A 144,179-nucleotide genomic window follows, 5' to 3' on the forward strand; every position below is an offset into this window, starting at 1 on the left:
AACGTGCTTGTACCTGAGAATTTTACCAACTACTTGGAGTCATCGTATATCGATGACTCCAAGTAGTTGGAGATATGCCCAAGCGAACAAAATTTTTCACGGTTTTGGAACCAAATAAATCAGCGCCACCTCTTAGATACTAATGAACGACCCGTTTGAAATCCGCATAGGAACATTTCCGCATAGGAATCGAACTCTTCTTGATATAACATGTAGAGCAACAGTGTAATTCTAGAAAATGTCTCAATATCTAAAACTCAACGAAATCCAAAATGCACGTGAGCCAAACTTGTTTTTAAAGTTGGGAAAAGTTGAAGCGCCTTAGTGCTTAGTAGCTAGGTATTTCCTTTGCAACGAATACTACTTTCTCAAATCAAAGTATTTGAACTTAGACTTACCTAGCGTATTTCTCTTGATCAACCCATCGTCGGCTCACTACAGAGCACGGGTCTCCCCTCAGAGTCAGAAGGGGGTACAAACTTTACTTTTTTTTAAATAATATCTAGATTTTTTAAAAAGAATATTAGCCAATGATGACTAATATTCCCCTTTCCCCTCCAACTAAGCGTCAAGCGTGTGCTAGGAGCAGGTACGACAATAGTGCAACGGGTGGGGTTTGAACTGGCAACCCTTCGAATTTCAGTCCGCTCCTCTAACCGTTGAGCTATTGAGGCTAAAATAATTATTAGATTAAAGATTTATAATATTAGTATCTAGGAAGATAGATCTAGTTTAGAAATTTTTGTTTTTTTTAATAGATATAGCGAGCAAACGAGCAGGCGGGTCACCTGATGTTAAGTGATTACCGCCGCCTATGAACATTTGCAGCACCAGAGGAGCCGCCGATGCGTTTTAAAAAAGCTATTAACATAATTGATGCCGTGTACAATCATCATCATGATCAACCCATCGCCAGCTTACTACAGAGCACGGGTCTCCTCTCAGAGTGAGAAGGGTTTTGGCCATAGTCTACCACGCTGGCCATGTGCGGATTGGTAGACTTCACACACCATGAGAACATTATGGGGAACTCTCAGGCATGCAGGTTTCCTCACGATGTTTTCCTTCACCGTCAAAGCAAGTGATATATTTAATTAATTAAAACGCACATAACTTCGAAAAGTTAGAGGTGCGTGCCCGGGATCGAACCTCCGACCTCCGATTAGAAGGCGGGCGTCCTAACCACTAGGCTATCACAGCCGTGTACAATAGTAAAGCTTTAAATAACCCTGGATTCAAATAAAACACCACAAGAGCTTAAGGACAAAACTCTCCCCTTTTATGCACACTCGTAAAACAGTACACGTCCTAATGTTTCAGCATCTTATTTTGACCTAAATAACGGAGAAACGGAACGTAGATACACGTGTACACTGTAAGCTTAGTACGAGATTTTATGTCTCACTAACGTTGATAGTATTCGAGTGTCGAAAACCTACCGCATTATAGTAAACTTTTTTTTTTAAAGAATATTAGCCATGTTAAATGGCAAATATTCCCCTTTCCTCTCCAACTAAGCGTAAAGCTTGTGCTAGGAGTAGGTACGACAATAGTGCAACGGGCGGGGTTTGAACCGTCGACCTTTCGGTTTTCAGTCCACTCCTTTACCCGTTGAGCTATTGATACTCTAAAGTAAAAATCTAAAGTAAAATTATAGAAACTGGATCTTAAGGGCCTTGTTTTAAAGCTCAAGTTTGTCTGCACATATACAGCCAGCGCTCCAAGCGGAAACGTGCGATATTAAAATCAGTGGCATTGAATTTTTGACTACAATTCAAGACCCTTTAGGTCCATTTTACTTTGACGGTATTGTGTTTCGACTCTCGAATTCTAGCAACGTTTGGTGAGACGTAAAAGCTTATACTAAGCGTACTGTATAGGGGGACCGCCCCCTGGGTACAGATGCTGTTAGGTTAGCCGCGCATTAGACAGTTTGGCTGCGCAGCTCAATATGTATACCTTTTACACAGAGTACCTACAAATAAACTTCAAACTTTGAATACTAATAATCCGATTTAACCACAGAATTCATATAAGACATAGAAGTGGTAAACGAGCTTCGCAGAATAAGTATAGAAGTGTTAAAGAGGCATGAGATTGTCACCGCGCGCACCAATAGAAAGTAGTGACGTATCTTTGTGCCTTATAAAAGCAAACCAGGATATTATAATCACATAAGTATATACATTTATTGCAACACCTTACCCTGGAACGATCTTTTACATTTACAATACTATTTGAGAATATATCCTGAATATAACCTTAAAATACACGTTAAGTCCCACGAACCAAACTGTGACGGTCCCTTGACAGTTGACAGCTCGCAGGGAGGGAACGAAGTGTAGAACTCTCGAATGTCATTCCTTTGCCGAGATGTCACTTCTGTGGCGTTCGTAAAACTTTTCCGATAGTTGTCACGTAGCTTCCGCTTTAAAAAAGCGGCAAGCACAAGTGCGACAACATCCGGCCGTCCTGGTGACGCGTTCGCCCTCGGACAGCGTACTGGTCTAATGAAGAGCTGAAAACATTAACACGAATCAGATTCAAGGAATCAAGTGACACAACATGACGTTGATACACGAGTTCTAGATGATGTTCATACAGGATCATCTACCCGTGGATCAGCACTCACTACAACAGAATTCATAGCATGGATACCTGTTGCAGTTTGCGTAACCAATTCTCATACTACGACAGCATTCACAATGAATGCCTGCGGCAGTTTGCAGAATCAATCCCAACACTACAACAGCGTTCACTTACAGCATGGATGCCTGTTACAGTTTTACTTCTTCATTGGATTGCAAAGGAGGGGTTGGCTTGTATCACCTGTGGTTTGAGCTAGATGATGTTCAGGATCATCCTAGCCGTGTATCACCACCCACTACAAACAGCGTTCACTAACAGCATGGATACCTGTTGCAGTTTGCATAACCAATTCTCACACTACGACAGCATTCACAATGAATGCCTGCGGCAGTCTGCAGAATCGATCCCAACACTACAACAGCGTTCACTAACAGCATGGATACCTGTTGCAATTTGGTCATCGGTAACCAACTCCTCTAATGCTATCCGCCATGTTGAAGCGATTACATTAGACCAAGAAAAAAAAAACTAACAAGAGATATACTCATTCATTTCAGACATTAAACTTTAAACTTTTGCAAATTAAAACTTTATTTTAATGTAAATAGTAAATACTCTTATAGTTACCGAAATATTTTGTTTAAAAATGACTTTTATGCTTGACAACATCCGGGTTTAAATCAGCCACGTGGACCCACGGTTTCATATTTTCTACACATGCAGTACCATCGTAATGCTTTGATGATCTTTCAGCTCCCCTCATATCCGCTACTTGGTATCTGTCGTTACCTAGAACCTTCACCACTTGAAATGGGCCTTTATAGAGAGGTAGCAGTTTGCGGCTTTGACCGTCACTGGAGTGACTAGGAATTTTCAGCACCACCAAATCTCCAACAGAATAGTTAGGTGCGTCTTTTCTTTTGGCGTCAAAAAAAGCTTTTTGTTTTTCAGCCTCTCTCCTAATGTTAGCATCGACCGTATTTCTCAGAGCAGTGACGTCAACAGAATGTTCCACGTTATTATCATCAGTGATCATATCATTATTCATCCGAATTCTATACCCAAAAAATACTTCACTCGGTACAGCAGATGTGGTTTTATTAATTGTACTATTTATGCCTTGCTGTATGTTAGTTATATGTTGATCCCATTTATTATTCTCAGTATCAGCACCCATACTACGTAATGCTTCTAAAATGGTCTGATTATACCGTTCTACCTGACCATTCGAGCGCGGTACAGCTGTAGCGATAATATGAGCCCTAATGTTTCGCTCTTTGCAATATTTATTAAATAATCTTGATGTGAATGCCGTACCGGCGTCACATACCAACCGCTTTGGATTACCAAATACTTTAAATATCTTATTTAACTCATTAACAACAGCCTTACTTTTGGTGGTTTTGACGGCGGAGATAAAAACAAATTTGGTGAATGAATCGACCAGTACCAGTAGATAACAGTTACCCTGTGTGGTTTTGACAAATGGACCAAGGTGATCAATGTGAAGCGTGTGGAAGGGCCTAGCGTGTTTCGGAATTGGATATAATTTACCTGGTTTTTTTCCATGAATATTTTTGTAATATATGCAGTTTAAACAGTTTTTAATATATTTTGTAACAGTTTTCTTCAAGCGCGGAAACCAATATTTTGATTTAATTCTTTCTACAGTTTTGTCTACCGCAAAGTGTCCCACATCATCGTGATTAGCTCGAATGACATACCATACACATGACTTTGGTACTAACCAACGTCGCCCAAATTCTGTTTTACGATAAACTTTGTTACCTAATACTTCATATTGATTAAATATTTGTTTATTTGATTCGGCCTCACCTGACAATATAATGTCACGAATGCTACAGATACTGGGGTCCTGTAATTGAACTGACAACAACCAGTCACCTTCGGTTATAGTGTTCACGTTTTCAACTACTGCCGACACGTTATCGACGTCGCTAACAGGGTTTCTGCTTAGCGCGTCCACGTGCTGCATTTGCGACCCGGCTCTATGAACAATTTCGAACGTAAATTCTTGAGTATACAATACCCACCTACTTATTCGCGGTATTATTTCTTTTTTACTTAACGCGTGGCGCACAGCGTTGCAATCGGTGGTAATTTTGAAATTAGTTCCTAACAGGTAGTGGCGAAATTTTTGTAACCCTGCTACAATAGCTAAAAGCTCTAGTTCAAACGAATGAAATTTCTTTTCGTCATTAGTAGTTTGCCGGCTATAAAAATACACTGGTTTTTCTCCATTTTCAGTAGACTGCATTAGTATACATCCTATTCCATCACGACTAGCATCAGTATACAGTGTAATGGGTAAGTTTGGATCGAATACATTTAACACTGCATTATTAATTAATGAGTCTTTTATGTTTTTTAAAGCCTGATCTTGGTAAGGGCCCCATTGCCAGACAGCCTCTTTCTTTAGCAAATTAGTTAAGGGATTGCAGAGAAGCGCACAGTTTCGAATAAATTTTCGAAAATAATTTATCAGTCCTAAAAACTGTCTTAGTTGATGGATGTTCTTTGGAGTGGGGTACCTTTCAATAGCATCGAGTTTATGAGCAGTTGGACGAATACCTTTTTCTGAAATATCATAACCTAAAAAGGTCACTTGCTCTTTGAAAAATGAACATTTATCTAAATTAATTGTCAGTCCGTTCTTAATGAGTAATTTTAGGACCATTTCTAAACAAACTACATTTTCTTCGAAACTGTTAGTGGCGATTAGTAAATCATCCATGTAGCATATCACTCTCCCAAAACGTAGGTTACCTAAAACGGTATTCATAAGCCTTTGAAAAACCGCTGGCCCGTTGCAAACGCCAAAAGGCATTCGCAAATACTCATAATGCCCATCGTTTGTAATGAACGCAGTTTTGTGCACATCCTCATCTTTTATACAAATTTGGTGGTACCCACTTTTCAAGTCTAAAGAAGTATAAAATTTACATCCCTGCAGTCTGTCAATGAGGTCTTCTATTCGGGGCATAGGGTATTTTTCTTTGACGGTTATTTTATTCAGTTGTCTATAGTCGACACATAACCTTTTAGCTCCAGACGCTTTGTTCACTAAGAGGCCTGGACTTGCATACGCTGAGTTACTGTTACGAATGATTCCGTTTTTCAAGAGATCGTCAGTTATTTCTCGCGTAATTGCTCTTTCTGATTCTGACATTCTATACGGTCGTTGACAAATGGGTTTATTCGTAGTCAACTGTATTTCTAATTCGACACAGGAAGTTTTACCCAGGCATGAGAGATCTTCCGAAAAAGATTGGGTGTACTTCGATAAAATATTGCTTAAAATCGTTTCGTGTTCACTGGGTACATTACTAGTGGTGTTAACCCTACAAATGTTTAAAGCTTGCACTGATTGAAAGGTTAATGTATCTCCCACACGCACATACATTAAACTTCTATCTTCAGTAAAGTTTCTTCCGATTAGAATGTCACAACCAGAAAGCGCGTTAATTACATAAAGTGTAATGATTAACTCTACGGAATCTACATGAAGTGTAGCAGCTACAGCCTCTGTCACTTGAACCGATGAATCATTCGTAAACCCTACCAAATTTATTGGACTACTCAAGGGAAAAGGTTGTAAGTTTAGTTGAATCGCTAAGGCAGTTGTAATTAAAGAACAATCGCTGCCCATATCAAAGAAGGCTTCACTATCGACATCATTTACCAACACTTTCTTGAAAAATTTTTCTTTTGTTTTTATATTAGAAATCATTTTCACCTCAACGTCCTTTTCAGCCTTCCGTTTTAGTGTCGATTTGCAGGCTACCTCTAAATGTCCTATTCTGTTACATAAGACACACCTAGCATTGTCCTTAACTGGACAGGTAATCTTCTTGTGCCCAGTTACCCCGCAACAGTAACAAATTAGACCCATATTTGGAGTATTAAGGGCATTGCTAGTACTTGCAAAAGTTTCAGATTTAATCGGGCCCCCTGGTTGAAGAAGTCGAAAAGGAAGCCTATGTGTTACTAAATTCCTTTGAGGGGCTTCTTTTCCACTAGGAGTGTGGGTTTTGCCGTGTAAAAAGGATGCTAGGTCATCACAGAATCGGAAATTGCCTGCTTCGGCTGCTACACTAATATTTACATCGCCAATAGATCCTACAATTATTGAAATAATATCACGCTCATGGAACCCTAATTGTAACCGATCTATTTTCGCTTTTTGTTCAAAATAGAATTCATATAATGACTGATTTGGTGAAGGCTTTGTATCTATCAATTCTTTAAGGGAGCTAAACATATTCCTTCTAACTTGAAACGTGTCAGACAGTGTATCACGCCATTGCCTCCACTTCCACTTGGTCCACCTGGTTTCATTTTTTTGCAACGAATCTAGCCACATTTTGGCGGTATTACGCAATTTCTGGAGGGCCTGATACTTTATCATATTATCAGACCAGCCAAACGAGTTGGCGTTGGACTCAACAACGTTAATCCACATATCTATACTATCTACGAGTGGGTCAAATTCGGGAATCACTGATGACAACACAACACTCTGACTCACGGTTTGCGATCCTTTACGCCTTCGCTTGTTTTTGCGTCGTTTCCGCTCACTTTCACTGCTACTAGAGCTGGAATCCGATGAACTCGAGCTCGTGGGAGACTTTCTCGATCTTCGTTTGCGTTCCCGTGGCATTTCGTAGGCGTAGTTCGAACACTTCTGATAAAAGCAAACCAGGATATTATAATCACATAAGTATATACATTTATTGCAACACCTTACCCTGGAACGATCTTTTACATTTACAATACTATTTGAGAATATATCCTGAATATAACCTTAAAATACACGTTAAGTCCCACGAACCAAACTGTGACGGTCCCTTGACAGTTGACAGCTCGCAGGGAGGGAACGAAGTGTAGAACTCTCGAATGTCATTCCTTTGCCGAGATGTCACTTCTGTGGCGTTCGTAAAACTTTTCCGATAGTTGTCACGTAGCTTCCGCTTTAAAAAAGCGGCAAGCACAAGTGCGACAACACTTACTTATTTGTACATATCAGTTAATACTGTTAAGATTTCTGCGGCGTGAGCTGGTTACCGCGCAGAAGTTTAGTCAAACATAAATGTACGCGTTTTTTTTGTAAAAACGGACGTAACTAAACTAATAACTTTGCACAGCGTAACATTTTAATTTACTTTGCTTTGGATTCTAGTGTCGAGTGTGCGGCTAGATTTAAACTCGCCACGGGTCAAGTTAGGTAACTAGATATAACTTCGGCACCGTAAAGTGTGCAATGGCTAAATAATAGCGTTTCAAGCGTATATTAAACGAACATACTGACATTCGTTAAATGCTGCAGACCAACCCGACTATCGAGTCCAACTTGTGTGTGTGTGTATTTGCTGAAAAAACGTTCCGACATACAAACAATTGAGATACTTGTTATAGTTAGCTTATAAGACAATAAATGATTATAAGGAGCACTAAATGTTTCTGATGCCTGGTGGTTTCTGGTGGTGGTGGAGCGATGAGCGATACTGGTGATAGATTTGGAAGATGGGCACTGGAAGTCTCATGCGATATGGCAGGATAGTTGTGTTTGGACATAAGTAACTAAGTATAAGTGTGACTAACTTCGTTTTCATGAGGTTTCAAATATTTTTAGTAGATTGAATAGAGCTTTCACATAAGTTTTTTTAACTTAAGTATTTAAAGATCCCGCTGGACTGTCTTAAGATCTTTTCTTAAGCCAACTTTTCATCTACGCTACGTTATAGAGAGAATTTATAGCTACATGATAACAAGGTTCTAAGAGTCTACGTAAGATTATTGTGGCACACTAGTTTGGAACGTAAGTTGGAGTCAGAAGTTGGTTCCGTCTGTATCTCATTTTAGTAATAGGTGACGACAACACGCAATGGAAGCGAATTAAAAAGGTATTAGCTTTTTATTATGATAGATGCACGGGTGGTGGATATTGCAAATGGTCGTCGTATACCCACCATCGCGAACGAGATATACTCGGGACCTTTCACTTTCTCGCAGAAATATGCAACGCGCGTGTTTTGCCATAATGCAGCTGAGTCGACCTACCTATTTACTACGTAAATCTCATTTTGGGGTTTTTTTAAATAGATATAGCGAGCAAACGAGCAGGCTGGTCACCAGATGTTAAGTGATTACCGCCGCCTATGAACATTTGCAGCACCAGAGGAACTGCCGATGCGTTGCCGGCCTTTTAGAAATTCGTTGGTCCGCCCCTTGAATAACCCTATGTTGTAATCTAGTGGGAACACCGCCGATGGGAGTTTGTTCCACAGTTTTCATGTGCGTGGAAAGAAGGATCTGGCACAACAGTGGAAGTGCACCAGACACTTTTAGGGTTCCATACCCGAAACGTGCCAACGGGACCCTATTACTAAAACTCCGCCGTCCGTCGATCTGTCTGTCTGCCTGTCTGTCAGCGGGCTGTGTCTGGTGAACCGTAATAGGTAGATAGTTGAAATTTTACAGATTGCTCTCAAGTAGACTCAGAGAATTAGCTTCGCTCGGTCAACTACCTTTATACTCAGGTAGGTTAGCAGTTAAGAGCGTTTATTCTTTGTACAACTGAGCAACTTTAGGCATTTACCCGAGGTTCTTTGTTTGTCTACGTGAACAGAACGTACAGAGTGCAGTGTGGTTTAACAAAACCGTTTTGATCGTAATCGATAAGAAACAAACTATCTGTAAATTGCAAAATATTGTCATCCAATTCCATCCAACATCCAAGAAAAGAGATTGCCCATTTTCTTAGGAGCTTTGGGCCCCCCCTAATATAATTGTTGTGTCACCATGGTTTTAATTTTATTTTGTAGACAAATAATTAACTCTTTATATTCTGCAAACGATTTCTATTTATTCACCCTGGTTATAAATAAATCTTATTTTTTATATTGCTGATATTGAGGTTATATTTAATTAATACTTCTTCAAAATAAATGCATGTTTACTATTCTAACTGTAATTGTGGATATTTTCAATAATAGAGTGATAAAAAGTCGTTATAAAACATAATCGTAAAAAAATAACACATTTAAAAAAAAAAAATAAGTTTTGACACGACGCCACAAAAGAGGGCCCGTTCACGGGCGATCTCCTTTCTACAATGTAGTATAAATAAGTTTTTAATTATATGCAGGGATTAACAAAATTTCTCGATAATGAGCTAAAATTGCCTAACGGTTATGTACGCTCTTAAATTACTATCGACTTAAAAATTCCCAGCAGCTCTCCAGATAACCCTATTAGACAAAAGAGATAAAACATCTATTTCGAGCGTGGTTTTCATCGAAAGCGGTGACAAAACGCATCGCGGCCTCACAACTCAGTATTCACGACATCCTGAAACGATTTATTTTCGACCCGGGGCAATAAATCAATGGCCACAATGAAAATAATTTATTTTCAACACACGAAAGATTTATGGGGATTCTACAAAACTAACGCTCATGGCACATTGCGGCAGATTCGAAGGAAATTGAAAAGTCCTTTCTTCAATTTTGCAAAGTACCTACCTAAACCGATTTACTTATATTATGTAGTTTTTAGGGTTCACTTTGTTGTCTGTCAGTCTGGCGTGTCTGTCTGTCTGGCGTATCTTTCAAGAAACCTATAGGGTACTTACCGTTTACCTATAGTTTCATGAAATTAGGCATCAGCTAGTAGTAAAATAATTTTTAGGAGAGTAAATTTGGAACTAAGCAAGGTTTTCAAACAATAGTTAATTTAAAGTTTACACTGCAAGTTAAGCCTTTAAAACTGTCATTACTAATTTACACTTTTCAGACTAGAGTTTCATTTCAGACCATCAGGTGAAGTAATAGCTAAGCGTAAACTCGTCTTCGATTGAAATAAAATCGTTGATCACGATCGACCCCAACGTTATAGGCCATCGGATTCGTTCAGTGAGACAAATCCACTTTCTCCGCATCGCCGGCCGAAGTAGAAAACATAACGTTACGAGCGGCTAATAAGAATAAGGTCCACAAGTGCGACTTTTTCGTCCCAGGATCAGGATTCAGGCGGCGCAAGACTGACGTGTGTAAGTCCGTACAAGAGACCTATGTTCAACAGTGAGTATCTATCGGTTGATGATGATGATGACGATCATCAATCTTTTGCCGCAAGCAACATTTTGTCGCGCGACTGTCGCTGGTGTGACCTAGGCTAAAGTGCGGCAAGTAAGGCTAAATGAAAACATCTCTTGTAACGTCTGACACCTCGGTGTGAACCAGTTTTGCCCTGCCTGCGACACGACACCGTTTCTATTACGCGAATCTAATGCTAATGGGATGCGAACTCACTTTTTAGCGTTAAATTAGGTGGCCAACACGAGCAACATTTTGTCGAGCGACTGTCGCTGGTGTGACGTAAACTAAGGCAAGGCAAGTAAGGCGAACAGAAAACATCTCTTATAACGTCTCAGACCTCGGAGTGACCCAGTTTGGCCCTGCCTGCGACACGACACCGTTTCCATTACGCGAATCTAATGCTAATGGGATGCGAACTCGCTTTTTAGCAATACATTAATTAAATTTATTGAGTAATAATTTTAGGATCTTCACTCTATCCGCTTCGCATTTTAAAGAGAGAAATATGCCTATTGTAATAATCTAAATCGATACAATAATGTAAATGCGAAAATGTGTTTACCTATCTGCTAGGTTTCCACAAGTACAGTAATAGCTTGCTTACCGGGGAAGGACATATGCTACTCTTTCTCACCGAAACTTACACGGACAAGTCGTGGGCATCATCTAGCAATTATTAAATACTAGCTTATGCTCGCGATTTCATGCGCGTGGACTACACAAATTTCAAACCCCTATCTATTTTACGTCCTTAGAGGTTGAATTTTCAAAAATCCTTTCTTAGCGGATGTCTACATCATAATAGCTATCTGCATGCCAAATTTCAGCCTGATCCGTCCAGTAGTTTGAGTTATGCGTTGATAGATCAGTCAGTCAGTCAGTTCGTCCGTCTGTCACCTGTTCCTTTTATATAATATTATCTAGAGAAGCCAACTGTAGTTCCAGCTGTAGTTAATTTTGGATTATTTTTGAGATTTGTGTGCACAGTGCAACATAATGGGCAATTTTTACCGATGTGAGACGTTTAAAAGGAAACAGTTAACTAATCTTTGGCTGAATGGTTTAAATGAACCTTTAACGAGGAAAATGTTTGTAATATTTTAGTCGACTCACTCAACAGTTGGGTGATACGTATACCGGCACAGATGTTCACCGCTATCTACACCGCACTTGTCAAAACAAATTAAATATAGACTGCAACGTGGACACGTTAACGAAGAGTATGACTACAAAACAAAAGTAAACATTATTCCTCAAAAAGCATCAATAGTTGAGCTATTGAGGTTAAAGGAATGGACTGAAACCGAAAGTTCGGCGGTTCAAATCCCTCCCGTTGCACTATTGTCGTATCTAGCACAAACATGACGCTTAGTTGGAGGGGAAGGGGAATATAAGTCATTTAACATGGCTATTTTTAGGGTTCCGTACCTCAAAAGGAAAAACGGAACCCTTATAGGATCACTTTGTTGTCTGTCTGTCTGTCTCTCAAGAAACCTACAGGGTACTTCCCGTTGACCTAGAATCATGAAATTTGGCAGGTAGGTAGATCTTATAGCTGACATTTGGGGAAAAATCTGAAAACCGTGAATTTAGGGTTAGATCACACAAAAAAATTAAATTGTGGTCATGAACTAATAATTAGTATTTTCAACTTTCGAACTGAGTGACTATATCAAGTGGGGTATCATATGAAAGGTCTTTACCTGTATTCTAAAACAGATTTTTCTTTTTTTTATCCATCAGTTTTTGAATTATCGTGCAAAATGTCGAAAAAATACGACTGTAGTACGGAACCGGTACGGCGGGTTTTTTTTTAAATAACAAAAAAACAACAACACTTAGGTGATAAAGTTAAAGTATTGTTTCCTTTACAATAATGTACTTAATGTTATATACTCGTTCTAAACTAGCTAGCTTCCAATTTATACTGCATCATCACTTACCTGATGAGTGTGGGGTGAGGCTAACAACTTGTATTTTAATAAAAAAAACTATATTAAACTAGTTAGGTTATTGTAATAAACCTTTTCATTATCTCTGCAAATGACTTAACCCTAATTAATGAAGTAAATTATTTCAAAAAAAGTTTAATTTTAACCATGCTGTTCTAAATGTGTTCTAATTTAAACGAAGCTTTATACCTTATTATTAAGTATAAATGAGGCTTATTCTAACCTTTTAGTATAATAATAAAGCAGTTATTCTAACATTTTTTATATCGAAATCAACAATTCAGAACGGCCAGTACGCGTTCAAGTGAATCAATTTAATGTGTGAATTTCCTTGTCTCAAATGATTCGCATTGACGAGTTTAATATCTACACAGCAAATAAAATAAATTAAGCCAGTGTTATCGACCTAATAGTAACATAACATAGCTAGGCAAAAACTTACCTACAATAGGTACGCGGCCGAAAGTAATGTACGTCGACCTTTAGAAAGGAGATAGCAGATTTGTGGAGCGTCAAACATCATAAAGGTATGAGTGACAGAGACAACGCTCTACAAAGCCGAAATGTCATTCTAAAGGCCGATGTACATTACTTTCGGCCGCGTACTGTACATGTATTGTAATGGACCTATTATAGAATGGACCCTAACTACTTAGGAATTACTATTAAAATAGGCATCTAGCTAGGTACGGCACGCGGGACAACTCTATTGCATCAACTATAGTCCGCGACATGGCAAGAGGTGGACATGGCAATCGGGGTATGAGGCGGGGGGACGCCCCGCACACCCGCACGTCACCTGCGCTCGCCCGCACCAGGTTAGCGCGGGGGCTTTGCGAGTGTGCGGGGTTTGCCCTCCCCGATTGTCATTTCGACTTGTCGCGTACTATACTCATCAGACGCATCGACCAGACGTGATAATTTTGTTACTTGGCAGTCAATAGTTAAGTGTCTTAAAAATAACGATAAATATTTAGATCAAAGGGATGTCACCTATTCGATCGAAGATGTATGGTAGATGGTAGAGTCGGTCACCCGGCAGTTCGAGCTACTGAAGTTCTCAAGGTTTATTGTGGCCAAAACACTTTTGAAATATCGGACAGGTGAAAATGAATATTATTAGTTGACTACCCCGAACCTATATAAAGACTGACTAGGGTGATTGCTAACCAACTAACCGTTTTACGAATTTTACGACATTTGATGAATAGACTCTAAAATGAGAAGAAAATGATATATATAGAACTGCTTGCGTGAACTTTACTCGATATTATCCTCTTTACTCAGATGTCTTACGTATTTCATTTTCCCTAACTATGTATAAAAACATTTTGCATTAACTATGAAATTTTAAGTATGGCGTTTCCAAACATTTTGACGTTTTGGATTTTAGCGCTATGCTTGTTTGGTATTTTACGTAAGTAAAATCTTTCCCTAGCGGAATCCCCACAATTTTATTTTGGAATTTGGCGTTTTTTGCATTGTGCGTCGTTGTCTACAGACGTTCTAAACGTCCAGGACAAGTCCACATACCATAGAACACATGGTCGTACTAGTCCATATCCCGACAGTCATAAATACCCCAACAATGAATCAAACGTTCGAAAATAGATTATAATCACGGTTTGAACGTATAAATAGGCACGATGAGTTCGGTGGACGGAAATAGGTCGCCTGTAGGGAGACCCGCTGACATTTACTTTTCAAATGTTTGTAAGAAGTTTCCTTGGTTTAGCCACTTCGATATGTCTAACTGTTCCGAACAATCGTAGAATATTCTTAGTCTATGACGTAATGGCATCGTCAACACAAAATATTTTTAGCTGTGTTGCATCATTGGTAACATGTTGCTACTGCTAGCAATTAAGGCATTGTTTAATGATTTCCGTTTTCTATAAATTAAGTGATTTAAGTAAGTAAATATTATTATATTTCACGTTACCTACGCAGTGCGCTCGTTCCCATCAAACAATCCGGCAATCTGTTATCAAAAATGCGCTGGCGATGGGATGATGATGATACATAATAGTAATGATGATTTCAACGGTTAGCACCTATTGGATTTCTGCGCTTGTACGTTGCTTGTACGCACTGCGTTCATACGCACCAAGAAACCTCTACCTTTAACGCTGAAACTAAACATGTGTTGCGCTAACATGTAAGCTTTTCTAGAGGCTCCACGGAGTAATATGTAGTATGGCAGAACAATAGGCGTATGGCTCTCGGCATTTTTGCGTTATCCACACAAACAACGAGAGCTCGGAAAACCAACGTTTACAAACGCGAAGCATCCTCCACATTCCACGTTTTGCTCAGTGCACTTCACAATACAACTGGTGGTTCAAATGACAAAGTAATTTCAGAATAGTGCTCAAATATAAATTAATTAGCCACAAGCTAGATTTTTATAACTACGCTCACCTAAAGTACAAGCTCTCAACTGAGACACGGAAAGTAAGAATTTCAAATTAAAACAAAAAAATGCGAACGGTCGACCTTAATTAGTAAAGGGCCACATAAAAAATGTTTTGACTATAGTTTTATATTTTTAAAACACATGAAAATAAGTAAGTACTGTATATAAATCACAATCTAGTCCAAAGCAAAATTAGTAAAATTAAATTAAGTTTCGACTTAGGACTAGAATTGACTAAGCGTTCTCGAAATTCCTGAGGATTCGTCCCCCGCCTCATTGCCATCTCAACCTGTCGCGGACTATACAAGTTTATATAATGTTCTTTAGTTTAATGTACTAACATAGATTTTAAGTAAATATTGAAGTTATTTACTTCTTTTATATTATGGATCAAGGTCTAAAATAAAAATATTTCATTTTACTTATTAATATATTTATTTATTATGTTGGTTCTCTCTATTATGTACCCCTTCCTCGTTAAGAAGGGACTTGAAGGAATCTTTGAAAATCTAAATCCACGTGGACGAAGCCACGGGCATCAGCTAGTACTTCAATAAGTATTAGGTGTGGTATTAGGTATGGTGGTAGGTAAAACACTGAAATCGCTTGAAACTCGTTTGGCGGCGCGTGGCACTCGAGCCAGCTTAATTGCTCGTTCTCTCCTACTATTATTAGTTTCCATCAATCGCCTGTCCGACTCCAGGGCTCGCAGTGCCGGACATTAATTCCGTATTTTCTTACCGATCCGATTTCACCGATCGATCGCGTAAATACATATTACCTACTAGGTATCTCTAAATTACTTTTTAACTTAAAAACGTAGGAAAAAGTGTGTTCTTAGTTCTAATGTACCTAATACTAACAAAAAATATAAGCTGTGTTAGCCTAGTGGCTAGGACGTCCGCGTTCTAATCAGAGGTCGGGGGTTCGATCCCGGGCACGTACGCACCTCTAACTTTTCGGAGTTATGTGTGATTTAAGTAATTAAATATCACTTGCTTTAACTGTGAAGGAAAACATCGTGAGGAAACCTGCATGCCTGAGAGTTCTCCATAATGCTCTCAAAGGTGTGTGAAGTCTACCAATCCGCACATGGCCAGCGTGGCAGACTATGGCCAAACCCCTTCTCACTCTGAGGGGAGACCGGTGCTCTGTAGTGAGCCGGCGATGATGACTAACAAAAAATAGTTTCATATTTCCGGTAGTTACATGTAAGCAATTAAATATCACTTTCTTTAACGGTGAAGGAAAACATCGTGAGGAAACTGAGATACAATGTCAATTTGAAAATTACACTCAGGGCTGTGTTTTGAGCAGGGAGACATTGAGAAAAATATACCTATGGCACTACTAGGTGGACCTAGAGCCTGGACCAAACGCTCATCATCATCATCAACCGATAGACGTCCACTCCTGGACATAGGTCTCTTGTAGGGAGGTCTTGCGCCTCCTGAATCCAGCGGCTCCCTGTGAATCGTCTGATGTCGTCCGTCCACCTAGTGGGGGGTCTTCCAACACTGCGCCTTCCGGAGCGAAGTCGCCATTCCAGCGCCTTGGGACCCCAACGTCTATCGGTTTTGGTTTTCCGAACTATATACCTATTGCGACTTCAGCTTCGTAACCCGTTGCGCAATGTCGGTTAAGTTCTTCTACGGATCTGCTAATTTCTGATTTGTTTAAATAAAAAATATTTAATTTAAACAAATCAGAAATTAAATTAGATAAGATCAGAATAATTAAATTAATTCGTTCGAGCTTGACACGATAATCGTTCAACGTTCGAATTGCAATCAAATAGTAGGACAATAGTGCCTAATAGTAGAGTAGGATTCCAAACCGGCAGCCCATTGGCATGCCGCCACGATACGCTCGCCGCGACGTCTGATCGCTATAAGCTATGTCTCCGCCCAGCCGGACAATCCCTGTCATCTTGGTGCCTTGCAGTGGTTTACATTGTTGATAAAATTCATTGACCGGATGACCGAACGCAAATGCAATGGTGCAATGACAATTATTTTTAGGAAATAATGGTGAAGTTGCCAAATTGTCAAAGCAGCAAATATTTTGCAAACATCAACACGCGCGTTTTGTATGGGAGGCTGTATGAAAATGTGAAATGTGACGTCTTAAACATTTGACATGGTGTATGTGACGTCTTCAACATTTGACATGGTGTAGGGTACACCTGGCCTGATGTTTTTTTAGCATTTTTAGCCGTAAATTACGTACTTATTGGGAAGTCAATAAATTGGCAATTTCAATGACGTTACCACAAATATAGGAAGGATATCTACTATACTCGAATAAACAACGTTTAGAATAAAGGTTCTTACAGCACCTACATCGAATAAATATGTCATGGTTACAGATAATATATGACTCGCCTTAGAGCATACTCCATAAACATAGCTATATACCACTGTAAGGCACTTGGATGGATTCCATTCGGATGAATCAATATGAGCCCATGGGCCGAGTGTAGCTGCGACAAATAAAAAATGACCCATATGGATAGACGGTTAATAGATTCTGATTACGAGTAGGTACTTTAAATTCCTAATTTGTCTTGTAACTGTTGAAAAATACTGTTAAACAGTTAACCAAGCAGTCATTCAGAGATTTAGTACTGCTTAGATAAAGGGAATCCAGATTATTTTATTTTTAAGTCGGGGTAGGCCAACCTTTACCGTCAATTTTTTTTGAAAGAAATGTACTTACTGTCCCCTTCTATACTATACTATTCTATACTTACTTAATGTAGATTTTTTGGAAAAGAAAAAGTAAGCATTCCATTCTGATGAGCACATCGCCCGCTCGTGTATAGTGTAGCTACGACAAATAAAAAAAAAATGACCCAAATGGATAGACGGTTAATAAATCGTTTCTGATTACGACTGCTTTAAATTCCTAATTTGTCTTGTAACGGTTGAAAAATACTGTTAAATAGTTAACTAAACAGTCACACAATACATAGACGTCATTGGTCACACATTCCGAGAATTTACGAATAGTGTCCACAGAACAGGGTATCAACTCATTTTAAGTAAGGGAAGGCGAACCTTTTTTGTAAATTTTTTGTTATTCAAATGTACTTAAGTACTGTTAGTATTTATTTAAGTACTTACTTAATTTAGAAAAAAAAACCAAGTAAATTAAGCACCTAAGTACTTAAGAGCATAAGTTCGTAGTTACCTGCTACGGTGTAGTAGGTAGGTACCTATAATATTGCAAAAGCTATGCAAAGCCCACACCGCGAGGGCAATATTGACTGACTTTGCAGTTTGATTCTTACTGATTTGTCTGTACAGAAAAACCAGGTAGAAAACTTAACTACGCACCTGTAATAAACTACAAAGATATTTCTACATAATAGCTTGAGTTTAAACAACGAACAAAAGGCATCCAATGTCTACCGTAATATATATAGTTGCCAAACGCCTTGTTTTCTCAGGACGGGTCCTGCTCTTGAATAGAATAATTGATTAGAACTGTTTTAGATCTACTTACTTATACCTACTTCTTCCATACTATCCATACTTCCATACTAATATTATAAATGCGAAAGTGTGTCTGTCTGTCTGTCTGCTAACTTTTCACCGCCCATCCATTCAACCGATTTTGAAGAAATTTGGTACAGAGATAGCTTGCATCCAGGGTAAGAACATAGGTTACTTTTATTTTCAGAAAATCAAAGAGTTCCCACGGGATTTAAAAAACCTAAATCCACGCGGACGAAGTCGCGGGAAGTTCGCAAAGTATTGGTGCTCTACTGACCTATGGCAGAGTGAATTAGTGAGGGAGCTTGAGGCTTGATCTTGAATCGACGATATAATATGTCAAATATTATAGGATATGGTGACATAAAATAAAAAAAATAGGGCTACCATAAGGTTACGTGCGTCAAATGTACTAACATTAATCGAAACCTGCCAGTGACGTCGAAGCCTCGACGTTTTGTTAGAAGTTCCATAATTATCATGAACTGTGCCTATGGTTAATACGATTTTTCACCATTTTCGTTGAAAATACCTCATAACTTAGAATCACCCTAAATCATTTAAGTAAAGTCGCATCTCTTACTAAAGAACCCTCCTCACTCACCCTCTCACACATCTCAACTCTCTCTCTATAATTGCTTAAAACGCACATAACTTCGTTAGATGTGTGTGCCTGGGATCGAACTCTGAACACGCCACTGACAAAGTAAAAAATTAAAACACGAAAAAGTCGAACAAATACGATAAAAGCGCCACCTTTTTTATCGTATTTGAACAAAATACTTACAGTACGCGGCCGAAAGTAATGTACATCGCCTTTAGAAAGAGATAGCCGATTTGTAGAGCGTTGTCCCTGTCGTCGAGACCGACAAAACGTCGTATGAGTGACAGATACAACGCTCTACAAAGCCGAAATGTCATTCTTACTAAGTGATAGAGCCAGTTGCTGGAATGGTCCCATATTTTAGTATGCAAACATGGCAACCCCACAGCAACAAGAGGCTTACGTAACGTCCTATTTTCCTTTGTCCATAAACTGACAGTTTAGTACGCACTTAAGTAATTGGAATGTGATCAAGTTTGGCCCTTACACTTTTAATAAACTAAACGAAAAGTAACTAAGTCTAGTGTCTTAAATACCACTCCATCCCCGGCTGTCCCGGGTTGTGGGCGAGAATTAATGGCTTCTTCAATACTGAAATTAGATACTGCTTCAGTCAAACGCTTCATTGTTTTCGTTAAGTTAGTGAAAATCTCTTTTTGCGCGTCGAGCGATTTATGGATAAATAGAAACTTCAAGATCGCGTAACCGACCTGCCCCCCGATTGTGTAAGAAAAACGTATTTATCGGTATCGTAATCGTCAACGAATTCTGCCCTTTGATTGGCTGTGAAAAAATGAAACAGCGAATCAACCAATCAAAGGGCAGAATTTTTTGACGATTACGATAACGATGAATACGTTTTTCTTACACAATCGGGGGGCTGATAATAGTGCTCGTAGTGCCGATAGACGAAAAAAATTATGAAATTTTAATTTTTGATGCTAAGTAACTTGATAGTAAGAGCTTACTTATTAGCGTTCCGGTACGACCTTGTATAGAAACCATAAGGGGTATGAGTTTAAATTTATTCATTCATTTTATTCAAGATAGTTCGCTTCCATCTTAAACTGCATCATCACTTCCCACCAGGCGAGATCGCAGTCAAGGGCTAACTTGTATTGAAATTCAAAAAAAGCTGTTGTAGAGAAGCTTGAACTTCTTTAGAACCTTAAATTATTACTGGTGGCAAACTGGCAATTAGCTCGATGCTAGCAAAAATCAAAAAGTTGGTACTATGACCTAGTTATGATATGAAGCCTAGCATGGGACTGCTTTCATACAATTTTGACAGTTCTCCTTTATTAATAAACTAGCTTATGCTCGCGACTTCGTCGGCGTGGAAACCCCCTTGGAGGTTGAATTTTCAAAAATCCTTTCTTAGCGGATGCCTAAGTCATAATAGCTATCTGCAATCTGCATGCCAAATTTCAGCCTGATCCGTCCAGTAGCTAGAGCTGTGCGTTCATAGATCAGTCAGTCACCTTTTCCTTCTATATATATTTAGATTTAGATACGAAGATCTCTACCAGTTTATGAGTTAGTTAACATTAGCTAAAACTTCATTAACCAGTGTATTTTAAAGATTTATCAAAAAAACGGGTTGCCAATGGCGAAACGTCGATAACACTGAAGAGATTAGAGGCGCGTGCGCAACAAACGATTAATTGCGCCCATTATCGACATAAAGCTATAGGGTTATATATGTATTTTATTTGTTCGAATGGCACGTAATTGAACGATAAACCGGAAATCTGTTTGATTTCGTTGAAAATCATTTTTAGGGTTCCGTACCTCAAAAGGAAAAACGGAACCCTTATAGGATCACTTTGTTGTCTGTCGGTCTGTCAAGAAACCTACAGGGTACTTCCAGTTGACTTAGAATCATGAAATTTGGCAGGTAGGTAGGTCTTATAGCAGACATTAGGGGAAAAATCTGGTAACCGTGAATTTGTGGTTAGATCACACCAAAAAAATTTGTGGTCATGAACTAAAAATTAATATTTTCAATTTTCGAAGTAAGATAACTATATTAAGTGGGGTATCATATGAAAGGGCTTCATCTGTGCATTCTATTTTTTTTGTATGCATCATAGTTTTTGAATTATCGTGCAAAATGTCGAAAAAATACGACTGTAGTACGGAACCCTCGTTGCGCGAGCATGACTCGCACTTGGCCGGTATTTCATACCTACTTAATTATCTCAGCGTCTCCTTTATCGTAACATGTCTGATGTCACCATCATTAAACCAAGGTCTGCTTATTATTCGAAACCCATATCGATAGGCCAAAAGTTAGAGTATAAAAAGATTAAGTAAGTAGTTAGTTAAAACAGAGATCTGAATAAACAAACATAATGTATATTAGATTCTGGTATGAGTGGACAGATTGGATACATAGGACTTATTACTACTAGGAAGTTGGCATTACATTTACTTATTTATCTATACTAATAAATAAAATTGTAAATTGGTGTCTGTCTGTAATTTCGAAATAACTTCCTCATATAATCTGTGTACAAAACTTAGCTCATATGGTATTTTGAACTGTACCATAACTAAATCACACGTTTTTAAAATGTTTGTCTGTCTGTTTGAACGGGCTAAACGGGGCAACGGTCTGGCAAGCACTGGCTCTCTCTCTATAAGTAAAATTAAGTACTTATTAAGTACTAATTAAGTAATATGTCCTTCTTACTCGGAGAGGAGACCCGAGACGATCATGATGATGATGAAGTAATATGTATTGGGAAAAATGACAGTATAATATACAGCATTTATTTAACTACTTTAATGAATGTAAAATGGTAGTTTTGTGGTCGAAATATAAATTATTATTCATAGTTATGAGTGTTTGACCTCACATTGTTATCAGTAAAGAAAATGGGTTAATTTCAATACTTAGCGGCACCAACAATAGCAATTCTAATCAGCTACACAAAGCGTGAATTTTATTTTTGTTTTAGTGTTATAGTTAGCTAACTAAATACTTTTAACATCCATATGGTAGGTATAGGTACTTACTTAATACATATATACAGAATGCATTATAAATTACTAGCTGATGCCCGCGACTTCGTTCGCGTGGAATTAGGTTTTTTAAAAAACCTGTTCGAACTCTTTGATTTTCCGGGATAAAAAGTAGCCTATGTCACTCTACAGGTCTTTATCTATATCGATGCAAAAAATCACGTCAATCCGTTGCACCGTTGCGTTGTGATTGAAGGACAAACCAACAAACAAACACACTTTCGCATTTATAATAAGGGTACTGCTTACAATGTATGTGAGTAGGTAACACTTTACACATTACAGTCAAACCTCTAACTATATCACTCTCCAGGTCTTTAACTAGACGAAAGAAGGGCAGTCAGGGAAAGGACTCTGCATAGATGGCAATAAGAATGGGATCACTCCACAAATGGGCGATGAACGAGCTGGGTATCCAGGAAACATGGAATACTGACTTTCTGGATGACAGTGTTTCACAGGATGTGGGTTGTTTATGCAGTACACAGAAAATAATAAAAAAGGGACAGCAGTAAATGTATGTACTGCATAGAACCAATAGATGATGCGGAACATACATTGTTCTGTTGTCCTTGGTTTGACGAAGAAGGAAGGAATGTTGAGGACGAGCTGGGAGGCGAGTTAAGAGTGGAGAGCCTCGTAAATACAATGCTGGAAGAGAAATAGAAGTGGGTGATAATCCAGAAATATATGGAAGCCATAATAAAAAGCTGTGATAGCCGTTAGGTTAGGACGTCCGCCTTCTAGTCGGAGGTCAGGGGTTCGATTTCGGGCACACACCTCTAACTTTTAGGAGTTATGTGCATTTTAAGAAATTAAATATCACTCGCTTTAACGGTGAAGGAAAACATCGTGAGGAAACCTGCATGCCTGGGAGTTCTCCATAATGTTCTTAAAAGTATGTGAAGTCAACCAATCCGCACATGGCCAGCATAGTAGACTATGGCCAAAACCCTTCTCACTCTGAGAGGAGACCCGTGCTCTGTAGTGAGCCGGCGATGGGTTGATCATGATGATGATGATGATAATTGAAAGAAAGGAGAAAGATGATAAGGATGTGGTTATGTCAAGTTGTGTTAACCAATAATAATAATGATAATAATGAAAGAGTAGGAAGATGAGTCAGACAGCAGCCAACAAGGGGAGAACAATATTTCTTCAAGAAAGGAGGGGTTTTAGTAAGGAATCTTATATTGTAAATGTGAAGGTACTACGAGTGTACATCTGTTACTTCTTCACGGCTCAACCTCAACAGAACTAATGTTGATGTCAAACTCACTGAGATAGCTACATTGTGAAGATGGATTTTTAAGATGCTTTTAATCCCAGGAAAACAAAGGGTTCGCCGGCAGAAGACGTTGTAGACAAAAGCTAGTTTTGAGTATTTAGAGCGCCTAACATAAGATGCTGTGGATAGCCTAGTGGTCAAAGCTGTGATAGCCTATTGGCCAGGACGTCCGCTTTCTAATCGGAGGCTGGGGTTCAATCCCGGGCACACACCTCTAACTTTTCGGAATTATGTGCATTTTAATTATTTAAATGTCACTTGCTTTAATGGTGAAGGAAAACATCGTGAGGAAACCTGCATGCCGGAGAGTTCTCCATAATATCCACAAAGGTGTGTGAAGTGTAACAATCCGCACATGGCCAGCGTGGTAGACTATGGCCAAAAAGCCACTCTGAGAGGAGACCTGTGCTCTGTAGTGAGCCAGCGATGGGTTGATCATGATGATGATGAACATAAGAATATGAATCAAAAACTAATCTATAACGTTTCAAAGTATCACACCATTGGAATAGATTATTTTGTTGCAAAAAAGACACTATCCATGCAAATGTTATAAATGTGAAAGTGTGTCTATCTGTTATCTTTTCATGGCCCATCTGTTTAACTGATTTTGTCAAAACTCCGTACCGACAGCTTGGATCCTGAGAACAGGAAAAGGCTACAATTGTGTTTCCTCTCCTATATGCATATTTTTGTTGCAAGTTATGTTTTTTTTACATTTTTAAGTAAATAATTTGATTGGATTTTGGTTTTCCTCAATCATGTGTCATAAACAAATTATGAGACTAGCTGATGTTAGTACATTTACATATATTTAACAGTGGTCTCTAGTAAGTATATAGTATAGTAAAAGTAAGCTTTAAAACTTTGACTAAGTTTTAAAGTAACTTTTAAACTATGTTGGCTATAGTAAATGTTCAGATTAGTTTTTAATATAGAGTCAATCATATTTTAATGCTTAAATAAACTAAGTTAATGCAATTTAATGTTTAAAATAATTAGCATACATAACTTTGATAATATTATGTAGTTTTATAGGTAACATAGTTGTAATCTCGTATTGTAGAGCGCCGTCTCACTTGCGACCACGACGGACGGCATCAAGCTATCACTGTCACTCCCTTCACTCCATGGATAAGAGAAAGTAACAAAAGAGACTGAATTCATCCCAACCTCAATCTAAAACTATCGCATCCGTGTTTATATCCAATACCCATCAGTGATATAAGTAATTACTTATAATATATGAACAAGTGATACCAATAAACAACTCTATCAACCAATCATAACCTATAATTCACGAATCGCTCGAGCGTTAATTAATTTTCTTAAGACCTTATAATTGTTTTTAATTGGATATCACTTTGGATATGTTTAGGACTTACAGACGATCACTAGTAGTATACCAAAAGTAAACAAAAAACAGGTAAACTAACCCTTTCTTCATGAGCCAGTTCTGAAGGCCCCAGACGATTTAGGAATGTTCCGATGTAGAAGACACTCATCCATTTTACAAACACGCATCGGTTATTACAATTTAATTTACTTATGTTTGCACTACTTGTCACAATCAAAATATAATTCCACTTTTCGTTGCGCTAAGCGCAGACGTCATTCACAAACAACCAAAGTGACGAGCTATTGCACAGAACAAAACACTGTGTATTTTCAGGGCCATAGCGTTGATATATCACAAATCTTATCACTTTACGTTATTACATTACTAATCACTTTGTCTAAATCGGTTATTTATAAAAATAAAAACGTATAAAGCGAAAATTATTTAGTAGACAGCACTCGCGACGTTGCACACATGCAAAACGTGCGATTTCGTTTTACACCATTACACACACTCACACATATAAACGATTTGACATTGACAAACTGTGTAACAGATAACAATAGCCGTTAAAACTTTATTTTATACGTGGCAACATTGGTGCGAAATCGTTACAAAAAGAGGAACATTTTGAAAAAGCAGGAAAAATTTAAAATTATATTAACTAACTGCTATACCATACTAATTTTAAATTAAACTGTCTGTTTAGGAATTTTATAAATCTTAATAATAGTTAGGTACCATTTCCAAAGCCATCCATATCTAAACCATAGATCTATACTCTATACTCTATACTAATTAATTAATTTATTTTAATAAATTAAAATTGAAGTGTCGGTCTGTAATTTCAAATAACTACATCATATTAAGCTCATAGTCATATGGTTATTTGAACTGTACCCATAACTGAATCAAACGTTTTTAAAATATTTGTCTGTCTGCCTGTTTGAACGAGCTAATCTTCGGAACGACTTAACTGATGAGATGCCGCTTGCTTCCAAATACTGCTAACATTCTTATTTACATTGGGCTTTGAAATCGGTATGTAACTTGCCAGCGCGACAGAAGTGGAGAAGGCGGGTAGAGAGCCGCTAGCGGTGCAACGGATCGACTTGATTTTTGTATGGATATGGGATGATCCCAGCCCTCAACTCGGGGGACCCCGGTTGAGGGCTGGGTGCCTGGCTGGTTGGTTGGCTTGCTGGTTAGCTGGCTGGCTGGCTGGCCCGCACCCAGAGATGAGTGCACTTGAGATTTAATTCCCTGCCAAAATAAATTCTGTTGAATTAGCATAAAGTCCGATTTCCAATACAAATATGCTAAGCGGAAAAGCGGAAATGCGTCACTTTCTAATGAATTACAAGCGTAAAAAATAGTTTATATAGGTTATAGAGTTCTAGAACCGTTCTATAACGTCGGCAATCACAGCCAGAGGCGGCTTAACCTATGGGGCAGGGTGTGCGCCGCTCGAGACTCGTTCAAAGAACACGTCACTTGTGGCGCACCGGCGGCGGCGGCGCCGGTGCGCCACAAGTGCAAGTGCGCCACAAGCGCACGTGACGTGGTCGGCGACCGACATCTGACATCTGACATCTGCCGCTGACGCCACTTTATTCAATACATTTCGTTCTAGATTCCGCATACTTTCAGTCACGTCAGAATTCTCACAGTATGCACTAGATTCTAGAGTCGTTACGTCAGTGGGGTGGCAATCCTTGCAAAATGCTACGGGCCCACGGACCAAAGGGCCCCACGGCCCTCGAAGGCCGGGGGCCGAAAGAAAATTCGTGATCGTTTTATCAAATTGTGAATACTTACTTAGATTTGGTTTCGGGAGGTGCCGAAAAGAAAAAACATGCGCCTCCCATAGGCTATATAATATTGACAGAGCTATATCTTTCACATAAATCTGTCTCGTTTTAACTCAATCATGAGTCTGAGCAAAGTCAAAGTGCGCTCTATACTATAGATCTCAGCCTTAGTTTTAATCATTCGTCTAGATATGGATTTTGGGTTTTAGGTATCAATAAGTAAAGAAAAACAAAACCATTTTTGTAAATACACAATTTTATTAGAAAATGAAAACAAAATTCTTACACTACCTACATAAGGCACGATGTGTCAAAACAAACCGTACACGGCGGAATAATTCAGAAAGCGACGCAACGGATGGACCGACAGGCTAATAAATACATATAAAAGGGTGCAAACACACTGCCGTGTCGTGTCGCAACACACGGGCGTGCAGATCGACTAATCGGGCGCACTTCAACTGTCACTGCGCGAGATGGAATCACAACAAACCAGGAGCTCGATTGCGGTAGAAACTAGAAACACAGCTACAATGTCACGATCGCAATCACCGATTGGTTGACACTCGCTCACTATTGGCTACAATGCATTGTTGCAAAAAGAATATCACAAATTCAGCCAATCGCAGCAATTGCGATTGTAATAATGAGTGATGCAGTTTTTCCGAAAATGACCTGCAGTGTGCATAATGTACATGTCCATTACGACACCGATCGTCTTCTGTCGCATCACGATTCACGACACGCTGCGCCAGCTCAATGTGTTTGCACCGTAACACGACGTGAACTTAGATCCCATCACCTGTGCACTCTGAGATTTTACACAATTTTATGAACCAAACACCTTGTAACACGACGCCACCCGTGTTTAGTCAAGTAGTATATAACCGTTTTGTGCCACTGAGGTTGTATAAGGCGTGCTTTGGCTTTTCTCAGACTTAAGATAGAGTTTGACAGATTTATAATTTATATCTCTACATGAATCTGTCTTATTTTAACTCTATCTTGAGTCTAAGCAAAGTCAAAATTAGCTCTACTGATCTCAACCACCAATCGCATCTCAGATTTGACTACTTAGCCAATGAGATACTACAAAAAAATCGGTCATCCGTGAGAATATCTTGGACGCATGACGTAGATATGTCAAAGATGTCCACTAAATAGCATAGAGGATCATCAGAATATCAAGTCAGTTTGTCAGTCAGTGTCACAACAATGTCAGTTTCAGAGTTCAGTCCAAGTTTTTTATCCGTATTTTCACGGACTCGGATCGGATGAGTGCGTAACCGCTCTAACACGCATCATTACGTCGGTCTTCGCAATGGCTATTATATTTTGATTTAACACGTTTGGCGTAGAATCGTGTGTTTTCAAAGTGTGGTTGCATCACTACACAGACATAAAGACTGACACACATTAAAGGTGCAAACGAACTGTCGTGTTTCGCTGTTCCCAACGCATACCGACTTGACGATCGAATAACAGGTATTTTTTATTATCTTATTTTTGATAAGACTTTTGTCCGTCACTGACCCGTACACGTGAAAATTATGTTTCGTATGTCAAAAACTTTTTGTTGTAATTATTAAATAGAGCGTCTTCGAAAATACGTAAAATTCCAATCTCTATTCGTAAATTTGATTACCATTTTAAATTATCGATTAAAGAAAAAAATCACGGCAAATGTTTATGACGTTACGGCACCCCTATTTCATACAAGCTCCCAAACTAATCGCGCGTTTTGATTGACAAAGAGTTGCTGATTTAATTAGTTGGCAACATCTCTAGTGGTGCACATGACATAACTTGACTCTGACAGGCATCTATTGCATCACGGCTCGTCACGATACGGCAGTTTGTTTGCACCTTCATTCCAATAGTTTATGGGAATGGACAGTCTCTCTAGCCTTAACTCCGTGCAATGTTAATTTATTTAATAAATCATTAAAAAAAATTAAAAGACATGTATTTTAGCGCTCCAGGCGTATAGAGTAATGGTGCTAATTCCGTTATATAAAGCCCTAAATTCATCTTCAAGGATTACTTTCATTATCCATAACAAAAATTGTGGAAAGGACAGTAATACATTTAGTAAGAAAAATATGGCTGATTCTATTGTCTAGACCAGCGGTTCCCAAAAGGTGTTCCGCGGAACCCTGAGGTTCCGTGAAAGACCCTCAGGGGTTCCGCGAAAATTCAAGATTTCCATATTGTAAATCGTTTCACTTGTGATAATATTAAATTGACGTAATTTATTATTCATTTTCAATCAACTTGTTTTAAAATATTGCATTCCAAAATTCCATTTAGGCGCCATGTAGGTAGGTAGGTACGCTGTGCGTGTCACGTGTCGCGTCGCCCGGTCGCGCCGCTCGTCGTCCTCCCACCGCCCGCGCCGCTCGTCGTCCTCCCACCGCCCGCGCCGTTCGTCGCTCTCCCGCCGCCCGCGGCATACCGCGGCAGCTTGCGACCATTCAGTTGAGTCAATACTACTACAATACTACTACAATATTACTAGGACTGCACGTGATCAAGTTTTTGATACCAAATTTTAAAACTCGAAAATAAGCTAAGAATAAATTTTTTATTATTTTTACGTATTATAATGATAAATCAAATGCTACTTATAATAGTTCCACAAAAACAGGTCGTTTTTGCCTAAAATATTGCTGTGTTTTACTTACAGTTCACGATGGATAAATGGCTAAAACCTGGGATTGCTAAGGGGAAACGTGGTGCTAGCTTTGTGGACAGTAATGTTAATACTTATCAATCTAATCAAGCTTTTGACCAAGTCTCATCTTCACCAGAAGGAGAGACAATTGAAAAAAAAACGGAAATTACCAGTGGTGCTAGTTGTTCAGTAAGAACTTAATTCTATTTTTTATAATTTATTTCAATTTGTTAAAGTTACACGTATGTGTCCGCGCTTATACGAACTGTTTTTTATTGCATTTTTTTTTCAGGGTATTGGTACGGAAGACACTTTTGTTGAACAAAATCAGCAAAACACAGTGATACCATCTACTACCGACCATACTGAACGTCAAGCGGGAATATCTTCAAAAAAGAGAAAATATGATGAGTCCTATCTGTCCTATGGATTTATACCGATAGGGAATGCTGAAAATCCTGATGGAAAATGTGTTGTTTGCAGCAAGATTTTGTTGAATAGCTCCCTGGCACCTGCAAAGCTTAAGCGTCACCTTGATACTAATCATCCTCACCTCAAAAATAAAAACATTAGTTTTTTTGAAAGACAAAGAGATGTACATCAAGCAGGTGTGACCGCTTTACAAAAATATGCAAAAACTGATAATGAAAACGCCACGAAAGCCTCATTCATGCTAAGTTATAAGATTGCACGAGCTGGAAAACCTCACACAATAGCCGAGGATTTTTTGAAACCATGCATGACTGAAGTTGTTGCCTGCTTGCTTGGAGAGGATTCAGCTAAGAAAGTGGCAACGGTACAGTGTTCGAACAACATCGTATCTGACCGTATTCATAAGATTTCAGACCACATTGAAGATGAATTGATTGATAGATTGAAAGAGAGCAATGCATTTGCAATGCAACTGGACGAAAGTACGGATGTTGCCGGACTAGCAATACTGCTAGTTTTTGTCAGATATCCATACAGAGAATCTATCGAAGAAGATTTGTTTCTCTGTGCTCCTTTGGAGGCCAATACAACTGGAGAAGAAATTTTTAAAGTTATTGATGAATACATGAAAAAAAACAAAATTGATTGGAATAAATGTATTGATGTATGCAGCGATGGAGCTGCAGCCATGATTGGTAAAGTAAAAGGAACAGTGTCAAGAATTAAAACTGTTGCGCAAAATTGTACTAGCAGTCATTGTATTTTACATCGTCATGCTCTTGCCGTGAAAAGAGTGCCATCTGATTTAAAACAAGTCCTTGATCAAGCCGTACAAATCGTCAATTTTGTGAAAACACGTCCACTGCAGTCAAGGCTATTCAAAAAAACGTGTGAAGACATGAAAAGTCAGCATCAATCACTCCTTCTACACACGGAAGTGAGGTGGCTTTCCAGAGGAAGGGTTTTAAACAGATTATATGAATTGCGCGATGAACTGAAAGTTTTCTTACAGACCCTTCCTTCGCCTGCAAGTGCTAGCTATCTTGAACTGTTACGAGACGAGCGATGGTTGATGAGATTGGCTTATTTGGCTGACATATTTGATAAACTGAACACAGTGAGCAGCTCTTTGCAGGGAAGAATGATAACCATATTTACAGTGAGTGACAAAGTATCTTCATTGAAAGAGAAAATCGCCTTGTGGATTGAATGTCTTGGACAAAAAAGGTATGAGTGTTTTCCACTACTTGAGCAATTTCTCAAAAAATATAATCATCTTCAAATCGCTACAGACGTAGAGATAAGTATACGTGAACATTTGACAAACCTAAAAACATCTTTGGAGGAATATTTTCCAGAAGAAAAGCTTCGGTTACGGGAAATCGAATGGGTCCGAAATCCATTTAGGATTAGTACCAAACCTTTAACACTGACTGTATTGGAATATGAAAATTTAATTGATATTAAAAATTCATCCACACTCCAACAACTTTTCGAATCTGAAGCTATCATGAACCCGAGTCAATTTTGGATTGGCCTGAAAAACGAATACCCGGGCATTGCTGAAAAAGCTATCATAGCATTACTCCCATTTGTGACAACTTACAGATGCGAGGCTGGGTTTTCAGCGTACGCCTACACGAAAAATAAGTTTAGGAGTAGGTTGAATGCTGCACCAGACCTCCGCATCCAATTGTCGGACATAAAACCTGACTTCGATGTAATTTTAAGGAAAACTATGAAGAGATTTCATTCATCACATTAAAATTTTTGTAATTACCTTTTCTTCTAACTAAGTAAATATTTTTATCTTAAAAAGTCTTTCTCTTAACATCAAACATTGCGGACACCAATCCAAAAAGCCTCAGATGGTGTGATTTCACGAAAAAAAATGTTGCTGTTAAGGCGGAAATATACTTACGTGGCGTGGCATGTCGTGGCGCGCCAGGATCATACGTTTTCATACATTTGACAGGACGTGACACGACAAGGCATTCAAGTATGTCTTTAACCATATTAAATGTATGAAACCGATATGCTTCTGGCGCGCTACCACACGCCACGAGATGTAAGTGTATTTCCGTCTTTAGTTTACTTCTTACTAAAAGCTAGGGTTCCGCCGAAAAATGGTGAAACAAAAAGGGTTCCGAAGCCAAAAGAATTCGGGAACCGCTGGTCTAGACAATCGTTTTTAAATTTATAGATTTGCAGCGCTTGGCTGCAAATCTGGTGGCAAGTGATGATGCAGCTTAAGATGGAGTGCGCTTGCCTAGAAGATGCCTATTCACTCTTGACTTGGAGGTACCCATATTATAATTGGAGGGGAAAACTGATGTCGAAACGGCGTTCCAAATTAGAAATGAGGAGGCAAATCGCTTTGTAAGTATCCATGGAATTTCGACTCCTTGGCGATGCCTTGCGGTACGATATTAGATAGGTGAAGGAGGAAACAGGTCGAAAAGTTCTCTAAACCAAATTGACAGTTCTAAATCTAATGCTTTGCTTTTCTGCAAGGTACATTGTGAAAGGGATAGTCATATATTTAGACATGTAATTTTAGTTTCATTTAGAGATTAGAGGTGTATAATAGAATTAGTAACAGTTAAACTATTTATGTATAACAAAATTAACACCATTTTACAATTTTATTGCATCATAACTCAAGTAAGACAAGTTATAAATAAAATAAAATAAAATTTAAAAGATGCATAAGCTTTTGTAGTATGTGCATCTACAAAGTGCGTAACAAGTGATTTTGTGCAATATATTAATATGTATAGTATTGTATTAAGTTTGATTGTGTAATATTTTGATATAACTTTTGCGTAGTAATTATTTTTTTAAGCTGAATGATATTGATCTGTTTTAAGTGAGTTTTAACTATATGTATATTAAGTATATTATATTTTATTTGTAATAGGAAAAGCGGTAGGCGACACTTATTAAGATTTTAAATTAGATTAATAACGAACTTTACATAATTTACATGAATAATATTATATTAGTAGGTATATTGTATACATACATAAACAGCGTTTAACCAGCTAAACACTTTAATTTTGCTTTTTTTTTTTTAAATATTTCGTTGAAAATCGTGTACTATTTGTGCGTGTAAATAGTTTGAAATAGCGATACAATTTTTTCCCTATTTTGTTATGAATAAATGGAAAATCGAAACTACAGTCAGATAAGTGGACAGTGAAGGCTTTTGACAGTGTCAAAGACAGCGAATCAATTAGAACTTAGGTTTCCAAAGATATATTTTGTATAGTGTAGTAAATTTTACATCTAAAGCAATCATACATTTACACGTCCCTATATGAATACAATCTCTAAACAAAATGCAAAAATTGTCTTATTCTGAAAAATAAATAACTAATTCTGAATCGTGGTCGATACACGATACTAATTAATAAAATTACTACGCACTAAACTTGTAAATATAACATAGAAATAATATCTTAGTTTGTATGTCTTTGTACCAAAATCGTGAATTTTAGGTGGAAAATTTGGAATTTTGAGCTAAATATTTAACGTTAGAAGGAGAGCATTATAAAAATTTCGGAGGATGAAATTGGAGACCTTTCACTATCTGAAAAGCGAATTTCCTACCCTCAAGTGCAAGACAATAACAAAATTTTTAGATAAAAAAATTTTGAATGTCGAAATATATATTTATTAATTCGTGCATATAAAATATATCAAAAGAATGTCAGTAAAAAGTCATGATAAAATGTGTGTGCATTCATTTCGAAATTTAAGGTGGTAACATACCTATAACATGCGAGTGATGTGACTCATGACAAATCAACAATATAGGCTTCACGATAGACTAACTCATGTTTTCATAATGACTCCAATAACCTTCTGTCGCATTACGACACATGACACAGTAATGTTTGTGCACCTTATGTTTGCGTGTTATAAGTATGTTTCCGTCTTAAAAAGTATTTAATGTCAGGAACTACAATTTTTTTTATTGCTTTGAAGCCAAATCACAATTTTGTCTTCCAAATACCACAACTAATATAATTCATACTTAATGAAATGTTAAAAAGGTATTTTTAGAAGTTATGGTAAAAACGTTGACACTAGTCAGTTTAAAAAATTTCGTACAAAAATTATGCTAAAGTTAGGGAGTAAATTATATAAAAAAACTTATATTATGTAATCGATTGTTTTCTTAGACTTTTGAAATTATATTATACAATAGCGAACAACGCACACTTGCGATTTTCGTGTCACATCTTATATGTCACGTGAAATCTTATACACAAAAGCGCGACATTTGGAGAACTCTTTTTAACTTTGACGAAAGTTGCAAGTATGTCCGCGCCTTAATATGAACTTTTCTGATAAAATTATATGCGTATATTACTGAAAAATCGGTTATTTTGTTCAAAACCTCAGATTTAAAAATGTTTTTAATCAAATAATATACGCATAAACCCCTTAAAATTAGCATTAACAACAATCGATTGGTGACTATCAAATAAAAAATATCATCAATATTGTTACTACAGATTAATTAGTAATATTTTAATCTTAATCTCAAACGGTAGAATCTATGAGCAACAATACTGGGAATATTTATTTTTAAATTATATTATTTATTAACAATTTACATAAAAAAGTTTTATACGAAAGCGGTTGGAAGTTCGACAATAGACATCGAATTTCGTTAATCAGTCGTATTTATTTCGTATTATTCCAGGAGATAGTGGGAAAATTGAAAAAGGTGCTTGATAATAGCTGAAAGTCTGAACAGTTGGCAGGTGTAGTTTGATATACTTTTCAGACTATAGAGACACTTCATACAGTCGGTCGATGGAGATATCTAGACAGAGCAATTCTGCGGGAGACAGGGGGGGGGGACTAAACCAACCGGCAGAAGATCTATCTGGCTGCATCATCACTTGCCAGCAGGTCTGATTGCAGCCAAGTGCTAGTATATAAATTTAAAAAAAAAGCAGACATTCACTATCTTGTGTAGTAGTCGTTAGCAGATCAGTTGTTCGGGTATGTTAGTACCTACTACAACCGTAAAGCCAGCCTAGTACTTAAACATCAAAGGCTCGTCTCACTCTATGTATTTACTCTGTGCTACAACTGTAACTGTTCCTTTGCTCATTGTTTGAAACTATTATTGAAAGGCTTTAAGTATTCACGTCAGCAACTTTCATCTGATCTTCGCAACAGGATAAACAAGAAGTCAGGTAAAAAAAAATTATGTATAGTTTTCATCAGACGTCAGCATAATAACCGGAACCGACAGATAAGCATATCTCTACAGGGCCCAAGAAGAAAAGTCTTTACCTACCTTTTGGCCTTTGCCAAAGACCCACACCAAAGTAGCAGCTGTGCTTGTGCTGTGCTGTGTTTTATCAAGCACTATACTCAAATTCCCACGGGCTCTCGGAGTATATTAGTTTAGCTAAGATCACACTTTTTGTTTTGATATCATCTTCCTTCAAGCCTAATATAACCACTTCAAGAAAACTGTCACAAAACATGTCACATATGAGTATCAAAATGATTTTGTCACAGATTTTATCTATAGTCCGCGACAGGTCGAGATGGCAATCAGGGCGGAGGAACGCCCCGCACTTCAGCACGTCACCCGCGCTCACCCGCACCGGATCAGCACGGGGGCTGTACGGGGCGTTCCCTTCACGATTGCTATCTCGACCGTCGGGTACTATAGTTTATATCGAGAAAACAATGGCAATAAGTGTGATCTTACAGTGTAAACGCTTGTGCACTGATTCGAATCGAATCAGATCAAAAATCTGATCAAGAAAATCTAAACTGATTCCGGATGACAGTAACTCATTAGGGACTTCATCTTATATTTACTCCATAACAAAGTTGTCTAGTATTTCGGAGTAATTTTTTCTCGGATTCAGATCGAACCAGTGCAAAAGCAGTCTTACACTCAGGTTTCCTAGGATAACGGTGCCATCATATAGGAGTCCATTAAACGATAGATCAATCATGATTGATGATCATGTGTAACTAATGATTGATGGAGCAGAAAATTATCCAGACATTCGTCATGCGAACATCAGTCACCGCATTAGACGGTAGGTTTTCGTCACGTCTATGTTTTTGTCAGTCACAGCAAAGACAATGGCAAAACCAGGGCGTAACTGACAAAAAAACCTATCGTGTAATCAGTGGATTGTAATTTAGATCTCAAAAACCGCTCTATGTGACGACACAGTTATCCTAGCAAACTGAACTGAAGTGTTTTTAACGCTAGATTTAGTTTATTTATTAGTTTAATACATAAATAATGCAAGGGCTAGAGGCCCAGGAGTTTGGCACAACAAATCGTATGTCAGTATTGGTCCGTGTCGCCCGTCGGGGCAACTGAGTATACTGATGGGGGTCTGAAACAAAATTAATAATTTAATCACTACCCCTACTATAAATGTGAAAGTGTTCGTTTGTTGGTTTGTCCTTCAATCACGTCGCAACGGAGCAACGGATCGACGTGACGTTTTGCATGGGTATAGTTTAAGACGTAGAGAGTGACAGAGGGTACTTTTTATCCCGAAAAATCAAAGAGTTCCCACGCGATTTTTGACACCTAAATCCACGCGTACGAAGTCGCGGGCATCAGCTAGTTTGCAAAATTTTATGCCAGAAGTAGAGAATTACTTCCCGACCCGTAACCGACACAGCTCAACGGGTTGCGAAACTAAAGTGGCAATGGGCAGGGCACATAGTTCGAGAAACCGATAGACATTGGGGTCCCAAGGTGCTAGAATGGCGACCTCGCACCGGAAAGCGCCTTTGGAAGACTCCCTACTAGGTGGACAGACGACATCAGACGAGTCGCTGGGAGTCACTGGATCCAGGCAGTGCAAGACCGTGGCGTGTGGAAGTCCCTACAAGAGACCTACATCTCCAACAGTGGACGACTATCGGTTAACAATGATGATGATCTGCTTGAAGTGTCAAACCTTAGAGCCTCAATAGCTCAACCGGTAAAGGAGTGGACTGAAAACCGAAAGGTCGACGGTTCAAACCTCACCTGTTGCACTATTGTCGTACCTACTCCTAGCACAAGCCTGACGCTTAGTTGGAGGAAAGGGGAATATTAGTCATTTAACATGGCTAATATTCTTTTATAAGAAAAAGAAAAATTGTATCAGTGTCCATATCATCTTTACTATCATCGCTATCACCAAGATAATGGATGTACACAGCGTAATGGATTGCCACAGGGTAGCGTCCTGGCGCCAAGCCTGTTCAATATCTACACAAACGACCAGCCTAGGGCACAGGACACTAAAAGCTTCATTTACGCAGACGACCTAGCACTAGCAGCTCAAGCGGACAGCTTCACGAGCGCAGAGGAAGCACTAACCAAATCCCTGAACCAGCTCGGTGACTACTATGCGGCAAATGGATTGAAACCAAACCCAAATAAAACCGAAGTCTGCGTATACCACCTTCGTAATAAAGACGCAAACAGAGAACTTAACATCACATGGCAAAACACAAAATTGTCGCATAATAGATTACCCAAATACCTGGGCGTAACCCTCGACCGAAGCCTGACAATGAAACAGCACTGCATGAACACCCAGCAAAAGGTCTGCACACGCAACAACTTACTGAGAAAGCTGACTGCGACTTCCTGGGGAGCTAAACCAACCGTCTTGCGCACTACAGCCCTTGCGCTCTGCTATTCCGCTGCCGAATATGCCTCCCCTGCATGGGAACGATCGGCACACGCAAAGCTGATCGACGTAGCTCTGAATGAGTCCTGCCGTCTAATAACAGGTTGTCTGAAACCAACACCTACCGACAAACTGCACCAGCTGGCAGGAATAGCCCCCCCTGAGGTGCGTCGAGCGGTCTCTAGCTCGGTAGAAAGAACAAAGCAGACACAGGATAGACGTCACCCACTATTCAGTCATAAACCGGCCCGTCCTAGGTTGCGCTCAAGGAATAGCTTCTTACACTCAGTGCAGCCTCTCAAGCAGTCCGCTGAAACTACACGTCTTGCTATGTGGAGGTCACGGCTAGGTACCCCGAATCCGAACACCAGCATGAGGGAGAGACTAGCCGAAGGATACAATCTCAGCTGGCCTGTCTGGAGGTCGCTCAACCGCCTCAGAGCGGGGGTGGGGAGGTCTAGGGTGGATTTGGCGAGGTGGGGCTTTATCTCGGTACATGATACACAGTGCATCTGCGGTCATCCGAAACAGACCATTGCGCACATGACTGGGTGCCCTGCGTGCCCGACAGCCTGCACGAACGAGGAGCTGTACAACGCTGCCGACCGAGCAATCGCGGTTGCGGCTTTTTGGGCTGCCCGTGTTTGAGGTGACCGTCGACTCGAAAAGAAGAAGAAGATCACCAAGATCATCATCATCATCAACCCATCTCCAACTTTACTGAGGAAGACATCGTGAGTAAACCTGCATGCCTGAGAGTTGTCTATAATGTTCTCAAAGGTGTGTGAAGCCGTCCAATCCGCATTTGGCCAGAGCGAGGTGGACTATGGTTTATCCCTTTTCATTCTGAGAGTACACCCGTGCTCAGTAGTGAGCCGAGTTGATGATGAAGTAGGTTTAATATAAGTAAGTACCTTAGAGCTCTCCTCGGCGCAGGCAATCGGGAAGGCCGGGGCAGCGCAGACATGCGATCGACGCCCGTCGACGGTCGCGGCTGTTCTACTTGTGGCATCGGCACTGAGAAAAATATAGTTTCATTAGTAGATGATTGCTGCGACTCTATACGCCTGGCTTTAGGTTTCCCGTGAGGATTTTTTGATTAACTTATGTTAATTAGATGCAGAAAAGTGTACATTTCATTAATCTGACAATTTGAGTGTGACGTCAGGAAATGGGAGAATCACAAAGTTTCAAAAATCAGCCATGACTGGTTGGGTCCAAATTGTCAGTTTTTTGAATAGGAGCTACTTGAGGATTCACTTAACACCCATTCTCAATATCTGACGCGCTCGATAAATATTTTTGGGTCTATTTTCCTTTTTAGATCCATCGTTAGATGCACTTGACGATTCAAAAGTACTTGTAAAAATTTGATTTTGATTTCCAGCAAAGGGCATATTATATTGGTTAACGATGACGATCCAACCGAATAAGCACCTACATTGCTGCGCTATAAAGTTGAACAAGATCGACAATAAGGTGCATACATCTAACATTTTACAGGAAAAGCCGAATAAAAAATGCTATCATACCTGTTGCAGCCTTCTGCAGAGGGACCGAAGTGGGCCGGGACACGCGCAGCTGTGACGTGCCCGCTATCGAGTACGGCCGAGTTGTAGGAGGCTGCAATATTGCAAAACAAGTTTTATTTGTCATTTTTTAATTCACCACCACCATCCAGTGGCGTGCAGGTCATAGAGGCATTAATGCACTGCTTACCCCAGTTGTAATAGCTCAATGCATATTTTTCATTATGACCTACCAGTAAACAGGTTTTTACCTAACTAATGCCTACCCTGGCTTCAAACCCTATGCACGCCACTGCCACCATCTGTATTTTTTTATTTTATTTCGACTTAATGAAAAGTGAACATTTTACACCACACTTTTAGACCAATGCACTAGATAAAAACCGGCCAAGTGCGAGTCAGGCTCGCGCAATGAGGGTTCCGTACTACAGTCGTATTTTTTCGACATTTTGCACGATAATTCAAAAACTATGATGCATAAAAATAACTAAAAATCTGTTTTAGAATATACAGGTGAAGACCTGTCATATGATACCCCACTTGATATAGTTCTCTTACTTCGAAATGGAATATACTAATTTTTAGTTCAAGACCACAATTTAATTTTTTTTGTGTGATGTAACCACAAATTCACGGTTTTCAGATTTTTCCCCAAATGTCAGCTATAAGATCTACCTAGACAGACAGACAAACAGACAGACAGACAGACAGACAGACAACAAAGTGATCCTATAAGGGTTCCGTTTTTCCTTTTGAGGTACGGAACCCTAAAAACTGAGACAGGTGTTTGCAATTTGCAACCCAAATAGACCGTAGCTAGGCCGGGCTAGGGCTGACAAAGATCATTGACCTGTATATATAAAACTAGTTCATCCCCGCGACTTCATACGCGTGGACCAAACAAATTTCAAACCCCCTGTTTTACGCCTGTAGGGATTGAATTTTCAAAAATCCTCTCTTAGCGGATGCCTAAGTCATAATAGCTATCTGCATGCAAAATTTCAGCCCAATCCGTCCAGTAGTTTGAGCTGTGCGTTGATAGACCAGTCAGACAGTCAGTCAGTAAGTTAGCTTTTCCTTTTATATATACATATAAATTCAAAGTCCTGACTTATATATCACAGCACAGCACAGCCTAAACCACTAGTCCTAGAGACATGAACTTTGGAGGGTGTGTCCATTGTAAAGTGTCCAATCCACTAAAAAGGATTTTTCAAAATTCAACCCCTAAATGGGTTATATGTGGGTTTGAAATTTATGTAGTCCACGCAGACTACATAAATTTCAAACGAAAGAAGTTTTACATAGCGAACATCCCTATTCATGTGAGGACAAAGACATCCAGAATTGCTAAAACCTAGAGAACAAAAGATTATCTCGTTTCACAGTCGATAAAATAGTATCATATACCTTTGGATATTTATCATGCATTTTATTATATTTTTTTAATTGAAAATGGGGCCGATTCTCTTGAACACAATCTCTAAACTAAACTAAATTAACAGGTCTAAATCTAATGTCATCCTTTTCCGCGAGCAGCATTATGAAAGGGATAGCAATAGATTTAGTCGTGTCATTTTAGTTTAGGTAAGAGATTGGAATTAGCCACACTGACGTATTATTATCCTATACAGTATGCAATATATAATGCGTACATTTTGATATCTCACTCGACATTTTAGCTCTGTGTCAACTGTCATGTCAAAAGTACGATTTTATTCGTTAATTAAAGGTAAACATGACAGTCGACACATAAAGCTAAAATGGCGAGTGTGATCTACAGTAGCCGGCAAGAAATATTGTACATCGACCTTCAGAATGAGATTTCGGCTTTGTAGAGCGTTGTCTCTGTCACTCATACCTATGTGACGTTTTGTCGGTCTCAATGACAGAGACAACGCTCTACGAACCCGCTATCTCTTTCTAAGGATCGATGCACAATATTGTCTGCGGCGTACTGTATGTTGTTTTAATGATAGTAATGGTATGGAGATAACTTACAGGTGCGTAGTGGTTCCGCAGCGACACTGGCACGCCACTCGGCCCCACTGCGCTCAGCCGAAGCTTCACAAAATTGAACCGTATCACCAGGCCATACGGCATACGGCCCATAGCATAATAATACCAACAACTACATTGAAGGTTATCGTGGTAGGTCGGATATATAAAATTAACAAGCTCAGGGCCTGTTTCACAACCACCAGATAAACTTTATCTAACGGATAGTCATTTTGACAGATTCCCAATACTAAAACTGTCGTAACGTCAAATTTACTGATAATCCCGTCAATTTAATTAAGAGATTGTGAACCAATGGCCACTATTACGACTTTATCTAAAGAAGAAGAAGTAAAACTTCTTTAGGCATAGAAAAAAAATAGGTGAATCAAAGTGGCCTGGAAGTGGCATCAAGAATAATTGTGTGTGCTTTTTACCTGGGCACCGACCAATCATGCTATAGTAGGTAACAGTGGCGAAATGTCCATATAACACGATTCCCATCGGCTTCCCTTTCAGAATTGGCATATAGCGTAAGTACTTAGGTACTACTAGTACTTAGTGACATAAATGTAGGCCAAAGCCCAAATGCATGCAACGTACTGTGTACGAAATTTATTTGCCTAAAAATTTATAATAACATCAAATAAAATCTATGCTATGCATCAAGTCATAGTTATAAACAAGCTAATATAATAGTATAGTAAACTCGCAAACAACCCGGTAAACATCGGGTTATGCCTTAGCGCTTTCTTAGCATTCCATCTCTTTCATTTCCCTAGGAAGCGAACAACGTCTGTCTTGCTTTACGGACGAGAACCACCAATTTAATTTTGCCCGGTAGCAAATACGAATTTGTAGCTCTGACAGGTCAGACAAATTAGACATGAATAAGCCGCTGCATGCCGGGTTACTGTATTACACCTCCAAATTAAAAATTGTATTCACAGTACTGTTTCAACAGGTACATACTACTATTTTGTATTTTGTAGGGCGCTTTGATACATATTTTGTTTACGTGAAGGTGAAGCATCATGCGCGCTTGATTTTAAAGTTTGTGATTATGTTATTTTGATATACTTAAGTATAATAAATTGGGGTTAGTGACTAATAATTCTAATAAGTGTAAGTTAATATTGATTTAGTTTCAGTTTGGTAATTCAACATAAGAAATGGCATTAAATTCACATAATTAAGTAGATGTTTAGATTTTAGCTCATTTCGTAAAAAAGAACAGGCATATTCCTTTCGAATACAAATGACTGTTCTGGCCTTGTTTTCTATTTGTTTGTACATTTGTTTTTGTGTGTTAGCGATTGTGTTGGAATCTCTTTGATTATTATCTTTTAATTTAAAGACTAAAATGGTTAGGTATACTTAGTTTTTGATTTGGTTTGGGTTAAGTGTGTATTTAATAAAGCAAGCAAGCACAGATGTGTCTCACAGCAACATAAAAAGGCTTTTTTCAAAGTCACAAAGATTTTGAAAATACCAGTGCTTTTACAAAATAAATGGTGAATCGGTGACGGTGGTGTGGAGCTGATATTTTTTTAGGTAAGAACATTTTGTTTTGTTGCTCCGGCTTCCCTTTTTTAGATTTTCACCCCTCGCCACTGGTAGGTAATCATATTTTTCTGTTGGATTATGCTATGAGCCATAATGTTGGACATACACAAACATGTAGGATTAATAACACAAAATATTACAACAATGGCAATGAAGGGTTAGTCACAAAATATTATATTACTTTAACATATCATTAGTGTGACCAATCAACATTGAGCTATGCTGCTCTGTGCTGTGCTCAGCTAAGCTAACTTTCTGGTGCTGGTTTTTTTACAAACAACATTGAGGTGCGTGGTGTGCTGTGCGACTGCGATAGCGCGACATGCATGCGTACAAGTGCAAGCGAGATAGACGGAAGACTGAGCGAGATGGCCAATGCGTTACGAGCGAGCCAGCACGTATCGCGTGATCCTAGCTATGTTTTAAACATAGTACAGCCGTACAAAGCGCAGCTAAGGAAAGTTTGTATCTTCGTTAAATTCTAACAGGAGTGATAGAGCATAGCACAGCGCAGCATAACTCAGTGTTGATTGGTCATCCTTAGGGTCCAGTTGCCACTTGCCACCACCAAAACGTAAATAAGTTGCCCAAGTCAGTACCCATGCCTCCATGATTAAGGTTAAAGGTTTTTGGTCAAAAGTTAACGAACCCTGATTTGTGCAACCCATTTTGATTTTACTGCCGGTCAAATCTTAACGGTAATCATAACTTAAATTAAGTATCTGTCGTGCTAACGCAACTGGACCTTATTTTAGTAAACCACCACCTATGATTGTTCTATAATTTTACACCAAACGAAACTCAATTTAAAAAAAAACAATATTTTAACTATTCTAAATAATATCTGTCCCGGCTTTACTCACGTGTGTAGTCGACGTTAGCCCGACTAGTTTCGAACCCATACGGGGTCCTTTTTCAAGGGAGTCCGTTCGCGCACGCGCCGCGGTTTTAGAATGGAAATCACTCACGGTAGTTTAAATGCTAAAATATTTTAACTAGCTTATGCTCGCGATTTCGTCCGCGTGGACTACACAAATTTCCAAACCCTATTTTACGCTCTTAGGGGTTGAATTTTCAAAAATTCTTTCTCAGCGGATGCCTACGTCATACTAGCTATCTGCATGCCTCAGCCCGATCCGTCCAGTAGTTTGAGCTGTGCGTTCATAGATCAGTCAGTCAGTCCTTTTCCTTTTACAACTGTTGAGCTATTGAGGCTCAAAAGTATTGTTATGATCACTAGTATGATCATTTATTTTGATGCTACGAGATTATATAACTATCATGATAATAAGCTAAGGGTAAAATTGCTTACATCTTTCGGCGCTACAAGCTGACTTTGAGGTCGTTCACGACGCAAGGTCTCCGTTCCTTGTCGGACGAGTGGTGGGGGGTTCATTAATGTTGGCCTGTCTTGTCTTTCTGGTTCCGTTTCTCTCTGTAAAGATAAAGCTTTTATTGTAAAACTAGACGCTTTTATAGTAAAACTAGCTTATCCTACTAAGTACCGACAACATTAATTCACTGTGAACACTTCCTGAATCTTGATAACTTAGGCGGGCAGTAACCCTTCAGCATCAGGATTGAGGAGTTGGATTCAGAAATTAAAATGGAAACCTTAACAACCTCTATTGGTTAAAAAAATATATTTGCAAATCGGTCCAGAAACCTGGAAAAAATCGATGTACATATATAAAAAAACCGGCCAAGTGCGAGTCAGGCTCGCACACTGAGGGTTCCGTACGACAGTCGTATTTTTTCGACATTTTGCACGATAATTCAAAAACTATGATGCATAAAAATAAATAAAAATCTGTTTTTTGAATGCACAGGTGAAGCCCTTTCATATGATACCCCACTTGATATAGTTATCTTACTTTGAATATTGAAAATACTAATTATTAGTTCATGACCACAATTTAATTTTTTTTGTGTGATCTAACCCTAAATTCACGGTTTTCAGATTTTTCCCATAAATCCAGCTATAAGACCCACCTACCTGCCAAATTTCATGATTCTAGGTCAACGGGAAGTAACCTGTAGGTTTCTTGACAGACAGACAGACAACAAAGTGATCCTATAAGGATTCCGTTTTTCCTTTTGAGGTACGGAACCCTAAAAAAGTCGAAAAAAAACAGGCCAAATTGAGAACCACCTCCTTTTTGGAAGTCGGTTAATTAGTAACACAGAGAGCTATATAGCGTACTTTGACTTTGCTCAGTCCACCCCGACCGTCGTCCGACCGACGGGTGGAGGCACGCACCTGATGTGTCGCGATAGTGTAGGACTCCCGTCGTTGTGGCATGGAGAGCGCCGAGTGTGTGGGCGCTACGGGCGCGGTGGGGCTGAGGGCGGGGTTGGACGCGTACACCCCTCGCCGTACCATCGTCCGTCCCGCTAACACTCGCGCCGCACTTGAAGGCGGGTTACCTGCGAAATTGCATTGTCTTATTGATCTTCAAAAAATAATAGCTTACAACACTCTTTGTCGTCGATCTAGCAAAGGTGAAATTGCTCAATTTACGGCTCTGGCATAACCAATTTTATTTTTATTTTTAAGAATATTAGCCATGTTAAATGACTAATATTCCCCTTTCCTCTCCAATTAAGCGTCAGGCTTGTGCTAGGAGTAGGTACGACAATAGTGCAACGGGCGGGGTTTGAACCGTCGACCTTTCGGTTTTCAGTCCACTCCTATACCGGTTGAGCTATTGAGGCTGTTAAAGGCTTGAGGCTATTTATCGGTCTACTACGCGAAATTCTCAGGAACTTCACAAACCTATTCCTCCTTCACCATTCGAAGAGAGAACAGTGATATGGCTCTTTGAAAACGATGGCATCTTTGCGTAGTTGATATCTGTCTTCAAACCAAGATTGAATAGGCATCTTCAATAAGAAAGTGAGCCTGTACATAATGTATTGGGAAGAAGTGTGTGTGTCATCATCATCATCATGATCATGATCAACCCATCGCCGGCTCACTACAGAGTACGGGTCTCCTCTCGGAGTGAGAAGGGTTTTGGTCATAGTCTACCATGCTGGCCATGTGCGGATTGGTAGACTTAACACACCTTTGAGAACATTATGGAGAATGAGAGTTCTCCATAATGTTCTCAAAGGGCATGCAGGTTTCCTCACGATGCTTTCCTTCACCGTTAAAGCAAGTGATATTTAATTAATTAAAACACACATAACTCCGAAAAGTTAGAGGTGCTTGCCCGGGATCGAACCCCCGACCTCCGAATAGAAGGCGGACGTCCTAACCACTTGGCTATCACACAGAATTGTGTGTACTGACCAGGTATTCTATTAAGTTCCTTGTGAGAACTATACTGTCGGAGTTTTGAAGTCGGCAAACCGGTTTTCCTTGGTACTGTTGAAGGCGGTGGCATAGCACTGTATAACCCTGGAATTACATTCATTCATTAAATTATCTTCGATTCTAACTTATTATACTAATCCATATCCATACTTAATATTATAAATGCGAAAGTGTGTCTGTCTGTCTGCTAGCTTTTCATGGACCAAAACCGATTTAATGAAATTTGGTAGAGTTAGTTTACATCCCGGGGAAGGACATAGGCTACATTTCATTCCGGAAAATCAAAGAATTCCCACGGGATTCCTAAAGGCCCATCCGTTTAACGGATTTATATAAAATTTGGCACAGAGCTAGCTTACATCCCGGAAATTGACATAAGCTACTTTTTATGCCCTAAAATCAAAGAGTTCCCACGAGATTTTTTATCATCATCATCATCTATTTTTATATATGCGAAAGTATATCTGCCTGTCTGCAAGCTTTTCATGGCCCATCTGTTAAACTGATTTTGAGGGGTACAGGGATAGTAGGCAAGCGCGCTCCATTTTAGGCCGCATCAGCACTTGCCAGTAGGTCTACTACCAGCCAAGCACTAGTCTATAATTTAAAAAAAAAAAAATTCTTACCATTATCCGTAGACGAAACTCTAGGCACGGCCGCTGGCCTTTGCATTTGTGAGGGAGCAGCTATTTTCTTCTCTGGATAATTCTTTGCAGCCATTATATCCCTTTTAGCAGACGTTTTTTTGACGATAGTGGCACTGTTAATGACTGCCTTGTTCAAGTATGGCTTCCCCATATTATCGTTGGAGTTTGGAACTTTAGTGACGGTATAGGATTTGTCGTCAACCATATTATTATCGTAAATTGGGGATATAGTGCTATTGAGGTCTAAGAATTCTTGCTTTACGCCGCTTCTGAGGGCCATTAGTGGTGTTGATGCTACTTGAGTGCCTGTTGAATAATTTAAAAAATAAAATAAAAATAGCGATCAAACGAGCAGGTGGGTCACCTGATGTTAAGTGATTACCGCCGCCCAAAAACATTTGCAGCACCAGAGGAACCGCCAATGCATGCCATGCCAGGCCTTTCAGGAATTTGTTGCTCCTCCCCTTGAATAACCCTATGTTACAATCTAGTAGAAACACCGCCGAAGGGAGAATTCCACAGTTTGCATGTGGAAAAAATGATCTGGCACAACAGGCTGTCAAAGTGCACCAGGCACACAGCGCCTTCTGAGATCAGTTTTGCCTGTGAATCCCCATTGGTTAATAGGTTATTATTGGTTAGGTTAATAGGTTTAGCTCATGCCCGCGACTTAGTCCGCGTGGATTTAGGTTTTTGAACCTCCCGTGGAAACATTGATTTTCCAGGATAAAAAGTAGCCTGTATCACTCTCCAGGTCTAACTATACCCATGCAAAAAATCACGTCAATCCGTTGCGACGTGATTGAAGGACAAACCAACAAACCAACAAACACACTTTCACATTTATAATATGGGTTGTGTGAAGACGGAAACGTTTAAGTGCGGAAACCAGCCCAGAGTGAAGAAGAAGAAGATTGGCTGTGATGTCATTGACTTACGTGGATCGGCAGTATCAGGCACACTCTCGGGCGGACTGCTGGAGCTGAAGGTGCCAGTATCAGTGCCTGTGCTCTCGCTGGAGCCCACCATTGCCCGCTCTTGCATACCCCAATCCTGGCATTACAAATAAAAAGTTATTTAGAAAAAATTAAACCGACTTTGTAAGGATAACACATATTTTGGAGTGACAAGCGCGGAGTATGCCTAAGCCTTAATACTGTAGATTGGGAACACTATTGGGATGAACTAAAAATGTTTTGTGGTAGTGTCTCACACTTATTATTGGCATGTGTTCGCAATCACAATTTGAGCGAAACACTAATGTGTGAACTAAATTTAAATTTTATGAGTATTGTTATTTTAAACAAACCATTGAGTATTTCGGCAATGAAAGTGTATGAATTCACTAGTGATTCTCTAAATTTGTCATAGGATTAGGTTTCACTATGTAAAAGCCCCTTACAAAATATATCAGATTTAAAAAAAAAACTTAAAATGACAGCTCCTTTAATACAAAAGCTGTATTTCAACATCATGCAAGTTACGCAAATTACAATAAGAGATAAGGACAAAAGTCGACAAGAAATAGCTCGCACAGTAGTCTAAAAAAAGACGAGGAAAGACTTATAGATCTTCGATTCCACCACCTCAACCCGTTTGCTTCTAAAGCCTAACAAAACCACGACCACTCTGCCAAGAGTGCTACGACGAAGAAGAAGAAGAACGAAGGGGTATGAGGCGGTGGGGCGCCCCGTACACCCGCACGTCACTCGCGCTGTCCCGCATCGGTTTAGCGCGGCAGCTATAGTTTTTAAGGTTAAACAACTTACCTCTTGATTCAACTCCCTATCACCGGAATCGATAAGGCTCATCGTTGCAGAATTTATATCGATTATGTTATTATCATCCGCTTTCACGAACACAACTGTCGCGTCCATTGCATTAGTTACAATGGGTTTCGGACAGGTTGGAGATGATTTTTTGAAGGTTGCATTCCTCTTCGGCGTTTCCCTCATATGTTCTTCTGGTCTGTCGTAATTATTCATCGCTCTCCGTCTCGATAGTAATTCTGAGGCGTTTTCCATACTCTGTTTTGGCACTGTTATAACAGTCTGGTTTGGAAGTTGGATAGTTTTTACTGGGGATGTATCTACTTGGTTCACTGGATTGGAAGGTTTGTCCGGTTCGCTCGGTAATGCTTTCCTTGCTAGAGACAGCTTTTGTCTCGCCTGTATAATCTCATTCAGTTCCTGTTTATCGAATGTGACATTCATACTGTTTTTGCCTTGATCAACTGCTTGGGTTTTAGGGATGCCCATATCTTTAAAGAAAGCATCATCGCATTGAAAAGTTCTGTTTACATTTTCTTTCTCTGCATCGTTGTCTCGCCTGAATTTATTGTTAGAGTAATGCAGAGTTATAGTCTCACTCATTTCGCCGTTGGGTTTGCTTTGGGTTTTTGGCGAGTTCTTGGGTTGGGGAACACCTAAATTGATATCACAGTTTTCATTGAGAACTTTGGCTGTATCGATCTGACACGCCTCTTCCTTCGCCTTGGTGTAACTTTCAGAGTTTTTGATCGAGTCTCGCTTGGTGAAACTGTTGTATAGGTGACATCTCGGTCTTGCAGAGAGCAGTTTTTCGGATTGGTCCAAATGAGTGAATGTTGCAGAACTGAATATATTTGTGTCGTTTGTTTCAGTTTTCGCTTTGGATGTGTTTGGGACTATGTAAGAGGAGTTGACCGAGTTGACTAAACTGGGTGGTAGAGAGTCCATGAAGCTGTCATTGTCAGGATAAGTGGTTTGGGAGAGGAAGCTGGTGCTCATATCCTTTTCGTCTAAGATGCTGAGTGTCATACTTGTCATCATAGGATCTATGCTGTCCCGCCCGGATATCGGCAGCCCTGAAAATGTTTTATATTTGACTAGCGACCCTATTATATAAGTAGCTTATTACAATTTTCGTAGAGATCTCTAATTTTTTTTAATATAATGTAGCCTACTAGATGATGACCGCAACTTCGTCCGTCGATTTAGGCTTTAAAAATCCCATAGGGAGCCTTTGATTTTCCAAGATAAAAGTAGCCTATGTCCTTCCCCGGGATGTAAGCTAACTTTATACCGAATTTCATCAAAATCGGTTAAACTGTTGGGCCTTGAAAAGCTAGCAGACAAACAGACAGACAGACACACTTTTACATTTATAATATTAGTATGGATAAAGAATATATTATTTTGGAATTGAACTATTTTAGTAGTATCTATTCTATATATATGATAAAACTAACTTATGCCCCCGATTTCATCTGTATGGAATACACAAATTTGAAACACCTATTTTACCCCCTTAGGGGTTGAATTTTCAAAGATCCTTTCTTAGCGGATGTCTCTGTTATAATAGCTATCTATCTGCATGCCAAATTTCAGCCCGATACGTCCAGTACTTTGAGCTGTGCGTTGATAGATCAGTCAGTCACCTTTTCCTTATCTACACTAATATTATAAAGAGGAAAACTTTGTTTGTTTGTTTGTTTGTTTGTTTGTTTGTTTGTTTGTTTGTTTGTTTGTACTGAATAGGCTCAAAAACTACTGGACCGATTTTAAAAATTCTTTCACCATTCGAAAGCTACATTATCCACGAGTAACATAGGCTATATTTTATTTTGGAAAAAAAATAGGGTTCCGTAAGATATTTGGGTTTTTCGGACACAAGGTGTAAAAAATCAACCAGAAAAGTTACTTATTTTGCGTACGCTGCCTAAACTATAAAAGATAGAACCATAAAATGTTCTAATTAATTGTAGATCTTATAAATATCTACAAAAAAGTCCGCGACACACTATACCCATCTATGTCGAGTGAGGCACAGCAACCATTTTTTTATTTAAAAATCTTGAATTTTTTTTGGACTACATTTAAACGCGTTTATTTTACTCATGCTATTAATCCTTATCAAAATAAATGATTTCATCACTAAGAACAGTTTATGGAGATAATATTTGGTCTTTGAATGATTAAAATTGGACGTTTGGTTTTGAAGTTATGGCGAAATTAAAATATTACGATTTCTGCTGCACGGCCCGATGTCGTTAAGTTTGTTTGTAGGGGGTAATCTTTAGAACTACTGAACCGATTTTAAAAATTCTTTCACCAGTAGAAAGCTACATTATTCCTGAGTGACATAGGCTATACGGGATCTTTAAAAACCTAAATCTACGCGGGCGAAGCCGCGGGGATCAGCTAGTATTATATATTTAGAGATATCATTTTGGTTCCTAGAGAAGTTTTACCTGAGTCTCTCTGCGATTTCCTGCTATCCATAGACTCGGCGTTGAAGTTCCCAGAGTTTTCCAGCATCGAGGAGACGAGACTTGGCGGAGACATGCGCATGAGCGATTCACCACTCCGGTACATGTTCATGCTACTGCTTTCCTGCATTATATGCATTACGCCTCTGGAAAGGGCAGAGAAAAATTAAAATCATAGCAAACAAGAGTTTTTAAAGTAAATTTACCTAACAGACTAATAGTAATGTAAACAAAAAAACCAGTCGACTGCGAATCGAACTCGCGCACGAAGGGTCCCGTACCATCGTACAGGAAATAACACTTCTTAATTATTTTTTAGGGTTCCGTACCTCAAAAGGAAAAACGGAACCCTTATAGGATCACTTTGTTGTCTGTCTGTCTGTCAAGAAACCTACAGGGTACAACCCGTTGGCCTAGAATCATTTGGCAGGTAGGTGGGTCTTATAGCTGGCTTTATGGGTAAAATCTGAAAACCGTGAATTTAGGGTTAGATCACACAAAAAAAATTAAATTGTGGTCATGAACTAATAATTAGTATTTTCAATATTCAAAGTAAGACAACTATATCAAGTGGGGTATCATATGAAAGGGCTTCACCTGTGCATTCTAAAACAGATTTTTATTTATTTTTATGCATCATAGTTTTTGAATTATCGTGCAAAATGTCGAAAAAATACAACTGTAGTACGTAACCCTCAATGCGCGAGCCTGACTCGCACTTGGCCGGTTTTTTTTTTGTAAGGTAACCACAAAATTCACGGTATTCCGATATTTTGCTTTATATGTGCTAACTTTCATGATTCTAGGTCAACAGGAAGTACCCTATAGGTTTTGATTCCCTTGACGGGTCTTGACAAACAGACAGACAACTAAGTGATCCTGTATTATACCTTAAATATTAAAATATAAACGCAAACTTCATCATTTATAAAATTAAATTTTTACTTACAACTATAAAATAAATCATTTCTATTCTTGCCAATAGTAAATGTAAAATCTATGTATTTAATTAAAAGTCGATACAAAAAAATTATTTATGATATATTTCCGACCAATTATTTGAAATGACTCGGCGAACAAATAAAAAGCCGTGAAAGCGTTCAACACAAAGGAACGAACGACAATCGTTAGCATAAGACTTTGACTTTCAATATTGTCGAATGCTGCCAATTCGCACTTGGCCAGCGTGACAGACTATGGACTAAACCATTCTCATTCTGAGAGGAGACCCGTGCTCTGTAGTGAACCGATCATGGGTTGATCATGATGATGATGATGGTTGATAGATCAGTCAGTCAGTCATCTTTTCCTTTTATATTATTTAAACTACTACTAATACAGTTCTAAAAATAATTAATAATAAAAAGCTGTGATAGCCTAGTGGTTAGGACGTTTACCTTCTAATCGGAGGTCGGGGGTTCGATCCGGGCACGCACCTCTAACTTTTCGGAGTTATGTGCGTTTTAACTGATTAAATATCACTTGCTTTAATGGTGAAGGAAAACATCGTGAGGAAACCTGCATGCCTGAGAGTTCTTCATGTTCTCAAAGGTGTGTGAAGTCTACCAATCTGCATATGGCTAGACTATTGCCAAAACCCTTCTCTCTGAGAGGAGACCCGTGCTCTGTAGTGAGCCGGAGATGGGTTGATCATGATGATGAACACAGTTTAACTCACTTGTTGAAAGTGTTGTGAATGTTGTGCGCCGGCTGCGAGAGGTCAATGTTGATCGCTTTGAACGGCACATGTTCGGGCGTCGAGTTTTCTCCTTCGGTGTCTTCCAGCTGTAAAATGGACAAACAAGCATTAATCGGGTATTATGGATTGAACAGACACACGTACAACCTCAGGGTCCAAGATACGGATAAGTGTAGGCTCAGTTAAGAGGACGCGGAAACGCCCCTACACATTATCTGTCAATGTCCAGCGCTAATGCATAAACGTAGTCTACACCCAGGGAATCACATACTGCACCCGGAGGAGGCAAAAATCATCTCGTCCAAGATATCTACGCCTGCCCTACATAAAATGCTTAAAAACTGTATAGTTTCTTATGGCAGACGTCGGTCAATACATATTCAACCAAAAAATCTTCATCTCACGTAACTATTAGACTTGCTCTGAAATCGAAAGTGATCTGCAGTCACGGCATCGATTTCATAACAGTCGCAATTGAAATAACGATGTGACTTACGCACAACAGACGGAAACGTTTAAGTGCGGGAACCAGCCCAGAGCGAAGAAGAAGAAGAAGAACCATGTAACTTTGCCAAAAAAGCATACCGCACCCCTAGATCAAAACTGGTATAAGTCCCGAAAATTGATAATGCGCGTGGCCGCCTTTTAGTGACGTCAGCACTAGACTGAAGTTTCGAGCTGATGGTATGACCCTTGGCAGTGCGAGAGGTTATAGAGGGAGTAGAACAGGTACAAAAAGCATATAGAAAGTTATTCATGAAAATAACATAATAGTTTTTTAGTTTTTTAATAAAATATTATACAATACTTTTATCCTCCTCGTCCCCTTAAGTTTCTTTAAAATCAACATACACTAAAGAAACTCTATATAGACAGACTTTAAAGCGGCCAACAGTTTTTTTACAGAACGAATCGATTGTCCAAGTTTACAAAGAAAGTTTTCCGACTCATATCGTGTAGGTGTACCGGATTTTCCATTCTGCCAAGAGCATTATAGGTCTCTATGTCTGCCAATGAATCGCAGTCTATCCAGCGTCTATGTGATATCTTACGATAATAATATCTTGTTAGTAAGCAAACAGCGTAGGTCATGAAATGTTTACTCTTGGCAATGACAGTCGAAGACGTCACATATCTACTCGACAGACCAAACTATGACGTAATTCTCAGATATCGCAAAAATAGAAAAGCAATGTTTAGGTCTAAGATGGAACGCGTAATAAATTAAATTATCTTTTACTTTTTAGTGTTTGTAGTTATTGAAGTCGTTTTTTATTTCACAAGTTTTAGTGTCCCCATTGTACTAAGATATGATACGCTTGGTTAAAAACCTGTTTACTGATCGCGAGCAATTTAAAGTATGACCTACCAAACAAAAAAAGAATCATCAAAATCGGTTCATATTTGGCGGAGAAATCATGTAACAAACATAAAAAAAACATACAGTCAAATTGAGAACCTCCTCATTTTCTTAAGTCGGTTAAAAATATGCTATGCTTGGTTAAAAAGCTACTGTTTACAAAGTTATTGAGCAATTTACTCTAATCCATTGAGGAGTTCCGTTCTGCATCTCCGAAGATATTCATCAGATCTTTACCAAATTGAAATGGGACCACCTCTGAAGTATGTCTTACAAAACAAAAAACAGCATAGTACAGTCGAATTGAGAACCTCCTCCGTTTTTTGAACTCTGTTAAAAAAGTTAGCACAAACCTGATATAAAAACAAAAAAGTTCCTTATCGTGAAAGTGTCAACCTGACTGTATTTCGTACTCGTATAGATGTATTTTTTCTTAATAGTTGGCCAAGACAAGCTTATCACTTGTATTAGAAATACGTTTCTTAAAAACGCAACCATTAACGGACCGCTAAAATGACGCATATGGTTGTGTCAATTATTGTGGTTGTATAAAACCTGTTTCTTCTAGATATAGGAATAGCCACTGTTAACTAAATGCCAAAAAGCTTTGAAAAATGGGGGGCTAGCCGCTAGCATGAAAGTTTTGGACACTTCTCGTGGAAATAAATTATCTTAAAATCGAATCAAATGATATTATTTCAAATGGCGGGATACCAGGAATTCAAGTTTCTACAGAGGTTTCGATTAAAATCGTCATCCTCAGGACATTCACTACACACAAACTTGTTTGGTTAAGTTGTGTGACATCATCTCGGATGATTTCCTGCATTGATTTTACATATTTGCAAGTAAATACTAAGCATAATATAAAGAAGGTCGTCATGTTTCCATTGACACATGAAACAGTGTCTCTCACAGGCAGCTTTAATATCAATTTACAAGAATCTTAATTAATCTCAAATTTAAAAAACCTATGACTGTAGCAAGCCATGGTATATAAATTGGTGGTTAATACTGAAACCGCATCTAAGGACCTGTATTATTAAGGAAAATCCTTACACTAGGCTTAAGTTAATTGAAAAACTAAATTGAAATAATTTAATAGATTTGAGGAGTAAGTAATCTAATAAATCTATACTAATATTATAAAGAGGTGTTAAGGCCCGGGCCTAGGGCGGCCAAATATTAGCGGCGGCCAATCATGACAAAAATTACTGATGTTGTGATAAAAGATGGCAATAAAGTAAATTCACTATGTAGTCTATAAAATAGGCTAGTTGACACTTTTTTTAAGTAGGTCTTAAATGGTTAATATTTGTCCTGTTTGTTTGTAGGGAGTAATCTTTGGAACTACTGAACCGATTTTGAAAATTCTTTCACCAATCGAAAGCTACATTATTCCTGAGTGACATAGGCTAAATTATATACACGCGAGCGAAGCCGCGGGGATCAGTGACTGATCTATTAACGCACAGTTTAAACTACTGGACGGATCGGACTTAAATTTGGCTTGCAGATTGCAATTATGACGTAGGCATTCGCTAAGAAAGGATTTTTGAAAATTCAACCCTTAGGGGTTGAAATAGGGGTAAATTGAAATTTTTGTAGTCCACACAGACGAAGTCGCAGGGATAAGCTACTTGGATAGAAAACTGCAATTTCAAAAAGAACTAGGTGTAATATTATTATAATGCAAAATGCAGAAATGATACTGAGAATATGAGTAGGTTTATGAAAATGCAACACTAGAAGCAAGTATCGTATATCACTTTACGCAATGCTACACTGAGAATAATATTTCACGTAGGAATTCATGTCTGTCCCTTTGCGGTGAGCTGTTTGTGTGAGTTACGTAGGCATACTAGTCTTATAATAATTCTGCTATATTTGAAACCAATACAGTGAATTTAGCTTATCATTGCTCCATGCGTTCCTAAGAAAAAGAATCTTGACAAACAGATAGTCAGACCGACAAGGCAATGGTCTTACAAGGGTTATTTTTCCTTCTGAGTTACGAAATACTAACCCTAAACACCTAGGCATAGAAGAAACAAATGTTAGTCACCTTAAAATAGGTCGACAGTAAACAGTTGATACTAACTGGTAGTTAACTAAGAGACAGTTATCTCGAACTAAAAATATAAGCTATAAAAAGATTAGCGTTACCAAATCGTCTGTAACGGTATCGATAGACGCAATAAACTGCGCGTGACCGACAGATCCAAGTTGCTTTCAATTAAATTCGATACCAAGATTTAACCAATAAATCTCCGCTGAGAAATTCGCAATGTTTGACTTTGCTTCTTATATTACGGACACATTATACTGTTGGTGTCAGCTGTGACCTTGAAACTGCTCAGTGCGTGATTTATCGATCTAAATTTTCGATCGATGTCTTTATCGCCTTACAAATGATTCGTCAGTCAACCTTTCGTTTCTTGGGATAGAACAGCACGTCAATGGTTCATCAACCATATTGTATTTAGACTGGTGGCAAGCAAGATCATCGTCGCGATCCCCCTTCGAAATAAAGTTTAGTGGTCATACTAAAAGCTTCTTTTAACTTTGGGTAACTAAGCTCTTGTCCACGCGTCCACGTGGGCGTTCCCCAGCTAGGTGGACGGACTTAATCCGCTCTGCAACAAACACGCCTGTCTCCGTGTGTGCACATAATGCCACAACAGATGTCGCTGGAGGGAGATCGCACGAGCAGCAATGAATAATTCATAGCCACGACCACTCTGTCAAGAGTGAACGATTGAGAAGAAAACTAAGCTCTGTCTACCCCCTTATATCGTCCAACCATTTGCGAGTTTGGCAACCTGGAGCCCTTTTGCCTTCAATTCTTTCTTTTAACACTAATCTTGGAATGAGAATTGGGATTCTTTCTGTAAATGTCCAAAGAAAGCGCATGAGGGTGGACATAAGTTCTGTCTCTTCAGAAAACCTTAGTTGTGGCTAAATCTTTATCTAGGACTTCTTATAATAAAACTGTAACTGGACAATTTCTGTACATTAAATATATTTTGAAAATTTTAATCGGCGGAATTTATTTTTTGGTAAATTTAGGTAATAGTAAAAAAATTTAGGAAAGGTAATATCGATATAGACCCCAAACAATTTTTTTTTGGAATTTTTGTCGGTCTCTGTGCCCGCATCACGCGAAAACTACTGAACGGATTTTGATGAATATGGTAGAGCGGTAGCTGGTAGTCCGGATACACATATAGGGCAGTTTTTATCCCGAAAAAAATTAGGGATTCTTCAGGATACGGGATCAAATTTTTTATCGATTTTACTCCATAACTGTCAAATATGAACCGATTTTTACAAATTGTTTTTACAAAGGTTATTAAAGGTATTCAACCTTTATGCAATACATTAAGGTTGTGTATGACACATGTCGTCTGAATCGTCCTCTAAAGAAGCCCCTGTCTTGACTATGAATGTAAATGTTCGGTGTAATTCTCCTCGAGCCGCGACGGATGTCTGGCTACTCTACTTTACTAAAAGTTCAAGATCGATTAAATAAATTTCCCATAAAACTGTTTAATGATTGTTTTTATGCACTACTAAACAGCAAACGCAGACTATTTACACAAAATCAGTTGTGATGTCATTCCGAACAATCAGATTCACATTGACGAGTTCAACTGCCTTAAATTAAAACAAAATTACCGGTTTTTTGGTTGGTAACGGCAACTACACATGTGCCGATATTTCCGATTACGGTTTTGATTGGATTGGTTGACTAAGCTCGGACCAATGTCAGTCAAATACTAATGTCAAAAGAGTAACACGAGTACCCTCTTTTCAATGTTAAAATGCGAATTACGTCTTCAACACGCGTTGATCGCATCAGGCACCGAAGAATTGTGAATGACGTCAAGCATGCCCCACAAGTACAACAGTTCAGCTTGTGAAGGAATACCTACTGTCAGTCCCTCCGTCTCTTTATTGTGAATTCTTTAACCAAATAGCTGGCTATTCTCAGTGTAAGTATCAACGTTGGACCTTTTTATAGTCGACGCATTTTAAACTGAGTCGTCGAGTTATCTGTCTGTTTCGCTCGCACTTACCTACGGCCTGTAAGTGCGATCGAAACAGACAGATAACTCGACGACTGTTTAAAATGCGTTGACTATAGTTGATTTAGAGATTGTTGTATTTGTTGTACATTAGATACCTACTTGTTTGGGGAGTGTTAAGTCATGGATGTGGAGATGTTGACGCCGCCCGGGTTGGATATATCATGCAACCACAACAATGTTTTAAGCATGTCCTGGTCCGTCCAGAACGTGCGGTCAGCCGACAAGTTGGCATGTCTAAAGATGCTATAAATAAAATAATACCTGTGGGTCATCGTCTTGAATCACGCCCCGCCTCTTCATCGCGAAATCCTTAACCACATGGCTATTCTCTGTATTGGTATCAACGTTGAATGTCTTCAGTCTTAACATGGGGCTGATTGGACCCAAGGGATTGGTGTATTTGTTGTACGTGAGATACTTGTTTGGCGAGGTATTGAGAGATGGATGTGGGGACATAGACGGCGGGTTGGACGAAACTTCGACGATGCTATGGATGCTTGGTCTTTGCATGCGCTTCTTTGGTTTGACGTATGTGCGCGAGTCGAATTTGTGCCTATCGGGCAATGCCACTTCATCTGGAACAAACATTATCATTAGAGCTTATGTGGTTTTTTTGCTACTCTTACTACCGCGTAGAGGTAAGGATCGTGTGAAAATGTAGAGGATTTTTTTTGTTATATTGTGATATATATAAATATAGCGAGCGCGAACAGCTAGCAGACGGTAATGTTAAGTGATTACCGCCGCCCATGAACATTTGCAGTACCAGAAGATTGCCGGCTTTTCGGGAATTTGTTGATACGCCCTTTGAATAACCCCGTATTGAAATCCAGTGGGAATTCGCACCGCTCGCGCCGAAGGGAGTTGTTTCCACAATAATTTGCATATGCGTGGAAGATCTGGCCCAACGTATGGTCGAAGTAGGTACCAGGCACCTAGGCTTCTTCTATAGAATATTATGTTCTAGGGCATATTTTTCCTGTCAGCCTCTACAGTCTACACCATTCAAATAACATTGGTACTATCTAACATTTCTATCTTCAGCTCTATGTTATTTGTTAGGCAGTACCTAACACAAGTTTTTCTATTAAAGGTTACTTATAATATCTAGACTCATCATCATCATCATCATCATCATGATCAACCCATCGCCGGCTGACTACAGAGCACGAGTCCCATCTCAGAATGTGAAGGGGTTTGGCCATAGTCTACCAAGATGGACAAGTGCGAATTGGCAGACTTCACAATCCTTTGAACTTTCACATTATGAAGAACTCTCAAGTGTGCAGGTTTCCTCACGATGTTTTCCTTCACCGTAAAAGCAAGTGATATTTAATTTGTTAAAACGCACATAACTCTGAAAAGCGAACCCCCGACCTGTCGCATAGGAGGCGGACATCATAACCACTAGGCTATCACGACTTATATAGACTAATTAGTTATCACTACGTCATGTACGGAAATAATTTCAGTTACCGTTAGTACATAACGTATTCACTGTCATTATTTAATACCGTTATGTAAACTGGACTGCAAATGACATCCGGACAAAAACGAAGCAGAGATTGCATACAACAGATTCGCCAGGCAATCTGCCAGTCGAAAATGGTGTTGATGGGCCGGACACACTTATAAAACGCTACGCGACCAGCTGCGATGCGACGCCACGGGCGGTTCGTGTTGTCTGTTCAGAAAAGAGGCTTTTCGTAAATTTTAGGCTACAGCGCTGTGCGAGCTGAATTACACTTTATTGCGTCGTAACAAGAGTCGCTATTTATTTAAACGTCTTTGCAAAATGAGCCAGTGAGTACAGAGATGGTACTATTAAGGCTCTAAAGCGAAAATGAAAAAGGTAGATAGGAAAATTGTTTACAAATCACTCAACTCTTTTGAATTAAAATTAACTGAGTGCAAATTGATGTGATAGCCATGGACATAGACTTCCGCCTCCTATTCGGGAGGTCGGGGGTTCGATCCCGGGCACGCACCTCTAACTTTTCGGAATTATGTGCATTTTAAGCAATTAAATTTTATTTGCTTTAACGCTGAAGAAAAACATCGTGAGGAAACCTGCTCACCGTCTGCCAATCCGCAGTTGGTCAGCGTGGCAGACTATGGCCAAACCCCTTCTCATTCTGAGAGGAGACCCGTGCTCTGTAGTGAGCCGGCGATGGCTTGATTCTGATTTTGATGTGCGTATATTTGTTATTTGTGACAGACGGCGGCGGGAAGTGGCTGGATGAATGCCGAATGACATAGCATGATGGCGCTCATTGGGAAAGTCCAGCACTGGACTTTCCCAATGGACAGATGGACAGAGTTCGCGTGATATCACGTCGGGTTGCGTGGTGCAGGTATGCTTCCGGCATGTCAGTTCAGACTGTGTCCATTTGTCTGACATATCTAGGGCAAGTGACTACGTGAGCAATTAGTGAAAATCAAAATGAAAATGGCGTCCGGAAGCTTTCCGTTGGGTTGCTTAATTAACAGGAAACGTTCTTCGTGTATTACGATTGACAGTAAAAAGAGTGAACGTTGTATAATCAATCAGTACTCTTGTTAAAAATGCAAAACTGTGTTTGTGGGTTGGTTTGTCCTTCAATCACGTCGCAACGGTGCAACGGATTGACGTGATTTTTTGCATGGGTAGATAAAGATCTGGAGAGTGACATAGGCTACTTTTTATCCCGGAAAATCAAAGAGTTCCCACGGGATTTTTAAAAAACCTAATTCCACGCTAACGAAGTCGCGGGCATCAGCTAGTTAAGTTATACCAGAAAGCAAACAGCAGGAGTAGATGTATATGGATTTTCTCATATAGTGATGATACAGTCTAAGATGGAAGCATGTTAACTTGAAAGGGGTACTTATGGCAGTTTTATTAAACCCATATCCCTTATCGATTTCTCCGCGGTATCGTACCGGAACGCTAAAGCGTTTGGCGGCACGGCTTTGCCGGTAGGGTGGTAACTATAGCCACGGCTAAAGTTACCAGCACACGGGCAGAGACAATTTAAAGACTACTAGCTGATGCCTGCGACTTTGTACGCGTGGATTTAAGTTTTAAAAATCCCGTGGGAACTCTTTGATTTTCCGGGATAAAAAGTAGCCTATGGAGTACGTCACTCTCCAGGTCTTAAACTATATCCATGCAAAAATCGCGTCGATACGTTTTGCTCCATTGCGACGTGATTGAACGACAAACCAACAAACAAACATACTTTCGCATTTATAATATGGGTAGTGATAAGTTCCCAATTTTCCCCTGGACCCCCAATAAGAAAGGATTCCAGGAGTTCCACCCGAGGGAAACCGGGACCAATTAGCTAGTTTTTGTATGACAGCTCGCATCTCTCGGACGAATTGCTTTTTTGAGGCCTTCGGTTAGTGCATTTAAAGCGTTTCGTTTCAGCTATGTTGAGTCTGTCGTATCGTAAGTCGTAACCAAATGAAATAAAAATGCAAATCCTAGAGTTATTTTACCTACTGGTTTACAACCGACCTTATCGGGTAGGAATTTGCAAAATGTAGACTAATCTGTGTCCAATTATAGCAAGTAACTAGTAAAGCCTGTGCTCCTATTACAAAGTCAGGTTTGGTATGAAAGTGAAAGCATAAAGAGACCACATTTGAATGCTACCCATGCGTAGGTGTCATCGTAAAGTGCCTATGTACGTGGTGACATCATTATAATAATTGTAATTAGTTGAGGGCATATAAGGATTTGCTTATCAAACCGAGGCTAAATAGGACAAGCGTGATTGACTTGTATTAGGTACATATTCAAGGTACTTGAGTTTGTACGAATAAAAATAGTTTTGCTTGCAAATATCTGTACAGTATGCGGCACAAAATAATCCACATCGGCCTTTAGAAACTTTTAAAGTTAACGTTAGCTGAGTGTAAATTTGGGTCTATCAACGATAGTTCTGTCCATCCAGCGTAGGCAACCTCCCGCACTAGGTGGGCCGATAATATCAATCGAGTCGCAGGGCACAGCTGGATAAAGGCAGCGCAAGACTGTGGCGTGTGGAAGTCCCTATAGGAGACCTATGTCTCCTATGTCCTGTATGTGTATAATTATTAAAAGTTTAGAAAAGGAATTTAACAACGTGTATAACATCTTTGTACTTATAAAAGACTTGACAACATTTTAACAAACATCTATATACATACTTATAAAAGAGATAACAACATTTCTTAAACCAAAAAAATAAATAAGAGAATTTACCTTTTAATTTAATCATGATTAATATTTTCTTTCTTCTTTTAAGCTTGTGATTTTAGAAACGAAATTAAAATCCTTGTAAAGTGTAAGAATGGACACGACACTAGCGTAACGAATAAGTTTCGTACCTACTACCGTGTATCCTGTGTTACTACTATTCGAATTGTAATAAGTCCATATACCTACCCCTTCATATACCTATTCAGGTTTATGATTGGATGATCAACTTTTGTAGATCTCACAGGTGGATAACAATTCAAGCTGCAGAATTATAAAGCTAAACGCACATCTATTACCACTAAATATATAGTTGCACGTAAGCACGGTTGCCGCACATCAAGAATTTATTAGTGTTAAATCCTTTGCAACCTCACACACCTAACCAAAATCAAACAATGTCGAGCGACCATTTTTGCACCGGTCGCTTCTTAAGTCTTTTAGTAGACATAACATTTGGTATTTGGAGTTTGTGAGTCTTCATTTATCTATGGACTAGCTTATGCTCGTGACTTCGTCCACGTGGACTACACAAATTTCAAACCCCTATTTCACCCCCTTAGGGGTTGAATTTTCAAAAATCATTTCTTAGCGGATGCCCGCGAATTGGATAGATTAAAATTTCTGTAACTCTGATTCTGTCAAGTGGATACACACCACGAAATTAAAAAGAACATTTCCGCGCCGCGGCTGTCAAACTACAGACTTAATAATCAATTAAACGAAGAAAGATCAGTAGTTTGGGATATATTCCCAGACAAGTCCATCTCCTGCAGACCATTATGATGGGATAGAATATTAAAAAATCTTTGAGAAAGCAAACTAGAGTACGGTGCTCGGGGGTAATGTGCGAGCATCATCTTTAGTATTGTATAGGTACTGCAGTCTGTAGAACAGAAACATGAAACAAGTATCGGCGCCCAACTGGTTTCGCAGCTGACGACATCACTAGACCGGTAAGGTGACAATTTATCTGTCTAGCACAGTCATATGCAGTTATGCACTATGCACTTTTGGATTTCTAGTTACGACTAATAAATTGGGCAACTGGCCCTTTTGGAAAGTTATTAACTGTATCTATCTAGTATCTCCACAGCTCAACCAACTGTGTCTAGAAAGTTGAGCCATGTAGCTTTTCTATAACGTACTAACGTACTGTGTTTAAAATAGGATTTTGAGAAATTACCTACAAGATAATTTTTAGGTATAAAACTTGAATTTACGTCTTAAGTACAAGTTTCAGGTAAAAGCTAGTATTGAATATTGAGGGTAGGTATGTGAACTACTGGTAGTCCAGCACTGTTGCAAAGCAAAACTATGTTAAGACTAGCTGACGCCCGCGACTATATCCGCGTGGATTAGGTTTTCGAATACCCGTAGGAACTTTGATTTTCCAGAATAAAAAGTAACCTATGTGTTAATCCAAGGTATAATCTACTAATTCGGACTTTCAGCCAAATCCGTTTAGGAGTTTTTGCGTGAAATAGTAACAAACATCCACACATCCACATACATACACACAAACTTTCGCCTTCATAATATTAGAGTGACGTAAGGAATGATAATTAAAAAGTCCATAGCCAAAAGTAAAATTATTAATTTTCATTGGATTTCTGGAAATGTCGATAAATTAATTACCTTAATGCGCTAAAAATCGGAAATTGCGGTAAATCGACCCTGAAAACTTGCACAGTCCTTGTTTGGAAAACATTTTCTAGATAACAAACATCGCGGAAAATAAACGGTCAAGGCAACCGCGACAATAAAAATGTCGAACATAATGTATACGTATTGTATGTTTCCAATTACTGTGTATGGGTACGGAATACGGTAAAAGGGTACCAGAAGCTAGCTCACCTAGTCTACGGAGCTCGCAGGTACGAGTACTTTGTATTAAGGTCTATACAGCTTCAAGTAGGAAGTTTCTAATATGGGAAAATTGTTGTTTAGCCGGCCCGTTTCCTCGTTCACTTCCTACGTGGAATCTGTTCGATTCTTCCACAACGGCAGTAAAAAGTTGCGCTAAGTACTATAGTATATACTAATAGCTTCGTGTTGTAATAATGCTATCGTGTATCTATCAAACCGTAATGATAATACTTAGTGTAAGGGCGGTAACGCACTTATCCGATCCGAGTCCCTGAAAACACGTTCCCAAGTAGTCCATAGAACTATGTATTTGTACGGTAGCTTACGCACTACATCCGACTACCGTCATCCGATATCTCTTCGTCATCCGTGAGAATATCTCGGATGTGCCTCGGATTCAAAACGGACATATTATATGACGTATAGTACCTACGCGACAGAATCAGGAAGAGAACGCCCCGCACGCCCGCACAGCCCCTGCGCTAACCCGGTGCGGGCGAGCGCAGATGTCGTGCGGGTGTGTAGGGCGTCCCCCCGGCTCATACCCCGATTGCCATCTCAATATGTCTCCGGACTATAGATATGTCAAAGGTGTTCACTTAATATGTATTTACTCGTAGATCAGAGATGGGATTAGTGCGTAAGCAATTTCTGAATTCGGTCCGAGTTTTTTACATCCGTATTTTTACGGATTCGGATCGAATGAGTGCGTGATCGCTCTAAGGGCGTGTTTTCACTGACCTACTTCGGAAACCTATCAAACTCAGCAAATAAAACTTTTGGCACATTTTGTTTTTTTTGAAAGAAAAATATTTTTAAGTAGGTAATTACTTAGTATTTAAAGCATGCAGAAATAAAGAAAGTAATTTCGAACACAGTTTTGATGTGTACATTAATAATTTAATTAAAAACAAAGAAATTAATTAAAGGTCCGAGAGTTCATGTTTCCGCTCCGAGATTAGTCATAATACGGAAGCTTCATCCAATATGACACATTGTTGTTCGGAGATCAATATAGACAATTCAATTGTTCTTAATGAACAAAAGACAATGATCATCCGGATAGGATTATTTTCAGGCCGCTGAATAACATTTGACATGGTTCATAGGTTACTTATGAAGATTCTGTTATAATTGTGCATCATTTATTATAATAAACTAGATGATGCCCGCGATTTAGGTTTTTGAAAGTCCCGTGGGAACTCTTTGATTTTCCGGAATAAAAAGTAGCTGATGTCCTTCCCCGGGATGCAAGCTATCGCTGTACCAAATTTCGTCAAAATCGGTTGAGCGGATGGGCTGTGAAAGGCACTGTGAAAGGTGTGAACGGCTGAACCTATTTTGAGGAGACTTTCACAGACAAGGAGAGGATTAGCCAAGGACTAACATAGGCTACTTTTTAACTGACTTTCAAAAAAGCAGGAGTTGTGTTTTTCTACCTATACAACACCGATATCTCCGAGATTCTGAACCAATTTGCGTAATTTTTGAATCGATAAAGAAACTTTGCGACATTGTGGCTAATTCCATTGTACACAATCTCTAAACTAAACTAAAATGTCAGGCCTAAATCTATTGCTATCCCTTACGTAATGTTGCTTGCGGAAAAGGATGGCACTAGATTTAGGCCTGTTAATTTAGTTTAGTTTAGAGATTGTGTACAAGAGAATCGGCCCCAATGTCCCATAAAAAACTTGGATTCCAACTCTTCAATCCTGATGCTGTACGGGACTTGACAACCATAACTGATGGGATTTTTAAAGTCGATTATAAATTGATATTGGAGGTTCTTAGCAAACAGAGACTTTTTGAACTCAAGGACCCAACTCCTCAGCCCTGATGCTGTAAGGAATAGCTTCACTAAATTGTGGTAATCCCACAGGATTTTTAAAGAATCATGCATTTAAATGTTTTTATGGGTGGGTACTGAGTTGCCTTGCATCCTGGGGACGGCTACTACAGACAGGCTACTTTTTGTCTAGGAAAATCAAAAGTTCCCACGGGATTTTCAAAATGCGGGCGAAGCCGCGGGTATTAGCTAGTTTATAATAAGAGTAGGTATTCTATCTATACACCAAATCTTCTTGGAGGATCTGTAAATATCTATGGGTGAAAATCAGATTATGATTTTTGTTCTTCTCTGAACTATTGATCATCCCTCTTTAATATAAAAAAGTTACTCACTTTTAAGCAGGTTATCCAATATATCATTCAATTCCTTTTCGAGTTTAAGATATTCTTCATCTTCAACAATTGGCCAGTCGCAAGACAAATTGAACTCTACCAAGTCCACCTTCTCTCCTGAGCCTCCTGGTATTGTGTATAACCTGAATAAACAAAATTATTAAATACTAGCTGATGCCCGCGACTTCGTCCGCGTGGAATTAGGTTTTTAAAAATCCAGAGGGAACTCTTTGATTTTCTGGGATAAAAAGTAGCCTATGTCACTCTCCAGGTCTTTATCTATACCTTTTGTGTGGTTGTGTTTTTTCACAATAATAACTTAAGTACTTAAGTTTATGATAACAAAACAATTTATTGACTTTAATTTTTTTCCTACCGATATTTAGGGCAGACCTATCTTATCTGAAAATGATAAAAAAGTTATTTAGTTTATCATTATATTTTTGTCACCATTTGCACTTTTAAGTTATGGAGAAGGCAGATAAAAGCAGACAGGTAACTAAGGCAAAAAGGTCCAGGCAAAGAAAAATTTATTAGCACGTTTTGGACTCTAAAAGTACATGTCTTTGCAGGTTACTATTATTTTGTAATAGTATACTTATGTACTTAATTGTAAATAAACAGAAAATTGTTCAGTGCAAAATTGCATTGCAAACTGTGTTAAGACAGCATTATAATAAATCAATCCTATTAATATTGCAATAAAAACTTTTTTATTGAATACACAAAGAATATTTTATTGCTTATAAATAAAAAGCTAATAATTTACTCTATTTTGAACTTGATTATGAACAGGTGTGAAGTTGTTAATTCCTTAGGGCTGGTGGGGTTTTTAATGAAGAAAGTTTGGTGCACCAATACAGATTATTGTGAACGTAATGCTTTCTATGAATTTTATAGACACTTACCATGTCTGATCATCAGAAAAATCCATCGATTCCACGTCAATCAGATCAGAATCAATCATATCTTTGTTTATATTTTGATCACACTGATTCATAATACCGATTAAAACAAAACATCAATTTGGCACTTTTCACAAGTCACACACACAATTTTTGTCCAATAACTACATTTAATACAGTAAAAATAGTAAATATTATAAAGAAAAGATTTATTAAAGAACCTTACACGAAATAGTCCAATTATTTAGTTTAGAATTTGACCACATTTGACAATTGACATGGACATCTGCCAAAAACTCAAATCGAAACAACCCAATCAACGGTAGATCCATAGACTATATAAAATCTGGCAACTAAATAGACTCCTATTCATGTTACTTTTTAGCGTGTAAAGAGATCATTGTATAGTTGACCCTCAGACTAAGAATCAAGGAGACTTGGCATCAAAATAATAATATATAATAATAGAGCAAGCTAGGTGTATAGAAAACAAGTTTTTGTCTTTGTCAAAGTTTAGCTTTTTTTTTTGGGCACAGATGACAACTGTGCCCAATAAACCTCTGTGATAGTAAATTTATTGCGAATATTACGAGTTTTTATTTAGTTTTCTCGAAAAAAATTCTCAAACTTTGCCTGGAAACCTCCTCATAACTATTGCACTGGTAAGCGTGTAAATGAAAATAACTGTAATCTATGAATATTTAAAATATGGCAGCACCTCGTTTCAAATGTCTAGCTGACATTGACTATAATCTATTTGTTTATGGTTCTTTCTTTTGTCTACGGACACGTTGTAAGCACGTTGTTTCGTAAATTTATTGTACAAATCATTAAAAATGTCGGCTCATCTCAATTGGATGATTATCAGGAACAATAACGCCTTCCTCGTAAAGAAACGTAATATCAAGAAGCCGTTCAGCAAGGAGCCCAACAATGTGACTAACCTCAACGCGTTCAGATACAATGGTCTCATCCACAAGAAAGCTGTTGGAGTTGTGGAGAATCCCAACAGAAAAGGCTTTACTGTGGTGTACAAGAAGGCTAAAGCTACAAACAAGCCGGCAAAGAACCTAATTCGCCGCCCTTTCAAAGCTGGTGCGCGTAGATCACTTCACAAGGTAAAGAGGTTGCTCAGAGCTAATAACTACCGCACAGACTTAGCCAAAGCCACCCTTCGTCGTGCCTCAGCCATCCTCCGATCCCAGAGGCCTATCAAAGCAAAGAAACCCAAGGCGGCGGCAGCCAAAACAGAATAACTTTGTATGTAAGCTTCTAATAAAAATGTAAAAATTCAATTCTCTTTTTTATTAAATCCTAACATATTGTCTTTTTAAATTGTAAGTATAGTTAATTTTGTGGCTATAGTCTGATTGTCAATAGTTAGCAATTTATGCAAATTTATATGAACTTTGTGGACTGGTCTAAAAGTGGCATGGGCTATTTTTAAAGTGAAATTCTATCTAATGTTAATGTAAGTATATCACTTAACTCTATCATCATCATCAAATAGACGTCCGCTGCTGGACATAGGTCTCTTGTAGGAATTTTCATACCCCACCTAAATCCAGCGGCTCCCTATGACTTCGACGCTGTCTGTCCATCTGGTGGGGGTCTTCCAACACTGCATCTTCTGGTGAGAGGTCGCCATTCCAGCACCTTGGGACCCCAACATCTATTTGTTTTCTGAACTATGTGCCCTGCCCATTGCCACTTCAGCTTCGCAACCCGTTGAGGTATGTTGGTTACTCTAGTTCTTTGGATCTCATTTCTGATTTGATCACATAGAGAAACACTGAGCATAGCTCTCTCCATTGCCTGCTGACTGACCCTGAGCTTTCTTATGAGACCCATAGTTAGCAATCATGTCTCGGATCCATATGTCATCACTGGCAACACATACTCTTTGAAGACTTTGGTCTTCAAGCACTTTACTGTATACTTGAAGGAAATTTTAGATATGCCAGGTAAGTATATAAAAACAGGACAGGATTTGAACCTGCATATTCTCTAGCAATCACAGTCCAAGTGTCTAGCTACTATAAATTAGTAGAGCACTACAGTTCAGTCAGTCTGGTGCAGGTGGTTTCACAATTTTGCTGTTTTAAACTATTGGTGAGACAAATGAAGAAACTTGTTTGAATAATAATAATTTTATTGTTAAAAACAAACTATTGTAAGATAAATGTTATATTGAAGACAAAAGTGAATTAAATGCAACAAATACAATAGAGCCTCAGACATGATTTTCATGAAATTCAATATTAATATAAAATATTCATTGTCGGGAAATAAAAATATTTATTAATAAATACATTTTTAATTATATGAACATTGTATACAAGATGTGTATAATGTAAAATAAGAATTATTTATTTTACATAGACAGCAAGACATACTACAGATAATTTTAAACATACATAATCCCTTATTTATAAGTAAGATATTTTTTAACCACTTATAATAATAAAAATGTGTTTGCCTTTTCTTAAGTATTCTGTTGTGTCATATCCAAAAAGCTGATAACGACAAAAATAGTTTTTGAGTTATCTCCAAAAGAACTTGGGAGTTTTCAAAAACCATACTGTTTCTACGTCTAAGTCTACGAATCCGCACATGGTCAGTGTGGTAGACTATGGCCACAACCCTTCTCACTCTGAAAGGAGACCCGTGCTCTGTAGTGAGCGGGCGATGGGTTGATCATGATGATGACGATAATGTTTGTAAATAATAATGAGTAGGACCAAAGGTTGTATATTTTTGGTACTATGTAGCAACCTTTTTTAGAAACAATATTATTTTCTGAATTCACAATTTTTTTTGATAACTCTTAAAATATTTTTTTGCAATTAACTGCTTTTTAGATATAATATGTAGGATGGCAGTATTGATATTGTGACTTGATATTTATTATAAAAAATACAGAAAATAATACATTTGGGACCAGCCAAACCATGCCAAATATTACTAAGAAATCCTTGCATATCCATAAAAACTCACTTCCTTTAAAAATGTTACAAGACAAGATATATTAAAACTAGTACCAGAGGTTCAATACAATATTATTAATTTTTATAAAAATTACTTTATTATTATAAATAGGTACTTTGAGTTTCATAAATGGTAAAATAATTAGTACAAGAGTACTTGTCAATTCTTTCACTTATAGCAGTTAATTTTTCTCAGATTCATTGCATGATTGTAAAGTGTAAAGAACGGGCAAAAGTGCAAAAAAATCTTGTAGAATTATTTTTGCCTTTAAGTTTATACCTACATGTTTTTTTACTGATTAATTAGTTATTATTTATTAATACACAAGACTACCTACTTCTAAACATGCACTCTACCTAGGGGCTGAGTAGAAAAATATAACTACATATTATTATTATTAGGTAGATTAAGTACCTACCTATGTAATCTTTAAAGTTTATTAGGTACAGTAGCTGGCAGGAAATATTGTACATCGACCTTTAGAAACAGGTTTCGGTTTCGTAGAGCGTTGTCTCTGTCACTCATACATATGTGACGTTTTGTCGATGTCTCATATCATGTCTCGTGTGTCTCACAGAGACAACGCTCTGCGAAACCTAAAGACCTCTTTCTAAAGGTTGATGTACAATATTTTCTGACGGGTACTGTATTTTACTGAAGTTTATAGATAAAATTATAACAAAGATATTATTTAATGCCCAGCCCCCAAAATATTGGTTCAAACAGTTTGTCTACCATTTAAATTACTAAGTACCAATTAGGTGGTGTAAAGCATTAAACTATACTATGATAGTCAAGCACATACAAAAGCCTCAGGTACAAAATACATAGTAGACATGGAAATAAAAGGCACAACATTTAACCTAGTTCTCAAAGGCACAATACACCAAAATTGATATTTTTGGCTCAGGGCATTTGACGCAGAGTTTGAGCGAAGCGAGCAACGCTTCTTTTCTAAAAAGTTCCAAAGTACAATTATAGACTAGCTGATGCCCGCGACTTCATTCGCGTGGATTTGGGTTTTTTGAAATCCCCGTGGGAACTTTTTGGTTTTTCGGGATAAAAAGTAGCCTATGTCACTCTCAGGTCTTAATCTATACGGTATACCCATGCAAAAAATCAGGTCGATCCATTGCTCCGTTGCAACGTGATTGAAGGACAAACCAACAAACACACTTTCGCATTTATAATATGGATAGTGATAAAGACGCTTCGCTTCGACTCTGACAATGTGCCTGGAGCCTTTGTCTCAAGTGTGACTTTTTTGGCGAACAAGTGTCACTAAAGTTTATGTCCTTGTTACTGACTGTATTTAAATTTTTAATGCAAGTGTGTCTGTTAACATTTTTGTCGATAAACTACTGAATGAGTACCTATAATATTTGAACGGCAAAAGTAAGATTCAATGTAGACTAACAGGCAGAAAGTTATACAGTAAGCAACAGAAAGTAATGTACATCGGCCTTTAGAATGACATTTCGGCTTTGTAGTGCGTTGTCTCTGTCACTCAGACCTAAGTATATGACGTTTTGTCGGTCTCAACGACAGTGACAAATCTTCTATCTCCTTCTAAAGGTCTAAATTACTTTATGCATGTAAGATAACAGCGTCCCAAGCGGACTATTTAAAAAACTTTACGTTGTCCAAAACAAAACTCAAACTCTAGCGATCCAGTTTTGCTCACCAATAAAGTTACATTACATATTTAACGTTTAAATGTACATAGAATTACATATAATAATATTAGTCGGTGATTTTCATGAAAATTATGACACAACACAAATCATCATACTAAAATAAATCAATATAACCAATTACAGGCCCATAATGTAAATTGACATGATTTGAAAATATGAGATCGCACTATGCCTAGATATAAAATAAGACCTTTATTTTTTCATACTAGTAAAGAGATGTGTACAGAGAGAATAATTTAAATGTATTGTGATGCCATTGTAGATACTGAAGGTGCAGACAAACTGTTGTGTTGGAATGTGTTGTGATTGTGGCACACACTTGCGTGTCGATTGATCAATCGGAGCCAGCGCCACCGCGCCACGACTAACGGCGGTTACGCACTTATCCGACCCGAGTCCGAGAAAATAAGTTCCTTTTTGTTTTGTATGGTAGCTTATGACATATGTCGTAGATAATCGCTGGTAATCTCACGGATGACGGATAGAACTCGGATGACGGAAGTGCAGTGCGTTAAGTTTTTATAATGTGCTAGCTAATGCCTGCGACTTTGTCCGCGTGGATTACACAAATTTCAAACTCCTATTTTACCCTCTTAAAGGAGTTGACTTTCCAAAAATCCTTTCTCAGCGGATGCCTACGTCATATTAGCTATCTGCATGCCAAATTTTAGCCAGATCCGTTCAGACACTCGATACAAGCGAACTGACTTAAATTACCTATTACTACTAACGGGACACCGGTCTGTCCGCACACGATTTGTGCGTGTAGATAACGGTCTGAGATCTGAGCGTAGCGAGCGTATACGTAAGCAACACAGTGCTTCTCGCTTGCGTGAGAACCGAGTGACGGCATTGCCAGTAGCCCGTAGCCGTGCCATTACGTTGCGGGCGATGATGAATTGGCGGCTGGGACGTTGCTTCTTTACGTAGTAATAGTTAGTATTCTGTGGTATGACTCGCATCACGACACTACACCAACGCAGTAGTTTGTCTGCACCTTTAGTTATCTTGCTTGCATAGACTTCTTAAATATTTAGACAGGGACAGGAATATTATTTATTCATTGACTTATTTTTTTTATTATTTCTTAAAAGACAACTACTGACATTAATAATACTCTATTTTATAAAAAGTAAATATGTATATAAATAATGTAGTAATAATAATATAGATACTTACTAGTAAATATTATGTAAAAAAAATCACTACATAATTCGATATTGTGAAAAACTTTGTGCTCATAATAAGAAAAATATCCTCAGTTTATACGATATTATAGAAGCTCGTAACTATAACGCTTTTATTATATCCTTATTATTTATTTTACAAAATTTCATTTACGATTTCTTTTTAGGCTATCTATACACATATCCTACATATAGGCACACATTTAATTTCTCTACTCTTACCTATATCATTATGTTATGCCCGCTTACACTTACGCTGTGAATGTCCGCGAAAGTTGTGAAACATTACTCTTTTTCTTTTTGTCCTTCATCCCACGCTATATGGGGCCGGCACATGTCTTGTTCTTGCACTCACTTCTGTCATACGTCAACGCATTATCCAACCCTTTTACACACATATCCTCTTTCACACAATCCATCCACCTTTTCTTTAGTCTTGGTCTCCTCTTTTTCCTTACATAAGTCGGACGGGGAACATCACGAAACGCGAAACCATCCAAACTATTATTTCGCAACGTTCGCGGGTTTACGCAGCATGAGTGAAGGGCAAGTTTAGGCCTGAATTAGTCCTACGCTATACCCTTAGTACAAGTTTGCACATTTCGACAACGTTAAAAGATTTTGAGATATTTATGTCGATCGCGCGTAGCTACTATTCGTACTGCGACGCTGTTAGAGTCAGCGTAGGCTGAGATCTGTAGAGCATACTTTGGATTTGTTCAGATTTAAAACGACTCACAGTTCTATCTATATTCTTTACATAAATCTATCCCATTTTAACTCTTAGTATAGTAAATCCATGGTCTTAAGCCTGAGCAAAGTCAAAATGCGCTCTATAGATCTCAGCCTTGGTGTGGAGTTTAATACGTACGCGCAACTGACGACAGCGTAGCAAGAATTTAGGCCTTAGCAGACGACAGACAAGGTGGCTTACCGAATCTCTAAACTAAACCAAAATGTCAGGTATATTGCTATCCTTTTCATAATGCTCCCTGGAAAAAGATAGCATTTGATTTAGTCTCTTCAATTTAGCTTAGTTTAGAGATTGTGTACCACAGACCACATTTATCTCTTAATATATTACAAACAAACTTGTAATATATCAAAGAAATTGTAATATTCTATAAGATATATAAAAAGCTCCGCCGCCTGCGTTTTACTTTAGACAAATATTATATAATTTAGAATGCGGTTCACAATTTATTTATTTGAGCTGATGAAAATATGGATAAAAAGATTGTTCTATAATTATTATAACACAAAATTTCTTAAAAACGTTTTTGCACACTAGTGTAGATATAAACATTGAGATAATTATAAAGTTAGATTATTAAAGCCTTGGTCAGTCACAATGGCATGGAAGCAAGTAGACAGGGTGTCAACGACTCTTTAAAATGTGAACATTAACGACAGCTAGGGTTAGTGTCTAGTGACGGACTGCAAAATTGCAGATGGGTTCTATTGCAGTTGAACACAACTGCATTGCAACTGCCGACCCACTACAGTTCACACTGAATGGCCGTACCAGAACTGCACGCTGACTGCATGCAGTCCATCTGAATAGACCCTAAGGGCGTGTGTGCACTCATCCGTATTCGGTTCGTATTCGTGATTCTTCGAAGTGGTCGACATACAAATACGTACCATTAGATTCGTATTTTTCAGACGGATCCGTGAAAACACGGATGAGTGCACAAACTCCCTAACACGCGCTTCCTCACGCGTCATTTAAACTCTATGGGACAACTGTCATGTCAAAAGTACGTACTTTTGACATGAAATTTAACACAAAAATTTAAAATGGCGCGTGAGGAATGAAATTTTACGCGTTATAATAAAGTTTTTTGCATTAAAACTATAGAAGTCGCTGCGTTAGCGTTGTGTGACCAGGGCTTAAGTTTTGCGATAAGGCAGTGAAAGTGAGTGGAATGCAATATAGTATTATTGTCAGAGCTAAATAAATTCTAACCACAGTAATACTGAACTGGTCTACTAAGTACTCAGGAATATGCTTCTATCGAGAGATTAGAATTTAGATTGTTGATGCTAATTCGGTTGTATACGATTTATTAACTAAATTGTCAAGTCGTGCTATTTATTCCTTTCACAATGTTCTCTGCGGAAAAGAATAGCTTTACGTTTAGACTTGTCAATTTATTCATATAAAGCATGTTGAGTTAGCCTGTAAGTGAGGATACATTGATAGTCCTAAGTTTATATAAGTCGTCATAATTAGTTTTCTTTGTATACCGTTGGCTTCCTATTCAATAAAATAAAATAAAATATATTAATAATTTAAAAGTAAAGTTGCATTGCTGCAGCAAGACTACCAAAAATTCAGCCAATCACAACAATGGAGACTAATGTGATAACCACAGCTTTCGCAATCGACTTGTGCTTGATTTTGGCTTGAAGTATAGCTAGATGGGCCGTCCATACGATGCTTAAGAATACATATTTATAACTATTTGCGAAAAAAGAATGATTATTATATAAATGCACTGAAAACAGTATTGTGATTTGTGACGTAGTAAAAGATAAAACATTAAATACATTGAAAACTGGTAAAAAATCACTTACTGATCTAATTTATTTTTATTAACTAAAACAAATACGTAATAGTGACTAGTACAAATGAAAATATTATTAATTTTAATATTATTACGAATGACACATAATTTGTACATAAAATAAAGGCAAGTTTATTCATTTGGGACACATTATTGATATAACTATATTCTACTCGTATGTGATCAAATCCGTTTCGATTTTATTAATAGTGGAAACATGCTTTTAACTCGTAACGCGACAAATTAAACTACTAAAGTCAGTGCGACTTTGGAGTTGTTATAATATGATTTAGTTGTTGATATAATATACTGATAGAGATGATTTGTGGCCACCTTAACGAGTTAATTTTGAGATATGGAACAGACCAGAAAGTCCAAGAAAATAACTTTGATTTAAATTGTATTTTTTAATAGGGTCGCGTCGCATGTTAAAAGTGTGTTTCTTTCCTTAATAACCTGCAGAAATTAATTTGAGATTCACATGTCATATGTCACAATTCTTTGTCGCTGCGACGCTGTCGTCCACCGCGTATGAATTCCTACGTGTCGCGTACCACAAGCATAGGTCTAGTTCATTGCGTACATCTATCAAATCAAATCAAATTTATTTTTCCAAAATTGTAGGTAAATAACAGATAGTACTACAACAATTAGACAGTGTGCAAAAATATAATGCAACATCCATATCGAATGACGCGCTATATCACACAGGCCTAAATTCTGCCTACGATAATGTCTGTTACGTACATCTGTTAAAAATGAACCAGCACAACAGACAGCCAGACATCTGTCACCAGTAGGTACCTACTGACGGGTTGCACAACGGTATTTGCTGAAGATCGGTAGGTGCTAGTGAAAGTTTACTTGAATAAAAAATATTTATTACTAGACTAGCGAACTTCGTCCGCGTGGATTTACGTTTTTGAAAATCACGTGGGAACTCTTTGCTTTTCCGGGATAAAAAGTAGCCTATGTCCTTCCCCGGGATGCAAGCTATCGCTGTACCAAATTTTGTCAAAATCTGTTGAACGGATGGGCCGTGAAAGGCTAGCAGACAGACAGACACACTTTCGCATTTATAATATTAGTATGGATTACGGTTTGCATTCAAGCCTAATACAAAAATGCCTAGAGACGGTTATTGTTCATTTTCTGTGACGTGATGTTATCATAATCAAATTAATTTCTGCTGGTTATTTTAATACCTATTGCCTAAATATAATACTTTCTCTACGATTGGCTCCGCGGTGCATAATTTTACACGCAAGCTTGTGACGTTTCGTTTCATTAATTATATCTAATTTATCCATATAAAATAGATTTGGGAATGTTCTCTCAGGTGTCTTAATACTAACTACACACAACATATAACTACCACTGACTTACGTTTAAAATTAATTTTCAAATTGGATTTGCCATACTACACTAAGTATATAACTCTCATTGTGAGATCTATAGAGCTCACTTTTACTTTGCTCAGACTCAAGTCTAAGTTAAAACAAGACAGATTTATCTAGAGATATAAATATGTCTCGTTTTTGCTGTCTTTTCTCTGAGCAAAGGCACAGTGCGTTCTATAGATCTCACACCAAGGGTAATGTACATTTACCGTCAATCAATGGCAAGGATTTGATTTGATTTCATTGGCATATGAATAAAATTTTACTCAATATTCAAATTCAAAATTGTATGAGAATTCTGAATAATTCGGATTACAAGTGGCAAATCCAAATCAATCCATATCCTTAGTTCTATACAGCGAATTGTGTCTTAAGTCTGAGTAAAGTCAAAGTACGCTCTATAGATCTTAGCCTAAGTCCACTTCAGGACTATTTGGTCTTATGTATTCGTCTTTTTTTAGTATCCAGTACTTGAAAAACAAACCCTCGAGCGATTGGTCTGAGTTTGTGCAAATCTTAAACCGGTCAGGCGAATTAATATTATGTACATACTTTTAATAGTTACCAAACAGTCCGAAAGCTACCTGAAATCCCACTAGGACTAACATCTTGGACCATATTAAATAGATGTTAAATTATTTCTACTACTATTAATTGTTACATATTAATCTAATACTTCAAAAAACAGCTAATAATTCGATCACTGGTTTGTCGATGGCAGATAAAAACAAAACACAACCTAGATAAGTCGTCACAAGCACCGAAAAACTAAATTATGTGCGCTTAGTTTCAGAAAGTTTTCGTACCACTACAATGGGGTCGTACCCGAAACTCAACCGGTCTATTTTATAATGGTTGAGTTAAAGGTTTAACCAATCGAAAACCTTTGCAATGCTATCAAACCGTAAGTTCTTTGTGGTTTCATTTTTTTTTCAAAGGTTCTCTTAAGGTATACTAAATGCTGCATCAAATACAGCTTCTTCTGGTTAAAGGCGTAAAACGGAACGCACTTTATAGTGCTAGTGTACCCTATGTAGTGGGCGAAAACTTTATTAACTTTTTCTATTCTACATAATGTAGTAAATGCCGATAATATGTGAATTTGTTAACGATCACGTGTTTAAGAGTTTTTATATTTCGCGATAATTTATGTCGACATAGCAATCAGGGTGGGGACGCCCCGCACACCCGGAAAACCCCCGCGCGTTATAGCATAGGTGACGTGCGGGTGTGCGTGGCGTCTCCCTGCCTCAGACCCCGATTGCCACGTAGTCATGTCGCGAACTATAGTTTCGCTGCAATTTGGCTACGTAAATTGTAGATATGAATGTACATTAATAAACTCCGTACGTCAATTTGCGTACGGTACGTACTTTGTAATCAACTCTAACCTCGAGAACAACGTGACCATTCTAACGTGACTTTTTGTCAAAAACTTGATAAAACAACTATATACTAAAAGTTCGGGTGTGTAAGAAAACATGATTGTATAAACTATCTATATTATATTAAAAACGACATAAAAACTATGAGGTTCACATGTTTGAAAAACACATTAAGACATAACGCGTAAAATTTAACTCCTCACGCGCCATTTTAACTTTTTGTGTCAAATTTCATGTCAAAAGTACAATTTTACTCCTTATTTTACAGGTAGGGTCCACAAACGCATCAAACACGACCGCAGACATTCAAATACTTTGTCAAACACGTAATATTTGACAAACATGTTTGACCGTTTACGGGGCACTTTAGAACAAATACCTGGGTGAACTGTACTTTTGATATGACAGTTGACCCATAGCGTTAAAATGGCGCGTGAAGAGTCATTTTTTTACGGACTATAGTCAGAGTAACGTCCAAAGGTTTTTCTTTCACAGGTTTTATTAATTGATTGATTTGAAAACACCAGAAAAATTGTTTCAAAACATGTGGACCACAGATAAAAAAAACTATTCACAAGCCAATTTGCTATCAAATGAACTGAGTGCTATACCGAACGCTTGCAAAGCGCACAACGGATACCTGAAATCCATAGTGAAGACATCCTCGGAAATCCTCCCAAATTGCATCACCACATAATCTGGCTCTGAATCGTGAACGATCTGAAAGTTCTTTACACTTGCCTGTGTCACTCTTCCGTGAAAGTTGAGGACGTAGGACTGAGTCTCATCATTCCACACTGGGGTTTTGTTATGCAAAACAACTATGTCGTCGAAGTTTTGGCTTTTCCAACGTTCTAGCAGCGATTCGCTGTCGTCTTGAGGCGCTATTGTCACTCTTTGACGGTCCGGGGTCATCCCAGGGAGGATGACCGTCATTTTGCGGGGACCTTTGAAACCGAGGACGTTCGTGTCCTGGAACAACGTTTAAAGAAACATTAGTTGACTTCTAAAATAAATCGATAAAGGTGCATCGTTTAGTACAAAAATCTGTAAACTAAGGGATGAATTATACCAACACGTGGCGAGCACGAGCCGTGCCACGTACGAGGCGCGGACGAGGACGGATGCTTCAAAGTGCCGTGTCCGTACTGTGAAGCATGAACTGCTTTGCTGCTGCTGGCTTAGCGCAGCATCTTTTACTCATATCTATGCGACGTTTTGTCAGTCTCAACGACAGAGACAACGCTCTACGAAACCGCTATCTATTTCTAAAGGTTGATGTAGAATATTTCCTGCCAGGTACAGTATGTCATCTAGTAGTGTATAGTAGAATTCTGGAAATTTGAAAAACAAAATTGCAACTTACATAGACAACAGCTGCAAGCTCATGCCTAGGTGGGTCTCTATGGGTCTTCCTCCACGCTTTGCCATTGTCATACACAGTGAACGCAGTACCGAGCAGATTAGATCGTAGTTTGCCTGCAAAGCTGTCTGCTTGGCGAAGCAATTCCGTTGGATCTGTTGATATTAGGTAGTTTGAAGTCGCGGATTTCTTGCGTTTGCGGCCTGAAACAAAAAAAAAATTATTAGCTAGTTGACCCACACAGGCTTTGCTTGTTGGAATCCTCATAAAGAGAACCTATGTCATAAAAAACCTAATCGTTTTAGCTATATTATGTTACTACTTACTACTACTAATTTCGTTCACAACACCCAACCTTGCATGGATTATATGGTTTATATGGTTAATTTGGTCTATCCAGGCACAATCATCTAAATAGACAAACGGTAAAAAAACCGGTCAAGTGTAAGTCAGAATCCGCACCGCACCGCACACAGGCACCGAGGGTTCTCCTCCCTCTCGGGTATTTTTTTCGACATTTTGTACGATAAATCAAAAACTATTATGCATAACAATAAACAAAAATCTTTTTTATAATATACAGATAAAGCCTTTTCCTATGATACCCCACTTGGTATAGTTATCTTACTTGGAAAATTTATAATACTAATCATTTGTTCATTATCACATTTTAGTTTTTGTAGCCACAAATTCGCGGTTTTCGGATTTAATCTTTTACTTGCGCTGTAAGACATACATGCCAAATTTCATGAATCTAGGGAAGGGAGGGAATCAACGGGAAGTATACTTAAGCAATTCTTGAAAGACAGACATACTGACAATAAACTACAAAGTGATTTTTGAGGTACGGAACCCTAAAAACGCAAAATCTAATTACTTACCAGCCAACAAAAACACTTTCTTTCCGTAATCTTTCTCGAGATGCAGGAAGTAAGTGGGATACAGGCCTCTGTCCATGCCCTTCCTGTCGCGGGCTATCCTGCACTTGTACAGCGTGCCGTGCTTGGCTGGCGTTATCACGAACGTCTCTACCGACCCTTCCACTGACCCTTCGATTTCTGCTGTCTGGAAAAGTATAATATCATCCTTTTAATAAGTTCAGGGACATGGTCGCTAACTATGGGCCTCATAAGAAAGCTCAGAGTCACTCAGCGAGCGATGGAGAGAGCTATGCTTGGAGTTTCTCTATGTGATCAAATCAGGAATGAAGAACGTAGGAGAACTAGAGTAACCGACATAGCTCAACGGTTTGCGAAGCTGAAGTGGAAATGAGTAGGGCACATAGTTCGTACAACCGATAGTTGACCGACGTTGGGGTCCCAAGGTGCTGGAATAGCGACCTCGCACCGGAAGACGCAGCGTTGGAAGACCCCCCACTAGGTGGACGGACGACATCAGACAAGTCGCAGGGAGCCGCTGGATCCAGGCGGCGCAAGACCGTGGCGTGTGGAAGTCCCTACAAGAGACCTATGTCCAGCAGTGGACGTCTATTGGTTGATGATGATGATGATGATGAATAAGTACAGTAAGGGCGTTTGTAGAATCATTCGTATTAGGTTTGTTTTCGTGAAAATATCGTGCGAAGTCATACAAAACTTACGTGCGCACTCATTCGATTCGTATTTTGACGGATCCGTCAAATCATGAATCGAATGAGTCACAAACGCCTTAAAAGTGGACTTTACGCGGTGATTATATCCTAACCAGCTGATACCCGTAACTTCGTCCCCGTGAAATTAGATTTTTAAAAATCCCGTGGGAACTCTTTGATTTTTCGGGATAAAAAGTAGCCTATGTCACTCTCCAGGTGTTTATCTATATCTATGCAAAAAATCGCGTCAATCCGTTGCACCGTTGCGACATGATTGAAGGACAAACCAACAAACAAACACACTTTCGCATTTATAATAAGGGTACTGAATACTGATGGACTTCAGCTTCAACTTTAGCCTCTGCATAATTTTGATTCTCGAGAAGAAATCTGTATCAATCTTCGTTGTCGAAGCACTGATTCTTCAAGAAGAACTGGCACAGCTTTTATTTTAACAACGAATTTTACATAATATAATAGACTATGATATATTCTGATAAATAGTAGGAAAGGCATTCCAAACCCTAGTGCAGCGGTAAGAGCATACTTGTATAAGTTCGTTTGAGTAAAAAATATTTCTGTTGAATTCTATAATCCTATTCTATGAACAATCATAGATATAGGCTTTTCGAATGCAAAAAAATCTCATAATAAAACTACCTATAAAATTTTCCAATGCTTACCAAATACAAGCGTATCATAATAAATATTTAATTAATAATTATATTATGATATTCCAATTACACTAACATTCAAATTCCAGTAACTATACATCTGGTTCCAGTAATTTACTATGACCTACTATTCAAGTTCTTCACTATTGTAAAGAACAAACACTATACCTGTTCGACTGTTAATGAAAACTCATTTATGAGTAATTGAGTAAACTAAGAGTGGGTCCACACTTGATATTTTCGCTGATCACAACTACGTCCTGACTTCGAGTAAAGTGCGCGCAAAATAAGTAGATATAGTACGCAACAAGTCGAGATCGCTATCGGGGTGGGGATGCCCCGCACATCCGCACAGCCTCCGCGCTAACCTGGTGCAGAATAGAGCGAGTGTGCGGGGCGTCTCCCCGCCTCAAAGCCCCACCTGTCGCGTACTATAGCTAATCCAATCTGAAGTTGAATGACGATTTGCGCAGGTCATAAGCTAAGGAATGAACCCGGCTGACATCTGTTTTTGTACAATGCGCAGTCATACGCCTCGTGTTCAAATTGGGCTACTTATTATACGCAACTTTTCTACGCAAATGGGCTAGTAGTAGGGCCGTAGTTTGGACTCGGTGATACGTCAATCTGATACAGCCCAAATAGCATCGAAAATCTGTTGAGTTCATACTTAGATCACTGCAACGATTACTGACATGGACAGATCATTGGGCCAATCAATCAATCATTTATTTGCTGTAAATGCAAAGCAAGACAACAAGGACATTACAATTCATTAATAAAAAAGTATCAGCGCCATGCAATGGCGTGCCAAAAATATGATGAGGTTAAAATGAGTGTCTTAATTTAAGATACACGTAACATGAGGATACGTGATCATGATCGGTGAAAATACCGGGTGTGGATTCACCTTTAAATATTAAGTCATGACGTCATGAGTCACCTACGTTTCAAGTAAAAGGAAATATTATTATTATTAATGTGGTGTATCTGTAACCACAATCCTTATTCCTTCCAGGAAAAATACGTTTTGAAGATATATGAACTACTGTACAGTATTTAGCTGTAATATAACTTACCTACACGTATATTTACATTCGCATGTCGGACATAATATGGTCATACATTACATAATTATTAAAAAGCATAATCAAGAATAAATAAAAACAAGTACGTCAAGTGATTTAGTGTTCTGGTACAATTTCCGATGTTTTTGAATTTCATTGGGGTTTTGTTTAATATTTCCTGGGAAGTTTACATAACCCTCTGTTGATTCTTATACATAACTAGCTTATGCTCGCGACTTCGTCTGCGTGGACTACATAAATTTCAAACCCCTATTTCACCCCCTTAGAGATTGAATTTTCAAAAATTCTTTCTTAGCGGATGCGTACGTCCTAATAGCTATCTGCATGCAAAATTTCAGCCCGATCCGTCCAGTAGTTTGAGCTGTACGTTGATAGATCAGTCAGTCGGTCAGTCAGTCAGTCAGTCACCTTTTCCTTTTATATATTTAGATTCATCTTACTTCTCACTATGAATACTTCTAGAAAGTTCTAGTACATTTAAACGTCGCCAGAACTAAGGTCTCATCCCATACTGCACACTGACACACTTTTCTCCCCCTTTTCACTACAAATGCTTCTAGGAGGCTTAAGAACATTTATCTGGCCAGGTGTGACATCCCTCTGTGTCCTATTCTGCGAAGGAGTGACCGCTGCGTCCACACAAACATAGTCAGTACTAGCGTCTCGTCCCATACTGCGCACTGGCACACTTTCCCCCTACTCTTCACTACCAATGCTTCTAGGAGGTTCTAGAATATTTACCTGGCTGGGTGAGACGTACCTCTGTGCCCTATTCTGCAAAGGAGCAACTGCTGCGTCCGCACAGACGTCGTCAGTACTGGCATCTCGTCCCATACGGCTCACTGGCACACTTTCCCCCTACTCTTCACTACCAATGCTTCTAGGAGGTTCTAGAATATTTACCTGGCTGGGTGAGACGTCCCTCTGTGCCCTATTCTGCAAAGGAGCAACTGCTGCGTCCGCACAGACGTCGTCAGTACTGGCATCTCGTCCCATACTGCACACTGGTACACTTTCCCCTTCTTCCTCACCACTACCTTCACCAACATCATCGCCTACTGTTAATACTTCTATTTGGTTCCCAAGTTCTGGAATAAGTACAATAGAAATTACTTTTTTAAACTATTGATACACATGAATTAATTATAGTCTAAAAAAGATCGCTGAGCCACAGTGGAGATGTGCTGGCTGCTGCTAATAGCTAATGGATACCCTAATAATATTATAAAGGCAAAAGTGTGTATTTCTTATAGGTATGTCTTTCAATCATTCCGCAATAGAGCAATGGACTGACGCGATTTCATTTTTTGCATATACAGTTAAGGCCTAGAGAGTGACATAGGCTTATTTTTATCATGGAAAATCAAAATTCCCATGGGATTTTTAAACCTAGATCCACGCAGACGAAGTAGCGGGCATTATTAGTTGTACAATGTAAATGCAGAATATTCCTTTTACCATCATCAGATTTTTCAACTAAGCGTGAAATTCGTGCTAGATTATAGTGGTTGCGACAATTATTCGTGCTACCGACAGGTGCAGTTTTAACTTACGATACGATTATATCAGATACGAGATTAAAGACGATTTGAGACTACGCACTCAACTACTGTTGAGGTATATGTATATAATATACTAACTATATACAGTACGCGGCAAAAAGTACAGATAGCAGATTTGTAGAGCGTTGTCTCTGTCGTTGAGACCGACAAAACGTCATATAGGTATGAATGACAGAGACAACGCTCTACAAAGGCGAAATGTCATCCTAAAGGCCGATGTACATTACTTTCTGCGCGCGCTACTGTTACAACCACACTTTTGTTTTGATATTTTGTACAGCTAAACTTTCAAGAACAAAAGAACTTTTTATAATGTATAATTTTACTTTTTATTATTGTTGAATGGTTTACTAAAGATTTTAACATAAAACAAAATAACTATAATAAATACGTAGATTTGTCTATATGTTAAACCATTTCAAAGTAAACACTGCATTATAAATTCATTCACAGTTGAAAGTTTATGTTTCTAAGATTAAACGGTTGGCAAATCTGATTTACTTTGGTCTGTAAATTGTAATAGGTACAATATATATTATCATACCTATAGGTACAATGAACGCAATTATGAGTCACACATTTCAAGGAACAATTACTCATCTAAGTGTGGTTAAAGTGTAACAATCAATTCTATCAACCTACTTAATTTGTAATGAAAAAGTGTGTCAGCATATCCATATTATCCATTATTATCCATATTATTATATAAATCCATATTACATACTAATCTAAATATATAGAACGAAAAGGCGACTGACTGACTGATCTATCAACGCACAGCTCAAACTACTGGACGGATTGGGCTGAAATTTGGCATGCCGATAGCTATTATGACGTAGACATCCGCTAAGAAAGGATTTTTGAAAATACGACCTCTAAGGGGTTGATAAGCTAATCTTAGGCGAGAATAAGCTAGTTAATTTGATAAATACGAAATAACATCTGCCTGTCAAATCATTTAATACAAGCAAAGCTCTTAAGTAGGGATTACCATTATCAGATAAAATTGTAATGAAATTATGAGCAAGTAGAAATACAGGATGTTATAAATAAGAACAAAATAAAACCTAGTACTTATGTTATGTACCTGTGATGAAGCTGTGATAGCCTAGTGGTTAGGATGTCCACCTTCTAATCGGAGGTCGGGGGTTCCTTCTCGAGCATGCACCTAACTTTTCAGAGTTATGTGCGGTTTAAGTAATTAAATATCACTTGCTTTAATGGTGAAGGGAAACATCATGAGGAAACTTGCATGCCTGAGAGTTCTCCATAATGCTCTCAAAGGTGTCTGAAGACTACCAATCCGCATATGGGCAGCGTGCACGCACAACAGACGGAAACGATTAAGTGTGGAAACCAGCCCAGAGTGAAGAAGAAGAATGACCAGCGTGGTAGACTATGGCCAAGACCCTTCTCACTCTGAGAGGACACCCATGCTTTGTAGTAAGCCGGCTATGGGTTGATCATGATGATGATCTATCCATACTAAATGGTTTTACACCACGGAAACAGACAGATTTACAGTCACATAAGCCTAGTTTTAAGGTGAAACAAAATGGTCATTACTTACCATCATATGTTGATATTCTATTTGTTTGGAGAGGGATAACTTGGTCCGGATTTACTGGAGACATGAGAAATTGCATCGGACCATCATAGCCTGTTATAAAAAATAAATAAAAGGCATACTTAACAAAAAAAATTTGGGAGCACATTCATGCAATAAAACACTAAGAATTAAATAACAAAATTAATATAATTTAGAGCTTACCGTGTAGTTCCCGAGAGCGACTTCCAGATATAGGGCGCTTAGCAGAACTTACTCTGAGATCATTGGCTTGAACCATACCAGAATTCTGCCGCTTTTGTTTCATCTTCTGTTCCATTATTTGGCGCTAAAATTATAATAGAGAAGTTACATGACATAAATTAACACATTTTTAAGTTAAAACTATTACTTTTAATTATTTTTATCTAAGATTACAGCAATTTTTTCTATAAAAATTAAATGAGATAGTTCTTACTTGCTGTTCGATCTTCTGGTCCCGTACGCTTATCGAAGCCATCTCGTATTATTATTTTATACTGTGTAAATCGATTATAGACAGCTGTATAATATTTAAAGCTTTGATAATACTTTTATTTCAAAATTCAATACAATTATTGGCATTTTGTAAGCTCATTTTTTGTTTATAAATCATCTTGCCTACCGTTGCCCCGAGAATCAAATGTTGTCAGGCGAAAAAAATTGTCATTAACCCATGTTATGGTGCAAATACACAGTAGTTGTAGCCTAAGCAGGTAAACAGCATGGTTGTGAGAATCGTGATTATAGAATTTCATTAATAAATGATGTATGTGTAATGTGTTTGTCTGTCTGTGCAGACTAGGTACTATACAAAGGATATCACTTAACTAAATATTATTATCATGTTGTAAGAATTTGATAACCTACCTGTGTCCTGTGCAGACAACACTCACTACTGTGTGTACACTGTACACGTATGTACTCAGGATAGATGGACCGCACCATACTGCAGTACACCGCACCGCACCGCAGCGAGGCACACCGCATCACATCGCAGCGCAGCGGAAACTGTGAAATGGCTTTACCTATACATTGGTGCTAATTCTGTTGTACCATAACCTAAACCTAAACTAAATTTTAGATTCTTTAATTTTAGGTTTTCTATTTCTAAGCTGCATTCCCTTTTTTGCTTCAACTAAATTTAAACATCCTAAATGGCCGTCTAAAATGACGTTTGAATTTTTTTTTTTTTTTTTTTTTTTTAATTTATTTTACGGCCCTGGATAACACTCCTTTAAGGCCTTTCAAAAATTTACAAATTCTAAAATACAAAATTGCTTATAACTAAATATTATTCTAAAAATACAAAATTGCTTATAACTAATTAGTCTAACGTTTTTACACTTTATTTATAGTATTACTTATATAATTAAAAATAGACTTAAAATATGACGTTTTACACAACAAGTCCTTTACATGGCGGGGAAAATCAATTTTTTGTTTTTGTTCCATATTTATAGTGTTTAGATCACTGGCTAATATAAGTCTTTGTATGCCAAAAGCTGGACATTTGAGTATCATATGATTAACATCAGCCTCCTCATAATCACAATAGTTGCATTTTTTACTGTTTAGTATTTTTATTTTATTCAGGTGTGTTGGCACCAGACAGTGACCAAATCTCAGTCTATTCATTAATGATGTAAATTTTCTAGATTCACACTTCGTTTTGAAATACCATGGTTGTATTGGTATTTCCTTTTGAATTTCCGCATACCATTTTCCTTTATTTTTATTAGTCACATCCCACACTTCACTCCACAATTTCTTTTGTCTTATTTTAATTGTATTGCATAAATCCGTAAATGGCACCTTGATGCTACTTGAACAATCTTCATAAAAATTACTTTTTCTTGTAGCAGAATCAACCACTTCATTTCCTGTTATACCTCTGTGGGAGGGTACCCAAACAAATTCTATATTAATTCCCCTTTGTTTTAAATTAAGTAGTACATTTTTAATTTGGAAAATAATATAAACTAATTTATAATTACTAAAATTAAAATTATTTATAGCTAAAAGAACACTTTTCGAGTCTGTTATTAAAACATAGTTATTCATTTTAAACATTAATTCTTCTTTGATATATTCCAATGCCTTGAACAGGGCAACGCATTCAGCAGTAAACACACTGCAGTCAGAGTTTAATTTATATGATCTACATTTTTTTAACTGTGAATCATAAAAAGCAGAACTTACAAAGTTCTCATTTTTAGAACCATCCGAATATATCCTATAATGATTTTTACAATTTTCTTCAATGAACAATAGGAAGTCTAAATTGGATTTAATATCAGTGATGTGTATTCTATTTTCGAGGTTTATTACATCATAGTGGCAATCATACATAGGCCAAACGTCATTCACATTTATCTTACTAGCAATACTATGCATATAAGTCATAATCATTGACATAGTAGGTCCTTTACCGGAAAGAAGTGCTTCCGCTGTAGGTTGTAGAGTTTCAATTGATGCTTCAGTAACTTTTAATAAATCCTGTGGAAGTAATAATTTGTTTACCAAGTTAGAGTTAGCGAATAGTTGCTTCAAACAAAACTTTTCAGCCAAATAAACACGTCTCACCGGCAAAGGAGGGATACATGTTTCTACTTCCATTGAATTAATAGGTGTAGACCGCATTGCTCCACTTATTATTCTCAAACCTATATTTTGAATGACATCCAATTTTTTCAACAACGATGGATTAGTTTGCATATACGCAAGACAACTATAATCAAAATGACTTCTAACCATACTATTGTACAACAAAGTCAAAACTTTGGGATCTGAACCCCAAAATGTACCAGCTAAACATCTAATAAGATTAATGCTTTTTAATGCATTTTTACAAATGTAGTTAATGTGAGCATCGAATTTTAGTTTTGTATCAAAAATTACTCCTAAGAACTTCTTATTTCTTACAATTGGAACATCTAAGTTATTATATTTAATGTTTACATCTACTGGTCCACCAAATACCATGCATGAACTTTTAGAGGTATTAATACTTAATTTTAAAGTGTTTTGGTAATAATTTTGCACCTGAGTCAATGCTGAATTAACATTATTTACAGCTATTTCTACATTTTTATTTACACTATATAATAACAAGTCATCTGCAAATTGTAAAATTTTTACATCCTTTGTTGTTACATATTTCTCAATTTGAGAGGTATATAAATTGTATAAAATTGGAGATAATGATGCACCTTGTATAAGGCCTTTACTTGTTGAGTTAGGTCCATGAAGTATATTATTATACTTAACATAAAACTTTCTGTTATTTAAAAAATTTGATAGCCATTTTAACATTTTTCCAGGAATGCCAATTTCATGAAGAGAAGTAATAATCTGGTTTAAATCAACATTGTCATAAGCACCTTCTATATCCAAAAATACACATACTGCAGCATCTTTTGATAACTTACAGCTTCTTAAATCCGATACAAATGATGTCAAACTCTCATTAGCACTTCTTCCTTTTCGGAAACCGTATTGGAATGTTGGTAATAATTTATTTTTTTCTGTAAAATAATCTAATCTCAGTTTCAGCATTTGTTCAAATAATTTTCCTATGCATGATGTTAGTGATATTGGTCTGTATGAATTACAATCAGATGAAGATTTATCAGGTTTTAAAATCGGTACTATACATTGGATCTTCCAACTCTCTGGAACACATTGATTATCCCATAGCCTATTAAATATATCAAGTAAAGCTAATTGACCTAATTTATGCAATTTTTTAATCATTATATATGGAATGTTATCTAAGCCGGGTGTAGAGTTTTTTCTTGATTTAAGTGCTATATTAAATTCTGCAAAAGTGAAAGGCTTTAAAAGTAACATATGCTTGTCAGAATCATTATTAAATTCGAAAACAGAGGTATTTAACGTTGTGTTATTGTTATCACGTTTAAATTTTGAAATAAAATCGGGAATCCATACATCATTTTTATGCTGTGGTGGGTTTTTAATACGTTTAAACATTTTCATATAATTCCATACTCGAGTAATAGGAGTATATCTATTGAATGTTGAACATAACTTGTACCAACTATTTTTCTTAGCATCCTTAATTATTAATTTTTTTTGTGCATCCAATTGTTTATAATTAATGTAATTTTCCATCAACCCATTTCTTTTATATAACTGTAAAGCTTCTCTCGAATTTTTAACAGCAACTTCACAGTTTTCATCCCACCAAGGAGCAGGAGTTTTAAAAAGTCTAGGACCTTCAATTTTTACATAAGGAACGAATTCTTTTCTAAGAGTATTTAAAACTTCACAGAACTTATCATACGACTGTGAAGGATCTATTTCATCAAAAGATATACCTTTAAAGTACTCCTCTGATTTTGCATAATATTTGGTCCAATCTGCTTTATGAAATAGAAATTTCTCTACTTTGTCATTGACAGAATATTTAGATGGAACTAGGCTTAATTTTGTAAAAGTTGGATAGTGGTAACTACCCAAAGGATCGTCACCTACTGACCATTCACATAGAGGTGCTAATACGGGACTCACCCCTGTCACATCAATAGCAGAGCTATTTGCATTAGGTCTTTGTACTGTAGTAGATACACCTGTGTTTAACAGGCATAGGTCATGTTCATCAAAAATTTCAAACAATGTTTTGCCTCTTGAATTTGTACAATTGCACCCAAAAGCAATATGATGCGCGTTAAAATCTCCTGAGACTATACAAGGTTTTGGTAAGCTAGCAATAATATTTTTAAGTTTATTAATTCTACAATAATTGTTATTTTTATTTTTAGGTGGACAATAAACACATAGAATCGACACGGAACCTATATTAGTTTCTAGAGAAATTGCTATGGACTGGACATCTTGATAAAATTGTGTTGGCAATATTTTATATTTTAATGTATTTTTTAATAAAATGCCTACTCCACCATGTTCATTATTTGCATTTTTTCCTACAAAATTATATCCTGAAAATCTAATAGGATTACTTGTATTTTTTTGCCAGGTCTCATTTAATAGCAAAATATCAATATTATGTTGTTCCAAAAATGTTTTAACCAAGGGTTTCTTATTGTTAATACTTTGGATATTATGCTGCACAATAGTTAGGTGAGAATCCATTATATTTTACTTAAATGTTCTAAAAATGTTTCTTTGATTTGATTAGTAGTCTTAATATTATTAGAGTTCCCTATTGTAACCAAAGTGTTTACTATGGCTCCTAAAAGCTTAGAGTTATTTACAATATCATTGTGTGAAATTTCTGTCTTTGTCTGTGTAGTTTGCTTAGGCTGTGAGTATGTAGTTTGGTTTTTTTCATATGTCTGAGGGCTCTGAGGCTTTGGGAGTGGAGGGAAACTCGCACTACTTATTTGAACTACTTTTGAGTAGGTTTCTTTTTTGTTCCTCTCCATTCTCGCTGCCTTTACAGGACACGTTTTTGATATTGCAAGATGCGCACCCCCACAATTGCTGCACTTCAGTGTATCCGTCGTGCAGTCCTTGTAATGGTGCTCACCAGCGCACCGTGAGCATATTTGCTGATTTTTACAAATTTTCCCATAATGGTTAAATTTCATACATTTAAAACATTGCATCAAAGGAGGAACATAAGTGAAAACTTTGTATCTCCAGTTGTCCAAATAAATATACTGCGGTAGACTAGTACCGCTGAAAATTACACTGATAGTGGAGAGAGGAATTAGCTCCTCTCCCACTTTTTTCAAAAATCTCTTTACACCTATTACTTCACTTTCCGAGGAGAGTTTATTGAAAAGTTCCTGATTGCTAGATTCTTTTGGAATAAACCTAACCACCCCTACCCTTTCCACAGAGGACGCCGGGATGAACGCTCGAAGTTTATAAACTGAAAGGCACTCGTGCTTCAAAAAGTCATTAGCCGCTGTCGCTTGTTTGAAGACAAGCATAATTTTAGTAGCGTTTATGCGCCTACTTTCACTTACACCTTTTACTTGTTTAAAATATTTGGATACCACTAGGGGGTTTTTGTTTCCTAGTTTGATATCTTCTGTGCTTTCTACGTATACAGGGAATTCTGAATTGGTACTAGTATCGCCGTACGCCCGGCGATACCCTGGTTTTATAAATGGTTTGTATTTTGCACCATCACTTTCAGAGGGTTTCTCCTTTTGCATTTTCTTCCTCTTTTTGCCCGCTGCTGGTTCCAAATCACAGCCGTCACTATCTGACGGCATTGTACCACAGTTTAACGAAAACTATTTACAAAATAATGTACTATTTACACTCAAAAACTATATTTTTAACAATTTTCAATTAAAAAGCGCACTTCGCGTTTCCCGCCAAAAACGCAAGTCCACGTTTGAATTGAATAGTAAGTGTTGCTATTTAAGATAACAAGAACTGCACTAATGTTGTGTTTGATTTTCCCCTTTTATCTTAAAACTATTTTTTGCGAAAAATATCGAACGATGTTCCTTGAAATACAAAAATAATAACTTTACATGATTTATTTAGGTCGAATCACAATAAAAGTGTCGAAAATTGAAGTTTTGTTCATTTTATCGTGTGAAGTAGGCTTAAGTCTTTGATCAAAAGTGCTAGAACCCAGAGCCGTAAAACCAGTTAAAAAAACAGATCTATTATTTTTGTTGCAAATATAATTTCTAACCTAATTTCTTTATGTTTTGTGGTTAAAGAATCTTAGTTTTTGTTACAAAACTTTGTGAAAATAGTGGTTATGTGCATAAAATAGATAAAAGCAAAGAATTTTGCTTGGAATCTTACCTACCTACCTTACCTCGAAATCACCGAGGTACCTAATTGTCAAACTCTTGCTAATAAGGAAATCAATGCAAACAGATGAAAAGCAATCATCCTAAATAACTGACTGCCACAGAGTACATTGAATATACAGGTAAAGGAATATACAGCGAGGAAGTTCTGAAACTTGGCGGTATACTTACGAATCTGGCGTGCAAGGACGTGGAACAAGGTATCCATGAATTCTGCTATGAATTCAACAAATTAAGGCGGTAATGTGATTTAAGGCATGAAAGTACCTACAAGATCAAGATTGCATGTATATACCTACGTGTATAATAATAATAATAACAGGTAACAGCTGGTATCATCATAATGATCAACTCATTGTCAGCTCACCTCTCAAAATGAGAAGAGTTTGGCCAAAGTCCACCACTCTGTCCAAGTGCAGATTGACAGACTTCACACACCTTTGAGAACACTATGGAGAACTCTCAGGCATGTAGGTTTCCTCACAATGTTTTCCTTCACGGTTAAAGAAAGTGATACCTTATTGCTTATTAAACAGCTAGTACATATTATAATATAGCAAAAAATGGAAGTGTAGCATACCTATATAAAAATATTAATTACAGGCAACAGTTAGTATCATCACACGATCAACTCATTGCCGGCTCACTACTGAGCAGGGGTCTCCTCTCAAAACGGGAAGAGTTTGGCCATAGTTCAACACTCTGGCCGAGTGCAGATTGACAGATTTCACACACCTTTGAGAACACTATGGAGAACTCTCAGGCATGTAGGTTTCCTCACAATGGTTTGGTTCACCGTCAAAGAAAGTGATGCTTAATTGCATAGTAAACAGCTAGTATGCACAGCAAAAAATTGAAGTGTAGCATACATTAGACCTTTGAACACATCATCATAACAAACTTTCAACGTTGATAATTTTTATTTCAGCCCATTTCATGAAACCAAGTATATGGAGTCTGCGAGTTAAAAAGATGTTCCGTCACTCATCTACCAAAAATGAACAGTTGTTTCCTAAACTTAATTTTTATTTAAATGTTATTGAAATAAATATTAATTATGTACAGTACAGAATGAAACATTTGTTTATATTTTATTATTTTATTTAATAAAAGTAATTGTTAATCATCTGATTGAAGTTTTCTTGCTTTTGTTAGGAAATTCTTGCCTCCATCATACTGAGCAGCTGTAGTATGACTTAGTTGTACTACTACTACCTGAAAAATGAAATTTATAATCTATAGGTATAAATAGTTCAAAATTAGTTTTCAGTCCCTATTTATATCAATTTCAATGCAGTCTTCGCCATAACAATTCTTTGGCTAAAATCTATAGAGTACCTATACTTTGAATTAGCTCAGACTAGACATAGTTAAAACATAATACTATAGAGAGCATACTCTGACTTTGCTCTGACTTAAGTTTCAGTTAAAACGAGACAGATTTATGCCAATGATATAACTCTGTCTCTTTTATCAGTATCTTAAGTCTATGCAAAGTCAGAGATCTATAGATTTCAAACTAAATAAAGGTTGAGTCTATAGATTTCTGTATTAATTTGTAGAATTATAGGTATGTGTAGAAAACTTTAGTCAGCTAGTTTTCAATAAAATAGATCTAGAAAACATAAAAGAAATCAAATTATTTTTTGACGTTATTTCTCTTCTAACTATGGGTTCCATACCTCAAAAGGAACCATTATAGGATCACTTTGTTGTCTGTCAAGAAACCCAAGGTCAACGGGAAGTACCCTATACTTCCCGTTGACCTAAAGGCAGGTAGCTAGGTCAGTACATCATCATCATCATCATTATCATCATCATCATCATTATCAATCCATCGCCGGGTCACTACTACTGAGCACGGGTCACCTCTCAGAACCTCTGTTTTGGCCATAATCTACCACACTGACCAAGTGCGGATTGGCAGACTTCACACATTTTTCTGTACATATTATGTAAATGTAAAAATATAAACTGACTGACTGACATCAGCATATAAGCTGCTGACTCCTGAGTATAGTAATTTATTAAGCTGCTGAGTTTAAAAACTTGAGAATTTGCATGTAAGGAACGTTTACTTTAAGTAGGTATATAGACCACTACGACATAATTTTCAGATACTTACATAGGTACTTATTCCACCCGAACAAAGCTGGGGCAGGTACAACTCAGGCAGGTCAGCTAGTTAACCTGAAATGTGATACCCATATGGGTATGGGTATACCTATATAGGTAAACTCAACAAGATCCTATCATGATATGTTTAGGAATTACAAGATGTATCTACTAGGTACTTCTCAACTAAAACTTATCAGGTGATTAAAGTGAACCCAGGCTAAGTCAGTTAGTTGTAGTTGTCTATACTGTACTGTAGTTAGCAAGTACCTACTTATGCAGGTAATAGGTAGTCTTTCAAGCAGGTAGGTATCTACTGAGTTGAAAATAAAGAAGTAACTGGGTACTACTCAAGTACTTAGTTCAATACTAGGGGTATGTAAGTATAAGATAACTAAATGTAAAATCTGTTAATTTAGCCTATAAATAAACCTTTAGGTGAACTCATTAAGATTTTAGAACTTAAACTTTATTATAAGTACCTACTCTACCACCACACTTATTCTGCTTTATTTTGATATGTTTAGCAATAAGTAGTAGGTAGTAGGAATTAATCTCTCATTGAAAATGATAACAAAGCATCAAGTTTTACCTTGGCATACCTAATTGGCAAAGATTTTGTTCACACTAATATTTAGGTAGCTACCTATGCAAGTTTTTGTCTCTGGGTATGTTGCTTTATGCATCTAACCTAGTTGGGCACAGAGATTTTTCACAAGGACACATACTAGTGAAGGATATACTTATAGGCTACTTTTATTAGGTAGGTAGGTAAGCTAAGTACCTACAGAAAAGTATCCTAGTCCCACAGGATTTTCGAACAGCTGCCACTTGCTAGTTAAGAAATAAGGAGACTTAAAGGATCTTAGGTTAGGTAAACTCATTAAGATTTTAGAACTTAAACTTTATTATAAGTACCTACTCTACCACCAGACTTATTCTGCTTTATTTTTGATATGTTTAGCAATAAGTAGTAGGTAGTAGGAATTAATCTCTCATTGATAATGATAACAAAGCATCAAGTTTTACCTTGGCATACCTAATTGGCAAAGATTTTGTTCACACTAATATTTAGGTAGCTACCTATGCAAGTTTTGTCTCTGGGTATGTTGCTTTATGCATCTAACCTAGTTGGGCACAGAGATTTTTCACAAGGACACATACTAGTGAAGGATATACTTATAGGCTACTTTTATTAGGTAGGTAGGTAAGCTAAGTACCTACAGAAAAGTATCCTAGTCCCACAGGATTTTCGAACAGCTGCCACTTGCTAGTTAAGAAATAAGGAGACTTAAAGGATCTTAGGTTAGGTGAACTCATTAAGATTTTAGAACTTAAACTTTATTATAAGTACCTACTCTACCACCAGACTTATTCTGCTTTATTTTTGATATGTTTAGCAATAAGTAGTAGGTAGTAGGAATTAATCTCTCATTGATAATGATAACAAAGCATCAAGTTTTACCTTGGCATACCTAATTGGCAAAGATTTTGTTCACACTAATATTTAGGTAGCTACCTATGCAAGTTTTTGTCTCTGGGTATGTTGCTTTATGCATCTAACCTAGTTGGGCACAGAGATTTTTCACAAGGACACATACTAGTGAAGGATATACTTATAGGCTACTTTTATTAGGTAGGTAGGTAAGCTAAGTACCTACAGAAAAGTATCCTAGTCCCACAGGATTTTCGAACAGCTGCCACTTGCTAGTTAAGAAATAAGGAGACTTAAGGATCTTAGGTTAGGTGAACTCATTAAGATTTTAGAACTTAAACTTTATTATAAGTACCTACTCTACCACCAGACTTATTCTGCTTTATTTTTGATATGTTTAGCAATAAGTAGTAGGTAGTAGGAATTAATCTCTCATTGATAATGATAACAAAGCATCAAGTTTTACCTTGGCATACCTAATTGGCAAAGATTTTGTTCACACTAATATTTAGGTAGCTACCTATGCAAGTTTTTGTCTCTGGGTATGTTGCTTTATGCATCTAACCTAGTTGGGCACAGAGATTTTCACAAGGACACATACTAGTGAAGGATATACTTATAGGCTACTTTTATTAGGTAGGTAGGTAAGCTAAGTACCTACAGAAAAGTATCCTAGTCCCACAGGATTTTCGAACAGCTGCCACTTGCTAGTTAAGAAATAAGGAGACTTAAGGATCTTAGGTTTGCCTTGCTGAAGCCGCCAGGATGTCTGTGGAGGTGTCTGATACTCTTAGACAACAAAGTAGATAACCAACCTAATTATTTTTTGCGATTCAACGACGAGCCAGAGAAACCACGTATATTTCCATTTTATAAAGTTAAAATTAAATTAAAACACTTAAAAGACACTTTTTTTATCTTAAATATAACAATTCTAAACTCAAATAAAAATACTTCTTTCAAAACACGTCCATTTTGCCATTTAAGCAGACTCTTTAAATTTAGTGGGCACCTCGCGAGGTCCACTCTAATTTTAGAAAATTTTAGGTTGACGTTTCTTAATTTAGACATTTAGTTCGTGCAACAGAATAACTTTTGCTCTTTAAAATCTAAATTGAATAGTTTAGTGCTGTCAAATTCAATTTTAGGTTAGACCTGTCATTTAAGTGGGTTTTCAGAATAACACACCTCTCTAAGTCTAATATTAGACATTTTAAAATTAGAAAACCGCCTAGAGAATCGGCACCATTCTAAAACAAATTTTATTATTTAGTTTTATGCATAATAAAATGTTTGATTTATCGTGCAAAATGTTGAAAACAATACTCGAGTAGGTACGGAAGCCTTGGTGCGCGAGTCTGACTCGCACTTCACCGGTTTTTTTTTGTTTCTTTTACACCCGTCTTTTGCTTGGGTTACATGTACCGTGTAGATGCAGCATAAGTACAAAGTTCTTTTACGGAATCTGGCAACACTCTATATGTCAAGCTACGATGTCAATTGTCATTTTATCTTCGAATTGACATTTAAATTTTTCTTTTAAAATGGCTCCGACCCGGAGTATTATTGGATTTTTAAATCCAAAAACTTTAAGTGCAGTTTTCACTAGTAATATATCAAAAACGTCTTGCCGGTATATTCACAGATGTAACTGCAACCATTTGTTAGGAAGCCCGGTGGTTTCTATTTCGGCATTGGGACGTAAAAACTTCAAGAGTAAGTTTTACATGCTGTCATTACATCATTCAATTAAATGCTTCGTTATTACGTTCCTTATATGATTTGTGTTCGAGTTTTGTGGTGTTTGACCTATAAGTGTGGCTAAGTTTTTATTAAAATAGAAATGTACTGCCTTGGTACAGCATAACCTCAAATGTTTTGTAGATAACATAGATGGTCCAAGACATCGAAGTATTCACACTACGAACAGCTTATACGCACGAGTCGACTATTATAAAGTCCTCGGCGTCTCGAAGAATGCCTCTGCCAAAGATATTAAGAAAGCATACTACCAACTTGCTAAGCAGTATCACCCTGATGCAAATAAATCGGATCCAGAAGCTTCTAGGAAATTCCAAGAAGTCTCAGAAGCGTATGAAGTAAGCGTCTCCATTCACTATTAATTTCAAAGTTCGTGAATTATCTTACAGTTTTTTGTTATTATTTTTTTGTTACAAATAGAGATAAATGTTAAAACTTAAAATAGACACACCACAATTTTTGCTCCAGATAGGTTTGGCATGCAAGCCATGAAGTACTTTTTTGATGTTTTTCCTATTTCTAATTTATTGGTGTTTATTTCTGTTGTACAGGTAACTTAAATAATAATTAATGTTTAAACAAACTTACCTGTAAGTGAGGTTCTATCAAAATTACAGTATGCAGTAGAAAATAATGTACATCAACCTTTAGATAGAGCTGGTCCATAAAACATCACATAGGTATGAGTGACAGAGACAACACTCTACAAAGCCGAATTCTCATTCTAAAGGTTGATGTACATTATATTCTGCTGTGTACTGTATACGAAGGCTTTGTCCATAGAAATTATTTGTATTTTGCATACACTTGAACAACTCTTCTTCTAAAACTTATTTTTTTACAAAAGTTCATATTTATTATGACTATAGACATAGAATATACACATATTAAACACCACTCTGTACTACTTTCTACTACTATGTCACTATTAACTACTATTAGTTGTTACCATGTCATTTAGAAATTACATGGGAAATATCTTTTCTAGATTCTGTCAGATGAAAACAAGCGTAAACAATATGACACATATGGGACAACCTCTGACAACATGGGTATGGGAGGCCCAGGAGGTACAGAAGGCTTCACACACCAATGGCAGTACAAGTCTACCATAGACCCCGAGGAGCTGTTCCGCAAGATTTTTGGTGATGCAGGGTTCAAGAGTGAGGCATTCAGTGACTTTGCAGAAAGCCAGTTTGGTTTCGGAGCTTCTCAGGAAGTATGCAATTTTTTATATCCATACTTCCATTCTAATATTATAAATGCGAAAGTGTGTCTGTCTGTCTGCTAGCTTTTCGGCTCAAACGTTCAACCGATTTTGACGAAATTTGGTACAGAGATAGCTTTAACATCCCGGGGCAGGACATAGGCTACTTTTTATCCCGGAAAATTGAAGAGTTCCCACAGGATTTTTAAAAAGCTAAATCCACGCGGACGAAGTCGCGGGCATCATCTAGTTCTAAATGTGTGTTAGAGCCTTTTTTCACAAAACAAAGAACACTGATGTTTTTCCATGAATGAACTTTATACCTGTTTTGTATTATTGTAATATATCTATCTTAGTTTAAAATCAAGAAGCATCTTGATACCTTAGTCATACCATACATCAGTGATGCTGTCTTGTTTGAGTCTTTACATTGACTTAAATTATTTATTTTTTATTTGCACCAAAAACATTTACAGTAAAGGGAAAATGAGAGATAAAACCTTTTTTTGAATTATTGCAGGCTATTTGTAGGCTGTAAATACAATTTTTTAACATCAAAATATTATATCTCCCTCTCTCTCTTTGATAAAGCTAACAATTTAATGTTAATATCACTAAAACTATTATATAATTCTATTAAATAAACTTAAATCTAAATTAAAAGTACTTAAAAATATTAAAATAAAACATACAAACTTAAATAAACCTTACCAACTTAAAATTAAACGTCGTCAAAAAGTCCGCCCCTGGTTGCCCCTGGGCCAAAGGTACCCATTAAGCTGGCACTTTATCATAATAATATGTATGAAATGTGTAATGTGTCTACCAATAATTAAATTTACCTCTCTCTTTGTATCATCACATCAGTACCAGTAAAAGTATCATATTTTCTAATACAATATTTGTTTAAAGCAATAAATGTTAACATTTATTTCTTCCATAAGTTTATCCAATAGTATTGTTTCAGGTCATAGTAAACCTGCGGTTCACTGAGGCAGCCCGTGGTGTGAACAAAGATATCAATATAAACATAATAGACACATGCCCTAAATGTATGGGCACAAGATGTGAGCCCGGCACAAAGTCTATTAAGTGCACCTACTGCAATGGCACTGGCATGGAGACATTCTCTAGAGGTACCAGTTTCACTACATTATAGTATTAGTAACTACTATTTTTTTCATGTAAAAGAATTACTGAGCCCCCACAGTGGAGTGGATGCCTGCACAATGGGTATACTATTATGATTGTGCTGCAATTAACCAATGCCCATAAAGAAACGAATGCTTGACTGAATGAGCCAATGCGCGGCCGCATAAACGTCCCTGCCGTCGCTCCTCTCTTTGTACTTTTGAATTGATAGATAAATCACCTGTTATGCAGGTGCAAGATCAGCTGTCTATGTGAAATGAACATGATCTAAAATTGTTGAGAGATGTATATGAATTTCCTTATAAATGCAGAACTATTCTATAATTAGTCAAAAATCAAATCATTTATTCAAAATAGGTAACTTTTTACCCTTTTTGACTGTCAGAAAGATCAGAAATGCCCATATGGGCATCTTTATGGGCATAGATTTGTAAGATGATATAGTGGTGATAATTAAATTAACTTCAGGAGTTCCAAACTCGCCCAGGTCTGTAAAAACCCCACAACAAACTGAGCTGAGTATAACGCGTAAAATTTAACATGTCACGCGCCATTTTAACTTTTTGTGTCAAATTTCATGACTGTGATAAGTATGATTTTCATTTTTAGTCATTATTTTAAATGTGAATCATAGTTTTGACGTGGCAGTTGACCCATAGAGTTAAAATGCCGCGGGTGTAATTTTTTATGGATAGTCCATAATAATTAAAAATAACTGATATTTATATGTATATTAAAATATTCAGTGGATAATATGATGGATAAAAATTTTGATGATATGTTATTCATCCATATAATATTTTAAAGATAAATAGGTTGTCGTTTTTGAACTTGTTTTAGGTCCATTCGTAATGCGCTCTACATGTAGACACTGCCATGGTACTAGGATGCTAATTAAGTTCCCTTGTGTTGAATGCGAAGGAAAAGGACAGTCAGTAAGTATTTATTATTTCAGGTTCCATAGTAAAAAAAGAAATAAGAACTGATAGTTCATTATCTATTCTTCATTATGTTCAAAAACTATTTAAGTTGTAAAGCTGAAATATTATAGAAAATTATCTTATTTTTAAGACCCCACCCCATGGAAATAGAAAAGTAGATTTTTTAAGACTCTGCAGGAATCCAGAATAAAAAGGTGCCTATGCCCATTGGGATGCAAGCTATCTCTGTATTAAATTTCGTCAAAATCGGTTAAGCAGATGAGTTGTAAATGCTTACAGACAGACCATTTTCGTATTTATAATATTAGTATAAATTATTGCAGTATTTATTTATATGAACAACCTAGTTTATGCTCGCGACTACGTCCGCGTGGACTACACAAATTTCAAACCCCCATTTCACCCCCTTAGGAGTTGAATTTTCAAAAATCCTTTCTAATCGGATGCCTACGTCATAATAGCTATCTGCATGCCAAATTTCAGTCCGATCCGTCCAGTAGTTTGAGCTGTGCGTTAGTAGATCTCTCAGTCAGTCAGTCAGTCTGTCTGTCTGTCAGTCAGTCAGTCACCTTTTCCTTTTATATATTTAGATTGTAACCTCTACTGTTTTATTTAAGGTACAGCGCAAAAAAATAACAGTGCCAGTCCCAGCAGGAGTGGAAGACGGTCAGACAGTGCGTATGTCAGTTGGCAACTCAGAAATCTTCGTCACCTTCAAAGTGGAGAGCTCTAGCTACTTCAAGCGGGATGGACCAGACGTTCACACTGATTGTACTGTGAGTATTGTTGATATCACAGTGTTAGTGGGTGTGGAAGACCATCAAACAGTACACATTTCAGCAACTCAGAGATCTTGGTTACATTCAAAGTGGAGAGCTCTATACACTATCCGCAGAAAGAAGTAAGTATAGCGCTCTCTCTGTTATGCAATTCCATACAAATGATAGAGACAAAAATCTCAGCTGTGAACGCTAGCACCTTTATGTGGTCGACATCCAATCTACTTGTACGAGCAGAAACTCAACGTTTCTGATACAAACTGCTAAGGTGTGGTATGCCCTTCCTGCGTCCTTATTTCCTGCCAAGTATAATTTGAATTCCTTCAAGGCAAGAGTGAATAGGCATCTTCTAGGCAAGCGTGCTCCAACCTAGACCTCATGTTGCTCTGTCTTAAGCAAGTGCAAGCCTTTCTTACTATAAAAAAACTCCACACAGGATGCCGACTCGACTTGTGTATAGCCAATAACACAAGTCAAGTTTAAGCAATTTTTTTTTAAATTTAATTAATTTCTTATTTCAGATCTCCGTATCTCAAGCACTTCTTGGCGGCACTGTGAGAATACAAGGACTGTATGAAGACCATACGTTACAGGCATGTATCTCATTAGTTTTATATTTTATCTATTTACTTCTGAAGTTAATTAGGTCGGGTGAACATTATTATTATGCACTAGCTGATGCTCGCGACTTCGTCCGCGTGGAATTAGATTTTCACATTCGTGGACGAGAGACTGACGGCGTCGCTTGCACGCATTGACTGCTAAAAAATAAGAAACACCACATGTCAGACATTGGAAGTCATCACGTAAAATTAAATCTAATTATTTCTCCGATATATATATAGGGGATAGATATAGATAGGGCCCACTACGTAGGCCAGTTCGGGTCGTTTCAGCTCCTTCTTCCCGCACTTACCGCACGATTGGTCTGTCTAGACCGCTTCGTCGAACCTGTTATGTATCCTTACTCTGTCTTTGGTGTCATTCCACCGCGCTCAATAAGTGCAGTAAGTCTCTTTGGCAGATTTTGAGACAACTGCTCTCAAAGTTTTGCTTAAATTCGCGGAATACCATACTAATATCATAAACTAGCTGATCTTTGATTTTTCGGGATAAAAAGACGACTGTGTCTCTTTATACTGTACTATATAGGTCAAGATGATATTATTATAATTGATAGTGTTTGTTGTAGATCGTCCCGGGCACGTCGTCTCACAGCACGATCCGCTTGTCGCGGAAGGGCATGAAGCGCGTCAGCCAGCACGGCTACGGCGATCATTACGTCCATATCAAGATACAGGTACACTTGCAATTCACGAAGACGAGTGAACTTTGTTTGTGGTTACGTCGTTTACATAGGCATTGCGTAAGTGTGCGTGTATGTCGGACCAATCAGTCGCGACCAAGCGCTCTCAAACGCACACTAGTGTACCTTACTTATACCAATACGACTTAAACACAAGCATGAGTCACTCGTCTTCATGAAATGCAAAAACTATAACACATCACAAGTTCGATTCTCGCATAAGCCCTCTATAAGGAGGTGGTATACTTTCCACTTTCCAAGAGTCATCAGCTACATGTTAATTTTGCCTAATTTTTAGGATTCCGTACCTTTAAACGAGAAAAGGAACCTTTATCACTTTGTTATGTCTGTCTGTCAAGAAACCTATAGGGTACTTCCCGTTGAATAATCATGAAATTTGGTAGGTAGGTATGTTTTATAACACAAGTAAAGGAAAAAATCCACAAAAAAATGTGTTCACGAAAAATTTAATATACTAAATCACATATAGATGGCGCAGTCCATCATTGACTTGCAGTATTCTTGTACGATGGACGGAATCCTTCGTTCGACTCGCTTTTGACCGGTTTTTTGTTTTCCAAGGTACCAAAGACGCTGAGCGAAAAGCAGAAAGCCCTCGTCTACGCATACGCTGAACTAGAGGAGGACACGCCCGGACAGATACAAGGTGTCTCCTACGACAGAGACGGTAAGAAAACATAGCTTCTATATAGATTAACGCTGTATAAACGATTTTACTTCCTACCTAGTCCTATCTATACCCTATCCACGGTAAGAAGTTAGTATAGTGCTCTCTCTGTGACGTCATCCCATTCAAATTATAGAGATAAAAATCTCAATGGGCATTTACCATTTTGAATCATCAACCAATCACAAATATGTTTTCGAAAAATATTCGAAATTCAATTCGAAAATGGTTTTTGAAAAAACATTAGAAAACATAGTTTTGTTTGCGATTTGTTGGTGCATCAAAATAGTTAGCGTCCACTGAATTTTGGTGTGCATAGAGTGCACTTCTTGCCGCGGATAGGGTATAAATGACGCGTCAAAATGGCACAAATAACCAATTAGCTAAACTGTAAAAACTCATACACCACCATATAGTTTGCATTTTGTAAACTTGCTAAAATTTATTTTACAGCAACAACCAAAAAAAGCGATAGTCCGAAAGACACCCAAACAATTCACGAAGCTAATCGCGAATCTAACACCCGAGAGAAACCTGTGTGGACTTTCCTAGATAGCATGATTGACGCTTTCGAGAAAAATAGGACCACTTTCCTTGTAGGCTTCTTTTCTTCTATAATAGCGTTTATTATTTTTGCCTCAAGCGATATAAAAGATACTGTAGGGTTGCAAAAGTATATCGATGAAAGTGAACGTTCTGAGAAAGAGTTACAATATAGGGATGTACCTCTTGGATATAGAGATACGATACGCAAACAAAAAGAGCAGGATCCTGAGTTATATGAGGCATAAATCCATATCCATACTAATATTATAAATGCGATAGTGTGTCTGTCTGTCTGTCTGCTAGCCTTTCACGGCCCATCCGTTCAACCGATTTTGACGAAATTTGGTACAGCGATAGCTTGCATCCTGGGGAAGGACATAGGCTACTTTTTATCCCGGAAAATCGGAGTTCCCACTGGCTTTTTAAAAACTCAAATCCACGCGGACGAAGTCGCGGGCATCATCTAGTATTTAATAATATGTGTATTGTGTATAGCTTTTGACGAGAAAAGTCACACATGTGATGTATAAAACTTGGGTTTGATGAAGTTAAAATGAGAGATATATGTATAGGTACAGTACGCGGCAGAAATTAATGTACATCGACCTTTAGAAGGATATAGCAGATTTGTAGAGCATTGTCTTGTGTTGAGCGACAAAACGTCATATAGGTATGAGTGACAGAGACAACGCTCTACAAATCCGAAATGTCTTTCTGAAGGCAGATACGCAAGGCAAAGTTATAGTACACTCTATTGATCTCGGCCTCCAAAACAAATGACTCTGACCAGTCAATTAAATTATTGACTTATCTATAACAGAAGTTGCTGAATTTTTGGTAGTCATCCAATAGAAAGGATTGCGATAATCGCATAGATTTTAAAAAACATTTAGGATAATACCGGTGTCTATTCGATTGCGTCCATCTCTAAGCAAAGATTTTACAGGTCTTATAGTAATGATATCCTTTTTACAATGTTCCCCTTTGAAATACCTAAATAAAAATAGAAATGAATTAATATAAAGTAAAAAAAAAAGATTCCGACGAATTGAGAACCTCCTCCTTTTTTTGAAGTCGGTTAATAAAACAACATTAAATTAAATCTAAAACCTCATCGAGACCACCGCAGCGAGCGCACTTTGAAAAGTGTAGCACTATTTTAGGAACTGTCAAATTTAGTTTAGAGATTCATGTATGATTCGTACATTTTGAGATCTCATCAGTCGCCATTTTAGCTCTATGTGTCAGCTGTCATGTCAAAGGTACGACTTTAGTCCTTATTTTAAAGGCGAACCGTAGGTCGATTTCGTCTGTACTTTTGACATGACAGTTGTCACATAGAGCTAAAATGGCGAGTGAGATCTCAAAATCTACTCACTATAATATGAAAATAAATGAAAAATGAAAATATTTTTTATTTAAATAAACTTTCACAAGTACTTTTGAATCGTCGGATGCATCTACCACTGGTTCGGAATGCCGAATAGGCACCATTGTAAATAAAATAAAGGCATTTAATGCTTTCTGTAGTATGTTATTTAAATATAAAGGCTTGTTAGTTAATCCGTAAGGATATAGTATGATGGTTGTTGTGCTATGTAATATATTTATGAAATTGTAAAGGTGTAAATAATTTTCAGTAATATACTAAAATTATGATTATTTAACTGTTGTTTTATTTAAAAAATCCTTTGCAATCCCCTTGCCATCATGCTATAGCCGATGTAGTAAAGATATTAGTAATGGTCGTATTACTAGTATTACGTATTCGTAGTACTACCACTTTTCTAAGTTACATCGATGTACCTGCGCAGAAATTTTATTTTTGAATGGTGCGAAAATATCTCAGCCAACCAACGCTATTGGTTGTTGCCTATGAGCACAGATATATACCTACAGATATGCAACTAGCGTGGCCTCTATGGTCCCCCTGCTCAAGCAGAGGTATTTGTGAAATGTTATTCCTTCTATTTTACGTTCGCTTCGGCAATTGTAGCCTAGTATACTGCTACCCACCAATGCACAATAACTTCAAAAAGAAAAATTTGTATTCAATTCAATTCAAAACAAATCAATTACTTCTTTAAAATACTTGAGTCAATATAACCTCACTTCATATTGTTTGTCAAGAACAAAATACATCTTGACAAACAAAGAAAGTGGCCATTTCACACATTGGCACATTCTAATAAGAGCTTAAATTCATTTAGCTATCTCGCTCTAACAGTAGAGTCACAGTAGAGCTACTTCTACGGGTATTTGTTCTGAGCCTACGTATCATGTTTTATACGCGCGATTAATTATGATCGGAATAGCACGAGTTTCTGTTGCATTTGTGTTTAAAATCTTAACGTCGAGCAATAAGGTTTGTATTTCATTGGTGTACATTCGGTTTTAGTCAGCTTAAGCTGTTCTGCGCAAAGTAATTTTTCCGATGCGACTTATAAAAGTGGTAGTACTATATGTAATCTCATCATCATCATGATCGACCCATCGCCGGCTCACTACAGAGCACGGGTCTCCTCTCAGAGTGAGAAAGGTTTTGGCCATAGTCTATCTCGCTGGCCATGTGCGGATTGGTAGACTTCACACACCTTTGAGAACATTATGGAGAACTCTCAGGCATGCAGGGTTCCTCACGATATTTTCCTTTACAGTTAAAGCAAGTGATATATTTGAATTACTTAAAACGCACATAACTCCGAAACGTTAGAGGTGCCTGCCCGGGATCGAACCCGGACCTCCGAATAAAAGGCGGACGTCCTAACCACTAAGAATAGTAAAGTACTAAAGTAATCTATTAACAAAAAATAATTTTGCTTATCGTAGGTGACAAAATATAAAGAGAGAAGCACTTCTTTTGTAAGTTGCAAGATTTGTAATACGTATTGTGAATTTTTGCACCCCTATACCTATCGCAGACGACAGATAAAAGCAGTTGATTCTACTAAAAAATCTGCGAAAATAGAACACAGGGCATAATAGGAAACCATAATCCGCTGAAATATATCAAATCTGTATGGTGCAACATGCAGCATGTGCCATGCACCGCCCGCCCTCCCACTGCTAAACATGCAGGAAAACCCAGCCACCAGGCAAGCAATACGCACAACTACCACGCAGCACCACGCAAATCTCAAAACACACTCATCAAAAAAGATTTGATCTGTTTCAGCGGATTATAGCAAATTAAGCTTTTGGTTAATTGTATATCATGGATTTCCGCAAAGTAACGCCTGATTCTATACAACATATTATATCCTATTTATTTAGATACAAGTTAACCCTTGACTGCAATCTCACCTGGTAAGTGGTGATGCAGTCTAAGATAGAAGCAGGCTAACCTGGAAGGGGTATGGCAGTTTTTAAGAAACCCATTCCCCTTTGGTTTCTACATGGCATCGTACCGGAACGCTAAATCACTTAGCGGCACGGCTTTAGCGTAGGGTGGTAACTAGTTACGGCTATGATTTTTTGCTCAAAAAGTAACATTTTAGATAGCTTACTTTACTACCGTGGTAATCGGGAAGGCAATATGTCGAATTTTTAGTTTTCTTTACAATGTCATTCATAGAACGTATAACGCGTACAAAATGAGTTATCACGCGACCCTTTAATTTAATTAGTAAGTGTCATGTCAAAAATTACGATTTAGCCCTTATTTTAAAAGTGAACCGTACTTTTGACATGACAGTTGACACAAAGTTAAAATGAGAACGCGTGAGAACTAATTTTGTACGGACTATACGATATAAAAGATCTAGGTTTTATGCCTCTGAATACAAAATATTAGAACAAAACTTTAAGCGCCGTTTTCTGTATTACTGCCATCGCAATTGCCACGGCATTTTAGAAATTGTGAATAGTCACCAATGTCTAGAAATACAGGAGTTTTCTGTTGGTACAGGTAACAAAGTCTCCATATCTGAGCCTCAGCACTTAGTGGATGCTGTGAAAGAAGCGCTCAAGGGGAAGAAAAATATCCAAGGCGTCACCACCGAGAGCCCGGAAGACGATGTATTGAAGGAATCCAAGCGCAGCAAGGGATAAAATAATAGAATAAATGATTATTCCTAAATAGATTTGCAATTTTGAAAATTTTGCAAGCACACATAGCAGTCGCGTCGAATTTCTAGCGAGGTCTTAGTAAAAAGTTGGTAGTAGGTGCTTTGAAACAAATTACATTGCAGGTCCATTTTAGTCACAGATATGTCAGATTTGCAACTAGCGTGACCCCCTCAGTCCCTCTCGCTCAAGCAGATTTTCTTACTTGTGAAATGTCATTCCTTCTACACTTCACGTTGTTTGTCAAATACTCACGTACAAATACATTTTGACAAACAAAAAAAAGTGGCCACGGTGATAAGGACAAAACATAATCATTTTGTCCGTTCTAACAAGAGCTTAAATGCATTTAGCTATCTCGCTCCAACAGTAAGTGTCACAATAGGGCTACTTCTAACAGTCCTTATTCTGAGATTTTAGTCCAACGTTGTAATCCGGTATTTGACAACTAGTTAAATCTTTTTATCAAACGTCAAAACACGCGCTTAGTATGCGAGCTTCTATGAAAATGTGACGTCAAATACGAGAACTTACAGTCCATTTTAGTCTGACGTTATTTTGGATGCTCAAAATCTATCAACTTTAGGGAAACGCTTGAACGTGCGTATAAATCGAAGTTCTGCGCGACCTGTAGAAAAATATTCCAATATTTTAAATCACAATGCAATCCATTATTTTTCAGTTGATTTTTTTCTTTTAAATCTACCTTTTTATTTTCTCATAAGGAATGTCTATTTTTATTTCGTACAATACTGTGATATGAATTAGTTGAACAAAGATTAGATATACATCTATAGAAAATTTCGTATGAAACCTCAGGTTGTAATATTGTATGATTGAATTACTGTTATTTTACTTTGCTCGTGGTAAATAACGCTGTATATAGCTATGTTGACTAGTTAGTAGGAAGTGGTAAATAAATACAATATAATATTTTTTCTGTCTTTTATTTTTTAATACCTGGATTATAAGTGCCCTGAGTGAGTGTAAGTTTAAGTACAGTACGCAGCCGAAAGTAATGTACATCGACCTCTAGGAGATAGCAAATTTGTAGAGCACTGTCTCTGTCGTTGAGACCGACAAAAGATCATATAGGTATGAGTGACAGAGACAACGCTCTACAGAGCCGAAATGTCATTCTTAAGGCCGATCTACATTACTTTCGGCCGTGTACTGTAAAGTGTATGTCCACTAAAGTGGTGACGTAATTAGCAGACCCATGAGATGGTCTGAAAAGGGACAGAACTTTAGTTAAATCTCCTGTCTGGACCAAGTCATAGTGCGCTCTCTAGATCTTAGCCTTATCAACAGAAAGCAGGATGGATTCTAAATCCATAATGAAAATTCACTTTTTCTGGCTAGAACTAGCTAGAACTTAGAAGGCAAATCAAACATTCAAAATCTTTTAAAGATTATTTCTTCGTAGTTTTAACGCAGTCTTCACACACGTCTGTCTGGAACAAGCGGTGCGTTTGAGACAGGCCCGCAAGCGCCGAGCCGGTGTGTCGGCGAATAGTGGCGAGCACGCACGACAGCAAGCACATCGCGCCTTCCACGTAGAAACCATAAAGGATTCTCACGTAGTCTTCTACCTGTGAGAGTTAAAAAAAGCTTACTAAGAAAGGAGTCATAAGAAAGCTTGGAGTAACTCAGCGGGCGATGGAGAGAGCTATGCTTGGAGTTTCTCTACGTGATCAAATCAGAAATGAGGAGATCCGTAGGAGAACTAGAGTAACCGACACAGCTCAAAGGGTTGCGAAGCTGAAGTAGCAATGGGCAGGGCACATGGTTCGTACAACTGATAGACGTTGGGAATTGGGATCCCAAAGGGCTGAAATGGCGACCTCGTACCGGAAGACGCAGTGTTGGAAGAGAACCCACTAGGTGAACAGACGACATCAGATGAGTCGCAGGGAGCTGCTGGATTCAGGTGGCCCATGACCGTGGCGTGCAGAAGTCCCTACAAGAGACCTATGTCATCTATCGGTTGATGATGATGAAGAAATGAGGTAGGTACACCCAGTGGCGAGCACAGGGTTTTAACTTGAAACCTGGGTGATTATTTTTATCTTTTTGCTGGAAGGTTGTGATGATAACATATTTTTCTGTTGCGTTCAGGTAATACCTAAGCATTGAGCTATTTCAACTAGGGTAAGCAGTGCTTTGATGTCTTTACGACGCGGCGACGTGCACACCTCCGGCACCTCATGCATCTCTATATTATAATTGTATAATATTTATTATTTATTATTTACTTATTTTAAGTATTTATTTCCACGGGCAGATTCGTGCTTATAAACACACGAGTCTATAATTAATATACTGAAAATTCTGACAAGTACGGTGGAAGTGGGCTAATCTAGAAGTGGCAAGTATGGCAGTATTATTAAACTCATCCTAAACAGTTTCTAACAGTTGTATTGGAACGCTAAATTGCAAAAATTTACCCACCGCATTTTCCCAAGAAAACCTCTACCGTAGTGTGACTAATGGAAAGTTCAGATAGTCTTAAATACTTACAAGCTCCAATCCTCCCGAAGTAGTAAACTCTAGAGGAAACATGAAGGTCTCGAAGGAAGATTTGCCGCGGAGGACGCCAAACGACACCAAGCCCAGCGTGTAGTATGATACTGCCACCAAAGGGATGCATCGGCCTACACCGAGCACTCCTAAGCAACACTGTGGAGATAAGATAAATGTTCAGGTAGGTATGTTCCTACAGGAGTCCAGAGCCTCTAGTGTATAGTACCTACTCGACATCAGCTTGAAATGGCAATCGGGGAGGGAACGCCCCGCACACCCACAGAGCCCCCGCGTTAACCCGGTGCGGGAGAGCGCGGGTGACGTGCGGATGGGCGGGTCCGCCTCTTACCGCGAACTATATGTAACCTTTCAAGTCATCATCATCATCAACATCTCAAGTGTAGTGGACAAAGCACAGGCTACCTCTCAGATTGAGAAGGGTTTAGATCATATTGGCAGACTTTTCACACCTTTGAGAAAATTATGGAGAACTATCAAACATGCATGTTTCCTTCACCATTAAAGCAAGTGATACTTAATTCCTTAAAACGCACTAAACTCCGAAAGTTAGATGTGTGCTTGAGAACTAACCCCGGCCCTCTCGATAGGAGGCCGATCGATGTGTTTCAAGTTATCTGATGCGTATATTTTGTCTGTTAGTATGGACAGAGAAGGGACGATAAATTGACGTATTTTGACGTCACTACATTTTGCGAGATGTATACGTCTCTGAAATACGATGCGAGTGCGAGCTCGCGCAGGTATTGTTCCACGCACCCATGTACTGTCTACGAATGTAGCACTCACACTAATGCAGATGGCGAACGTGGAGTGCGGTGCGGTGCGCGGGCTGGTGTGCTCCGCTCCTCCGTACGTAACGTCCAACTAAAAAATGCTATTGCGATGCGTCTTGCGGTTAAATTCAGGGACCACTATTTGCCTGGCGCGGACTATAGATAAAGACTATATTGAATTGCTATCTCGACCTGTCGCGTACTATAGGCGTAAGTGTTATTCAAACACTTTAGGAGTCACAAGTTAACATTAATTGCGGTTAAATCAGTCATTTAGCAGATTTAACTGCGCACAGTTAACGTTAACTTGATTATTTACATTCATGTTAATACTCACGATGGTAGTTTTACGTGCGTTCCATTTAGAAAATTTTATTAATTCTGAATTACGGCTGTTGTTCGGGATATCTGAAAAAAAAATTAAGTAAGTAGTATTTTTTTCTTTCGGACTGTGTTATGCTGCTGGCCCTAGTAGCCGTTACAGCGTCACCGGTGGGGTGGGCGAGCGCGAAGCGCTATAGGTACTTATGCTCGACAGGGCTTTGCGGGTGTGAGGGGCGTTCTCTCCCCGATTGCCATCTGGACCTGTCGCTCCTGTCGCTGTATTTAGGTATCTAACACTTAGAGATAAATAAAGGCACTAATTAACGGGAATCTCCTTCGTGCCTTCTCCATAAACGTGACACTGGCGAAACACTCTGTGCCCAGCTGGCACACCTAAAAGCCAATAATTGGGAATTGAATTGAATTAACGGGAATATAATAATTACAAGCACCTGCTAGGTACCTTCCTAGTAATAAAAAGTACAAAAACAGAGCACACGCAATTGTTTCATTAAAATTGCAATAAATAACAAAACCGCGGAAGCTCGTGCTGTGTCGTTTGTTGTGGCAACACATACAGATACAAAAGTACCTATAGTACGCGAAAGGTCGAGATGGCAATCGGGGTGGGGACGGCCCGCACACCCGCACATCCCACGCGCTTGTCCAGTGCGGGTTAGCTTGGTTGACGTGCGGGTGTGCAGGACATCCCCCCGCTTCATACCCCGATTGCCATCTTGACCTGTCGCGTACTATAGGTACTTCTTATTAACTTAGTAGTTATGTAATGAAAAGTCAGTAGATACGGATAATGTCTCACATAGATAAATCCGATGGTACAGCCAAAGTACGCTCTATCATTACTTCAATGACGCTCTATAGATTTCGGCATAAGTAATGATTTATGCTAGACCGTACCCAGTGGCGTACACAGGGTTCAAAGCTAGGGTAAGCAGTAGTTAGGAAGGTATACCTACTTACATTGAGCATTAAGCTATTTCAACTAGGGTAACTATTTCTTGGGTAAGCAGTGTTTGTATGCCTCTATGAGCTGCACGCCACTGACCGTACCGGGTCCGAGCCGTTCCACGTCCGAGACACGTCCGACGCGCGGACGATCCACGGATTCTAATTTTGTATGAAGAAACGTAAGAGCGATCACGCACTCATCTGATCCGATATAAAAATATCTACATCATATTATACCATAACCTACCATACAAATGGGTCTATGACTACTTTGGAACGTATTTTCACGGACTCGCGGATCGGATGAGTGCGTAACCGCCCTAACACGGACGAGGCTCGAATGACTCGGACACAGCTCAGTCTGATGTGACCTCATACAGATTCCCAATCTGGTGCCTCGGACGCGGCACGGCTCGGGCCCGGCACGGTCTAGCATACATTATCCCTTAGATGAAGAGGTCAAATAGACGTTATTAGGGAAGTTGACAAATTAATTTGCTTATACGGACTAGAACCAATTAGCAAGCACTGCTGAAGCGAATAACGTTAGCACAATATGAGTTTCTACACTACATGCAATTACTTTATATTGTTTGTGGTTCACTCTACTCCCTCGGTCCGTAACACACGCAATATGAGCATATTATTTTCCGTTAGCTGAGGATAGTGATTACTATTTGCGAAGGAAAACTTGTTCCACTTAATCTAGATCTAGGTATTCCAGCGCTGATTAGTCCCATAAACGTATTATTACTACAGTGCGACAAGGCTCCTTTGCCGTTGCCGTCAAGTGTCCCCTTTTTTCTTGTTTGAATATTCTAAGCCTTTGTTCTCCAACAGCGCCCCCTGTCAATGTCATTCAAGTGCCAAGAGAGCCTTATCGCACCGTATAATCTTCATATTCACATCATCATTATCATTTCAATGCAAAGCCGGCCCTCCACTGAAAACGGATGTCGCTTGACGACAATCATGCTTAAAAAAAACAATGATGACATCTAGGTTGGAACTCGCTTGCCTAGAAGATGCCTTTTTACTCTTTCTTTGAAGATTTTTAATTCCACATCTTTAACGGTTCATATCAGAGAGGTTTAAAAAATATATGAATGTAACTGGCCAAATCGGTTAAAAACTCACTATCCGTGATAGACAGTCTTATCTTATTTTCGAATTGATGTTTCATGACTTCTTAAAAATTTCTTATGACTTAAAAATATAATATCAGGGTTTTTTAATGACTGTCATTAATAAAACCTGATATGATGATATATTTTTAAGATAAAGCATGTATATTGGTAGCTATATTTTAATATAGCTACCAATATTCATGCTAAGGTAATAAAGCTAATAAACAAGAAAGGTGACTAAAACCGCTTATAATGTTACAAAGTTTAACTCCGTGGATAATTTTCTTAAAGGCTATCTTGTGACACGATCAAATTTCATCGCTCGTTAAGCAAGAATAATTAGCTCTTTTGTCGAAGTTAGATTTAGTTAGTTCACCCACGTTTTCAGTAGGTAGGTAATTCTATTTCTTATTCCGTCTTAGCTAACCAAAATCTTAGCGCAATTGAACGCCGAGTTCATAAAGGCACTAGGTAGGTACTTGGTACATTTGTGGTTTTGGAATTTTGAACATTTAGTTTAAGTAGTCACATATAAAAGTTTATGAACAAAGATTCAGACAGAAAAAAGAACTTAGGGAATTCATGAATTGGGCACAGAGTAAAGAACTCATACCCCGATTGCCATCTCCGGTCGCGCACTTTATAATTATGTATACTATAAAAGAATAATTACCTGTTTTGTTGAAGTTGGATTTGGTTTCTTCGCCCATATCTCCACTAATCTTGTCTCTCAGATGGCGAGCGCAGGCTTCTAAATGTACTACGACGCAGGTGCTGGCATTTACCACTGTACATTACAAATAACTTACATTAGAGTAAACCACTCAGTTTCCAGCATAATAATATCGACAACCATGGCGTTAAAATAATTAGATGACAATGTTTGCAAACTTAGACGATAATATAATGCATAATATTTGCAATAAGACAATTTGACAAGATTGAGACATTGTCGCTAACTATGGGCCTCATAAGAAAGCTCAGAGTCACTTAGCGGGCGATGGAGAGAGCTATGCTTGGAGTTTCTCTACGTGATCAAATCAGAAATGAGGAGATCCGTAGGAGAACTAGAGTAACCGACATAGCTCAACAGGTTGCGAAGCTGAAGTGGCAATGGGCAGGGCACATAGTTGGTACAACCGATAGATGTTGGGGTCCCAAGGTGCTGGAATGGCGACCTCGCCCCGGAAGACGCAGCGTTAGAAGACCAGCCACTAGGTTGACGGACGACATCAGACGAGTCGCGGGATTCAGATGGCGCAGGACCGTGGCGTGTGGAAGGCCCTATGTCCAGCAGTGGTCGTCTATTGGTTGATGATGATGATGATTTGCAATAAATAGATACCTACTCTTTTGAAAGACCTAACTGAGCAGAAAATTTAAAAAAAAATCTCTGAGCTTTCCGGCCAAAATGCCAGTACCTATACTTATTATGAAAGTTGCAAAGTAAAGTACTGTACCTACTTATTAGGGTATAGACAACTGCTTTGGCATCTTATGCCCGTAACAAGCTTCTCTCAAAACTTAGTTAAATTACCTACCACAATATTACTACTTACTTGAGACCGAAGGGAGCAGATGTCTACTGATGTAGACATGTCTAGATGTGTACTATATTTTAATAAGCTATTTAACTTCTACTATATCTACACGCCATTTAAAACGTCGTAGGTAAACCCTTTGTACGTTTGGTTGTCGTCTCAGAAAGCAGACTCTAATTAGAGCAAAGTTTCTCCGCACAGTATTCAAGAATTGAGTTTCTTTTTAAAATCATTAAAAAGTTTAGTAGTAAGAGTAGTGTTACTCTCAAATCTAAATTGGCCTTTACTGTCCCACGACTGGCAAAGGCCTCCCTCTGATTTCCATAATTCCCTATTCTGTGCCTCTTTGGGCTACTTAACTGAAGTTAATTATTCACGCCATTCACCTGGGCCTGACACGCTGGCGTTGACGATTTTAGGGAATCCAGAAAGAAGCAGATTTCATCCACAAGTGATCTGGCATAGGGCACACATCACCTGCCCAGTCCCATCAAAGTTTTTTAAATGCTACTTACTTAAATAAATATGCGTGGGTACAGCTAAAATAGCATAGACCAATGCACACGTCCTGCCCCAGAGTGTATGAGGCACTGGCGCTCCAAAACCTGAAAATGACAATCACTATTTACCCATAAATGCGAAAGATTTTATTTAGTTATTTGTCTTTTAATCACGCCGCCACAACGGAGCAACGTGTTTCAAAAATGGCAGCCCATTATCAGCGTTGGGATATAGGAACCTAGTTAAAGACCTGCGGGCTAATTCGCAAACGTGTCTAACACTGAATGATACCGAGCTCATTTGATTTATATTTTTAATCCATTGAAGGTTTTCTACGTAAAAATATTTTAATATCCTCTATTCCTCAGTGAAGCAGTAATGTAAACCAACCAATGTCAAATGAGCTTGGTGGCTATCATAAGCGGCTAAACACTAAGTTACCAAATCACCCCACTGGAGAGTGATATAGGCCACTCTCGAAAAATTATTTAATTCCCAGGGGATTTTAAAAACCTAAATCAATGTGCATAAAGTCGTGGGCGATAACTCTTAATACCTATTTATAATTATAGAATCATCATGTTCAAGTTAAGTTGCCGCTAAGACTAGCAATAGGTACTTATAATTGCCAAATCCATTGATGTCGTTGGAACCACTCCTTGTCCAATCGATACTTAACTCTTAACATAAGGCGATCATTGTCGTTCATTGCATATGAAGACATGCCACTAATCTGTTGTGACGTGCCACAATGCATTCCGATTAGTCGTCACGCCAGAGTAGGTACCTATGCCAACCGGACATGAATAGGTTACTTTACCCACCTAAAGCCGTCATAACATAAACAGTAAATAGAAAGGTTCCGGACAAGCTCCAGTACTCTCCAGGTTTGATTCTAGCTCCGTTCCCCACAGCTTGCATCGTCAGCTGCCTTTCGTCTTCTATCCGTCTTTCTATTGCGTTCCGCCATTTTGGAGAGAGTGGGGTAATCTGGAAATTAAAAATACATAATTATTGTTTTATTTTGCGGAATTTTGCTCATATCTAGCGAAAATTCGCGTCGAATTTGGCACAAACCACTATGCGAAAATATGATAGAAAGCTCGCTTTGATTTTGAGATGTTGGTGTACCTACCTGCAGGAGCTATAGTTTCGAAGCAGTATACCTACATACTTTGTTGCTGAATTTCCGCTCTAACCAAGAAGTGTTGCAGATAGTCTTGTCCGCGCAGCTATGATGAATTATTTATATTCCCTCTCTACGTACTTAGTATTCCTCATTGCTGAGGGTCGTGACTCGTGTCGTACATAATGGTAGGGTAAGGGTTTTCTTGTGATCATCGTCATTACCCACCGCTACAAAGTACGGGTTTTCTCTCAGAATAAGAAGGGCTTAGAACATACTTAGTTCCTTATGCTGACGAGGTGCGTATTGCCACACTTCACACATCTTTGAGAATATTATGAAGAATTCGCAAGCATGCAGGTTTCTTCACTATGTTTTCTTTCACTGTCAAAGCAAATGATATTTACACAGCAGCAGTCACAACCGCGACGCGTGCGCGAACTGACTTCCTTGAAAAAGGACCCCGGATGGGTTCGAAACTAGTCGGGCTACCGTCGACTAAATACGTGAGTAAAGCCGTTGACAGATATTATAAATAAGTAATATTTAAATGCTAAAACGCACATAGCTCCGAAAAGTTAAAAATGCATGCGCGGTATCGTACCCCGTACTCCCCCGACATCTTAACCACTAGCCTAACCCTGCTAATAAGGTAAATTTTAGGTATAGCATAACTAAGTACAATAAATACTTATCTAATAATAATAATGCTAGGTATAAGAGAGACGCTGTTACAATCTGCATAAATCTGCAATCCAATATGAACGTGGAACAAGATAATCTTGCAAACCTACGTAATGTGATAAACTTTAAATATATTTTATACCAATATAACCCTTATTATTCTCACGATAAGGGTCACTAATTATCGGGTAGTTCTTGGATAAAGTAACGTGAAACTGATTAATTGCGGCAGAAATCCCTCTGCTGAGATTTTATGGGCTAAAGAGGGGCTTCCGAGCTATTTATCTCATGTATTTTTATTTAATTGGTGCGAGAGAAATATCATTTATCTTTATGAAACTACTATAGGACAGTAACTATGTCTGAAACGCTATAGTAAACTAACCAACCTGCCACGGCTTTGCTCTATAATGGAATTTATGAAAACTCTTTCTAAGCGGGGTCTACGGCGTAGACCCCTCTACGTACGTACGTACTACTCTACGCTATAGAAATAAACAATAGGAAAATCTCAAGACTTGAGCGTGTTTTGACTTTTGAGCTATACGTTTACATAATGACGTGTATAATAATGTTATTTATTTCAGGCAAATTGTACCCATATTATTACAGAGTTCAAATATAAAATAAAATTAAAATTTAGATTCTAAGGTAAAAAATATCTAATATATCAGTCATTCAGTTTTTGCATGGAACTATCAATTAGCTTTCGAGACAGAGCCAGCGCGTGCCAGACGTTTGGTATTTTATAAAAGCTGAAAGTTTATCTGCGTATTGTCCCCAACACGGAGGAACGATCAACGACTATGAAGTTTGGATCATGGTGGATTTGGGAGATAACAGGTAATATAAGTTTAAGGGTGTGTGGCAGGGGGTTGCCACTATACTAATTGTCTGGCAATGCATAATGTGACTCCTAATACTATTAAAAAAAATTGACTTTATAACTTGATGTAAGCATCTACACCTATTACTTACCTTATATATAATATGGACTAATATCCCGATTGCCATCTCAACCTGTCGTCGACTATAGTATATTTAATGTCTGCTACACAGTCTATGTGTGTGCATTTACTAAAATATTTTTTACAAAAATAATGTGTTCAGTAAATAAATATGTGACACGTTATTCTACATTAGACGTGACATGGGTGTTGGATATGAAACGTTCGGGTTGAAACAAAGCGGCGTCTTACAGTTAAGCCAGCAATGTGTGAAACGATACGTTGTGTCATGAATGCTCTCAGTTGAAGTATAAACTACATTCTGTCCCTGAATAGACATATCAACACTAAAACTCACTAAGCTAAATGGACTAAGAGTCAGCGCGTGCCAGACTTTCGTAATCTAAATAATCTTCGTAATATAAAAGAAAAAGGTAAGTGAGTGACTGACTGACTGACTGACTGATCTATCAACGTACAGCTCAAACTACTGGACGGATCGAATTGAAATTTAGCATGCAGATAGTTATTACGACGTAGGCATCCGCTAAGAAATGTTATTTGATAATTCTATCCCTAACGGTGGTTACGCACTCATCCGATCCGAGTTCGTGAAAATACGTACCTTTATGTTTTGTATGGTAGCTTATGACATATGTCGTAAATATTTTTTATATCCGTATTTTCACGGATTCGGATCGGATGAGTGCGTGATCGCTGTAAGGGGGTAAAACAGGGGTTCGAATTTTTTGTAGTCCACGCGGGCGAAGTCACAGGCATAAGCTAGATAAAAAATAAAGATGACCAGCGTGGTAATTTTATTTCAACCGAAATCGGGAAGGGAAAGTTCTTCCTTTTTGAAAACACTTATGGAAGGAGAGAATCAGAAGGAACAACAGTAAATATCTCTTACTGATGAAAAAGATTCCTTTATTAGTAGTCTTACCTATATTGTGTGACAGTGTGAGTAGGCTTCTCATACAAATACACCGTATCAGCAGTGGGGTGCAATTCATAGAGGTATAAAAGTACTGCTTACCCTAGTTAAAATGACCGGTGCCCATTTTTCTTTATGACTTGCCATTCAGTAAGTCTATATAAGGTGTATCTAAGGCCTATCTTACTAATGCTTACCCTGGCTTCGAACTCTGTGCGCGCCACTGCGTATCAGTTAGGTATTATCAACGCGTGAAAAGTTTCACGGAAGATTCAGATTGACAAGCACATCTGTCAAAACTCCCGCCAACATCCATCACATTGTCTCCAGTATTAAATTAATAACATAATATTAATAAAGATTGATCACACGTAATTCAGTCTATGCTCGTGCCATATCTAAATAAAAACTAAACGGGTGTATGTATAGTCCGTACGCACGAGACATTTCACCGCGATGAATAGCCTCATCTGGTGACTGAAGGGCTGGCTCATTTTTTGCGCAACGGATCAGCCTGGCTGTCTAGCGCGGAAATGCAGCCAGTATTCTTTGCACCATTCCACGCGGACATGATTTGTATAGTAATTAGATAAGGTTTATGTTTTACTACCTGATGCCCGCGACTTCGTTCGCGTGGAATTAGGTTTTTTAAAAATCCCTTGGGAGCTCTTTGATTTTCTGGGATAAAAAGTAGCCCTGTCCCTCTCCAAGTCTTAATCTATACCCATGCAAAAAATCACGTCAATCCGTTGCACCGTTGCGACGTGATTTAAGGACAAACCAACAAACCAATATACCAACAAACCACCAAACGAACACACTTTCGCATTTATAATAAGGGTAATGAGGTACTGATTGTAATATTTTCAAACAAAGACTGTTAGGTTCAATGTCCTGTGAATGTTGACTGTGAAATCAAATCAACCCAAAATATGTTTTATTCAATTAAACATTTGGAAGTACATTTGAATCGTCAAATGCATATCTGCCACTGGTTCGGAATACCTTTCTGAGGATTTGGACTATGGATCTTGCAAACAATATTCCGATCTCCTGCAGACATTCTTGTTGACTGAATTCCATTAAATTACCGAGGACAAGAGGTTGACACGCAATCCTGGCAAGTTCAGCAATTGGCCGCAGGAATCAAAGGAATCTTAGATTTGCTCTTATCACCAAAGAAATTCAAACCTTATAGGTCAGTGTCTAAAGCACAAAATCAAGTGTTTGATCAGATAGTTGCTTATGCAGTCCTGGCTTAATGGATGCCATCCAACCGGATTTGTTTTACTTTGGAATGAAAAACCCTCGGATTCAAGTAGAGCTTTAAACAAAGTCAAAGTGAACTAAACAAAGTCGTCTAGATTTAATACTTTGCGAGATAAATACGAAAGTGTTGTATACAAATCTTTTCATTGTCTAAATGCAGTGCCACCCTTTTCCTCATAGACCAAGGGATTTAATTTAAGACCTATCAGTTTAGTTTAGTTCAGAGATTTTGTACAACCTTCAGAACAGAACAAGTACCTGTAGAAGCGAACGTAAAATATTATAGAAGGAATAACATTTCACAAGTGTAACTTTTTACTTCATCTTTAATTATACAGTTTAGTAGGTAGATAGGTAACTCTAAATTTGCGTTTGTCTGTCTGAAAAAGGTTACTTTATTAAGTTGTTAGTGGATTTCAATGCGATTTTCAATATCTAGAACATTACACGAGGAAAGTTTCTAATGTATGACACATAAATATTCATTAATATTTTATGGCTATAGAACAGCTAAGTCCACCTGCTGCCGAAGTAGGTAATTTTTCATACCTATTTTATTAAAACTATAAATCTAGCCTTTACTTTTAGAAAAAGGATGTCTAAGTAGAGGTATGACGTAGCTTACCTATAAATAATTTGTTGTGTTCAATTAAAAATATCTTACTCAGCGTAACGTAAGATTCATGATTCGCTCGCTCCTAATCGGGAAATTCTTACCTCTATAATTTTTTTTAACCTCAACTTCGTATCGAAAAGTGAATGAGTGAAAATTGCACTCTCTATCGATACACAAACATATTATTTTAAATTTTTTTTCGCTTGTAATAATTTTTCGTGTACCTACGAATAATTGATGCTACGCCGTGCACTTACCGGGCCATGCCCCAGTTGGGAACTGATAATTAATAGTTGATTTGTGCCTGGACGGGGCGCAGGCATGGAACTGTCTATTATGAATTTCAAACAATGCAAAACTACAATTTTTGAAGTGAAGACGTTTTTTGGATGGGTGAAAACTTCAAGGTGCGTCAGTGACATGATAATGTTAATAGAATAGAATGCCGCTAGAAAATAAAACCAGCCAAGTGTGAGTCAAACTCGCGCACCGAGGGTTCCGTACTCATATTATTTCGACATTTTGCACGATAAATCAAAAACTATTACGCATAAAAATAAATAAAATCTGTTTTAGAATGTACAGGTAAAGTATTATGCCCCACTTCGTATAGTTATCTTACGTTGAAATATGAAATTTGGAGCTCTGCGTTGATAGATCAGTCAGTCAGCTTTTCCATATGGAAATACAACATACAATTAATTTAGAAATAAAAAAAAAACACTGTTATTTCATAGTTCTAAGTTTTCACTTCTGTTGTCTCTACTGACTGCCAATTTGAATGTACTCGTACGTAGAAAGTACTTTGTCTGAGGACGGGCCCGGTGCGTGTACGGTCTCTAATATAAATCCACCGCCATATTCCTTTGTCTTTTTGGCAGAAGGTATGCATTTTGTGGTTAGATGTTGATTCAAATTCCTAGATTTAAATTCAGGGTCCTACCCATGTTTTACCCTTATCAGAGGTAGAAAATAGTCGAGAAAAACGGAATTCTCAGCGGAAAAGGTTTTCGCTTGAAAATGTTTGGTTTAGAGAAGTTAAATTACTTAATTACTTAATCCATATTTGTTTGTAAGAATTTTATTTTAACCTCAAGTACGAATCACAAATAAGCGCAGTTATCAGTCTTATTTAGAAAACATCAACTGCTTATACTAAAACATATTTGCAGTATAGTGAAATTTTGTAGTTAAGGTTTAGGTAGGTAGACCTACCATGAGAATTAATAGTAGGTAACTTTTCATATCTATTTTATTATAATTCTAAATCTAGAGTTTACTTTTAGATAAAGGATTTCTAAGTATGACGTAAGCTTACCTATTCATAGCGCTAATCGGGAAATTCTTACAAGAAAAGTGATTTATCGAGAAAAGTTGAAAATTGTCGAGTTTTTTAACCTTAACTTTGTATCGAAAAGTGAATGAGTAAATATTGCACACTCTATCGAAACACAAACATTTTTTTTTGCATGTAATAATTTTACGTGCACGAATAATTGATGCTACGCTGTGCACGGACGAGGTCGTGGCCGTGATTGAAATTATTTCCTGATATTTTACTAACAAAACGTATGGAAGTTAGGTAAATCATAAATGTTATTAACGCCACTTGTAGAATTTCTACAAGGTAAAACTTAGCCATTGGACTATAAACTATCTAGTACATTATACTTACATATTAATGCATTCCGTTCATCGAATCACGCACAGTGCTGGAAGTTACATACGACAACAGTGGGTGGATTTTTAAGTGACTTATGTACTACTAGCTGATGCCCGCGACATCGTCTACGTGGAATTAGGTTTTTTAAAAATCCCGTGGGAAATCTTTTATTTTCCGGGATAAAAAGTAGCCTATGTCACTCTGCAGGTCTTTATCTATACCCATGCAAAAAATCACGTCAATCCGTTGCACCGTTGCGACGTGATTGAAGGACAAACCAACAAACCAAAAAACTAATAAACCAATAAACCAACAAACAAACACACTTTCGCATTTATAATAAGGGTACTGATGTGTGACTGTGAATGTATGTCTGTATGTTTCTGAATTTCTCGAAAACCAATAAACCAATTTTTGATGACTTTTTCCTAAAGGACGTATAACGCAATCTACCTAAATACTTTCGGGAAGGTTTTAGTATTTAATACTCCTAGTTTCTAATCTGGTTACTTATTTCGAAGCCAAACTTAGCCAAATGGCAAAAAACGGAACCCTTATAGATTCGTCATGTCTGTCTGTCCATCCGTATGTCACAGCCACTTTTTTCCGTAACTATAAGAGCTGTTGAAACTTGAGAATGATAAAACTAAAAAAAATATATGATGTACATTACCATGCAAACTTCCATCGAAAATTGGTTTGAACGAAATCTAGTAAGTAGTTTTTGATTGATGACAGCGAGGTCGTCAAAAAAATCGTTGAATAGCTTGTGGTTATTACTTTTTCCATTAATTTTATTGTCTACGGTTCATGTCATAACCCACAGACCCTCCGCAAACCCTTGTTGGAAGGGAGACGTTTGGCGGTTGATGGGCGGTTGTCTTTATTTCCTTCTTTTATTTACGGCGGCAGGAAAATTCCGGCCGGCTATGAATTTGTAAGTCAATGGGGTAATATACCCTTAACGATTTATCGTGGTCTTTTCTTTGAGTAAAAATGTAATTTGATGTTGGCAAGACGTTTTTGTTATGTAAAAGGAGCCATTCGCCTTTTCAGAGTTTCGGGTAGGTACCGGAAAAAGCTGTAGCCTAGTCAGTGCCTAGTCACTACAGGCCCTAGTGGTTAGGACATCCGCCTCCTAATCGGCTAGGGCTACCTAGCGTCAAATGTACTAAACAACTGTCATGTGCTGGGCTACGGGCTAATACCCTTCGTCTCAGGATTTCTCAACTCACGTCACGTCTGATCAATCGCAGTCGAGGTGACGAGACATGTATTCTGAGAATATTATCATAATACTTTATACATTCACAGACGTGACAACGTATGTTACTATATTATTATGAGGGATCATAAAATTCGCGCTTCATATTTTATGATTTTATTCCGTGGTAGATATTATTACTATTGATAAGTAGATGATGTCCGCGACTTCTTCCGCATGGATGTAGATTATTTAAATATCCTGTGGGAACTTTTCGATTTTCCGGGATAAAAGTAGTCTTCTATCTATTTCCGGGATGATTTCTGTTAATTTACCAAATTGATGAAGCCCGTGTTTAGGGTTTAGTTTTTTTCTACTTTCTCAGTCGCACCTCTATTTTTTAGTCAGAAAAAATAGGCGTGTGAGTGAGAAAATCACGTCTAGTTCAATGCGGTGTTCGCGCGCGATCTTCTACGCAAGTGTCCTGTAATTTATCCTTCTTCACTTGCTTCTTACATATTATGCTGATAGCACTAGCACACTATTGAAACCACTTGAATAACTTGACGATTATCCAATGTGGAGGTAACTTTGAAGGGAAAGTCGAGGATTTCAATCCAAAGCCTAAGCTGAGGATTCGATGGTAACGCTAGCAAAAGCTAAGAGTTCGCGCAGAAATATTTTTTTGTCACGGAAACTCTTTAATTTTACAAGATAGATCCAAGCTATCTCTTTCTAAAATTTTGTCGAAATTGGTTCAGTGGTTTAGAATTATTATTATTAGTATGAAAAGGTAACACAGATACCTATTGAGTTACTTTCGCATTTGTAATAATATGTATTAATATGAATGAGACGGGCGAATTAATCAGGCATTATTCACAAATCCCTGGAAATGTATTAACGCAAATACAAATAGGTTCCTTAGATTAATATTATGTTTTATGGCTGTCTGGTCTCTGCTCCTGTAACATTAATGAGGATTGAAAATCGGGAGTAAATGAAAAAATGTATCTACAAGACTATACACTCTTATCAATTCAAGAAGACAATAATTGTATTTGCGTCTTACAACATACATGAACACTATTTGGTATTTTGTCATAAAAATTTATAACCATTATTTTTCGTTCGATCGCAAAGAAAATAAAAGCTAGCGAGGGAGTTATTTACTTACTCTTCTGAAAACACTACACCAAACTAAATTGCAAACCTTCTTATAGCAATATTTTCGTCTAATATAAAGTTCATTTCTTATTGAAGAATGAAAGCAGAATTTGTTTCTTGAAAATCAGTTGAAAGGTTAGACGAAAGCAAGTCCCTGAGGCCTCAATTGTACTTCATATTATATAGTTGCGAGGATAGAATTTTCCTAAACATATAGAGCCTGGGTGGGCAATCCGGGGTAAAGGGGGAAGGGGGGGGGGGGGTCCACAATCATTCTAGAAGTTGTAATACAAGGAACTGTTGAATAGAAGCAGGTTTCCATGATCAACCCGTCGCGGACCCACTATACATCTCAGAATGAGAAAATTTAGAACGAGACCGCCACGCTGGCACAGCGTGGATTTGCTGACTTCACACTTCTTTTTCTTTGAGAACATCATGGAGCTCTCCCAGGCATGCAGGTAATATCTTCACAATGTTTTCCTAGTCCCCCTTTCTATAAATGGATCTTTGCATTTTAGATGTCAAAGAAGATATTTACAGAGAGACTTTGCAATGCACATTTCCACGAATAATATTAGCCTAAGCTCGAAGAGTACGCGAAAGGTCGAAACGGCAATGGGGATATGAGGCGGGGGGATGCCCCGCACACCCGCACGTCACCCACGCTCGCCCGCACCGGTTTAGCTCGGGGGCTGTGTGGGTGTGTGGGGCTTCCCCACCCGAATTGCCATCTCGACCTCTCGCGTACTACAGGAATTTGAATTATTATTTAAGTATGATTTTTATGTAAGACTATCTGATGCCCGCGACTTCGTACACGTGGATTTAGGTTTTTAAAAATCCTGTGGGAACTCCTAAATTTTCCGGCATACAAACTATGTCCTTCCCCGGGTTGCAAGCTACATCTGTACCAAATTTCGTCAAAATCAGTTGAACGGTTGAGCCTTGAAAAGCTAGCAGACAGACAGATAGGCAGAGAGACACACTTTCGCATTTATAATAATAATATATTAATAATCAATAATTAATAATTAATAATTAATAAATTATAACGATTACATCTTCATACTGATTAAAAAACCGACCAAACTATCGGCCGATAAAAAGTTTGTGGTCTGCGGGGACTCTTAGTAGATGAAAAAAATCTAAGGAAGCATATAACAGATATTTTATGATATAAAGTTTATTTTATTCATATCGAAACGTGTCGCCGATAGGAAGCGAAAATATGGCAACGACGTCCCAATTTGTAAAATTCATGAAAATGAAATTTGAGAGTCCACCGAAGGGAATCTCAATTATTATGTATGACTCTCTTCCCACATTTTTTTGATAAAAATAGCTGATATGATTTTCATAAAATATGAGCATTTTTTATTTAACTGTAAAGGCAGAGAAGTGTTTTTTTTTTAATTTATAGCCTAGCGCTGATGGCAAGTGATGATGAAGATAAGATGGAGCGTGCTTGCATAAAGATGCCTATTCACTCTTGACTTGAAGGTGCCCATCATCACGGGTGCCCATATTATGCAGAAAAAAGTCCTGGCTGCGCAACATCTGGGCGTGGACGGGAATCGCGAGTGCTGCAGAAATATTTCGCCTTGCGAAGAACAGAGTGGAATACGCAAAGCTGACTGCAAACCTTCGCAAGTCGGAGAGACACGCAAAGAAGAAGAGGAAGAATGAGTACTTACATAGTTCCTTAATCTAAGATACTACTTACCTGTCTTAACTCCGTTGCCAAGTCGATAATAAGTTGGTTCTGTTCTTTTTCAAATTCTATTGAAACTTTTTCTTCTTGGGGACCTACAAGAAAGCTAAAGTAAACTTTCTGGATACGGTAAAAATATTAAATAACTATAATAATTATAATTAATGTGGTGTTATATATACTGTATGTAATGTATTCCATAATCATGTGTGTTAATTGATATGTTATAATGTATAAATTAATTAGCAGTGAGGGACGACCATTTTGTCTATGTACATATCCTAAGAAAACGGCACAATTGAGAGAGTAAATTGTATTTATCACTTAGTATTACTTAACAAGTCTTTGAACTCCAAACCACTCGAATCTCGATTGAATAATCGTGCCAGTTTGAGAATTTTTTCTAGTTTTATCTACCTATGTACAAATATGTTATTTCTCAACAAAAAACAGATCGTGCCAGGCTTCTAGCATTATCCGAAAAGGAATCTGGGTATTGGCTGCATGCCTTGCCATCAAAAAAATCTCGGCACACTTTTAGATAACGAAAGTTTTCGTGTGGCTCTAGGTCTCAGATTGGGAACACCACTGTGCCATCAGCACAGATGTCCGTGTGGAAAAGAGGTTGATAAATTTGGAATCCACGGACTCTCTTGCCAAAGGAGCTCTGGTAGGCTGTTTAGGCATGGCTCTCTTAACGATACAATTAAAAGAGCTCTTGCCACCATAAATATTCCTGCGCTCATTGAGCCGGCAGGGATTAGTCGGGATGATGGCAAGAGACCTGATGGATTGACGCTGGTTCCCTGGGAACGGGGACGGGCGCTAATGTGGGACGCAACTTGCGTTGACACATTGGCCCCGTGTCATATCAGGAAGACAGCGTCAAGACCGGGAGCCGCAGCAGAAACAGCTGAAAACGGCAAGCGGCGCAAGTATGCCTCTCTTATAGAGAGTTACATTTTTGTACCGTTTGCCGTGGAGACCCTGGGGCCATGGAGTCTTAGTGCAAAAAATTTTTTACGAGACATTTCACCGCGATTAATAGCCTCATCTGGTGACAGAAGAATAGCCTCATCTGGTGACAGAAGGGCTGGCTCATTTTTTGCGCAACGGATCAGCCTGGTTGCCCAGCGCGGAAATGCAGCCAGTATTCTTGGCACCATTCCACGCGGTCATGATTTATATAGTAATTAGATAAGGCTAGCTTTAAGTTTTATTGTAATAGTTATTAAAATATTATAATATAATTAGATTAGTAGATTATATTAGATTAGAAAAAAAAACAAACAACATCAGATTCCAATAATAATAAATCTTAAAGCTAGGGTTATCTAAATAAATATAATTTCAGCTATTGTGACCTAATTGTATTTGCCAGTCAGTGTTTAAGGTCATCGACTCTTTCTCCCAGTCTAAACCATGCATGTAAGATTTCAACTATCATAAAACTTGAAAATATTATATAGATAACGCCTGCAACTTCGCGTGGATGTAAGTTTTTAAAAATCTCATGGAAACTTTTTAATTTTGCTGGATAAATAAAGGCTGTGATTATCTTCGGGACGCAAGCTACACGTGCTTCTGTTCGTCAAAACCAGTTAAGCCAATGGGATGTGAAAAGGTAACAGGACATACTTTCACATTTGTAATATTAAGTAAGTACTTAGTTTGGATTTATTATAATACAGGGTGGTTCCTTACCTTCAAACGATTGGATGGTGAGCACTGCAATAACAGTCCAAAGTATTAGGAATGTAGTCAATCCTAGTTGGCATAGAACACATCTTAATATCACTGAATGCAATGTTTCTCCCGATACCTTCGGTGCTGGGTATATTCTAAGCCATGTATCAGGCACCTAAAAAAACTTTCAATTTAGATAGTTAATTATTATTTATATTAATTTAAAATAAAAAACACCGCGGTAGCGTCGTGTTGGTGAAGTTATTTTTATATTTTTTGCATTTAGTATGAAATTTCAATATAAGCTAAGTAGGCTTTATTATTGAAAAAATAAAGACAATTAAAATCTAAATAATATGCAGTATTGTCGCAAATCAGTGTGAATACCGATAGATGCTTACTATATAAATCTTGCTAATAGTAACTGTATCGGTTATTCAATCAAAAGTAGGTAGTGTGCAAAGTACCTTATGTAAAATAACAATTTCCTTACTATCTGCACTATGTACTTTATTTAATTCTTCTTTATTTAGATTCTCATCTACATTATCTTTACTACTGCCTAACATTTTGCTATTAAAGTTTTTGAAATGTGGTTCAGTTTTAGCATTTTTATTTGCTTGTTTGCTTATGATTTTACTTAAGTCTACTTGTTTAAATTTTCTGAAGCCATCAGCACTTATTTCACTATTGCAAGCCCCAGGTAGCACTGCTTTACAGTCTTTATTAATTTTACGTTTAACATTTATCACATTAACACCATGTTTAGATATCACAGTTTTGACGTTGAAGTCGTCGCCACACAGTTTTACCGTCCTATCGAAAGTGAACGGCATAGTACCTTTTTCAACATTAACCCGATCATGAATTTTTGATTTTCTATACAATGGTTTTACGAAGATATTTGTTTTGAATTTTTCACTCAGTGAGTTTCTCATAATTTCGATACTGAATCTGGTAGACGACTGTTGTTTAAAGCCTATAAAACGATAGCGTGCAAAAAACTTAAAATTATCAAGTTCCGGAGCAGACGTTCAGGTTCCGGAAGTGGAACATCAAAGCACCAAACTTTTAGGGGAATGAGGTTAAAACTATTAGAAATCGCAAAGGCAACGGAGCTTTGAAATGTTTAATTAAAATGCTCTATTTTGTCAGAGCTGTGATACGATATGCGGATGCCTCCCATTCGGGAGATCGGAGATTCGATCTCAGACCTCTTAATTTTTTAAAGCTATCTTTATTTTAAGCAAAATGTCTAAATATTATTAAATACTTAAAACAGTCGCGTAAATTAAGGCGATACGTGTCTAAAACGACACTGAAGCACGGAGGGTCCGTAGCCTAGGGGTCAAAGTTGCTCCAGTTGCAATATCAAGAGAGACGGGAGGTTCGAATCCTGCCTGCTCCGTAATCTAAGTAAATATGAATAAAATAAAAAGAAATGGTGACTGACTAATCTATCAATGCACAGCTTAAACTATGTTAAAATTGTGTTGGATTGTAAAAGGTGAACTATTGTATGTCGTAGATATCCGCTAAGAAAGGAATTTTGAAAATTGAACCCCTGAGGGGATAAAATAGGGATGTGAAATTTGTATACTCCGCGTGAAGTCGTAGGCATAAGCTAGTTTTTGATATGTATTTAAAAATATTCGAAAATGAACAAAATCAGTACCTACCCTTATTATAAATGCGAAAGTGTGTTTGTTTGTTGGTTTATTGGTTTGTCCTTCAATCACGTCGCAACGGTGCAACGGATTGACGTGATTTTTTGCATGGGTATAGATAAAAATCTGGAGAGTGACATAGGCTAATTTTATCCCGGAAAATCAAGTAGTTCCCAAGGGATTTTTAACAAACCTAATTCCACGCGGACGAAGTCGCGGGCAACAGCTAGTATTAATTAAAATAGTATAGTGGAAAGCTACAACTGTAATACATAATACATAACTACTGAATATGAATAGTAAACTTGACAACCCAGTTAAACGTACCAAAACCTAACCAAAACATTACATTTCCTTTGAAAACAATACGTTTATCACGATACGCTTGTGAAACTTCGCACCTGGGTATACGAAGTTAAATTTTCATTGCAGTCACGCTTTGGCTTCCAATTTACATCTCATGTCAGTGTCGTGGGAACGAAGTTAAAATGTAAACGTCGTGTCACTCGACGCCACTCAACGCTTCTCGACGTTTCCCAGCGCTTTTCAATGGCTTCCGCTGGAATATTTGAGGAAACATCCTTCGAATAACGTTTATCTAAATATATAAAACGAAAAGGTTACTGACTAACTGACTGACTGACTGACTGATCTATCAACGCACAGCTCAAACTACTGAACGGATCAGGCCACGATCAGGCTGAAATTTGGAATACAGCTATTATGACGTAAACATCCGCTAAGAAAGGATTTTTGAAAATTCATCCCCTAAGGCGGTAAAGTAGGGGTTCAAAGTTTGTGTAGTCCACGCGGACGAAGTCGCGGGTATAAGCTAGTGATGAGATAAAGATAAATTGTGACGAAACGTAATATCCATATTTACTTGTCCGGGAAACATGAAAAGAAAGTTTAAATTGAGTTTGCGTGGCCTGCCTTTCAGACTTGGCACTCTTCAATTTTACTCCACGAGTTAAATTACATTTAAAAATACTCAAAACCCTTCATTTCCTCTCTACTTTAATAAACTTTCCAAGTGTTTTGCATCACGCAAAAATACCTTTGGTAATTTATAGATCGTGAGTATACCAAAAATATAATTTTGGAAACCTACATCAACATAACGTTTATTCAAGTAACTGTCAATTCAAGTATTCAAGTAAGTGTTGTCTGGTGGGAGGCTTCGGTCGTGGCTAGTTACCACCCTACCGGCAAAGCCGTGCCGCCAAGCGATTTAGCGTTCCGGTACGATGCCGTGTAGAAACCAAAGGGGTATGGGTTTAATAAAAACTGCCATACCCCTTCCAGGTTAGCCCGCTATCATCTTAGACTGCATCATCACTTACCACCAGGTGTGATTGCAGTCAAGGGCTAACTTGTATCTGAATAAATAAAAAAAAACTGGCAGAGTGAACTATGTGACTGGGAACTTTGCATCTAGATTATGACGTACCTACCTCCACTAAGACTGGAACTTAAGTAATTTTTTTTAAATAAAAATAGCGAGTAAACAAGCAGGCGGGTCACCTGATGTTAAGAGATTACCGCTGCCCATGAAGAACATTGGCAGTACCAGTAAGAATAAAACCCGCAAATTGCTATTGCGCTGGAACCATCTCTCATAAACAACGAAATGACGTCATTATGACGTTATTTGACGTATATTGAATTAAAATTCCAAATATCAAAAATATACCATTAGCTCGAAACTTAAGTCTAGTGCTGACGTCACTAAAATGGCGAGCACGCGCATTAGCAATTTGCGGGACTTATACATCCAAGCGAAGTCGGTTGGATCAGCTAGTTAGTAATATATTATGGTTATTACTTATATAATTTTGTTTAGGGATAGTTTGATGTTTTTTTTTCAATTTTTCTTTTTCAACAAGTGGTAAAAGTTTATAGCTACAGATATTGATTACTTCGAAGCACCTTTTGCGCATCGGTTTTGCGTTTCGGCGTGCGCAGCTGTCAAACTGATGTTTCTTGTCTAAAATGAAAACTATTTCAAGCAATTTTGGTGTTTTTGGTATTTTTATTGTATTAAATATAACAAAAGGGACTGTAAAAGCAGCAAATGTTATTGCCAAACAATAAAGTGTGAATAAACTTAACAAAAGTTATAAGTGTTATATATAATAAGTTGGTAAATTGTTTGTGAAAAATATAGGTTACTGTACCTACTTCGTAAACATCGATGTACGTAAATTGTTTGTAAATTGTGCCACGTAGTCCGTATACTCTACCGGCTACTTAACTTTTCAACAGTTTTCAAGATATCGTTAGAAAACTTTGCGTCATCAAGCAATATATCAAAATCTGGTGAGCTGATTATTTATTAACAAAGCAACGAAAAATGGGCAACAAGACGAATCGGCAGATGTTATGAGTTTATTTATAAAGGTACAATTCTGTAGAATTATTTTAACCTAAGACAATGAGCAATAAAAATGTCGAGATGCCTGCGCATATGTGGAGCTTACTCTTACCGTCTGTCACGAAGGCATTCAACCATCCTTCTTATAGCATCCTTCATACTAGTCCTGACGATAATCCTCCAGCTTTATGCCTACAGACATCAAGATATGCCTCATTTTGCTGCGAGAGTAGGTGACTTTGACTACAGACCTGGTGCGTTTCTAGCAGGACAACAGCCCAACGAAAACACAAGCTATTGCCACTTTAACTATGGCCTTCCAGAAAAACTCAATTGGGAAAACATTCTGGTGTACTCAACACCAGAAGGAGATTTCCAAAGTGCGTACAGAGTAATATACAACGCTGTACAAGGCACGGCATTTGCGAATCATTCAAAATATAATGCCGTGACATACGCGACTCAAGCGACCCCAGAATTTATTTACCACATTGCAGAAATAGCGAGATATTGGGATGGACCTATTAGCCTCGCAGTCTTTGTACCGAATTATGATATAGATATCACGATGCAAATTATGAACCAACTTTGTCGATGTTACTCTGCAATGTCGAAAGTATCCCTTCACCTCTTTTATCCTAAACGCTATCCTCCAACGCTGACATTGGACGTTTTAAAACCCTATGTTGTAACGACAGTAGAAACTTCAACTACTACTAAAAACACATCAACAGAAGAGCTATTGGCAAAAAAATTGGATCGGTACAGGAATTTGAACAACAAAACGAGGGCAGAGTATATACAATGGGTGCGAAAGAGGAAGATAGAAAGAATGATGGCTAGGATGCCGAAACAGAGCACTGTACCAAAATTAATATTCGATGACTGTTCTGGATTGGCAGATTTTTATATACAGACATTCAGACGGGAGAAAAGTTTGATATATCCAATAAATGTTGGTAGAAACGTAGCCCGAAACGCTTCTATGACGAACTATTTTATCGTATCGGACATAGAGTTTGTGCCGAGTGACGGATTAGCGACGAAATTTCTGACAATGGTAAGGAAACTTATGGGCGATAAGAAACGAGACGAGGGACGCATATTCGCTAAGACAGTCTTTGTAGTGCCGCTATTCGAAGTTGAGAAGGGGACGGAGATACCTCGCGACAAAGACACGTAAGTTGATAAATGAGCCTTTTAGTGTTTAGAGTACCTGCATGTACGAGCTATTGTACTTAACAATGGGGAAATGTACTGTGGGTGTTGATAAGCACCTTATCGTCCTTTTAAGGATACCCTTTTATAGTGCATCAAGTAAATGGATGACCCGTGTAACCTTATTAAATCTATATGTACATCTTTTCAAGTGGGATGAAGCTTTGAGCCTCAAATTTTGTGTGTTTTAAGTTTATATTTTGTCGTAATAAATATAATTTTGCGGGTTAAGAACAAGCGTGTGGGCGGATTCGTTTATCATTATTAAGAGTTTCTAAACATTTACGTGGGCGAAGGGTAAGATTACGTTCAGGCATAAATCATAGGTAGGTAAGTATAATGATTCTTTAGCGTCTATTAATACTTGGTTAAAATTCTTTATCTTAAATATTGTAACTTCGTCGTGGTTCATAACATTTTAAGCCGCCTACGTGGTCGTAACATAAAATTGTAACAAAATGAAGCGACAAAATTTTACGATAGATATAAAGGTTTGGTAGTATTAATAAAAGACCTTAATATAAGTCTATATCACTTTATGAAGTGACGATGCAGTCACAAATGGAATAGTGGACTGACTTGAAAGGAGTAGGTATATCCATAGACTACCGAAAAACGGTGTATGACAATTTATCGTTCATGAATACTGATCAGCTTTTTTCAGAAACTACTAAAGCCACCGCCTACTCATAGTCACTAGTTTGGATACACTGTGACTTTTTGAATTGTGTTTTAAGTTACTTTTGGAGAGAAAGTACTTTTGTAGAGTTTAAGACTGAAAAAATCTGATCTTCAGAACTTTTTCGATATTCCTTAATTATTGCTCTCGATAAAAACAGTATTATACACACTTCTCCTGTAACTTCGTAACAACGTAGGTAAGTCAAACTAAGGAGGTTCCGAGGCGATCAAGCGGCTTGAAGCACGTAGATTTTTGCTCGAGTTGAGCATTTTGACCATTTACAAAGTTTGCTTGATGCTTGAGTAAATCATTTACGTGCTTTTCGCGTGATTGATGTGATTTTTGCTTGCCGCGACGTTCGGACAGAGAAAAGTGCCGTTTACTTGATCAAGTCGTTTGACGGGTGCATAAAGCAGCTTGATCAAGCAAAACAAATCTACGTGCTTGAAGTCAAGCTACTTACAAGCTACTTTTAACAACTTGGAGTTAGGAACAGATTCTTTAAAGTTTTAGAGTAAGTCCATCGAGTCTGGGCTCGGCTGACTTGTCTCAGTGAGTCTTTGAAGCCTGATGATGAAGAACAGAGCTGGTCACAGATAGGTACTTCCTGATGTCTAACTTATTGGTGCGCTACTCATAAAAGCGCATTATTTTTTTTTTTAAACTATATTTTTATGAATAGGTTGGTCAGTTTGTTGAGCGACAACCGCGCCAAATATTTCCATCAGAAGGTGTGCGCTCACTGTCAACGGTTCCCTGGGTTGCAGTCTTGGCTGCTGCGACCATCGCCTACTGGACTTGAGGTTGGTGAAACACTTAAAGGAGATGGCCCAAAATTGCCCCAGAGTCGTTTTATAGTCAAAATACCAAGAGATCTAACTATATAACGTAATAATATTACTTTACAAATAGTATTTTGAAAGACATAAATAGGAACCTAGGAACTAGCGGGGTTTAAAAAACATTCTAAAAAGATGTATTTTCATTTTCTGTTATTGTTTACTGCCATTTTATTTACAGCTAGTTATTACCCCACTATCTAGGGTCAAAAATACTATTTATTATTAATTTACACAGGAAAACCAACCCAAAGGGAAAAGTTTCATCGTGACGCATAAACTTTTTTTTTTTGGGGGCAAACAACAACACAAACAAGAAACACTTATATAAGATGAAAATTAAATTAAAAGAGACTCACTAGCTCGTTGAAATAACGTATTAGGTACTTATTTCGAAATAAACTAAACATAATATAATCGGTATAAAAAATAAAGTGCTTTTCACTAAATATACTTACTTAGCTTCTAATAAAATAAAAGTTCATCCTATTTTGTAAAATCCAATTGGCTGACGTCTAACTCAGTGCCACTTCAATCAAGCCTGCCGACACACAGATACCTACAGCTTCCTTTTAGCATGGTTCGAGCGTTTAAAATATTGTTTGATGGATTGCGTGTTTTTAAAACGCCTGTGAAATATGAGTGTTTTATAAAATACGAGACTAGATTGCGTGTGAATGTTTAGGAAAAGTTTTTTTTTGTGATTTCTATTGAAATATTTTTGTAGGCCTATTTTGTTGTGGCTATGGAGGCTTTGATGACACTGGCAGGCATCAAAATGTTCCTACATTTGACGCTATGGAATCGCCTATTTTGCTTTGATTTCACCTCACCCATTGCCTAATATTTGACATATCTTCGATTCAGGATCAAATCGAGGATTCCCTCACTCTAGTTTACTCCGGTTAGGTCGTCAAATATTGATAAAAATTGATTTGTCATACCAGGCATCGCGTCGCGTAGAATGTGGTAGAGACTTGCAAGTTTGCGCAGGCCTTACAGTAGGTACGCTTAGTATAAAATTTTACGTCTCACCAAAGTTGCTACAATTCGAAAGTCGAAACACAATAACGTCAAAGTAAAATGAACCTAAAGAGCCTTGAATTGAAGTCAAAAATTCAATGCCACTGATTTTTATTTCGCAACGTTTCCGCTTGGAGCGCTGGCTGAAGATATGTAGAAACTTGAGCTTTAAAACAAAGCAGTTAAGATCCAGTTTACTATAACGCGGAAGTGTTTCGACATGTGTGTAAAACATAAAATCTAGTACTAAGCGTACAGGCATCGCGTCGCGTAGAATGTGGTAGAGAGTTGCAAGTATGCGCGGGCCTTACAGAGTTGTAACAGCTGCTATGTGCTTGTGAAATGTGAAGACTTATTTTCAGCCAATGCTGATCGCCCGGAGAGAGTACCCATATCACAGATGGGAGCCCTTGTACTTCGGCACAAAGAACGAGCCTTGGTACAGCGAGTTGTTGTCTTGGGAAGGACGGCAGGACAAAATGACTCAGGTGAATTCCTTTATTAGACTACGAGACTAGGAACAAATCTAGCGTAAAAACCCGTGCGGAGTTCCGTTATGTGTGGTATTGAAATATTAGGAGAGCTGTTTATGGGCGGATAAGACGCCATCTACGCGCGGTATTCAGGATTGACGTGGATTTTTTTACAACTTTTAGACTAGTGACGAATCTAACAAAATAAGTATCGTGCACCGAAGTTATTACGCACTGTAATATAATGTAACAACATATTTACACACATTATCTGCGTGGACAATTAAACGCCGTGCGCGATTTTCCAATAGACTTTGTTCCTCGTCTTACCACATCATATACCCACCTAGCCTTGCTATAAATTATCACAGATGAAATTTAATAACTACTTAATAATCTGTTAATTTTTTATTCAATATTCCAACTATATTTTCTTTTTGTTAATTGATTTTTTCTTTGCGTATTTATACTCTTTAGATACCATTTGGCAATTATATTGGTTTCGTATCGACTTTACACTTCGAAATAAAGAATAAGTAGTATCCTCATATTTAAATCAGTTCATAAAATTAATTAATCACAACACTGATTGTGTTCCTTATACAAAGCAAATCAAACGGCACTAAACTTTAGATTTACAACCGTCGGGCTAATAAAGTTTCTATTTCCTCTATTCTATTGTTTAGTTAATGAAGTTTCAGAGCGCTATGGAACTTTGTTGTCATAATGTCATAAAGCAATCGCTAGTTCGCGAATACAATGTTTAAACATCGTTTATTCGGCAATAAAGAGATAGGATGCATTGATGCAAGTGTAGTTCGACTTGTCTTGAAATTAGTTGAGTGAAAATTGTAGTTGCTATTTGATAGGACTTAGGAGTAAACTGATATGCACTCTGCAAAAAGAGACTAGAGGCGCAGCGTCTTTTTTACCCAACTACATCATCATCATCATCATCATCATCAGCCTGTGGACATCCACTGTTGGACATAGGCCTTCCCTAAAGAGCGCTACCACACCGATAAAAACTTAAACTATACCTTGTTCGTTAAGTCGAACTTATCTCGTTAGGGCGTTCTCTCTTTGCACAATTATTGTATACCTAGCAGTAAAAAAGACGTACTACGATTTTGACTAGTCAGTAAGTATACCCCACAGACCACTATAGTTTGTGGTATACCCTAAAAATGTAAAAGGTGCGTTTATGTTACTCACTACAAAACACCTTAAAGATTGCTAGATTTTGCGCGTGCCTTCGCCAATGACAAGGCGACGTAAAATTAATACTAAGAACAAAAGTAACGAGCACTAAAAGATACGATACCTGCACCGCACTAATGACAGTTAAAACACTGATATTTTGGTCGCAATTTGAACGTACCCTCTGTCCGTTCTAATGATGTGCGGTTTCTTATTTTTCTATTAGCTCGTCTCCTTGAACAGGGTATAGACTACATTCCCTTTGGCATATGTAAAATTATTTTTTAAGTTTATTTATTTTCATTTTGTATTTTAACCATCACCTATTTCTTAGATGCTTGAAATGTGCTTCCAGAAGTACAGCTTAGTTATCCTTGATGGAGGATTTCTGTGTCACATGGATCGGGTTGTATGCGTCCATATAAAGAATCAAACAAAGTATTGGACGGCCGTGTTGAACAATTACAGATACTATCAATTGGCTTTGAAGTATACGGAACAGTACAAATTTCTAGGCAGACAACCAAAATGCATTTAATTTTAAAATAACTACTTTTACATGTACTGAATAATATGTTTTTTTGAGTTTATTATACATGACTGATACTTTTTATTTGAGTTTTATTTTATTTTCTAATTTAAGTAAAACTTTTTATAGAACATTCAATTTCTGACTCTAACCTAAACGCCTTTAGCATCCCTAGCCCTACGCATTCGCACTGACAAAGGCATGAATTGATTCAATCCGTCAAATGTGTGAATGGATCTGTTTGCTAAATGCTATGGGCTCGTATTTACAGAAACAGTGAGTTTAGTATTTTAGCTGTTAATTATAATATTAGGTGGCGCATTTTTATTAAATACAATAATACAAAAAAAAATTCACTTTACAATTTGTTGGCTTCAGCTTAAACCATGTTGGTTTATATATGCTGGAGACTGGAGTCCTGAAATATACATAATTCTAAATTTATATATTTCTGAATACTAATAAATAATTCTAAATACTTTACCTACTATACTGTCGACCAACCATTCAACAGAAACTCCTCCAAAGTTCTTTTTTAATTCTTTCTTTTTAAATTTTCCTTAATTGAAAAGCCGGCAACGCATTGCCGGTTACTCGGGCGCTGCAAATGTTCATGAGCAGCGGTATAACATCAGGTGATCCGTATGATTATGCCCGCTGTTTTTATATAAAAAAATTAAATACTTAATATCAATATTGTTTTTGACTTATTCCACAACTAGATGTTAGAAATGTGCTTGCAAGAGTACAGGATGGTGGTGCTGGACGGCGGGTTCCTCTGCCACGCCGCCGCCACGAGGGTCAGCCCTCGACACAACCGGGCAGAGAGGATGAACCATAGACGCTACCAGACCATCGTCGCTTCGTTTAGACATAAGTATCAGAATAGACCCAAGTGTAAACTCATGTTTGGGAGTTAACTTGTGAACTACAAACATTTGTGATCGGGGGGTTCGGCTATTAGGCGTCTAAACTCTAAAGTTGGTGGTCTGTGCCTACTTTTAAAATGATTGAAACGAAATACAAGAATTATTTTAATATTGCCAATTACAAAAATAATACAGTGATACCTATTACTATTAGTTGCTATCTTCTTTCATCGAACTTAATCGAATATTAAGAATCTTTTAACCTAATAAGAACCGTTATTCAAAAAACAATAAGTATTATTAAAACTCTCTAAAGCAAACGATTTGCGGTCTTTGTTGTTCAGGATAATATTGATATTTAAAACAGATTGTTTAGTTTACATTTAAAGTACCTGAACCTTTCGGCAAGTTCAGAGTTGTTCAGAAGTCTGTGCTTTGTTAGAATTTTTGAGATCAGTACGCTTATTATAAGTTTTTACGTCTCACCGATGTTGCTAGAATTCGAGAGTCGATACAAATGTCAAAGTAAAATGAACCTAAAGAGCAAAAAGCCTTGAATTGAAGTCAAAAATTCAGTGCCACTGATTTTAATCTCGCAACGTTTCCGCTTGGAGCGCTGGCTGTAGATATGTAGACAAACTTGAGCTTTAAACAAGGTACTTAAGATACTTAAGATCCAGTTTACTATAACGTGGAAGTGTTTCGACACTCGAATACTATCAACGTTGGTGAGATATAAAATCTCATACTAAGCGTACCGAATACATTACGTTATTTAGGCGTTTGTTTTAAGAGCCAGTCTTTGTGATCGAGGATTATTTAGTGAATAAATTCATAAATAAACATTTTAGAATTCATATTAAAGGTGATTGGAGTGCCATGTTATTACCACTATCTGTGAATATCTTCATGAAGATAAAATATATAAATTAAACGTAGTTAAATTCATGTTTTTTATATGTTCAAGAATATTTGAAAAATATTAAGCAGGTAGCGAGTTGTTACTTGTTACAGGTACAGAATATTTTATTCATAGTGAAATAGGTTAATATTGTAGGTACTTAAATTACTATTATTATTGTGGTTCTATATTATTATTATGCAAGTGTATATTTAATGTTGGTACGGTCTAATATTAATGGAAAAATATTTTTATTCAACTATCAAATAAGTACCTAGATGATATTATAAGATAGTGTAATATTTTATAATTATTATCCTTTCTTATGAAATGCACTATAATTACGTCCTAATTGAAATTAATAAAATTTATCTTATAATATTATATGGAAATTGTTTTATTCTTAAAAGTTGCTATGCAACAAATACATATGATATCAAATTCAGTTACTTCTACGATTTGTAAGAAACATTATTTACTGAAAGCTTCAATACTCTAAAATTTTATTGCATCTTAGTATTCAACACATTTTCACGGGTCCATTTTTTATATTTTTATTCACATACAAGTTAGCACTTGACTGCAATCTCACCTGATGGTAAGTGATGATGCAGTCTAAGATGGAGCGGGCTAACTGAAAGTAGTATAGCAGTTTAATAAAACCCATGCCCCTTTGGTTTCTACAGGACATCATACGGGAACGCTAAATCGCTTGGCGGCACGGCTTTGCTGGTAGGGTGGTAAGTAGCCACGGCCGAAGCCTCCCACCAGACAATGAGAAAGTATGTTGTTATGATGTGTGTCTACGTGTTTCATGAATATTCGATTTCAATGATTAATTGACTATATTTATATTTTAATAAAGAGGCACAATTTGTTAGTTTGTAAGGTTTTATGTAGAGCTCTCTCCGGAACTAATGGTCCAATACTGAACATTCTTTTACTGATAGATAGTTAGCTATTATATACTCGAGCGCTATGGGCATTAGGCATATTACAAGTCACGTGGATGAATGGGCAAAGGCCAGTTTTGTTGATTATAAAAGTAAATTCAATATCGATTACGAGTTCTCTATTGTCTGTCAGGCATTCTTTCGAAATGAAATTCTACGTCTCCGTACCAACATGATATCTACGATAAAGGATATTTGTTTATTTATAGAAATGTGTACCACAGCGTAAATATATACAGTGAGGCTGATTTATCTAACGAATGGACTAAGAGCCAGCGTATGCCAGACCTTCGTTTTATTATAAAAGCTGAAAGTTTCTCTGCGTATTGTCCCCGACACTGGGCGGAACGTTTGTTTGGATCTTTCTTTGGATCATGGTGGCTTTGGGAGATAACAGGTAATAAAGATGTGAAAAATCTTACGTCAAAATATAAAGTTTAATTTTTTCAATTTTCTTCGGAATAGTATTAGGATATCACGTCATGCATTGCCACTGCCAGACACCGTACCGGAACACTAAATCGCTTGGTGGCAGGGCTTTGCCGGTAGGGTGGTAACTAGCCACGGCTGAAGCCGCCCACCAGACCAGAAATTTAGAAATTATAAAATTCCAAAACCCTACCAGGAATCTAACCCGGGACATCTCACTAATAAGACCACAGTGCTTACCACTGCGCCAGGGAGGTCGTCAAATTAATTAAAAATAATAATCTAGGTTCATAAGTTAGGAGGTTCTTATAATGCTGAGAGGAGACCCGTGCTATATGAAAATAAACTACTTACCTAATGTTTGTTCTGCTGACTTAGTTCTGCCGCTCGCATCGATATAATCCCTCCTTCGTTTCGCCCCGCAATCCGCATAGGTACAGCTCCGTCGACTAACTGTATAAAGTATTTCTTTAGGCTGCGATATTATGTATTTACCATTCATTCCAATAAACTGCCTTTTGTTTGCTGCTACCCTACTCGCTTATTTATACTTACTGTGGAATATTTACCTTATTTGCCATATCGATGTCGAATGAATGTATGGAAATTAAATGTATGGATCAATGGAACGGCTATTCCGAACAAATCCGTGTGTTGATCAGATTATAAATGTTGTATAGAAGCAGGCGTTACTTTGCGGAAGTCCATGATATACAATGAACCAAAAGCTTAATTTGCTGTAATCCGCTGAAACATTTATTCATTCATTCATTCATTTGTCTTCAGCGGATAACAGCAAATTAAGCTTTTGGTTCATTGTAGATCAGATTATAGTCTTTAAAAGGCTAACTGACTGAGTGACTGACTGAATGATTGACTGATCTATCAACGCACAGCTCAAACTACTGGACGGATTGGGCTGAAATTTGGCATGCAGATAGCTATTATGACGTACACATTTGCCAAGAAAGGATTTTGGAAACTCAACCTCTAAAATAGGAGTGTTTCTTAATAAAAATGCAAATTTTCTTAAATAATTACCTAATCTTAATAAATCTGATAAGTACATGTTTAACATACAAATAAACACCACCACGTTATTATTCTAAGCCACCACCATTTAGTTCCACGTCTACTGGCAGGAGATGGGAGTGCACAGGGGACAAATTTGGGTCCATTTTTATTCGTAATGTTTACACTTTACAAATGAGTCTCGTCAGGATAAGGTTTTCCGTGATGCTGCAATTCATTTTGCACATGGTTTATAAGGTTTTTAGGTTACAATGGGAATAAATAA

At 37.8% G+C, this 144,179-nt stretch overlaps 7 protein-coding genes and 1 long non-coding RNA gene across 16 annotated transcripts; 4 read left to right on the top strand and 4 right to left on the bottom strand.

Annotated features, from left to right (window-relative positions):
* Positions 1–2,143: 2,143 nt before the first annotated feature.
* On the bottom strand, positions 2,144–7,568 carry LOC138403943 (uncharacterized). The gene is made up of 3 exons (XR_011238065.1): positions 7,376–7,568; positions 3,217–7,294; positions 2,144–2,518 (listed from the first exon to the last, which is right to left on the bottom strand). It is a non-coding gene; the product is annotated as an uncharacterized lncRNA (long non-coding RNA).
* A 19,313-nt stretch (positions 7,569–26,881) lies between these two features.
* Positions 26,882–67,347, bottom strand: LOC117992859 (uncharacterized). 3 transcript variants are annotated; one of them, XM_069506186.1, is made up of 17 exons: positions 67,085–67,347; positions 66,177–66,319; positions 58,160–58,473; positions 52,427–52,533; positions 50,731–50,894; positions 48,269–49,344; positions 47,438–47,552; positions 46,479–46,805; positions 45,829–45,936; positions 44,794–44,960; positions 43,846–43,968; positions 40,971–41,033; positions 38,973–39,063; positions 38,355–38,457; positions 35,449–36,141; positions 31,920–35,303; positions 26,882–28,755 (listed from the first exon to the last, which is right to left on the bottom strand). In XM_069506186.1, exons 1-15 carry the CDS (start codon positions 67,174–67,176, stop codon positions 36,090–36,092), a joined length of 3,045 nt encoding a protein of 1,014 aa, XP_069362287.1. In that variant the 5' UTR covers positions 67,177–67,347; the 3' UTR covers positions 26,882–28,755; positions 31,920–35,303; positions 35,449–36,089. The 3 variants fall into 3 exon arrangements, with proteins under 3 accessions (XP_069362287.1, XP_034836458.1, XP_069362288.1); XM_034980567.2 differs by having other exon boundaries at positions 31,920–36,141; XM_069506187.1 differs by lacking the exon at positions 40,971–41,033 and having other exon boundaries at positions 31,920–36,141.
* LOC117992861 (zinc finger BED domain-containing protein 5-like) lies at positions 29,231–31,935 on the top strand. Its single transcript, XM_034980569.2, has 2 exons — positions 29,231–29,506; positions 29,610–31,935. The coding sequence occupies exons 1-2, from the start codon at positions 29,336–29,338 to the stop codon at positions 31,512–31,514; spliced, it is 2,076 nt and encodes a 691-aa protein (XP_034836460.1). The 5' UTR covers positions 29,231–29,335; the 3' UTR covers positions 31,515–31,935.
* Positions 67,348–67,878: 531 nt separating the features above from the next.
* RpL28 (ribosomal protein L28) lies at positions 67,879–68,370 on the top strand. Its single transcript, XM_034980735.2, has one exon. It carries the CDS (start codon positions 67,918–67,920, stop codon positions 68,335–68,337), a length of 420 nt encoding a protein of 139 aa, XP_034836626.1. The 5' UTR covers positions 67,879–67,917; the 3' UTR covers positions 68,338–68,370.
* An 850-nt stretch (positions 68,371–69,220) lies between these two features.
* On the bottom strand, positions 69,221–86,810 carry ktub (Tub domain-containing protein ktub). Of its 3 annotated transcripts, XR_011238050.1 has the most exons (8): positions 86,611–86,810; positions 86,358–86,481; positions 86,157–86,246; positions 83,928–84,112; positions 80,553–80,736; positions 79,675–79,874; positions 74,780–79,280; positions 74,654–74,669 (listed from the first exon to the last, which is right to left on the bottom strand). XR_011238050.1 is itself a non-coding variant. In XM_034980514.2 (7 exons), exons 1-7 carry the CDS (start codon positions 86,650–86,652, stop codon positions 78,876–78,878), a joined length of 1,230 nt encoding a protein of 409 aa, XP_034836405.1. In that variant the 5' UTR covers positions 86,653–86,810; the 3' UTR covers positions 69,221–78,875. The 3 variants fall into 3 exon arrangements, 2 of the variants coding, with proteins under 2 accessions (XP_034836405.1, XP_034836406.1); XM_034980514.2 differs by having other exon boundaries at positions 69,221–79,280; XM_034980515.2 differs by lacking the exon at positions 86,157–86,246 and having other exon boundaries at positions 69,221–79,280.
* Positions 86,811–97,995: 11,185 nt separating this feature from the next.
* LOC117992800 (protein tumorous imaginal discs, mitochondrial-like) lies at positions 97,996–109,869 on the top strand. Of its 3 annotated transcripts, XM_034980513.2 has the most exons (11): positions 97,997–98,204; positions 98,373–98,587; positions 99,238–99,468; positions 100,424–100,592; positions 101,449–101,543; positions 102,167–102,325; positions 102,850–102,921; positions 103,521–103,628; positions 104,217–104,322; positions 107,698–107,730; positions 108,776–108,910. In XM_034980513.2, the coding sequence occupies exons 1-10, from the start codon at positions 98,033–98,035 to the stop codon at positions 107,709–107,711; spliced, it is 1,341 nt and encodes a 446-aa protein (XP_034836404.1). In that variant the 5' UTR covers positions 97,997–98,032; the 3' UTR covers positions 107,712–107,730; positions 108,776–108,910. The 3 variants fall into 3 exon arrangements, with proteins under 3 accessions (XP_069362322.1, XP_034836404.1, XP_034836403.1); XM_069506221.1 differs by lacking the exons at positions 107,698–107,730; positions 108,776–108,910 and adding an exon at positions 104,776–106,535 and having other exon boundaries at positions 97,996–98,204; XM_034980512.2 differs by lacking the exon at positions 107,698–107,730 and having other exon boundaries at positions 108,776–109,869.
* A 476-nt stretch (positions 109,870–110,345) lies between these two features.
* LOC117992705 (uncharacterized) lies at positions 110,346–130,669 on the bottom strand. Its single transcript, XM_069505988.1, has 9 exons — positions 130,193–130,669; positions 129,744–129,900; positions 128,052–128,134; positions 117,537–117,702; positions 116,727–116,816; positions 115,344–115,457; positions 112,588–112,658; positions 111,454–111,612; positions 110,346–110,525 (listed from the first exon to the last, which is right to left on the bottom strand). Exons 1-9 carry the CDS (start codon positions 130,661–130,663, stop codon positions 110,346–110,348), a joined length of 1,491 nt encoding a protein of 496 aa, XP_069362089.1. The 5' UTR covers positions 130,664–130,669.
* Positions 130,670–133,372: 2,703 nt separating this feature from the next.
* On the top strand, positions 133,373–141,864 carry LOC117992815 (beta-1,4-glucuronyltransferase 1-like). Of its 3 annotated transcripts, none has more exons than XM_034980526.2 (4): positions 133,373–134,945; positions 136,349–136,469; positions 137,891–138,016; positions 140,453–141,864. In XM_034980526.2, exons 1-4 carry the CDS (start codon positions 133,840–133,842, stop codon positions 140,648–140,650), a joined length of 1,551 nt encoding a protein of 516 aa, XP_034836417.1. In that variant the 5' UTR covers positions 133,373–133,839; the 3' UTR covers positions 140,651–141,864. The 3 variants fall into 3 exon arrangements, with proteins under 3 accessions (XP_034836417.1, XP_069362333.1, XP_069362332.1); XM_069506232.1 differs by lacking the exon at positions 140,453–141,864 and adding an exon at positions 139,557–140,437; XM_069506231.1 differs by lacking the exon at positions 140,453–141,864 and adding an exon at positions 139,536–140,435.
* Positions 141,865–144,179: the final 2,315 nt, after the last annotated feature.

The sequence above is a fragment of the Maniola hyperantus genome, chromosome 22 (genome assembly GCF_902806685.2).
Source record: "Maniola hyperantus chromosome 22, iAphHyp1.2, whole genome shotgun sequence".
Lineage (NCBI taxonomy): Eukaryota > Metazoa > Arthropoda > Insecta > Lepidoptera > Nymphalidae > Maniola > Maniola hyperantus.

Bases quoted from the DNA above. Each gene is read 5' to 3' on its own strand.
- LOC117992861 (XM_034980569.2), top strand. From the start codon at position 29,336: ATGGATAAATGGCTAAAACCTGGGATTGCTAAGGGGAAACGTGGTGCT. The intron at 29,507-29,609 runs GTAAGAACTTAA...TTTTTTTTTCAG, and splicing joins CCAGTGGTGCTAGTTGTTCA to GGTATTGGTACGGAAGACAC.
- LOC117992859 (XM_069506186.1), bottom strand. From the start codon at position 67,176: ATGAATCAGTGTGATCAAAATATAAACAAAGATATGATTGATTCTGAT. The intron at 39,064-40,970 runs GTAAGTTATCTC...GCAATATTGCAG, and splicing joins TGCGGAACCACTACGCACCT to CCTCCTACAACTCGGCCGTA. The intron at 36,142-38,354 runs GTACTTACTTAT...ATTTTGTTTCAG, and splicing joins GCGCCGAGGAGAGCTCTAAG to ACCCCCATCAGTATACTCAG.
- RpL28 (XM_034980735.2), top strand. From the start codon at position 67,918: ATGTCGGCTCATCTCAATTGGATGATTATCAGGAACAATAACGCCTTC.
- ktub (XM_034980514.2), bottom strand. From the start codon at position 86,652: ATGGCTTCGATAAGCGTACGGGACCAGAAGATCGAACAGCAA. The intron at 84,113-86,156 runs GTAAGTAATGAC...TACTTATTCCAG, and splicing joins TAGAATATCAACATATGATG to AACTTGGGAACCAAATAGAA. The intron at 79,875-80,552 runs GTAAGTAATTAG...TTTTTGTTTCAG, and splicing joins GAAAGTGTTTTTGTTGGCTG to GCCGCAAACGCAAGAAATCC.
- LOC117992800 (XM_069506221.1), top strand. From the start codon at position 98,033: ATGGCTCCGACCCGGAGTATTATTGGATTTTTAAATCCAAAAACTTTA. The intron at 102,326-102,849 runs GTGAGTATTGTT...TTCTTATTTCAG, and splicing joins ACGTTCACACTGATTGTACT to ATCTCCGTATCTCAAGCACT. The intron at 103,629-104,216 runs GTACACTTGCAA...TTGTTTTCCAAG, and splicing joins ACGTCCATATCAAGATACAG to GTACCAAAGACGCTGAGCGA.
- LOC117992705 (XM_069505988.1), bottom strand. From the start codon at position 130,663: ATGAGAAACTCACTGAGTGAAAAATTCAAAACAAATATCTTCGTAAAA. The intron at 129,901-130,192 runs GTACTTTGCACA...AAGTTTTTTTAG, and splicing joins AAATTGTTATTTTACATAAG to GTGCCTGATACATGGCTTAG. The intron at 111,613-112,587 runs GTGAGTATTAAC...TTATCTCCACAG, and splicing joins ACGCACGTAAAACTACCATC to TGTTGCTTAGGAGTGCTCGG.
- LOC117992815 (XM_069506231.1), top strand. From the start codon at position 133,840: ATGTCGAGATGCCTGCGCATATGTGGAGCTTACTCTTACCGTCTGTCA. The intron at 134,946-136,348 runs GTAAGTTGATAA...TTTTATGAATAG, and splicing joins ATACCTCGCGACAAAGACAC to GTTGGTCAGTTTGTTGAGCG. The intron at 138,017-139,535 runs GTGAATTCCTTT...CCTATTTCTTAG, and splicing joins GGCAGGACAAAATGACTCAG to ATGCTTGAAATGTGCTTCCA.